This window comes from Aethalodelphis obliquidens, unplaced genomic scaffold (assembly GCF_003676395.1).
Source record: "Aethalodelphis obliquidens isolate GAN/ISIS:26980383/991018 unplaced genomic scaffold, ASM367639v1 scaffold23, whole genome shotgun sequence".
NCBI classification, from domain to species: Eukaryota; Metazoa; Chordata; class Mammalia; order Artiodactyla; family Delphinidae; genus Aethalodelphis; species Aethalodelphis obliquidens.
In genome coordinates, this window is record NW_020837967.1 from 26,726,010 (window position 1) to 26,870,188 (window position 144,179).

General features: G+C 41.7%; 1 protein-coding gene across 5 annotated transcripts; it reads left to right on the forward strand.

Annotated features, from left to right (window-relative positions):
* Positions 1–57,173: 57,173 nt before the first annotated feature.
* Positions 57,174–120,116, forward strand: MKX (mohawk homeobox). Of its 5 annotated transcripts, none has more exons than XM_027122043.1 (7): positions 57,174–57,270; positions 59,338–59,604; positions 61,334–61,493; positions 69,537–69,690; positions 70,120–70,455; positions 117,466–117,499; positions 117,605–120,116. In XM_027122043.1, the coding sequence occupies exons 2-7, from the start codon at positions 59,417–59,419 to the stop codon at positions 117,789–117,791; spliced, it is 1,059 nt and encodes a 352-aa protein (XP_026977844.1). In that variant the 5' UTR covers positions 57,174–57,270; positions 59,338–59,416; the 3' UTR covers positions 117,792–120,116. The 5 variants fall into 5 exon arrangements, with proteins under 5 accessions (XP_026977844.1, XP_026977847.1, XP_026977848.1 ...); XM_027122046.1 differs by having other exon boundaries at positions 117,610–117,722; XM_027122047.1 differs by having other exon boundaries at positions 117,466–117,506; positions 117,605–117,706.
* The last annotated feature ends 24,063 nt before the right edge of the window (positions 120,117–144,179 follow it).

The following is a 144,179-nucleotide window of genomic DNA, read 5'->3' on the forward strand; positions in this document are numbered from 1 at the left end:
TTTCATGGTAACCTTTTATTCCCAAGCAACACCTGTCTTTGCACACAGAACTTGTGCTCCAACAAAACTGCTTCTAACTCAGCTTTTTTTCTGGTCTTCATCATGGATCACAATTGTAAACTAAACAAACAAAAACAGATTATTTGTCTATAATAAGGGTTTTCAATGATAAACAGAATTTTTTAAAAAAATCATTGAGCACTTTATCCTGATATTTTCACAGCACATATTAATATTAAACATATACGTAATTTAATCCAATTGTAAAGTGAAATACGTGCAGACACACATACTCAATTAGAGAGTTTTCTTTAGTTCCATCTGAAATTGGGAACTTGTTGGTTCTGGTAACAGGATCCTCCAAGGGGTGAGCCTTGGAAAACACATTTGGGGAACGGACTTAGGGGTAGGTATCAGTTATAGTCATTTCATTGCAAACAATAGCAATGGACTCTGGCTAGCTTTAAGGGGAAAAGAAAAGAATTTATCACAATGGTATCAGGGTTACTCATAGAAAGGAGACAGATCTGTCATGAAGGACAGAAATCAAGACAGGGCAGCCGTGGGGATCTACTGCAAAGACCCTCCAGGACACTTCTGCCCTAGTGAATCAGCTCTGTCGTGTTTCTCCCTGGTCGCTGTGCTCTAGATGCAAAGTCCTGGGAGAAGAGGCTGGAGCTTGGTGTTATGGGCTGAACTGTGCCCTCCCTTCCCCCATTCCTATGTTGAAGTCCTAACTCCTAGTACCTCGGAATGTGATGACTATGTATGAAGAGAGGGTCTTAAAAGAGGTAATTAAGTTATAATGAGGTCATCAGAGTGGCCCTAATCCAGTAAGACTGGTGTCCTTATAAGAACAGGAAATTTAGACAGAGATACCTATAGAGGGAGAATTCCATGTGAGCATGAACGTGGCCGTCTACAAGCCAAGGAGAGAGGCCTCAGAAGAAACCAGCCCTGCTGACACCTTGATCTTGGACTTGTAGCCTCCAGAACTGTTAGAAAATAAATTTCTATTGTTAAGTCACTCAGTCTGTGGTGCTCTGTTAGGGCAGACTGAGCAAACAAATTCATTTGGCTTATCTTTTTCTTAAGACTGCATGTACTGAAGCAGAGGCCATCTGCCAAAGGAAGGGGGAAAGTAGAAGAGGGGGAGGGAATGTCCAAAGTACAAAACATTGTACATTTCTTCCAAACAGTTGAAGGCTCCTCAGTTGGAAGAGATATTAAATTTATTCCATGTTACTCCATAAAAGAAAATTAGTGTAATTGGAAGTTCTAAGAAAATATATAATTACCTAAATGTAATAAAGAGCTGCCCAACAGAATAGAACAGAACCAACTGCCTTGTATTATAACAGAAATTAAAGCAATTACTATCATTATTATAGGCAACGTTTACTGAGTGCTACTATGTGCCGGGAACTGGGCGGGATACTCTCCCACGTTATGTTATTTGATTCAGCTAAGAACCTCATGAGCAAGTGATCATTACTATATCTCCATTTTAAAACTAATGAAACTAAAATCAGGAAGTGAAAAAACCAGATTTTGAACCCAGGCCTAACTAAGCTGGGACCTAGAATTCTTACCCTAGTAAGCAATACTAACACTGAAAGTATTCAAATAGTAGTTCAACCTGCTGTGGAAGGAGAAATTATCACTGTCATTTTCCAAACCTGTGATCTTTGCTTCAGGCCTTGATTTCTAGAGGCTCTGTACTTGTCTTTGTTTCAGCTCTGGTTAGTATGTTCTTGAGAGAAACAGAGAATCAGATGCTTAAAAAGCAGATGTTAGTGAAAAGCTCTGGAAAGTTAAGAGATTGTTGAATATTGTGCTGTACTCTTTAAACCAGGTCAAAATTGTTACAGTAAAACAAATGTTGGGAATATTCACAAGACATTTAACTCCTACCTATGTCAGGAGAAAAGGCCCCCAAGTTAGATGTTTATATGTTTCCTATTTAAGAACATTCTGTTCTGTATCTTGTAAGCACAGAAGTGACCCAATGCTAAATTTTTTATAACAAGTCTGCTTTTGGAGGTCAGACTGAAATGTTTAGCACTATCACCTACATAATGCAATCATTCCAGTTAGGGTTGCATCTGCCAGCCTAGGCTGTGCATCAAAAGACCTGGGAAAGGACTTCCGTGGTGGTGCAGTGGTTGGGAGTCCGCCTGCCGATGCAGGGGACGCGGGTTCGTGCCCCGGCCCGGGAGGATCCCACATGCCGCGGAGCGGCTGCGCCTGTGGGCCATGGCCGCTGAGCCTGCGCATCCGGAGCCTGTTGCTCCGCAACGGGAGAGGCCACAACAGTGAGAGGCCCGCGTACCGCAAAACAAAACAAAAACCTGGGAAAGCTGCTAAACAATATATAAGCCTGGGCTTCATTCCCATAAATGGTAACTCAGTTGGCCTGGAATTGGGCCTGGGCATGGGTATTTTTGGAATGCTCCCCCATTGCTTATAATATGCAACCAGGGTTGAGAACCACTGCCTAAGAACTATATAATCTAACTGCACCTAGAACTAAAAATGAAACTCCATTCTTCTTTAAGAAACCTACCTGATTTTTTTTTAAGTCAGAAAAGCATCAAACTCTGACTCTGGCTTTTATACTACCTGACAAAAGATCTGACGGTATTAGTAAATCCATCCTGTCAAACATGAGTCTGAAACTTTTTCTCGCTCACTACCAATGGTGCAGGAGATTCCTGACATAGGTGCAAATTTTCACCAAAAGATACCTATATATTTTTTGTTCTAGATTATTACCCTTTCATATTCTGCTTAGTTAAAAAAATTTTTTTATGTACATGAAGGGAAGTTGCTTAGAAATGGGACTTAAGTTAATGTGTTCTTATCTACTGCAATAAAAAACAGCCACAAACCCTCACTGGCAGAAAACATGAAATGTTCACTGTTCATGCATCCGGGGTGACTTCAGGATGAGCTCAGTGGTCCTGCTGATCTTGGCTGGACTAGTTCACACAGCTGAGGGTCAGCTGGCCAGTGGCTGATCCAGCTGACTGGGCAGGACCGGGGTGACTTGGCTGTGTTCACACTTCTCACATCCTCCGGCAGGTTAGCCTAACGATATTCTCATGGTGACGGCAGAGGTGCTAAGAGGAAGCCACAGATGCAATCCCTTTTCAAGACTTGGCTTGTGTCAAGTCAGCGAACACCCATTAGCCAAAGCATTCACCTGAGCCCATTCACCTGCCCTAAGGGGCAGGCAGCCACTCCGCCCACTGCAATGAGAGGGCAAAAGGTGTGAACACAGGGAGGGAGAAAGAACTGGAGCCATCGCTGTGATTCTACAACTGCTGGAAAAAGACAAATCCAGTAACATCAAGCCCTGTGACGGAGGACAGGGACCAGAAAAAGATGACGATATGGCGAAATACCGTGTGGGCAATACCTCAACACAATAAAGGCTATACATGATAAACCCACAGATAACATTATACTCAATGGAGGAAAACTGAAAACTTTTCCTCTGAGATCAAGGAACAAGAAAAAGATGCCCTCCCTCAACACTCCTATCCAATATGTTTGCTAGTCCTAACTAGGGCAATTAGCAAGACAAAGAAATAAAAGACATCAAGATCAGAAAGGAAGAAGTAAAACTGTTGCTATTTGCTGATGATATAATTTTATATATAGAAAGCCCCAAGGAGTGAACCAAAAAACTGCTGGAACTAATCAACAATTTCAGTAAAGTTGCAGGATATAAAATCAACATACAGAAATCAGTTGCTTAGTTGTATTCCTTTACATGAATGATGAAACATCTGAAAAAGAAATAAAGAGAACTATCCCATTAGCAATAGCATCAAAAACGATAAAATACTTAGGAATAAAAGTAGGAAGTGAAAGTAGGAAAGTACAAGACTTTACTGAAAGAGACTGAAGAAGACAAACAAATGGAAAGACATCTCACACTCATGGATCAGAAGAAATAATACCATTAAAACGTCCATACTACTCAAAGCCATCTACAAATTCAACACGCCCCCCCACCCCCCCAAAAAATACCAAAGGCATTCTTTACAGAAATAGAAGAAACAATCCTAAAATTTTCATGGAACTGAATAGCCAAAGCAATTCTGAGAAAAAAGGACAAAATTTCCTGATTTCAAATGACACCACAAAGCTGTAGTAGTAAAAACAGTATGATATTGGCACAAAAATAGATACATAGACCAATGGAACAGAATAGAGAGCCCAGAATTAAATCTCAGCACACACGATTAACTAATATTAAACAAGGGAGTCAAGAACACCCACTGGGGAAAGGTCAGTCTCTTCAATAAATAGGCTGGGAACACTGGAGACACATGCAGAACAATGGAATTTGACCCCAATCTCAACACCAGTCACAAAGATGGACTCAAAATGGAGCAAAGAGTTAAACACAGACCCGATACCATAAAACTCCTAGAAGAAAATGTAGGGGAAAAGTCCTCAGTATTGGTCTTGACAATGATTTTTTGGAAATGACACCAAAAGCTCAAACAATACGAACAAAAATCGATAAACTGAACTACAATCAAACTCAAAAGCTCCCACATAGCAAAAGAAACAATTAACAAAATAAAAGGAATAGGAGAAAAATTTTGCAAACCATATATCAGATAAGGGGTTAATATTCAAAATATATAAAGAACTCATATAACTTAATAACAAAAAACCCAAACAATCCAATTAAAGAATAGGCAGAAGAACTAAATAGACATTTTCCCAAAGAGGATATCAAAATGGCCAACAGGCATATGAAAAGATGCTCAACGTCACTAATCATCAGGGAAATTCAAGTTGAACCCACCATGAGCTATCACCTCACACCTGTTATAATGGTTATGATCAAGAAAACAAGAGACAACAGATGCTGATGAGGATGGTGAAAAGGGAACAATTATACACTGTTGGTGGGAATGTAAATTGGTCCAATCACCATGGAAAAAATATGGAGGTTCCTCAAAAAATTAAAAATATATCTACCGTATGATCCAGCAATTCCACTACTGGGTATATACCCAAAGGAAATGAAAACAGTATTTTAAAGATATATATGCACTCCCATGTTTACTGCAGCATTATAAACAATACCCAAGATATGGAAACAACCTAGCTGCCCATCAGCAGATGAATAAATTAAAAAAAGATCTGGTATATATAAACAGTGGGATTTTATTCAGCCAAGAGGAAAGAAGATACCCTGCCATTAGTGACAACACAGGTGGACTTTAAGTACATTATGCTAAGTGAGATAAGTCAGACAGAGAAAGACAAGTACTGTATGATTAATCTTATACACAGAATCTAAAAATGTCAAACTCGTAAAAATCAGAGAGTAAAATGGCAGTTACCAGGGGATAGGGGTGGGGGGATAAGATTGATATTGTTTAAGGGTACGAACCTGCAATGAGCAGTAAATAAGCCACAGAGATCTACGTACAGTATAATAAATATAGACAACAATATTGTATTATAATTATGTAATGTGATAAATACCACTACAATGGCAATCATATTACATTATACAAATGTATCAAAGCAACAAATTGTACACCTTAAATGTACACAATGTTATATGTCAAACATATTCAATTAAAAAATGTTGGGGACTTCCCTGGTGGCGCAGTGGTTAAGAATCCGCCTGCCAATCAATGCAGGGGACACGGGTTCGAGCCCTGGTCCGGGAAGATCCCACATGCCACGGAGCAACTAAGCCCATGCGCCACAACTACTGAGCCTGCGTTCTGGAGCTCGTGAGCCACAACTACTGAAGCCCACATGCCACAACTACTGAAGCCCGCGTTCCTAGAGCCCGTGCTCAGCAACAAGAGAAGCCACCGCAATGAGAAGCCCGTGCACCGCAACAAAGAGTAGCCCTCACTCACAGCAAGTAGAGAAAGCCCGCACACAGCAACAAAGACCCAATGGGGCCAAAAATAAATAAGTAAACAAATAAAAATTTGAAAAAAATGTTGGAAAGATAGAATTTTTAAACAGAAATAGAGACCAATGGTTGTAATTTTGTTAAATACCAGAGAATAGGAAGGAAGGACTCGGCTCCTTCTTTCTACTATCCATCATCTGTCTAAATATGACTGTTAAACCCTATGAAATATGGATAAATTATAATACATTCAAGGAAATGTGAAGAAAAAATGATACTGTGAGTATATTTCCAAGCACACAATTAAACTGTATCATAATATATCAGTGAAGACACTGAAATTATCAGGGAATAAACATGTATTTGAGTCAACTATTAAGACATACATGAATTAGGTACAAGACACTATATTCTTAAATCTCTTAATAATTTGACAGTCAAGTTTGAGTTGCTATTCTATCAAATTTCATATTATTTGTTTACCTGACTTTAAGTAATAAAACAGATGCTTGGAGGATATTATTAAAGTAAGGAGCCTGGCATCTTCCTAATAGCTTAGACTACAGTTCATTTGGTCTTCTCAATTTCAGTTAGGTATTTCTTTAAATGATTTCATTTATATACAAATCCAAATAAATGTGGTTCTTAGACCTTTTATCATCCCCAAATTTGGCCTGGCTCTTGATCTGAATAAACAGATACAGTTTTTTAAACTTTTCAAAAATACTTTGAACTGACTGCATGATTTTTAGTGAAATTATCACATTATTTTGAAGATTTGGAATACAAAAGATGAGTTTCTGCATAAACGCTAAAATTGCTTTCTGTTTGGATCAGATTAATTACAGAAATAAAGGAACAACTTGTTACTAACTATCCCCACACAGGACACAGAAGATGGAAATCTGTGGTAGAATGTTAAAATCTGGCATACTTAAGATAATAAGAAATTACAAAGTACACATGGCTTTTTAATGTTTAGCTATCATTTTTTCCACATTAAAGAGTACTTTCCATAAATGTGTTACATACATGTGGTATTAGAACATCAGTATACTTTTTAGACAAGAACATTTTTGTACTTGAAGGAAACTTACAGGTCACCCTATTTAGCCCCTCAATTTATAGGGCTGGAAAGTAATTGTCAAATAAGTTGAAGTGATTTGCCTAAAATCATGCAGCAATTTAACCATCATCATAATATCTAATACTTATGTAGTCTACAAAGCATTTTACATTCACTACGTCCACTAATTTTAATAACAACTCTGTTAAAGTATGCAGTACAGTTTTCATCATCTTTATTTTTTAGATGACCTAAACCAAGGCACAGAGATATTAAATAATTTACCCAATGTCACCAAACTACAAAGGGACAGAACAGCCCTTATATAACTCTGCTTCATTACAGCATCAATGTAACCCAGTTGACAAGCTAAAACCACAGTGAGATCCACTACACACCCATTAGAATTAGAATTTCTAGACTCAAAAGACTGACTGCACCAAGTGCTGGTAAGGATGTAGGGGGCAGGGGACTCATACTTTGCTGGTGGGATGTGACACAGTGCAGCCGTTCTGGATAGCAGTTTGGCAGCTCCTTTAAAAGTTAAGCATACACCCACCTGCAGCTGACTCTTTCCACCCTAGCTATTTACCCAAGAGAAGAGAAAGCACATGTCCTACACAAGCTGCATAGCACAAATGCTCACAGAAACTTTTCTGGAATAGTTCTGAACTGGAAACAGGACACAGATGACTCTCAGAATAATTATGCTGATTGAAAGAAAAGCCAGACAAAAAAGAGTAGATGATCTATGATTCCATGTACTTAAAACGTTCTAAAATTCCAACTAATCTTTAGCGACAAAAAGCCAGTGGGGTAATGGGAGGGCAGGAAGGATCTGGAAAGAATACAAAGGACCAAAAGAAAACCCGAGGGTGGGGCTTGCCTGGTGGCGCAGTGGTTGAGAGTCCGCCTGCCGATGCAGGGGACATGGGTTCGAGTCCTGGTCTGGGAGGATTCCACATGCCGCGGAGCAACGAAGCCCGCGTGCCACAGCTGCTGAGCCGAGGCGGGCTGTTGAGGCCCACGCGCCTGGAGCCTGCGCTCCTCAGAGGGAGAAGCCACCGTGGTGAAAGAACGAAGAGTAGCCCCCGCTCTTCGCAACTAGAGAAGGCCTGCGTGCAGCAACGAAGACCCAACGCAGCCAAAAATAAATTAATTAAATAAAAATTAAAAATAAACCAAAATGAGGGTGATGGAAATGTTCATTACTGTCTGTGGTGATGCTTTCACGAGTGTATACATGTCAAAATTCATCAAATTGTACACTTTAAAATATGCAATATGCTATGTTTCAGTATATATGTCTACCTTGATAAAGTTGTTAAAAAGTGGCCCGGATGAAGTCAAGATTCTGAAAAATCTACTTAATTACAGAAAAATCTACTCAAACTTGCTAGCTCACACCGATCCAACAAACGACTTTCTACGTTTTTGGTTGAAATAAATAACTTAAAAGTACACATATAAACAACAGTAACAATAGCACTGTCACACTTTCATGCCTTTTAAGGCAATTGCAATGACCTCTGCTCCTTCTAAGCCCCCATAACACTATAAATTCTAAAAAAAGTTAGCTGTGCATTTTGTTGATTTGCTTTGTTTTAGTAAAAGCAAGGATTCGATCGGAGAGGCATGCTTAACCCATGCTGGTGGGAGTGCAAATTAGAATAATCTTTTTGGGACACAATCTGGCACAGATGTTCCAAGGATTTTAAAAACTATCCTAGTTTTTGGTCAGATAATTACACATTTGGCAGTTTAGCCAAAGAAAATGATCTCAAAACAGAAAGATTTTTGCAAAGATTGCTCCTCCAAGCATTATTTACAATAGCCAAAAATGGAAACAAATTTAAGGTCCAAAAATAGGGGGAGTTCTTTAATAAATCATGTTACATTCACTCACTGGACTATTACCTAGCAATTAAATAATTTGTAATTTTTTGGGAGAATCACCTGAAGACTTTCCCAGAAAAAGTGAAGCCAACTTGCAAAATGTCCTTCCCCTTAAAACTAATGAAATGAGCAAAAATAGGTAAAAACAGAAGGAGAAAGCCAGCACTCAGAAGGTCAGCTTCTTATAATAATACTTGGGCAAGAGAGAGACCAATACATTATGTCATTTGGATGAGTTCCGAGCTCTCCAGACAGTGGGGAAGCGAAAAAGGAGAGCTGATGGCATCCTAAACATTCTTGTGAATCCTATTCAGTCTGGGGAGAGGCTCATTTGGGATAGAGGAGAGGCAGTGTGGACAAGAAAAGCAGCAAACTCTTGCAGAAGCAAGAGCCTTTGGTCAGCATCTCGCCACTGACAGGGGAAGGTGTTTGGCTCTCTGTTCTTGATTTTCTTGACCAGGAGAAGACATGGCAGCCACTGCAAGCAGTCAGCATGAGGTGCAGAGAGCAGGAAACGACGATTTACCAGGACAGAAAGAAAAGGAGAATGGAGAACAAGGCAAGTCCACTTGCAGGAGTAGGAAGATGGAGTGGAGAGACCCAGGGGAACCTCCTACAGCCCCGTCTAAGAACTCCTGGACCAAAATCCTTGGGATTTTCCCCTCTTAAAACCCCTGAGACATCCCAGCATTATTGGAAAAAGGTAAAAAGTGGAAACAACCCAAATGCCCATTAACTGATGTTGAATAAACAAAATGTGCTATAGCTATAAAACAGAATTGTATTTGGAAATAAAAAAAGATGGGACTTCCCTGGTGGTGCAGTGGTTAAGAATCTGCCTGCCAGTGCAGAGGACATGGGTTCGAGCCCTGGTCCGGGAAGTTCCCACATGCCGCGGAGCAACTAAGCTCGTGCACCACAACTACTGAGCCTGTGCTCTAGAGCCTTCGAGCCACAACTACTGAGCCAGCAAGCCACAACTGCTGCAGCCCATGCATCTAGAGCCCATGCTCTGCAACAAGAGAAGCCACTGCAATAAGAAGCCTGTGCACTGCAACAAAGAGTAGCCGTTGCTTGCCACAACTAGAGAAAGCCCGCACGCAGCAATGAAGACCCAACGCAGCCATAAATAAACAAACAAATAAAGAAATCTTTTAAAAAAAGAGATGAAGTACATCCACATGCTACATGCTACAATGTGGATAAAGAAAAGGTGGTATATACATACAATGGAATATTATTCAGCCTTAAAATGAAGGAAATCCTGCCATATGTGACAACACAGATGGACCTTTAGGACATCATGCCAAGTTAAATAAATCAGTCACAAAAGGACAAATACTACATGATTCCACTTACATGAGGAGTCTAAAATAGTCAAATCCATAAAAGCAAATAATATAACAGTGGGCCCCAGGGGTTGGGGTGGGAGAACTGCAGAGCCGCTCATCAGCGTGTATAAATTTCAGTTATGCAAGACGAGTAAGTTCTAGAGAGCTGCTGTACAACACTGCACCTGCAGACAAAAGTACCACAGTACACACGCAGAAATCTGCTAAGAGGAGAGCTCTCACATTAAGAGTTCCTGTCACAGTTAAAAGCAGCAGCAACAGAAAACATGGGTGAACCTTGAAGACATCATGCCGAGTGAAAGAAGCCAATCACAAAAGGTCATATACTGCAGGAGCCCATCTATATACAATGTCCTGAAAGTGCAAATCCATAGAAAGTAGATGAGTGATTCCCAGGAAAGTAGGGTGCAGGTGGGGGAAGAAGGGGCAATGGGGAGGGACTGCTAATGGGGGAGGGTTTCTTTTGGAGATAATGAAACTGTTCTAAAATTAGTGGTGATGGTTGTACAACTCTGTGAATATACCAAAAACACTGAGCTGTACACTTTAAAAGAATGGATTTTATGGTGTGTGAACTATATTTTAATAAAACTATTATTTTCTAGAAGAAGCCAAAGAAGAGGACGGACAGCTCCTGGGGCAAGCTGGTGGGAGTGAAGGGAGTGACTTAGCTGAAGGGCTACATCCTGTCTAAGAGTCTAGGCAATGCCACTGCCTGGATGGAATTAATCCATTACAGGGCTTTATGTTAAATTGTAGAAGAGAGACCCAAACTCATTCACTAAATATGATTGATCGGGTATTCACGGCACTTCCCCTCTTTATCCAGACCCTCAGGCTTCCAGAAAGCAGCCAGAACAACACCCCACTCCGACATTCTGAGATTTCGGCAAAGCCAGAAGGGAACCGAGATGACTCACTCACAGATGAAAGAGAACACCTTGGTAGAGCTGCCTACGGAAAAGAAATAACATGTTTACAGCAAAGAAAATAATGGAGAGCATCACAGAAAGATAAAAGGTGAGCCATCCTTGGTCATAGGAAACACCACTCAAGGACTAAAAGAAAATTCCATGTAAAATAATAAAACAACATGTTCTAAAGAACATGAAAGTACATAAATTTTTAAAATAAGACTTTAGAACCACGGAAATTGTGGTTTAAAAAATAATACAATCATTACAAAACAAGCAATTACAGTAAAAGACACTTCTGGTATAAGGCTAAATTTAAAAGATACAAATATATATATATACATATATATACATATTATGATTACAAATATTTATTTAATAGGATTACAAGAAAATTCCCAAGCCTGTTAAAAGTCACTGTTTTAAGGTGATTGGATCTTTTTTCCTTCCTTTCATGCTTTTGCATTTTCCAAGTTTTCTCTAATGTGCATATATTACTTTTATACCATATATCTTAAAAGATACTGGTTTCTAAGTGGCACGTCGGAGGACATGCTTGTTCACACAAGTGCTATGTGAACACTGTGTGGCAGCAACAGACTCACAATTTAATGGCAGACTGACTAAAACTACGTGAAGGTTTATGTAGTTTTTCCTCCCCATATCTCATGGAAATTTCAAAGGGAATAAACACTAAAAGGAATGAGTCCATAACAGTGCTAGAAACCAAGGACAAGTATTATCATCAAACCACATATGCTGAAGAATTTCTGTAGGACAAAAAGCAAATGAAATTGGAGTTAAGAAGAAACCAGAGGTAAGTGTCCATAACCCCAAGCACATGTAGGTGAGGACTGTCGGAGAGCAAGTTACCATCTTCCCATCAAGAACACTCTCAGAAACTGGAAGACAGCGGAAGAGTAGGACGCGGAGATCACCTTCCTCCCCACAGATACACCAGAAATACATCTACACGTGGAACAGCTCCTACAGAACACCTACTGAACACTGGCAGAAGACCTCGAACCTCCCAAAAGGCAAGAAACTCTCCATGTACCTGGGTAGGGCAAAAGAAAAAAGAATAAACAGAGACAAAATGATAGGGAAGGGACCTGCACCAGTGGAAGGGAGCCGTGAAGGAGGAAAAGTTTCCACACACTAGGAGCCCCTTCGCGGGCGGAGACTGCGGGTGGCGGAGGGGGGAAGCTTCGGAGTTGCAGAGGACAGCGCAGCAACGGGTGCGGAGGACAAAGCGGGGAGATCCCCGCACAGAGGATTGGCACCGACTGGCACTCACCAGGCCGAGATGCTTGTCTGCTCACCAGCCGGGGCGCACGAGGCTGCGAGCTGAGGCTCGGGCTTCGGTCGGAGCGCCGGGAGAGGACTGGGGTTGGCGGCGTGAACACAGCCTGAAGGGGTTAGTGCACCACGGCGAGCAGGGAGGGAGTCCGGGGAAAAGTCTGGACCTGCCGAAGAGGCAAGAGGCTTTCTCTTCCCTCTTTGTTTCTTGGTGTGCGAGGAGAGGGGATTAAGAGAGCTGCTTAAAGGAGAGCCAGAGACGGGCGCGAGCCGCGGCTAAAAGCGTGGACCCCAGAGACGGGCAGGAGACGCTAAGGCTGCTGCTGCCACCACCAAGAAGCCTGTGTGCGAGCACAGGTCACTGTCCACACCCCCTTCCGGGGAGCCTGTGCAGCCCACCACTGCCAGGGTCCCGGGATCCGGGGACAACTTCCCCGGGACAACTCACCGCACGCCTCATGCTGGTGCAACGTCACGCTGGCCTCAGCAGCCGCAGGCCCGCCCCGCACGCCATGCCCCTCCCTCCCCCCAGCCTGAGTGAGCCATAGCCCCCGAATCAGCGGCTCCTTTAACCCCATCCTGTCTGAGCGAAGAACAGACGCCCTCTGGTGACCTACAAGCAGAGGTGGGGCCAAATACAAAGCTGAGCCCCTGGGAGCTGTGAGAACAAAGAAGAGAAAGGGAAATCTCTCCCAGCAGCCTCAGGAGCAGCGGATTAAAGCTCCACAATCAACTTCCTGTACCCTGAATCTGTGGAATACCTGAATACACAACGAATCATCCCAAATTAAGGAGCCGTGTGGATGAAAGGCTCTTGGTGCTGCAGCCAGGAGTCAGTGCTGTGCCTCTGAGGTGGGAGAGCCAACTTCAGGACACTGGTCCACAAGAGGCCTCCCAGCTCCACATAATATCAAAAGGCGAAAATCTCCCAGAGATCTCCATCTCAACACCAGCACCCAGCTTCACTCAACGACCAGCAAGCTACAGTGCTGGACATCCTATGCCAAACAACTAGCAAGACAGGAACACAACCCCACCCATTAGCAGAGAGGCTGCCTAAAATCATAATAAGTCCACAGACACCCCAAAACACACCACCAGACGTGGACCTGCCCACTAGAAAGACAAGATCCAGCCTCATCCACCAGAACACAGGCACTAGTCCCCTCCACCAGGAAGCCTACACAACCCACTGAACTAACCTTAGCCACTGGGAACAGACACTAAAAACAATGGAATCTACGAACCTGCAGCCTGTGAAAAGGAGACCCCACACACAGTAAGATAAGCAAAATGAGAAGACAGAAAAACACACAGTAGATGAAGGAGCAAGATAAAAACCCACCAGACCTAACAAATGAAGAGGAAATAGGCAGTCTACCTGAAAAAGAATTCAGAATAATGATAGTAAAGATGATCCAAAAGCTTGGAAATAGAATAGACAAAATGCAAGAAACATTTAACAAGGACCTAGAAGAACTAAAGATGAAACAACCAACGATGAACAACACAATAAATGAAATTTAAAATTCTCTAGAAGGGATCAATTACAGAATAACTGAGGCAGAAGAACGGATAAGTGACCTGGAAGATAAAAGAGTGGAAATAACTACTGCAGAGCAGAATAAAGAAAAAAGAATGAAAAGAACTGAGGACAGTCTCAGAGACCTCTGGGACAACATTAAACGCACCAACATCCAAATTATAGGGGTTCCAGAAGAAGAAGAGAAAAAGAAAGGGACTGAGAAAATATTTAAAGAGGTTATAGTTGAAAACTTCCCTAATATGGGAAAGGAAACAGTTAATCAAGTCCAGGAAGCACAGAGAGTCCCATACAGGATAAATCCAAGGAGAAATACGCCAAGACACATATTAATCAAACTGTCAAAAATTAAATACAAAGAAAGCATATTAAAAGCAGCAAGGGAAAAACAACAAATAACACACAAGGGAATCCCCATAAGGTTAACAGCTGATCTCTCAGCAGAAACTCTGCAAGCCAGAAGGGACTGACAGGACATATTTAAAGTGATGAAGGAGAGAAACCTGCAACCAAGATTACTCTACCCAACAAAGATCTCATTCAGATCTGATGGAGAAATTAAAACCTTTACAGACAAGCAAAAGCTGAGAGAGTTCAGCACCACCAAACCAGCTCTACAACAACTGCTAAAGGAACTTCTCCAGGCAAGAACCACAAGAGAAGGAAAACACCTACAATAACGAACGCAAACAATTAAGAAAATGGGAATAGGAACATACATATCGATCATTACCTTAAATGTAAATGGAGTAAATGCTCCCACCAAAAGACACAGATTTGCTGAATGGATACAAAAACAAGACCCATATATTTGCTGTCTACAAGAGACCCACTTCAGACCTAGAGACACATACAGACTGAAAATAAGGGTATGGAAAAAGATATTTCATGCAAATGGAAACCAAAAGAAAGCTGGAGTAGCAATTCTCATATCAGACAAAATAGACTTTAAAATAAAGACTATTAGAAGAAACAAAGAAGGACACTACATAATGATCAAGGGATTGATCCAAGAAGAAGATATAACAATTGTAAATATTTATGCACCCAACAAAGGAGCACCTCAATATATAAGGCAAATACTAACAGCCATAAAAGGGGAATTGACAGTAACACATTCATAGTAGGGGACTTTAACACCTCACTTTCACCAATGGACAGATCATCCAAAATGAAAATAAATGAGAAAACACAAGCTTTCAATGATACATTAAACAAGATGGACTTAATTGATATTTACAGGACATTCCATCCAAAAACAACAGGATACACAATTTTCTCATATGCTCATGGAAATTCTCCAGGATAGATCATATCTTGGGTCACAAATCAAGCTTTGGTGAATTTAAGAAAATTGAAATTGTATCAAGTATCTTTTCTGACCACAACGCTATGAGACTAGATATCAATTACAGGAAAAGATCTGTAAAAAATACAAACACATGGAGGCTAAACAATAAACTACTTAATAACGAAGTGATCACTGAAGAAATCAAAGAGAAAATAAAAAAAATACCTAGAAACAAATGACAATGGAGACACGACGACCCAAAATCTATGGGATGCAGCAAAAGCAGTTCTAAGAGGGAAGTTTATAGCAATACAATCCTACCTTAAGAAACAGGAAACATCTCGAAAAAACAACCTAACCTTGCACCTAAAGCAATTAGAGAAAGAAGAACAAAAAATCCCCAAAGTTAGCGGAAGGAAAGAAATCATAAAGATCAGATCAGAAATAAATGAAGGAAACGATAGCAAAGAGCAATAAAACTAAAAGCTGGTTCTTTGAGAAGATAAACAAAATTGATAAACCATTAGCCAGACTCATCAAGAAAAAAAGGGAGAAGACTCAAATCAATAGAATTAGAAATGAAAAAGGAGAAGTAACAACTGACACTGCAGAAATACAAAAGATCATGAGAGATTACTACAAGCAACTCTATGCCAATAAAATGGACAACCTGGAAGAAATGGACAAATTCTTAGAAAGGCACAACCTGCCAAGACTGAATCAAGAAGAAATAGAAAATATGAACAGACCAATCACAAGCACTGAAATTGAAACTGTGATTAAAAATCTTGCAACAAACAAAAGCCCAGGACCAGATGGCTTCACAGGTGAATTCTATCAAACATTTAGAGAAGAGCTAACACCGATCCTTCTCAAACTCTTCCGAAATATAGCAGAGAGAGGAACACTCCCAAACACAATCTACGAGGCCACCATCACCCTGATACCAAAACCAGACAAGGATGTCACAAAGAAAGAAAACTACAGGCCAGTATCACTGATGAACATAGATGTAAAAAATCCTCAAGAAAATACTAGCAAACAGAATCCAACAGCACATTAAACGGATTATACACCATGATCACGTGGGGTTTATTCCAGGAATGCAAGGATTCTTCAATATACGCAAATCAATCAGTGTGATAAACCATATTAACAAATTGAAGGAGAAAAACCATATAATCATCTCAATAGGTGCAGAAAAAACTTTCGACAAAATTCAACATCCATTTATGATAAAAACCCTCCAGAAACTAGGCATAGAGGGAACATTCCTCAACATAATAAAGGCCATATATGACAAGCCCACAGCCAACATCATACTCAATGGTGAAAAACTGAAAGCATTTCCACTAAGATCAGGAAGAAGACAAGGTTGCCCACTCTCACCACTCTTATTCAACATAGTTTTGGAAGTTTTAGCCACAGCAATCAGAGAAGAAAAGGAAATAAAAGGAATCCAAATCGGAAAAGAAGAAAGAAAGCTGTCACTGTTTGCAGATGATATGATACTATACATAGAGAATCCTAAAAATGCTACCAGAAAACTGCTAGAGCTAATCAATGAATTTGGTAAGGTAGCAGGAAACAAAATTAATGCACAGAAATCTCTGGCATTCCTATACACTAATGATGAAAAATCTGGAAGTGAAATCAAGAAAACACTCCCATTTACCATTGCAACAAAAAGAATAAAATATCTAGGAATAAACCTACCTAAGGAGACAAAAGACCTGTATGCAGAAAATTATAAGACACTGATGAAAGAAATTAAAGATGATACAAATAGATGGAGGGATATACCATGTTTTTGGATTGGAAGAATCAACATTGTGAAAATGATTCTACTACCCAAAGCAATCTACAGATTCAGTGCAATCCCTATCAAACTACCACTGGCATTTTTCACAGAACTAGAACAAAAAATTTCACAATTTGTATGGAAACACAAAAGACCCCGAATAGCCAAAGCAATCTTGAGAACGAAAAACGGAGCTGGAGGAATCAGGCTCCCTCACTTCAGACTATACTACAAAGCTACAGTAATCAAGACAGTATGGTACTGGCACAAAAACAGAAAGATAGATCAATGGAACAGGATAGAAAGCCCAGAGACAAACCCACGCACATATGGTCACCTTATCTTTGATAAAGGAGTCAGGAATGTACAGTGGAGAAAGCACAGCCTCTTCAATAAGTGGTGCTGGGAAAACTGGACAGGTACATGTAAATGTATGAGATTAGATCACTCCCTAACGCCATACACAAAAATAAACTCAAAATGGATTAAAGACCTAAATGTAAGGCCAGAAACTATCAAACTCTTAGAGGAAAACATAGGCAGAACACTCTATGACATAAATCACAGCAAGATCCTTTTTGACCCACCTCCTAGAGAAATGGAAATAAAAACAAAAATAAACAAATGGGAGCTAATGAAACTTCACAGCTTTTGCACAGCAAAGGAAACCATAAACAAGACCAAAGGACAACCCTCAGAATGGGAGAAAATATTTGCAAATGAAGCAACTGACAAAGGATTAATCTCCAAAATTTATAAGCAGCTCATGCAGCTTAATAACAAGAAAACAAAAAACCCAATCCAAAAATGGGCAGAATACCTAAATAGACATTTCTCTAAAGAAGATATACAGACTGCCAACAAACACATGAAAGAATGCTCAACATCACTAATCATTAGAGAAATGCAAATCAAAACTACAATGAGATATCATCTCACACCAGTCAGAATGGCCATCGTCAAAAAATCTAGAAACAATAAATGCTGGAGAGGGTGTGGAGAAAAGGGAACCCTCTTGCACTGTTGGTGGGAATGTAAATTGATACAGCCACTGTGGAGAACAGTATGCAGGTTCCTTAAAAAACTACAAATAGTACTGCCATATGACCCAGCAATCCCACTACTGGGCACATACCCTGAGAAAACCAGAATTCAAAAAGAGTCATGTACCAAAATGTTCATTGCAGCTCTATTTACAATAGCCCAGAGATGGAAACAACCTACGTGTCCATCATTGGATGAATGGATAAAGAAAATGTGGCACATATATACAACGGAATATTACTCAGCCATAAAAGGAAACGAAATTGAACTATTTGTAATGAGGTGGGTAGACCTAGAGTCTGTCATACAGAGTGAAGTAAGTCAGAAGGAGAAAAACAAATACCGTATGCTAACACATATATATGGAATTTAAGAAAAAAAATTTCATGAAGAACCTAGGGGTAAGACAGGAATAAAGACACAGACCTACTAGGGAATGGACTTGAGGATATGGGGAGGGGGAAGGGTAAGCTGTGACAAAGTAAGAGAGTGGCATGGACATATATACACTACCAAACGTAAGGTAGATAGCTAGTGGGAAGCAGCCGCATAGCACAGGGAGATCAGCTCGGTGCTTTGTGATCGCCTGGAGGGGTGGGATAGGGATGGTGGGAGGGAGGGAGACACAAGAGGGAAGAGACATGGGAACATATGTATATATATAACTGATTCATTTTGTTATAAAGCAGAAACTAACACACCATTGTAAAACAATTATACTCCAATAAAGATGTTAAAAAAAAAAAAAAAGAATACTCTCAGCAACCTCGGTGAAAGGTTAAAGTGAGCCATGCACTTTTAGACAGGTACTCAAAATTTTGCAGAAGTACTCATCTAGGACCCCACAGAAAGTGTGGCATTTTCACCGGAATAGAGCCTGAAAAACTGTTCTCTAAATAAAGCAGGGAAAGTATAACTGTGGGACCCTTATGGAGCCAGAGGCTAAATTTGGCTATTAAAAGAAGAAAAGTAGGGCTTCCCTGGTGGCACAGTGGTTGAGAGTCCACCTGCCGATGCAGGGGACACGGGTTCGTGCCCCTGGCCGGGAAGATCCCACATGCCCCCACATGCCGCGGAGCGGCTGGGCACGTGAGCCATGGCCGCTGAGCCTGCGCGCCCGGAGCCTGTGCTCCGCAACGGGAGAGGCCACAGCATTGAGCGGCCCGCGTACCGAAAAAAAAAAAAAAAAGAAGAAGAAGAAGAAAAGCAGTGGAAGAAGCTCCATACACTTACGAAAGACAAGTTTTCAGATTCAAAGATATGCCCAAGGCAAGATGGGCTGAGCAAGATAACAAAGAGCAAGTCAGACGGCCTGACGTAGCCTGTTTCTCAGAGAACAGAAAAAGCAAAAAAAAAAAAGAACCCAAATTATTTTATGAGGCTAGTATATCCTTGACACCAAAACTAGATAAGGACCATAGAGGCATAAAGAAGAAATTGATCTCACCTTGGATACAGATGCAAAATCAACTCAGCAGTGTACAAAAAATAATAATACAGAATGACATTGAAGATTGTACCCTATTAGCAACAAGGTGTTTCAAGTTTAATAAAATCAAATAACATAATCTAACAAATCAAAAGATTAAAGTAGAAAAAACTGACAGTTATTTCCATAATTGAAAAAATGTTTGATAAAATTCGAGTTGCATCATTAAAAAAGATAAAACCCTTGCAAACCAGGACTGGAAGGTAGAAAAAATAACTAGTTATTCCATCAGTCACCTGCACTTCTTCCCTCCTAAAAGAACTGCCACCTTTACTCACTGTCCCCTCATGGCAGTCGTGGTGGTGTTCAGGTATGTCCACAAGAGCTTTGATTGTTCTCTCTCAATAGTGGAGCCTACCTAGTGACTGAAGTGCGACTGGCTTGAGAGATTATGTCATAAACAACAGTGCAGCTTCTTCCCTGCTGTCTCCGTGGGGCTTGCCTCGTCTGAGCAGCCCTATGGAGAGGCTCCACGGCGCGAACGGAGGCCCCCGGAGGCCACGGTGGTGAGCTGTTCTGGAAGACAGCCTCCGTCTGACAGCCTTATGTAACCTCACTGAAGACCCCTCAGCCATAACCACCAGCTAAGCACCCCAGAGTCCAACTGTCACAGACTGTGTGAAATGATGAAGGGTTGCTGTTTTAACCTGCTAAATTTGGCGAGTAATTTGTTAGGCAGCAATAGGTAAGTAATGCAATCAATCTTCCAGGAAGGCTGGAATCCCCCAGACCCAAGGGCAGGCCTTCACTGAAGCAAGCTAATCATGGTGGCCTTTGGTTTATGACTCAATTTTGGATAGTGACACATTAGTGTAAGTATGCTTCCGAGGGTTGGAAAGGCTTCCTCACTCTGAAAGAGTCACAAATACTCCCACTTCTGCCTCAAAAGTTGCTAACTGAGTCAGACACATGGAACAGTGGTGGCAGTGTCTAGACCATGAGGGAAGGCAGGAGTACCTAAATGGGAACAGAACAGGCTGAGAGCTGGAGAGCGAAAAGAGACAGGAACCCAGCCCTGAATTCCTGGAAACGCTGACGTTCTTAAGGGAGGGAACAGATGCCTTTGGAGGTTCAGCCCGTTTTAACGAGGCTTTCTGGTTACTTGCAGCTGACAGCACCCCGACTGAGCCAAAAGAAACCTCTTGTATTAGTCAGCAGGGGCTGCGTAGCAGAACACTGACTGGGTGACTTAAGCAACAGAAATCTGTTTCTCAGCATTCCTGAGGGTAAAAGTCTGGGATCAAGGTGCCAGCATGCTCTGGTTCTGGTGAGGACCCACCTCCTGGCTTGCAGATGGCCACTGTCTCACGTGTCCCCACATGGCAAGACCCCTTCTTCTTATGAGGACACTAATCCCATGACGGGTGCCTCGCCCTATGACCTCATGTAAACCCAATGACCTCCCAAAGGCCCCACCTCCAAACATCAGCTCACTGGGGCTTAGCGCTTCAACATATGAAATTCGGGGGGACACGAGCAATTGAGTCCATATGACTCTTTTAATCTGACAAAGGATATCTATCAAAACCCACAGTAAATATTACATTTGCTGGTAAAACTATAGAAACAGTCCCACTAAAAATAAGATCAAGACAAGGATACTTGATATCACCACTTTCATTGAACATGCACTTGGAAGTCCTAGTAAGTGGAAGGAGAAAAAAAAGTATATGACTTGGAAAGAAAGTGTTAAAAGTGTCCTTTTTATGATAAATGGCTATGATTGTACAGAAGTCCAAAGGTATTTCAGAAAATTTTTAAATCTATTTTTGATGTAATTGTAAACTGGTAACATTGTTTAGGAGAATAATTAGAAAACATCCACTAAAATTTTAAATGCATAACATCTAATCTAGTATATCACTTGATTCTAGGACTCTTCCCTGCAAAAATTTCTCAAGGTGTGTAAAAATGCATACATACACACTTGTTTGTTTTAACATTGTTTGCAATAGAAAATTAACTGGAAATAACCTAAACACCCAACTGATAGAAGACAGCTTAATAAATTTTAGTAGGTACAATACTATGTAACTGTTTGGAAAAATGAAGTCAATTTTATGTACCAATGAAAAGTAGGGGAGAAAAGCTTGTTAAAGATCCATGTGTGTACAAATGCACCTGTAAAACTATACACCAAAGTGTTAAACAGTTACCAGGGAGATCTGAGTATTTCGTATGCACCTCTGAGTTATTTGAAATTTTTCAATGAGAAAGATTTGTTTTAAATTAATTGTTGTTGGAGTCTAGTTGCTTTACAATGTTGTATTAGTTTCTGCTGTACAGCAAAGTGAAGCAGCTCTACATATAAATATATTCCATCTTTTTTGGATTTCCTTCCTGTTTAGGTCACCACAGAGCATTAAGTAGAGTTCCCTGTGCTATACAGTAGGTTCTCGTTAGTTATCTATTTTATACATAGTAGTGTATATATGTCAATCCCAAACTCCCAGTTCATCCCCCCACTTCCCTCCTTGCTATCCATATGTCTGTGTCTGTTTCTGCTTTGCAAATAAGTTCATCTGTATCATTTTTCAGTATTCCACATATAAGTGGTATTATATGATTTTGTTTTTTCCTTTGACTTACTTCACTCTGTATCATGGTCTCTAGGTCCATCCACATCTCTGCAAATGACACAATTTCATTCCTTTTAATGGCTCAGTAATATTCCATTGTATATATGTACCACATCTTCTTTATCCATTCCTCTGTTGATGGACGTTTAGGTGGTTTCCATGTCCTGGCTATTGTAAATAGTGCTGCAAAGAACACTGGGGTGCATGTATCTTTTAAAATTATGGTTTCCTCCAGTTATATGCCCAGGAGTGGGATTGCTGGGTCATGTGGTAGTTCTATTTTTAGTTTTTTAAGCAAGTTCCATACTGTTCTCCATACTGGCTGCACCAATTTACATTCCCACCAACAGTGTGAGAGAGTTTCCTTTTCTCCACACCCTTTCCAGCATTTATTGTTTGTAGATATTTTGATGATGGCCATTCTGACTAGTGTGAGGTGATACCTCATTGTAGTTTTGATTTGCATTTCTCTAGTAATTAGTGATGTTGAGCATCTTTTCTTGTGCTTTTTGGCCATCTGTATGTCTTCTTTGGATAAATGTCTATTTAAGTCTTCTGCCTATTTTCTGATTGCATTGTTTGTTTTTTAGATATTGAGCTGCATGAGCTGTTTATATATTTTGGAGATTAATCCCCTGTCAGTTGCTTCATTCGCAAACATTTTCTACCATTCTGATGGTTGCCTTTTCATCTTGCTTATGGTTTCCTTTTCTGTGCAAAAGGTTTTAAGTTTCATTAGGTCCCATTTGTTTACTTGTGTTTTTATTTTCATTACTTTAGAAGGTGGGTAACAAAAGATCTTGCTGCAATTTATGACAAAAATTGTTCTGCCTATGTTTTCCTCTAAGAGTTTTATAGTGTCCAGCCTTACATTTATGTCTTTAATCCATTTTGAGTTTAATTTTGTGTATGGTGTTAGGGAGTGTTCTAATTTCATTCTTTTACATGGAGCTGTCTAGTTTTCCCAGCACGACTTATTGAAGAGACTGTCTTTTCTCCACTGTATACTCTTGCTTTCTTTGTCATAGATTAGGTGACCATAGGTGTCTGGGTTTATCTCTGGGCTTTCTATCCTGCTCCATTGATATTTCTGTTCTTGTGCCAGTACCATACTGTCTTGATTACTGTAGTTTTGTAGTATAGTCTGAAGTCAGGGAGTCTGATTCCTCCACCTCCGTTTTTCTTTCTCAAGATTGCTTTGGCTATTTGGGGTCTTTTGTGTTTCCATACAAATTGTAAAATGTTTTATTCTAATTCTGTGAAAAATGCCGTTGGTAATTTGATAGGGATTCCTTTGGCTAGTGCAGTCATTTTCACAATATTGATTCTTCCAGTCCAAGAACATGGTATATCTCTCCATCTATTTGTATAGTCATTGATTTCCTTCATCAGTATCTTACAGTTTTCTAAATACAGGTCGTTTGCCTCCTTAGGTAGGTTTATTCCTAGATATTTTATTCTTTTTGTTGCAATAGTAAATGGGATTGTTTAGTTAATTCTCTTTCTGATTTTTTGTTTTTAGTGTATAGGAATGCAAAAGATTTCTGTGTATTCATTTTGTATCCTGCAACTTTGCTGAATTCACTGATTACCTCTAGTAGTTTTCTGGTGGCATCTTTAGGATTTTCTGTGTATAGTATCATGTCATCTGCAAACAGTGACAGTTTTACTTCTTCTTTTCCAATTTGGATTCCTTTTATTTCTTTTTCTTCACTGACCATGGTGGCTAGAACTTCCAAAACTCTGTGGAATGAAAGTGGCAAGAGTGGACATCCTTGTCTTGTTTCTAATCTTAGAGGAAATCTTTTCAGTTTTTCACCACTGAGAATAATGTTTGTTGTAGGTTTGTCATATATGGCCTTTACTATGTTGAGGTAGCTTCCCTCTATGCCCACTTTCTGGAGAGTTTTTACCATAACTGGGTGTTGAATTTTGTCAAAAGCTTTTTCTGCATCTATGGAGATGATCATACGGTTTTTATTCTTCCATTTGTTAATATGGTGTATCACATGGATTGATTTGCATATACTGAAGAATCCTTGCATCCCTGGCATAAATCCTACTTGTTCATGGTGTATCATCCTTTTAATGTGCTGTCAGATTCAGTTTGCTAGTATTTTGTTGAGGATTTTTGCATCTGTGTTCATCAGTGATATTAGCCTGTAATTTTCCTTTTTTGTGACATCTCTGTCTCGTTTTGGTATCAGGGTGATGGTGGCCTCGTAGAATGAGCTTGGGAGTGTTCCTCCCTCCACATTTTTTGGGAAGAGTTTGACAAGAATAGGTGTTAGCTCTTCTCTAAATGTCTGATAGAATTTACCTGTGAAGCCATCTGGTCCTGGACTTTTCTTTGTTGGAAGATTTTAAATCACAGTTTCAATTTCAGTGCTTGTGATTGGTCTGTTCATATTTTCTATTTCTTCCTGGTTCAGTCTTGGAAGCTTGTACCTTTCTAAGAATTTGTCCATTTCTTCCAGGTTGCCGATTTTATTGGCATATAGTTTCTTTTAGTAGTCTCTTATGATCCTTTCTATTTCTGCGGTGTCATTTGTAACTTCTCCTTTTCATTTCTAATTTTATTGATTTGAGCCCTCTCCCTTTTTTACTTGATAGTGTGGTTAAAGATTTATCAATTTTGTTTATCTTCTCAAAGAACCAGCTTTTAGTTTCATTGATCTTTGTTATTGTTTTCTTCATTTCTATTTCATTTATTTCTGCTCTGATCTTTATGATTTCTTTTCTTCTACTAACTTTGGGTTTTATTTGTTCTTCTTTCTCTAGTTGTTTTAGATGTAAGATTAGGTTGTTTATTTAAGATTTTTCTTATTTCTTGAGGTGAGTTTGAATTGCTATAAATTCAAACTCTTAGAACTGCTTTTGCTGAATCCCATAGCCTTTGGGTCGTCGTGTTTTCATTGTCATTTGTTTCTAGGTATTTTTTGATTTCCTCTTTGATTTCTTCAGTGATCCACTGGTTATTTGGTAGCATTTTGTTTAGCCTCCATGTGTTTGTGTTTTTTACAGTTTTTTCCCCTGTAATTGATTTCTAATCTTATAGCATTGTGGTTGGAAAAGATGCTTGATACAATTTCAATTTTCTTAAATTTAGCAAGGCTTGATTTGGGACCCAAGATGGGATGTAGCCTGGGGAATGTTCCATGTACACTTGAGAAGAAAGCGTATTTGCTGCTTTCAGATGGAATGTCCTATAAATATCAATTAAATCTATGTGGTCTAATGTGTAATCTAAGGTTTCTGTTTCCTTATTTTCTGTCTGGATGATCTGTCCATTAGTGTAAGTGGGGTGTTAAAGTCCCCTACTAATATTGTGTTACTGTCGATTTCCCCTTTTATAGCTGTTAGCATTTGCCTTATGTATTGAGGTACTTGCATGTTGGGTGCATAAATATTTACAATTGTTTTATCTTCTTCATGGATTGATCCCTTGATCATTATGTAGTATCCTTCCTTGTCTCTTGTAATAGTCTTTATTTTAAAGTCTATTTTGTCTAATATGAGTATTGTTACTCCAGCTTTCTTTTGACTTCCATTTGTATGGAGTATCTTTTTCCACCCCCTCACTTTCAGTCTGAATGTGTCCCTAGGTCTTAAGTGGGTTTCTTGTAGACAGCATATATATGGGTCTTGTTTTTGTATCCATTCAGTCAGTCTGTGTCTTGGTTGGAGCATTTAATCCATTTACATTTAAGGTAATTATTGATATGTATGTTCCTATTACCATTTTCTTTATTGTTTTGGGTTTGTTTTTTGCAGGTCTTTTTCTTCTCTTGTGTTTCTGGCCTAGAAAAGTTCCTTTAGCATATGTGAAAAATCTGGTTTGGTTGGTGCTGAATCCTCTTAACTTTTGCTTGTCTGTAAAGCTTTTGATTTCTCTGTCAAATCTGAATGATATCCTTGCTGGGTAGAGTAATCTTGGTTGTAGGTTTTTCCCTTTTGTCACTTTAAATATATCCTGTCACTCCCTTCTGACCTGCAGTGTTTCTGCTGAAAAATCAGCTGATAACCTTATGGGGATTCCCTTGTATGTCATTTGTTGCTTTCCCCTTGCTGCTTTTTAGTATTTTTTCTTTGTATTTAATTTTTGTTATTTTGATTAATGTGTGTCTTTTGAGATGTTTCAGAAATAAAGAAGGAGTTTTCTAAAGTGATGGAGATTGGGTATCAGTGCTTGGAGGAGAGATTTAACCTCCCCCTTTATTTATGAGTTTTCCCATTTCTTCTTTTCACCGCTGAGCACTCCTCCAGCTTTCCTTGAGGAAGCAATGCTCATCAACAACACATTCTTGTTATCAACTCACCTCTGTGTACTCACCACAGGTCCCCCAAGACGGACAGGGCAGACCTAGGGCTGCTGACACATGTGGCGTTTAGGGTCTCTCCTCACCCAAAGAGGCAATGATTTAAGGAAGCAAACACTCTCACCACGGCCTGACTGACGACAGGGTTCCAAACAGACAGTGTGTGAAAAACTATCCCAAGGAGCTTGTGAGTTTCTTCCACGTTTAAAAGGGCCTGTTAACACCAAGCCATGTGAAAAAATAATACTCTAGAGGGGTTTCCCCCACTTCCTGATGCGATTCACATCTGAAACTACTCAAATTATGCTCCTATGAGGAAAACTTAAACAAGAAAATCTCTCTTGAACGTTAAAAGAACCTGCTTGCCTTGGAGCCTGCCCTTTGGTCTCCAGGCCTCACTCCACACTGCCCGCAGCGTGGCCTTCCTCAGGCTGCACACTGTGACGTTAGCGTCGAAACTGGTGAACGGTCACAGGTTTTGAAGTATTTTGAAAGCAGTTCTTAGCTGCTAAGAGTAGAGCCACATGAGACACAGTCCTCTGACAGTGAACAGACCTGACAGGGTTTGGGTAACTCTAGGTCTTGCTTACAGCTCTTCTGCCAGGCCTCATCATGTGAATAAGGCAGTATATCTTTGTCCTTTCTATCTTTCCTTTTGGAAAACATTTTTTTGTCTTCCCTTTGATCTCTGTATGCTCTTATGTCAAATTTTAATTTAATAATCACCTAAACAAAAGGGAAGTTACTTAAAGCTAATAAAAAGCAGCAGTAAGGTGTATAGTAGAAAAATCTTTGGGACTTCCCTGGTTGTGCAGTGGTTAAAAATCCGCCTGCTAATGCAGGGGACATGGGTTCGAGCCCTGGTCCGGGAAGATCCCACATGCCACGGAGCAGCTAAGTTCGTGCACCACAGCTACTGAGCCTACGCTCTAGAGCCCACGAGCCACAACTACTGAGCCTGCGAGCCACAACTACTGAAGCCTGTGAGCCACAACTACTGAAGCCTGTGCACCTAGAGCCTGTGCTCCCCAACAAGAGAAGCCACCGCAATGAGAAGCCCGCGCACCGCAACGAAGAGTAGCCCCCGCTCGCCACAACTAGAGAAAGCCCGCGCACAGCAACAAAGACCCAATGCAGCCAAAAATAAATAAATAAATTTATAAAAATTAAAAAAAAGAAAGAAAAATCTTCATGATGAAGTCAGGCAGGGCCTGTTCAGACCCTGTGACCTCTTTGAGTTGCCTCAGTTTCCTCATCCATAAAATGGGGTTAGACAGGACTCTCCAAGGCAGGGTTTCTAAGACTTAATTAATATATGGAGACCTTTTAAAAAATAGAACCTTAGTGTTGATTCAAAATGTTTTCTAACTTAATGCTACTGAGTTATGTGTAAATATAAAACTAGGTATGAAGTTTTTTATGCTTCTTATGCCACTTGTGTTGGTCGACTATAACAGTGCAGCAGAGCTGACAACCCCCAAGTCTCAGCAGCTGATGAATGAGTTTGTTTTCAGTTCACAGTAGGGTTGGGCTCATCTCAGCTGGACTGGATAAGGATTCTGCTCCCCACACCCACGTCTTCATTCTGAGACCACAGGCAACACGGGGCACAGGTTTTAGGGTTTGTTTGGTTGGTTTGGTTTTGAGTGTTTCTTTTAATGATGTATCATGGGACTGCAAAGACCAAAGCAAATCATGCATACATATTTAAAGCCTCATCTTGTGTCATGTTCGTTAACATTCCACCCAAGTTCAGCTTCCATGGGGCAGTGGAATACACCCTGTGTACTCTCTCAGAGGCACTGCATGGTCCCACAGTCTCGCTCACGGTAATTACTCACTTTGCACCCTTATGCAGTGCACTCTTCCCCACTTCTCAAAACATGCCATAAGCCTCATCCAATCACGGCGTCAGGCTCCAAGTTCAGAATCTGTGCTCTACATTGGGGCCAGATGTGGCTCTTCTTAATCCAGATATTGATCAAGAGCACTTAGCCACTTTTCTCAAAGTTGTTTTGTGCAGGTAAAAGTATCTACTGTCGGACATTGCCCTGAGGTTTGTCTTAATGGGGTTATACCTGGATTTTGTCATTTCCCTGAGGCTATTTTAGTAGGTCATTCAAATACAAGGCATTTAAAATTTTTATCTTCTACTGATTGGAAACAAGGAACAATTTTATTTATCAACCCTACAGCTGCTGGAACTTCCAGCCTCCCTACATTCCCTCTCAATTTTACTTACAAACTGGCCAATTCTTTTCTGAGCTCATCACTTTCTTGTTGTACCTTACCAAATGCGGTGAATTGCAGCCCGCCCAGATGGTCTACATTCTGATTCAGAAACTGCTTGTCCAGTGCTATAAGTTCATTAGGTACACGTTTTTTTTGGCCTTTACGTTATTGAAAGGGACAGTTTTGGAGCTTCCCTGGTGGCACAGCGGTTAAGAATCCGCCTGCCAATGCAGGGGACACGAGTTCAAGCCCTGGTCCGGGAAGATCCCATATGCTCCGGAGCAACTAAGCCCGTGCGCCACAACTACTGAGCCTGTGCTCTAGAGCCTGCGAGCCACAACTACTGAAGCCCATGTGCCAGAACTACTGAACCTGTGCGTCTAGAGCCCGTGCTCTGCAACAAGAGAAGCCACCGCAATGAGAAGCCCGCACACCACAAGGAAGAGTAGCCCCCGCTCGCCGCAACTAGAGAAAGCCACATGCAGCAACAGAGACCCAACCCAGCCCCCCCACAGAAAAAGCTATAACAGTTATAAACTCTTATGCCCTACTATATAGCATTAAACTATATAAATAAAAACTATGAATAAAAGATCTCATTTTAAAAAAATACCTAAAAAAAAAAAAAGTGACGGTTTGGCCAATGTTTCACTGCCACATAATACAGGTTGCTTTCTTCCCAGCCTCCTATGACATTCTGTCTTCTCTGGTGGAAGGCACTGCAAAGGCACAGGACATAAGCTTGGCTGTATAATAACATAATAGAGAAGGACTGAAAAGTTGGGAAGAATAATCCAATTTACCACACTGACATAAATCAACACAAATTTGTAGATTTGTTACAATACTCATAAAAACAACAAAACTCAAACAGCATTAACAGTGTGATGATGTTGTCTTGCTTGTACCCAGTTATTAACATGATACTGCCATGATGCATGTCCTTTAGAATATGACTTTGCTACCACAGGCCAGGTGATGACTCAAATCTCTTAGCCCTATTCTGAATCTAAACTCCTGCAAAGCCATCATTCGTTTCCTACAATATGAGATCTTTTGGCCTCTACTTGGCATACTTGTGTCACTTATTAAGTCTGCCTTTACGCCTTTCTCATCAGTCTACCTCAATTAAAGTCGCACACTGAGATACTGTGTGACTCTTTGGCTACAAGTATTTGATGATAAAATAAATCCTCCTGATGACCCAGAATATGCTCATGGGCTTTGTGTTGGTCTCATCCTACTGACAGTGATGCTATCCCCAGGAATGCCAGAGGGCATTCACCAGGGCCCATATTACCTATGGCAAGGTCCCCAGACATTTACCAATGAGAGCCAATGTAGTGACTGGACCAGCCCTTGTCATTCTTATTATGACTGCAAGATGTACCTCAGCAACAAGCATCAGGGCACTGGACAAAACAAGGTTTATTACTCACAGGTTCTGGTGGGTATGGAACCACACAGCAAGGTCACGGGTAGAGAGAGAGAGGCAGCATGCACCTGGGGCTCTGCCTTTACTGGGGTCTCAGCGTGGGTGCCTAGGGTTTTATGGGTTCACTCTTCATTGGCAAATTTAAAACATGAGGTGGGGATTAGGGTGCAGGAGGGAAAAGTGGGATCACTCCAGCAGTCAGTTATCGAAATTACCCAGGACTTTCTAAAAGGGGAACTTCATGGGAAGGGTCAGCCTATCCTTGTCTAGCTGTTTGGCTACTAACCGTGGCGCACAGCTGGCAATCTAGTTCCTTGTCTAGCTGTTTAGCTACTAACCGTGGCGCACAGCTGGCCATCTGTTTACAGGAGATGATGTCTTTGAAATGGATGCTTCTGTGATCAAAAGCTTAACGTCAGGCACTTACGTTCAAAGAGCTTACTGTCAGGCATTTGCACTACAACGTGTTAAACATTTTAATATTATTTTTGATGTGAACACACAAGCATTTTAAAATCTCACCACTCACGGACTAGCAAGAATATGGTCTGTAGATCTCCAAGCTAAGAACCTTGATCCGAAGGGTTAATGGGTGGTTTAAATGACATGACATTGTTTAAAGGGTTAATGGGGGTTGTAAATGACATGACATTATTTAAAGAGCTTAACACAATACTTGAGTAAGTGCTCAATAATTTTTAGTTCCCTTCCCTTCCCTTCTCTTTGCACCTTACAGATTAGAGTTTCGCAGTCCACTGTGAGCATTAATTTGTTCAGCTCTGCCTTCAGGTGGGACACCTGTATAAACCCAGCTTTGAGACTATTTTTAAACTGAGAGACTTTCCATCTGTTTCGGAGTTAGAGCAGTCCACCTTATCCTCACGAGAGCTCTTAATAACATACGTGTGGTGGAAACAAGGCTTTTAATGCAGAAGCGTTCACAGCCTGCTTGTTCCGTCTGTGCAGACTTCCCCCCACCCCCCATCGCAGGCACCCTTTCTGTGCCAGTCTAGTTCTTCGTATTTCTGTGATGCAAAATTAGGAGACAGGGAGATGCATGAAGAACAGGGAGGGGGTTTTGCTTCCTGGGTCAGCCCTGGGTGCTTTCTTGAGGACAGTCCAGGTGATGAGCAAAGCAGAAATGAAACTATGAAAAGAAGCTCAATTCTAAACTGATCTAAGTAAGAAGGAGCCAGATGTGCGGGCAGGAGGTAGAAGACAGAAGCCATAAAAGGTGGACGTTGGGAACATGCGGAGAATGAAGGAAGTGTGGAAGACAGATAATATCTTTAAAATAATTGTGTGGGTTACAACACAGATCTCAACATTTCTTTAGAAATGCACATAAAGTATTAAAATACCTTTTTAGTTACTTTGGGCCACTGCAGTATATATTTCTTCAGATGGAACACTATGTTAAAACTGATTCATCTGGGGCTTCCCTGGTGGCGCAGTGGTTGAGAATCTGCCTGCTAATGCAGGGGACACGGGTTTGAGCCCTGGTCTGGGAGGATCCCACATGCTGCGGAGCAACTAGGCCCGTGAGCCACAACTACTGACCCTGCGCGTCTGGAGCCTGTGCTCCGCAACAAGAGAGGCCGTGATAGTGAGAGGCCCGCACACCGTGATGAAGAGTGGCCCCCGCTCGCCACAACTAGAGAAAGCCCTCGCACAGAAATGAAGACCCAACACAGCAAAAATAAATTAATTAATAAATTCCTACCCCCAACATCTTCTTTAAAAAACAACAACAACAAACCGATTCATCTGAAACCATGCCCCAACACAGACACACACACTTCACATTTCGATCACAGGCAGTATTTCCTAACTAAACAGCAAGCGTCCGCATTACATACTCATTAGTCTCTGAAACTCCACAAAATCACTAAAGCGCATTTTCCAGAGTGTCTTCTGTGTATTTAGTGGAAGATTTTCATTTGAACCTACTTTTAAGAAGAGAAAGTTACTAATATTGATATCACCTATAAACACAGGCACTTTTGTTGGACTTCAAAATGCATTTTAAAACTTCTAAGCAAGGCTATGTTCTCCCCAGGCACAGAGTCAGGCAGTGCTAGAGAAGATCGCTAATTGATCCTCAGTCCATCCTCCTGATACCTAGCTACACAGCTAGAGACTACATTTCCCAGCCTCCCTCACAGTTAGCTGGCGACTGGACTAAGTGTGCGTCAGCGGAGGTGAGCAGAGGTGACTGTGCAAGTTCTGCATCACTTACAAGAAGATTGCCTGTTCTCTAGATTTTCTCTTTCTTGAGGCTGAAGTGTGAAGGAGCTGAGCCCATTTCAAGCACTTGGACAGAACAGCACTGCAGCAGCCAAACACAGGAGGAACCCAGGTCTCTGCAGGCTCTTTTGCCATCCGTACTGGTCAAGTACCTCCTCCCAAACTGTTCCCGTGAGAGCGGAGTATACCTCTAATATGTAAGAAGTATTTGTTACTGTAGCTTAGCCATACCATGATCAATACATGTAGAATATGTCGCTTTTAGTTTAGGGAGTTATTGACTAAAATGGGTAATATAACTTACACATGCTGCTTTCTGTATTATGCAAACAATCTGGTGTAGTAAAATAGCCAATCATAGGGGATCCTCATCATGTTTAAGAAGCACCTTTCGCTGGTATGAAAGTGCATCTCTTCCTGTACAATTACGTTGTGATTGATTAAAATACAGTTCAGATTTGCAAAAGTAGAGCAAAGTGTAGTGAAGCAACCAATAGCTGTCCATTCCTACAGCATTTATTCAACTCATTCGTAAAAAAAGTATCGAAGGATTTCCAGTTTCCAGCCCAGCATGTAAGGAGCTTGGAAGGCATCTCTCCCATCGACTCAAAAGAAAAAAGCTGAACAAACACAACCTATCAGAGAACTGAGGTCAGGGGGCAAACCTCCAAAATTGCAGACAGATGGGTGGATCCCACCAGGGGAAATGTCCTTGGGAACCAGTGCAATGGCAGGAAACCTAAGCTGTAAGTGACAAGTTGCTGGAGGCCCCATGTGGACAAGTTTGGAAATTAAAAACTCTGCGGGTTAGGGGGCGAAGGGGGCGGGGTCCTGCCTTGGGGTGTTGGGCCTTGGGTTTTACCTACAGGTTCTCACAGTAAATACCAGAGGGAGCTCCCCTCCTGTTTCTGGCAGGGGGAGGAGAGAACAGCCATTCTAAATATGCCCAGCGCACCTGTCCTGCCCTCAAGAGAAACTACTTTTCAAGAGCCTTATCTACAGAGGTTATACCGGAGCCTGACTGACCTAGAGGAAGGGAAACGCCCAACTCTCTTCCATTCTAGAAATCCGACCTAAGGCAGGGAGATGTGGTCACAGCCTCACATGCGGAGGTCACAGCCCAGGGTCACAGGCTACTGAAGACTGAGACCTGATCCCAGGAGGTCAAGGATGCTTCCCTCCCTCCACACCTCCCCGCCCATCAGTAGGGCCCCTGTGAAACAGCTGAGGAATACAACCGAGAGAACTGTGTGTCTCAGATGATACCTGAGAACGAGTCTCCAGGGAAACCTAAACAATACCGAGTGCCTTACTAGGTACCAGGCCATGTCTCTGTCGGAGACATACTTATGTTAAGTGAAAGCTCTCCGTCCTGGAGCTCACATGCTCCTGGAAAAGTAGGACAAAGACAACCTAATTTCAGTCAGTGGTAAAAGCAATATGAAGAAAATAAGGTACAGCGGGGCCTGGGAAGTGCTGGAGAGAAGTGCAGACCATTTCGGCCCAGGTGGTCAGGGAGGATCTCTCTGAGCTGAGGCCTGAATGCATCAGAAGCTCGCACCGTTACAGCAGAGACAGCTGCACTCGGTCCACTCACACTTTTGCTCCTGACCCTCCAGGCGTGCGAGACCACCACGAGTCCCCAGGAAGTGGACAGAGACACACTCCGACCTCTGATGCGTCGGGAAGATCAACTGCTTGATCTCTGATGCCTAAGGTTATTACAGGGTTATGTTTGATGAGGAGAAGAAAGTCATCAGATCCCCGGATGAGTCATGTAGTGCGTCTGTGACCTAAGCTTCCAATCCAAAGGTCTGTCAGTCTTTCAGAGAAGCCCTTCTGACTTTTGCGACCTATTTGTTGAGATTGTTTCTCATGGGCTGATGGGTTAGTTCCAGAATCATGTTCCTTATTAAATAAAATGTGCTGCGATTTGGCTAATACATCTTCCCATTTACTTGAATAATATGACTTTATTTTGATATGCTAATCAATTATACTGTTGCTATCTGGTTAAACGTTGTACCTGTAGTAATTTTTATTTCAGAAATTGGGCTTTCACTCAGCAACCTTAGTCTCTATATTAACATTATTTCTAAGGAAAAGTCAGACTCAAATGAGAGCAAATTATATCACTTTGACAAACAATGTTCTCTCCAGAAAAGGAAACTGGATTCCATATATAATACATTAAAAATCTGAAAACAATGGATTTTACACTCTTTCTGAGCAGTGGAAGTTCCATATGTAAAACATAAATTCTCTACGAAGTGCAATAGGGAATCAGAACCTGCCCTCCCCACCCCCCTTCTGTTGTTCCAGGATTTATCTCTACTTGTAATATTCATTTTTTATAGCTTTTTACATCCCCAAACCAGAGGAGAGGGCATGTTAAAAGCCTATGGTTGGGACTTCCCTGGTGGCGCAGTGGTTAAGAATCCACCTGCCGATGCAGGGGACACGGGTTCGTGCTCCGGTCCAGGAGGATCCCACACGCCACGGAGCGGCTGGGCCCGTGAGCCATGGCCGCTGAGCCTGCGTGTCTGGAGCCTGTGCTCCGCAACGGGAGAGGCCACAACAGTGAGAGGACCGCGTACCGCAAAAAAAAAAAAAAAAAGAATCCACCTGCCGAGGCAAGGGACACGGGTTCAAGCCCTGATCCGGGAAGATCCCACATGCCGCGGAGCAACTAAGCCCGTGTGCCACAACTACTGAGCCTGTGCTCTAGAGCCCGCGAGCCACAACTACTGAGACTGCGCTCTAGAGCCCGCAAGCCACAACTACTGAGCCTGCGCTCTAGAGCCTGCGAGTCACAAGGACTGAGCCTGCGCTCTACAGCCTGTGCTCCGCAACGAGAAGCCACCGCAATGAGAAGCCTGCGCACTGCAACGAAGAGTAGCCCCCGCTCGCTGCAACTAGAGAAAGCAGCAACAAAGACCCAAGGCAGCCAAAAATAAATAAATAAAAAATAAAATAAATTTATTAAAAAAAAAAAGCCTATGGTTTACAAATTGTGCTTCCCAGAAACAGCTGGGTGGAGTTGCCTTAGGAGTTGGGTAGGACCAGGGAGAGAAGCAGCAGAGACAGGCAGTGACTGTAGGACCCCAGGCCCACTGTGTCAAGAGAGACAGGCTCTGTTGTGACAACACAGGGTTTCAGCGGCGTCATACCACAGACATTTACTTCTCAACCCACAAACAACCAGTGCAGTCACATGGTCCCAATCTAACTGCAAGGAAATCTGGGAGACATAAGCAAGCATCTGGAATATACCAGGAACACAAAATACTTCTGCCACAAGGCCCTGTGGCTGCCTCAATGAGAGTAGCTATTTATTTATTTACTTGTATACAATGTTTCCAAGGGGTATTTTATATGAAGAAAGTTCTCTGGCAAAAAAAAAAAAAAAATGTATGAAGGCATCAATTCAATGATAAAAATGATTATGTCAAATCTAAGATCACCTGATTTTGGTATACTTCTGAAAATATAAAACTTTCATGGTTTGATCAAGTTGAGGGAGACTGTTGATAGATTAACATACTGACTTGTCAGAATCAAGAAAAAAGGACACTGTCCCATATAAATGTTGAGTTTCCGTTCTAGTTCCAGAACAAGCATGAGGTATTGGTGCCCAACATCCACTCCACCCTTTCTCTAGTCGGCCTTCACATGCTACAGAAACTGGAAAACTAAGATCCACATTTCCCAGACTGCCTTGCAGCTTGAATTCTCTAAATGCATTGAGATTTGACAAATTAGATGCATCCCGTGTGAGATTTGGCATTTGGAAGTAAGGTAGAGGCCCTGCCTGTGCAGTTTTGCTGTTTCTTCTTGCAGACCTCCTCCCAGAGACAGCTGAAGTTTTTCGTGCCAGCGTCAGCAGATGTTCCAAGGCCCACACACAAGGTCCACGGGTGTCAGAGGCACCGAGCAGGCCACCGATGCTCCCTGTGTGAGTCTTAGTTCTGGTGCCTCCAGAAGTGGTGGCTTGTAATCACGACGTTTCCTGGCGGTGCCGCAGAAGTGGTGGTGGGTCAGGGACAAGAGAGAAGCCCTTCTGTTGGTCCTGCTCTGTGCTGTACTTAGAGTCATTTCTGAAAAATCTACCTAGAGTTTACTTGTTTGGCCCCTCCCTCCTCGCCACCTTAAGCTCTCAGTGATTCTGTGTGTTGCTTAGTGTCCTGTAATAAATTCCTTCCTGATTATCCTAGCTAAAGCGGGTTCTGTTTGCATCAATTTTGGCCAGACTGATACAAGACCCAAATGTCGACCAATTATAAATCTTACCTTGATAAAATAAAGAAAAAGACAGTAATATGGGGGAACATCTTGGTACCTTACTCCTAACATCCGGTACCATGGCAAGTGCAACTCAGACCTTACTTCTTAGCACTTTGTAAAGGCTGCTGGATTTTATAAATGAGCTAAACTTGGCTAAAGATGAGAGAAGAGAGGGCAATCACCTAAGAAATGTAACAGGGGCTACAAGTTATCCCTCCTTTTCTCTCACAGCAGGAATCAGCAAACACTTCCTGTAAAGGGCCAGACAGAAAAGATTTAGACTTTGTGGCCCATATGGTCTCTTTCTCAACTACTCAGCTCCACCACTGCACAGAGAGCTCAACAGTGGACATTATATAAATGAATGGGCGTGGTAATGTCCTAATCAAACGTTATTCACAAGATTCAGCCTGCGGATCCCTGGATCCCTCGTCCTCCTCATTTTGTACATGGGCACATGGCCGTCTGGAATAAAGACTACAGCTCCCAGCCTTCCTCAGCTCAGTATGGCCATGGGATTATACACCATCTATGGGAGCCAAAGAAAGGTAGTGTGGGAGTGGAGGAAGCAGGCATTTTTATCTCCTGTTCTCCCTGCCCTCTGGCTGGGATGTGGTGGTAATGGCTGAGACCCCAGCAGCCATTCTGGACCAGATAATAATCTCAGGACCGAAAGCCATGCATTGGGAAGCAACAAGGCAGAAGGTTACTACACCCTTGACATCTTGGAATACCAGGTGGACTCCTGGATATAAGGAAGACGTAAACTACTATCTTGTTTAAACTATTTTGATTTGCTGTTTTTCTGTCACTCACAACCAAACAATCCTAACAGATCAGGAAAAAATTCCCAAAGTATAATAAATGAATAAAGAGCTGCTCAGTAAATAAGTTCCGCTGGATTAATAAATGACCATGAATTGAAGTAAGCACTACATGAAATAAGGCTATTGGGGCTTGGCTCAAAAGATCTAAATGCCAACTTTGGGTAAAAACATATAATTTTATTTGGTTTCCATATTTGCAATACCAAATTTCTGCATGTGAAGTTTCTTTGTAGAAAGTGATTTGGTATTTTCATGATAGAAAATAGAGAAAAATACATTTCCTTAAAGGGGAATAAAACAAGTCTAACTCTACTTATAAAGTGTGGATTAAAAATTCAAACTAAAACACTAAGCAATTATGGGCTAAGCTGCCATTATAGACAGTGTTCAGATTTATATCCACATTCTAGTCACTGTGCTACAGAAAGAGCTTTCTTAATTAGTTTTACAAGTTTTATTCATTAGTTTACCAGTAGCCTTATTAATTAGTTTTAATTAGAAATTCAAATATTCCACTATACCAATAGTACTAGAAAGGTGTTTTTTCTCATCCCTACCCATGTCCACACCTCTCTCTATAATGATAGTTTCTCATTGTATGCTATTTGTTTTTCTAGGTTAAGAAAAGAAAGGCTGAATTAGGCTGTAGGTAAATTCTTTACAATCTTGCTATTCAAAGTGTAGTCCTTGGGCCATCAGCACCACCTAGGAGTTTGGTAGGAATACAGAGCTTGGGCAACCTTGCACCAGAATTGGATTTTAATAAGATCCTCCAGGTGAGTTTGCATGCATGTTAAAGTTTGGGAAAGCTGTTTTTCAATTCTTCTACACTAACATCAAGTGGCAAATACCCTTTAACTTCAGTTAGCGCTTTCAATCTCAAAAATACTAACCACCTAAAAAAAATACTTCTGATCCCTAAACTACCCGCGAAATGCAATAACTCCGGTCAAAGATCTGGAAACCAGAAAAGGGACTAAAATTAAAACGTATGTCTCATAGCATCATATTCTTTCCCTTTTATGGGCTCAAAGCACTTAAAAAAATTTTTTTTTACTAGAAAGCATCCAGGATTGGGTTCCTCTCTGGTCCTGAGATGAAGAATGGGATTTTAGTGATAAATCCTAAGAATCAGATGTCCTACCTGTAGAACCATTTGGAGATCCTGCAAAATCTATTAAACTCTGATAAGTTAAACTAATAGTTTTATTCCTTGAGACATGAATTTATTAAGGGTTTTCAACAATAGGCTATTATATAATACTTTGTTCATTATAAATATGTCAGTTTCATGAGTGCCATAATTCAAATATAAAAACTTGTATTACAAAGTAGAAATTGTTTTCTCCCAAAGAAGAACCTCTGCTTGCAGCCCTGCTTGGTTAATACACCCATATCTATGCTTCAGGAATTTAGAGGAGAGCCACAAGTGTAAATAAGGGTTTGAAAATACACTTCAAAAAAAAATTAAAACCTTCTAGAATTAAAATACTGAAAGAGAATTGAAAAATAATCTCTAAACTTTTGTTAAAGAATGATGCCCTACTGTTCACAATTACTAGCAGCAACCAGAGAAAAAGATTAGTCTCCTGTAAAGCATGAGAATTTTAGGTAAGATATAAAATTAAAAATAGAATATTCTCTTCTTTGAGGCTATTTTAAAAATATATTGGGTAGAATCCCATCATGGTCTAATTGTGGCCCTGACTAGATATGGAAAACAGACTCTATAACTTCTCAAGGTCCCTTTCAATCTAACATTCAATGAATAGTCTCTATAGAATAGTACTTACTATAAATAAAATTCCATAGTGAAAATCAACTCAAGCACATTTTAACTCACACCATTCCATTTTCTAAGCTTTGGCTGAAATATTCAAAATATTGGCAACTATATTACCTCTTCTAAAGTAGTTAGGTACTTGGACCCTTTTATACTGGCAGTTTTAGACACTTTTAGTGCATTCCTGATATTTCTAACAATTCATATGTACTTAAAAGGTAATTTCCCTGCCAGTCTGACATATCAATTTGTTTTTGAATTAAAGACTTCATTAAACATTTGAGGCAGTTTTAGACACTTTTAGTGCATTCCTGATATTTCTAACAATTCATATGTACTTAAAAGGTAATTTCCCTGCCAGTCTGACATATCAATTTGTTTTTGAATTAAAGACCTCATTAAACATTTGAGTTAAGACCAGGAAGATCCATCAGAGATCCGTTGCTTGAATGCCAGGCTGTTTCTCATTCTGACAACTTTAAGGTGACCAACCAGCCCATTTTGCCTGGGACTGGAGGGTTTACTGCGACACGTGACTTTCAGCACTAAAACCGAGACAACTGGTCACTCTATAATTTAGTAATACACCTCTCAATGCGCGTGTGTGCCTGTATCTGTGTGCATACTCACACGTGTTTATCATTATCATTTTCTTCTGGGTTTAACGTCACTTTAGAGAGCACAATGATAGCCAAATATAAAGCTCTTTTCAAGGGATGTGCTCTGTGACGAACTGTGCAGTTAAGCCAACAGTTGGCTATTCAGCAACTCATTTTTTAAGAAAGGAAGGAAAGAAGTATAAAGTTCAATAGCCACAGTGTTAAATTTTTAAAAATTCCCCAAACAGAAACTTCTTGTGTGGACTGTGGTACAGGTGAACAGTTCCTGAAATGGTGTTTCTCTTTAAGTCTCAGTGACCCCATTTTCCAAGAGTGAATTCATTTTAATCACTTGAGGCTGACAGATTGAACATCAGACGCCACACCTGGTGGAGGGCATTTTCTGGGCTGAGTGATCCGTCATGTGTAATGAAAGCTATTTTCACTGTTTGGGTCAATCCCATTTTTTCAAAATGTTCATAAAATTGTAGATTAGGCGGTATCTGAATAGCACTAAAGAGTAAAACAACTGATACTGAATTATTCAACTCACAACTTCTTAGACCAAAAATGTTATAGGGATGTAGGGGCATTGACTGAATCACTGAAAATCCATGAATAGATAATGATACTCAAAAAAAAGAAAGCAGCCTCCAACTTATATGTCATCATTTGAAGCAGTTATTAGGTCACCTCCTTCCTTTGATGACATGTATCTAGTGGGAAAAATTAAACATTTATCCTATGTTTCCTGTAAGACTATATTTCATAGTAACCAAAAAAAAAAAGAAAAAAAAGAAAAACTTCACGTAATGAGAGAAAGCTTTATTTTACAGAAGTATGCCACCTATTAAGAGAAAAGGAAGGATTAAATTAGAGTTTAATCATTGTCAATCCCTAATGAAATTACTGACCCAGGCAAGGGTAGTCAACTAGTGTTAAAAGCATTAAGTGGGGCTTCCCTGGTGGCGCAGTGGTTGAGAATCTGCCTGCTAATGCAGGGGACACGGGTTCGAGCCCTGGTCTGGGAGGATCCCACATGCCGCGTAGCGACTAAGCCCATGCGCCACAACTACTGAGCCTGCGCGTCTGGAGCCTGTGCTCCGCAACGAGAGGCCGCGATAGTGAGAGGCCCACGCACAGCGATGAAGAGCGGCCCCCGCTTGCCACAACTAGAGAAAGCCGTCGCACAGAAACGAAGACGCAACACAGCAAAAATAAATTAATTAATTAACAAACTCCTACCCGCAACATCTTCTTTAAAAAAAAAAAAAAAAAGCATTAAGTGCATGGTTTATGGGGAATCCGACATTCCCAGGGTCCAAAAGTAACCCCCACAAAGATTTCCTTCTAGCCACAGGAGTAGAACCTAAGTGCCAGTTCATGGAGGAATCAGACTTTCATCATCCTAACGCAGTGGTCAAATCTGGCCCCCTGAATGGTGGAACCATCAGCTGCTGTGCGTCCCGCTGTGCTACACAATAAAGTACAAACCGTCGGCTGTGGCACAGTCTGGTCCAAATGCTTACCGTGAGTCCAGCAAGCGTTTAGACTTAATTTTCACCATAAGAAAACAGAGGGAATAGGGAAAGTTCAATGACAGCACCAGAGGTACCCAGACAAATGAAGATGGCGAATCATCCTTTGGGATCCTTGGTCTGGTCTATCCACCAAGTCAAGTGTGTAGCGGGAAGAGAAATTGGGGATGATTCTACATTAGAAGAAAATCGAGGGACATACAACTAGGTTCAACATGTGGGCCTGAATTAGACTCAAATTTGGGCAAACTAGCTCTAAAGGGTATTTTGGGGTTAATTGAGGAAATTTAAATATGGATAGACTATTAGACAAACAAAAATTTTGAATTATAGAAGTAAAGATCATTAACCTATAAAATCAGGATATAAAACAATTTGCAAAGTATTATTTCATCTTAATAAATACATACACACACACATATATGTGGTACCTGAAAATGTAATCAAAAAGATATTAAAGATAATCTCCAGTGGTAGGAATCCAGTGCTTTTATTTTCTTATTTTTATCTTATTTTCTAGCTTTCTCAAGGCACATATACAGCTTTTGTAACAATAACACGTATTTCTTTATTAAAAAAAAAAAACAAAGAACAAAAACATTGTGTGCTGAGGGTAGGAGTGCCTTGATTCAATGACCTTAAAGTTTTAGACCTTTCTGTTACCTGGCACTGATTACTGTAGTAAATGTGGATGGATTCAAACAGAGAACTTTTCACCCTAGGTAAGGACTGTTGGTGAATATCTGCTCCTCCCATCCTGTTTCCTGCTAATAATACATCTTCTGATGATAAGAAAGGAATTCTGTCTTACTGAAAGGAAGAAAAAAAAAAGAAACAGAAGTGTGGATAGGAGGAAATTTGCGAAGAGGAAATGGTGACGGAAGGTGGAAAGTGAAAGAGAGAGCACTTGATATCCATTTTCAGGTACTGTGATAAACAAATGAAAGAAGGCCACCACTCCACCCAGCCGACCGCAAACCATTCCTTCTGGAAGCCTTCTCTGTCTTCCCAAGTCTGTGCACAGCCATTTGTCCCTATACACAGTCTCAACATGCTATATGAACTCCATACCCACATAACCTGTTTCTCTCTAGATTGCAATTTTCCTGAGAGTAAGGGAAAGATCTTTGAAACTGCTGCATCTCAAGACTCAACACAACGCCTGGAACAGAACGGATGCTTATACACTGACTCATTTGGAGGAAGCAGTCCAAGAAAACACAAACGAATATTTATAACAATCAAAGAAAATGCCCCCATCACTAATATTACATCTCTATATATGTCACAGAAATTAAAGAAACACATTCCGAAGCAAATGATATCCCAAACAACCAGACAGAGAATTCTTGCCGAGAAGTTTGCAGACCTCAGGAAATCCATGCCCCACAAGCTCAGCTGATGGTTTCAGATACTCCAGCCTCTGCTCTGTTTGCAGACTGAAGACCGCAGAGGGCACCTGCAGTGAGAGGGAGGTCTGCTTCCTGAGTGTGTAGCATTCAGCCCCCAGGTACCCTCGAGTACCCCTTCCATCTGACTGGGAAGGCAGAGTTGAATCGTGATGAGTAGGTCCAAGGCCATACAGCATGGTAATTCCTCATTACCCACGACTGTCATCCCCAGACCTGCTGGGCTCCTGAATCCATTACTCAGCAGCTGTGTGACCTTGAGCTCAGAGTCCTCACCCATAAAAAGGCTGATACCTTGGTGTGAGTATTGAATGAAGTGCTGCAACACGTGAAGGCCCTAGAACCGTGCCTGCCCCTAAGGGCCCCGTTACAATTAGCTCTGGTCACTGTTACTATTCTCTCTCACAGGGAGGATTCCGCCATCTACCCACTTAGGGCTGAGAAACATCCCACAGGCCCTGTTCCCCTCCCACAGTGAATGGGGTGTCCATGACTGGCATTTATGATTGCTCCGTTTTTCTAGGATAGAAATGAAAGTCGTGGGCATAAAATACAGGCCTCACATTATCTAGCCTTTGCCCATTTCTTGGCAGTCTCATGATTTTCACTATTTCCTTAATATCTCCTCAACTTCAGCCGTAAACCACAGTAATTTGTTCATCTTTTTGGAAATGTGACTTTCCATGAGCATCTACTTTATTTAAAAACAAAAACCATAAAACACTCTTTATCTGCCCCCTTCAGGTAAAGATGACATTTAACAACAATGAGAAAGTTACTGCTTTCCAAAACACACATGATTAAAAATGTACCCATCACCGTGTGATTTTGTTCCTGAAAATGACTGTATTGCCTATTGAAACTCACCACATTTTAAAAACTTGGAAACAGAATTTTCAAATCTATTTTAAAATCTCTCAAAGAGTTTCAGCAAATTATTAAAGTCAATTGTTGAAAGTAAAAATGTAATTGTGAAAAATTTATAAGAACTGATGGATCTCAAGGAAGACTTATAAAGACAAACCCTTTATATAATTTTGTGGATAAGACTGAAAACAGGTACAAATACAGTCAGAAATCCACCTCTGCTGTGTGAACCTGGCTTGTCCTGAAGCATCTCTTTTAAAGATGACATTAAAAACAAGTCTCTAATTCACCTGAACTTGAATCCCAATCTTTATATCATTATTAAATCAAGATTTTTTAAAGTATAAAGCAATTCAAATTACATTGCTTTCACTAAAAATAGCCTGTTGACCATATTATTAATTATTTATTCATTAACAGTGACAGTTTGGTGGGAGCAAAAATAATTTTGTATCATTGAGAGATAAAACAAAATTATTTAAAAATATTGTTTATTTCATTTTTGCCTTTTAGAAAACTTCGTTTTGTTTTACTATTTACATGACATATTAGCATAATAGTACATGTATACTGTTTATACATAAATGACTATATATTAGATCCGCCTGCCCAAAATATTTTAATGATGAGGGAGTATAATCAAACAAAAGCTTAAGGGTCATTGATTTAGACTAATTTTTCTCAAATCCTGGTTTGAGAAGCATCTGTGTAAGTATCGCTATAGAGCCTAAGCTCAGAACACCTCACTTGGAGCATGTATAGTTGAGATCTGGAACATGTATTTTTAACAAGCACTCCTACTTAAGGTGGTTCATAGGCTGCACGCTGAAAAAAATGGCCCTGAAGGAAATAAAAAGCCTTCTATGGGGACCACAGTGCCTGTGAGCAAGGTGGTTAAGTAGTAGCCATGTGCCACAGGCAGTGCCCACAACCAGCTGTCTCCTTGTTCGTCCTGTTGAAAGTCGAAGGGAAGACTTTGCAAAACTGACCTCTCCCAAGTGTATAAACCTCTGACCCTCAGTGAAGACATTATTTCCTAAAGGATGATTCTTAAACAATTGCCCCTGTTAAAAATATATGCCGCCCCCAGAAGGGCTTTAAAAATAACTCTGCTTTCTGCAACTTCAGAAGTTGTGGTTTGTATTAACGACTGCAGGATCATCAGAGGAAAAACTCATGGAATCCCGTAAGAGTGATTTCATTTTGTTGCATCACAGGGTCCAAGTTTAATACTTTAAATAAAAATAAGTAAAAAGTATGTCAATAAATAATACTTATTTTAAAGCATTCCCCAAACCAGTACCACTCTTAGACCAAGGCAAAGGGCCACTGCCCTGAGTCCTTCTTTTAAAGGCCTTACATCACACACGGGTGCGCGCGCGCACACACACACGGAACTTCAAGAACATATGATGTCTCTGTCATTTGGGATTTAGGGCTCAACAGCATACAGTGCAACTTTAAACTCAAACATCTGCTCTTGTGACCAGCACCACTAAGGACCCATGGAAATGCTTCCACACATCACTTGCTATATGTCCTCAAAGTCAAAGGTGATCACACCCAAATGGCATAAAGGCTCGGGCTGTGCTGATAAGAACACTGCTTCCAAGAGCAGGCAGAAAAGACCATTAATCAACCTGGCAGATCACGCGAATGCAATGCAGCCTTTCCTCATGCACTATCATTTCCCAGGAGGCCTGGCATTGTTTTCTTGCTTCTCCAGTGCTTGGCTCTGCAGGTATTGAATATTTAGCGACTCTTTGCAACAGCTGCACCTGGCAGCAGAGGGACATTTTGCAATATTAAACAATTCATATCACTCCTAGGTTGGTAAGTCTATAGATCTACACAAATAATTTATGAATATAACACTAATACTTCACCTTGAAAACCAGCTGCATTAGCAAATACTTTTATTTGCATAAAATATTTCAAATTTATTTTCCAAAAAATTAAATAAAATTTCAGCCTTATTTAAAATCTTATATTCATTACTTATAATTTTTCTTTTCTATTTGTATGTGTAACTTTGAGTATTTTAGAATAAAAATAGCATTTTATAAATAATATGTATTAAATAAATTTAATGTTAAATTGTTCTATATTTATATTAATGTACATTATTGATAAAATATATTCAAATTTTGGACCCTTTTAGTAGAATTACAATTTTATTTGTAATCCTTCAGAACACAAATTATGATGGAATATTGATTATAATGACACATTAGTGATTTCTGCTGAAATGAAGACAAAAATGTCAATTTAATGGAATATATAGTAAATTATGAATTATGTCTCTTTCATTTTATTACTCTTCTAAACATTTCCAGTCCAAGGACAAAACACTGGGACATGCAATAAAAATTACACTGATTTCTCTTTGATATTTTCCCACCAAAACCCATAACTTTACATAGTTTTCCATTCTTCCTTCTGATGGTATATTTGTCAAGGTAGAAGGATGGAACATATTTTATTTAACTGTGTTTTAGCTGATTTTATAACTTTTAAATATTTAGACATATGGTATGTGGGCGTTCACTTGCACTCTTGCCTTGGGCTATGCAAATGTAAGAGGCAGGCCTGACAAAGGAAAACAAGAGGAAACAAAACATAACAGAGATGAAGCTGCAAGACAGGATTAGGAAGCTGTAGAGACCACTGCCATCTTAATCAAAGCTGCTGCTTTTTACTGCACTCAAGATACACTGCTTAAACCATGCTGTGTCCACTCCTGCAACAGAGCAACTATTCCAGCTGCCTTGGCTGTTCTACAGCCTGCTGTTTTTCATTGCTGAACCACTTCATTCCCAGTGGGAAGGATGCTCTCCAGATTTAGAGAACCCGCAGAAGATTCAGAAGTCACTGGCTTTTGAGTGTGAGCTCACACAGGAAGGTCCACGTGAAGTATAGCCTTTTCACCACGATGTCAGAGCCAAGGGACGTCATTTTCCAGCTGACCCTAAGAGTCCACTTTCTCCCCACCCAGGATGAAGGGCACGTACGGAAGGGAAATGAACACACTGGCACTGAATGCCCTGCTCTTAAGTGAGAAGCCAAAAGGACCAGCTACACAGTCAGCTGTGCCCACAATTATGCCGGCACACGTTTAAAGTTCTCTCTCTCTTGATTTGAGTCTTCTCCCTTCTTTTCTTGATGAGTCTGGCTAGTGGTTTATCTATTTTGTTTATCTCCTCAAAGAACCAGCTTTTAGTTTTATTGATCTTTGCTATCGTTTCCTTCATTTCTTTTTCACTTATTTCTGATCTGATCTTTATGATTTCTTTCCTTCCGCTAACTTTGGGGTTCTTTTGTTCTTCTTTCTCTAGTTGCTTTAGGTGTAAGGTTAAGTTGTTTATTCGAGATGTTTCCTGTTTCTTAAGGTAGGATTGTATTGCTATAAACTTCCCTCTTAGAACTGCTTTTGCTGCATCCCATAGCTTTTGGGTCGTCATGTCATTTGTTTCTAGGTATTTTTTGATTTCCTCTTTGATTTCTTCAGTGATCACTTCGTTATTAAGTAGTTTATTGTTTAGCCTCCATGTGTTTGTATTTTTTACAGATCTTTTCCTGTAATTGATATCTAGTCTCATAGCGTTGTGGTCGGAAAAGATACGTGATACAATTTCAATTTTCTTAAATTTACCAAGGCTTGATTTGTGACCCAAGATATGATCTACCCTGGAGAATGTTCCATGAGCACTTGAGAAAAATGTGTATTCTGTTGTTTTTGGAGGGAATGTCCTATAAATATCAATTAAGTCCATCTTGTTTAATGTATCATTGAAAGCTTGTGTTGCCTTATTTATTTTCATTTTGGATGATTTGTCCATTGGTGAAAGTGGGGTGTTAAAGTCCCCTACTATGAATGTGTTACTGTCAATTCCCCTTTTATGGCTGTTAGTATTTGCCTTATGTATTTGATAAAGGAGGCAAGAATGTACAGTGGAGAAAGGACAGCCTCTTCAATAAGTGGTGCTGGGAAAACTGGACAGGTACATGTAAAAGTATGAGATTAGATCACTCCCTAACACCATACACAAAAATAAGCTCAAAATGGATTAAAGACCTAAATGTAAGGCCAGAAACTATCAAACTCTTAGAGGAAAACATAGGCAGAACACTCTATGACGTAAATCACAGCAAGATCCTTTTTGACCCACCTCCTAGAGAAATGGAAATAAAAACAAAAATAAACAAATGGGACCTCATGAAACTGCAAAGCTTTTGCACAGCAAAGGAAACCATCAACAAGACCAAAAGACAACCCTCAGAATGGGAGAAAATATTTGCAAATGAAGCAACTGACAAAGGATTAATCTCCAAAATTTATAAGCAGCTCATGCAGCTCAATAACAAAAAAACAAACAACCCAATCCAAAAATGGGCAGAAGACCTAAATAGACATTTCTCCAAAGAAGATATACAGACTGCCAACAAACACATGAAAGAATGCTCAACATCATTAATCATTAGAGAAATGCAAATCAAAACTACGAGATATCATCTCACACCAGTCAGAATGGCCATCATCAAAAAATCTAGAAACAATAAATGCTGGAGAGGGTGTGGAGAAAAGGGAACCCTCTTGCACTGCTGGTGGGAATGTGAATTGGTACAGCCACTATGGAGAACAGTACGGAGGTTCCTTAAAAAACTACAAATAGAACTACCATATGACCCAGCAATCCCACTACTGGGCATATACCCTGAGAAAACCATAATTCAAAAAGAGTCATGTACCAAAATGTTCATTGCAGCTCTATTTACAATAGCCCGGAGATGGAAACAACCTAAGTGTCTATCATCGGATGAATGGATAAAGAAGATGTGGCACATATATACAATGGAATATTACTCAGCCATAAAAAGAAACGAAATTGAACTATTTGTAATGAGGTGGATAGACCTAGAGTCTGTCATACAGAGTGAAGTCAGAAAGAGAAAAACAAATACCGTATGCTAACACATATATATGGAATTTAAGAAAAAAAAATGTCATGAAGAACCTAGGGGTAAGACAGGAATAAAGACACAGACCTACTAGAGAATGGACTTGAGGACACAGGGAGGGGGAAGGGTGAGCTGTGACAAAGCGAGAGAGTGGCATGGACATATATACACTACCAAACGTAAGGTAGATAGCTAGTGGGAAGCAGCCGCATAGCACAGGGAGATCAGCTCGGTGCTTTGTGACTGCCTGGAGAGCTGGGATAGGGAGGGTGGAAGGGAAGGAGACGCAAGAGGGAAGAGATATGGGAACATATGTATATGTATAACTGATTCACTTTGTTATAAAGCAGAAACTAACACACCATTGTAAAGCAATTATACTCCAATAAAAATGTAAAAAAAAAAAGTTCTCTCTCTCTGTCCTTCCTACGCACCTGCAAAGAGGCAGTTAGTCAGGCAACTCAGCAAACAAGCTCTGGCATCTCCCTGATTCCATTTAGATCCTGGCTCCACAGTTACCAACCTGTGACTTGGGGCAATTCTATGCCTAGGTGTCCTCTTCTACAGAATGGTTTTTAAGGGGTACTTACCCCAAAGGGTGGGTGCGAGGATCATATGGGCTAAGTTCCTAGAATAGTGTGTGGGCCTGTAGTAACTGCTACATGTATATTATGCAAATAAAAGTATCCTTAATTATGCCCCCATTTATAAGAGTCTGCAAGAGTACTATTAGGACATATGTCTTTTTTTAAATTAAAGTATAGTTGATTTACAATATTATATTAGGTTCAGGTGTACAACACAGTGATTTGATATTTTTATAGACTATACTCCATCTAAAGTTATTATATAAAGTTATATTCCCTGTGCTGTACATTACATCCTTGTGTCTTATTTTATACATGGTAGTTTGTCCCTCTTTTAAGGCCCTACCCCGTCTTGCCCCTCGCTCCATGGTGACCACTCGTTTGTTCTCTATATCTGTGAGTCTATTTCTGTTTTGTTATTTTCATTCATTCATTTTATTTTTTAGAGTCCACATATACGTGAAAACATACAGAACTGGTCTTTCTCTGTGTGACTCATTTCACTCAGCATAATGCCCTCCAAGTCCATCCATGTTGTTGCAAAATGAGGTCGTATGTTTTGAGCTGACCACTACTGCAGGTCCAGGGAAGAAGAATTTGTGCTACTTGGCTATTGCATGGCTCCCCTTACCCTAGACTCTGGGCCATTTAACTGGAACAATTAAGTGGCATAGCACCTTTCTCCTTCTCCCATTCTCATGGTCCAAGCTCCCCTTTAAACAATATTTGTGGTAGCCTACAACACCGAAGCCCACTTCACAAAGTTCAATGAATACCAAAACAAAGAGGAGGTGAATTACTTAGGATCACAATGTAGTCCAAGGTGCAGCTGCCTGCCCGTGGCTCTGCGGCCCAGATACACAGGTTACCCACAACAGAGTTACCCACAACTTCTCCCTCCAGCCCTCTCTCCTTTCAACACTTTTCCGAAAAGTGTAAAGGTGGAGAAAGGTTCGAGGAGGCCTGGACAAGGGAAGAAAGAAAGATGGTGTACTAACCTCAGGATATTTATTTACTCTTACTGTATTTTTTTCCAACAGAAGCTCTAAAAATCTCTCTTGAAACCCAGAGGTTTTGGGCATAAAACTGGAAAAAGTCTGATGTAAGAGGTGAAGATGCTGTTTTTCGAGCAGGCTCAAATTTCTGAAATAATGATCTCGTTTTGCATGTTTTGGGGAAGAACTGTCTGTAATACGGTTACAAAATTTTTAGCAGACACACCAAATGGCCCTTCTATCACTTTCAAGGTCTTCCTGCGTGTCTACAGATGATTTGCAGGTTACTGGATTCAAGCAATCTTTACATCAGACACCCTAAAACTTTTTAGATGAGGTATACTTGTTTCCCTGTGTTTTCTTAACCAGTCTGTAAACTAGGCAAGGATCATGTCTTTTAAATCAAATTTGATGCAGTTCTTGGCAGGATTTTGCATGCAGTTGCCCCATAAATATTTATTGTTGACTATTAAAAAGGAAAACAATGAAAAAATGGTTCAAATTTCATGGGGTTTTTTTTGGGGGGGGGAGGCTAAGTCAGAAAATAGCAATTCTTATCAAGTAATCACTATTTTCCATGACTACAAAAAACACAGGTATCCAAACCCAAATATCAATACTGGGTCTAAAGGCATATCAATACCTTAAAAACAAGTGGTTAAAATGTGAAAAGTACCTGACGTAAACTATTGTGAAAATAGACTGATTCTCTAAACACACGCAGCATGCTCGAAGTAGAAGAGAGGGAGGCAGTTTGTCACTCCATCTCCTTCCAGTTCTTGTTTATGGCAGCCTCGAGCCATGTAAAAAGCACCTATCCAAGTCCACCCATGGTGACTGAGACCATCTTTGAACAGGTGTGTATTACATAGGGTACCGGCTAAGTTCTTTTAGCCAGAAACCCCAAAATACAGTTACTTAAAGAAAAGGAACTTTACTTGTCTCCCATTAGAGTATTACGGTGCAGGGGGTGTGGGTAGGAGACAACAACACAGCCTGGGGTCAAATCTAGCTTGCTGCCTGTTTCTAAGGTAAGAGTAGTTTCTACATCTTTAAATGGCTGAGAAAAGATCGAAGGTAGCATATTCTGTGCCACATGAAAACTTCAGAAAATTCAATCTTCAGTGTCCCTTAAATAAAAGTTTACTGGAACCTACCCACAACTCATAGTCAAGTATTATCTACAGCTACTTTTCACTACAAATGGCAAAGCTGAACAGAGACTTTATGACGTGCAAAGCCTAAAGCATTTACTACCTGGCGCTTTACAGAAATAATCTGCTGAGCCCAGGCCAAGGAGATCTCACTCAAGGGGTCCATCCAAGGCCCCAGGTTCTTTCCATCCTGCGCTGGCTCTGCTGGTCTCCATCCAGGTTGCTATCTGATTGGCAGATTTGGGTCACTCCCATATCCATGTTCCAGCCCTCTGTAACAGGGTAACAGGGAGCGGCTACAAAGGCGGGCAAGCAATTGCTTTTTAAGTATGGTAAGCAGAAGTTGCACACAGCACTTCTGTCACATGCGTTCTTCTGGTGAACTTATTCAAATGTCCTACACGGCTTGCTGTACAGCAGAAACTAACACAGCACTGTAAATCAACTATATTCCAAGAAAAATTTAAAAAAAAATCTTACACAGAGATGAAGGCAATGAGGCTGAAAATGAAAGCAGGGAGGATGGAGAGAGGAGGGGGTGAGGTTCAACCAAAAGCCTGATACAGCATGGATACATACAGTAACTAAATCTCAAAAATCTACTGAGTTCCTTAGGTCCATTGGGTTCCAAATACAGAGTCACGCTAGCCTGTGATGAAAAGTCTTCACTATATTTATTACAATGGCCACTTTCTGATGTGAAGGCAAATTGATTTTCAAGCTAGAATAAACTTCTGCAAGAAATTCTTGTATTTCAATGCACATGCTGAGGACAAAATGTCCAGGTTCCCCTCCGGACCCACGTAGTGAAGATGCAGTATTCGCTGGCAGTTACTGAAGCTATTTTGGAATCAATAGAAAAGATGGAGTCTTAGTTAGGGCTGCAGGGTTACTTCAGGCCCTGTCTCAAGCTCTATGAAGTAGAAAAAGACATTAACCCACCTGGATCTCAGCTCTGCTGACTGCTTATTACCTGTATTTTCTGCACTTATACGTAGCTAATGTTTTTTAGAAATTTCGGTGATTAAGTTTTTGCATTCTTGTCCAGAGTGAGTTTGCCTAATTTGCAATCATATCGAAGGTTCTCATCTCGACTGGCTGCTTTGTGAAAAAAAATTAATTCACATTCCATAAGGAATTGAGCAAGAAGAAAGATGAATTTCCCTTTTCAAATCACGGATGGCAGGGCATCATCACTTCTACAAATAACCTATGTTACCGGTGGTTGGTTGTCACTTGGTTACATGGTGTGTTTGAAGAGCTCTAATCAGTGTACTCTATTCTGGAGAACATGGCTGCCTGGAACTACTCTCCTGTTTCTGAGCAGGACCACGACAGAAAAAACGGCACCTTCATCCTAGAACAGATTGAATTAGTCTTCTAAATTGGAAACATAACCAGGCCACGCACATTACTATTCCGATACTTGACATGTTCTGAAATTAGAAACAGAATAATATTGGAAGTCTTTGGAGCGCAAGATGGTTTTAAAAATGTGAAGATTAAATTTATTACAGTCTATTGGGTGCAACATCTCTCAAAGCCTTGTTAGACCAACCTACATATGGAAAGGAATTCACCACATATATGAGGAAAGTTATTTCAAATTGATGGGGGAAACTCTTTAATAAATTCCATAGGAATAATTGACCATTCAGTTGGAGAAGAAAAAAATCAAATTCGACTTCTCCCTTACAACATACACAAATTCATTCCAAAAGGATTAAGGAGCTGAGTGAAAACAATTTTTTAAACTATTAGAAGAAAATATAGAAAAAGTCTTTGTGAGGAAGGCACAAAACCCAGACTCCATACAGAAAAAGACATATCTATTGACCTTTATCCACGTTTAAACCTTCTGTAAGGCAAAAGACAAACTAGGTAAAAGGCAGTCTTCTCAATGCATATTGTCAATACATAAAGTATATATTTCATGGAAAAGTGTTTTTTAAAGGAACTTTTATAAATGAATAAGGCATCTAATAAGGATACAAGCAAATTTCTTCAATTAAGAAATGTAAATGCTTATAAATAAATAAAAAGTTTCTCAAACAATGAGACATTACTTTACTTATCATATAGGGAAACATAATGAAGACCAAACACATGAAATGCTATGCAGCATGTGAGGAAACGGGGACTTTGTGGGGCTGGAGGTTGGGGGGAAGTTTGTAAGGACCTATCCAAATTTTAAAATCCTGTTTCCTTCAGTTGAGCAATTCTACTTCTATGTAGTTATGCCTTGAGAAATACTTACACATGTACAGAAAGAATCATATACAAGAGTATTTAACGTTTATAACAGTGAAAACTGAAAAGACAGAAACGTTCATAGGAGGGTGGATAAACAGATTATAGGGCATTATGTACCAGTTAAAAAGATGGAGTTCCATTTATATGGACCAATATGAAAGTGCTCTATGAAATCAGGGAGTGAAAAAGCAAGTTTCAGTTTAATATTGGGTGTGTGCGTACACGTATGTAAAGTACGGTCTCACTGATTTAAAAAACTCACACAACAAAACGATAATGATCTGTTTGTATTCATGTCCGTGACTGTGTGGAAAAGAGTTGAAAGGATGCCCACCTCCTGGTTGTTGCCTCTCAGGAGTGGCAACCGGCGGGAGAGGAACTCTCACTCGTACTCTGTTCTTTGACGTTTAAGGGCGCATTTATGGAGAAGGCCCTCGCTGAGAGAATTTATTCTGTACTATGTATGCAATTAAAGTTAAATTATAAACAAAGCAAAAGTGAGATACTTCGGGCCATCCATCCTCCTAGCTCACTCAGGATGTTTCTGCAGCGGAGTCTCTCACTGCTTGTTCTGTTGGCCACTTACACACTCCAGTGTGTAGCTTTACAAGGCAAACTGGCCGAGTGTGAGGTGGAACGGCTATTTGTTCATAAATTTACTACTTTATACCATTTGGAGGGGAGGCAACACTCATTCCCTGGCTTTGTAATTCATTTCATTGCTTATAAGTAATAACTGGAAAAGAGAGTTTAAAAGCAATCATTATTTTCAAAAACTTTGACCAATATTTGTTCTGAAATGTCAGGTTCCTTGGTAAAATATCAAAAGGCTTAAAATGTAGGCTTCTTATTTTTTTCTTTATTAGAAAGTTAACATTACTTACATTTATAACTACACTCAAAGTCCAATAGACTGGATTAAGATTTCTGCCAAATGCTCTTACTTAACATTTTTCAAGTTTTAGCAATAGCAATTTTTACTTTCACATTAGTAGTAGCGTATCTTAGTAGCGTAAGGCAAGTTTGTGGAAAACTAAATATCTTCATTTTACACTTCAGTAGATTCAGCCTAAACCAACATCAAATTAATCAGAATTAAGATTAGGGCTCAAGTCTTGTGACTTGTAGCCTAAGTTCTGGGTTTTTTCCCCCATATATGGCCGATGCCCACAAACTACATACACTTTCTTAAATCTTCTGATAGTGCTTTCTAAAACTGAAAGCTTTACTTCTGAGGCTTATAATACAGTATTTCACATACTGAGATTGGAATATAGCAGAAGCAGCTGAGTAAAATTCATTTTAGGAAAAGATGAAATTTAAGATAATGATAAATGGATCTGTATTGTGCATTAAAAGGAAGAAGGAATTTCCCTCTTGCATAGAGGGTGACACTCGCAAAAATAAAATTCTGGTCTATCACACAATAGATGCTCATTTGTATATGAGAGAGGGATTCTCCACACTATTTCATTGTAAAATGGACCCTCCATTGTTCTTAGATTTTTTTAAATGGACTCTAATTATTAAACTATAGTCTAAATGAATTAAAATGTATTAATTTTTCAGTGACTTAATTTGAGACTAAGGTGTATGTTATTCCTATAACAAATTTAAAATATTTTGCAGAAAGACTTTTTGCTGTATATATCAGGTTTGTAATGATATTACATGCAAAAATGCGTTAAATCAAAGTCCTCAAAATGCATTTTAAAGTTGAGTAAATACAGTTAAGACTAAAACCACAAAATTCACTTGTCCTCTACTGGCCTATATACTACAGCAAACAGCTAGGTAAGCCAGTAGAATGCTGTGGAATTGCTAGCAACGGCATACATGCCTGCTGCTTTATCCAGCACAGCTGAGCAAAATAAATGTCAGAGGGGCGTGTAACAGTTGGTTTCATTATAACGTCTGGTGACCACCACCAGTCACAGTCTTTAGAAGAGAACCAATCTCTCTCCTCCTCTGAATTATAAATTAGATCTGCTTTTGTTGTGAAACTTATTCGCTGCAAGTCGGTGGCTGAAATTTTATGATGTATCCCTGACTTTAAGTCCCCACGGCGACGTCTGCAGACACACGTCTGCACTGAATCCACCCTGCAGAAGTCAAGTGCAGCGCCAAGGGCAAGATGCGGCAGCGCCACAACCGCAAACCGTACGATAGAATAGAACCAAGGACATCTGGAAACAGGATCAAACGACAATATTTATCTGCCAGATGCGCAAAAATTTAAACCCACGCCTCTTTCTGCTTTAGATTGTGCCCCTGCCCGGTGTGCAGTCACGTTTTGGGGGTATAACATAATGGAAAATTCGGGGGCGATTAGTGTTGGAAATAACAGATTTACTGTACATTTTAACCACTTCCAGGCCAAATAAAAGGAAGCGGCTTAGGTGGGCCACCGCGCCAGGATGGCCAGCCACCCTTAGGGGAGAAAAGAACAAATGATGTCATAACTTTCAGGTTTGGGGGAAATCTACTTTTGCTCTTTAAAAAGAGATGAAAGGTGTCGCTGCCGCAGTGAGGCCTGCGGCGAGAACGCGGGCGGCTTGGTGCGCTCGGCGCCGCGAGGATCACCTAGGCTGCGAGAAGCTCCGAGCTTCCAGTGACACCTAAACCACAGCTTTCGCTACTCTCATATTTGGGGTGATAGTGGGAAGGCAAGTATCACCTCTAAGAGAATCTGATAGGATTCTCTCCCCTTGCACTGTGTCCAGGTTCGGGATTCTTCCAAGTTCCCTCCCCTTTGCTCCATGCAGATCCTGGCCCTGCCTGCACTCGCCGTCTCTACCACACCTGGGTCGCCGTGGGTTGAGTACCTGGGCCCGCCTCGACCCCGTCTTGCCTCCCTCCTCTCCAGCGCTGGCTCTGGAAGGTGACTGCGTGCCTGGCTTGGAGACACCCAGGACCGCAGAAGCCCAGTGACACGAGAAATGGGGCGCAAGCACCTTCTGCAACCCGTTCTCACGCGTTACGGGCATAAACCGAGCTCTAACTAACCTCCCTCCAGCTAACCGCGAGGGGGAAAAAGGACGCGTGGCAGTGCCCCCTCCAGCCTAGCCACGCGTGGTGAAATTTCCGGCGCTCGGTGCGGCCAAGACACGGGATCTGCACCGCAGCCGCTCAGCTCCCAGAGCCCGCGCCGGGAGCTGCTGCGGCTCCTCCAGTCGCTCCCCGAAGTGCGAAGGCCATCGCCGCTTTCGCTGCGCGCCTGCGAGGCCGGCAGCTCTGGGACCCGCGCCCGGCTGCGGAGCACTCGGCGGGCCGGGGGCTGCCCGGAGGCGCCGGCGGCTCCTCCGCGAGGGTTAACAGCGGTCCCCGCGGAGGCTTCCTCTCGCCGGCCCGGGAACGTGGATACCGCAACCGCAGGATGTTCGCCGGCTGGGCCGGGCAGTCAGGAAACATGAGAAGGCCTCGCTATTCCTGTTCCCGGGCCGCGCGCGCCCGTCTGGGTAAATAAAGCCGCGACGCCGGCGGTGGCCGCGGTGAGCGCGCTGGAGCCCGCGCGGAGAACATGCGGCGGGGATGGGAGCGCGCCTAGCCTCGACGCGGGAGAGCCAGCCGCCCTGCCGCCGGCCGCGGGCCCCCCCGCCACCGGTACAGCTCGCGGTCGCCGCGTCCCGGCGCGGGGCCGCGGGAAGAGAGGCGCGCTACGGCTCCCGAGCCGTTCCTTCCCCCTGCTCCGCGCGCCTGGGCTCTCCCCGCCCTTCCCCCACCTCCCTCCGAGGCCCTTGGGGACGCGCCCGAGGGGGGGTGGGGGCGGCGGCCGAGGCTGGCCCGAGGGTCTGCGAGGAGCCGGGGAGCCCACCTGGTTCGCGGGCGTGGGGCGGGGCGGTTCCGCAGGGAGGGAGCTCCCCAAGCCACAGTGTGGAGTGAATCCGGGTAAGTGGGGAGCACGGGAGCCGAGAGGCGGCGTTGGGGACCGCGCGGGGACCCAGCTCCCGGCCCTTGGCCGCGCCTGCCGCCTGCAGACGCAGCCGCGCCGGGGTCTGTGGTTGCGACCTCGGCGTGGGCTTGGGGTAGCGGGGAGGGTCCGCGTGGCAAGCTTCGCGGCGCAATGGCCGGGAAAACACGCCGTGGCCGACAGGAGGACAGGGCTGAGGTGGGGACAGACAGCGGGGCTGGGAACGGGTTGCTTCACAAATAGAACAGCCTGAGCACAAATCACCGAGCGCACGGATTTAAAAGGAAAAACAAGGCGCCTCCTGACGCCTCGAACGAGGGCTGCGAGCACGGACCTTTGCTCTCACACTGGCCGCGGAGGCTGCACGGACGGCCCAGACACGTACCTGTCTGCGGGGGGCAGCTAGCAGAGGTCTGACTTCACCTCCCTGCGAGCACTGACGGGGGCTGTCGTTTAATCTCTGCGGTCACAGCACTACACGTCGCGCGTGGCCACTGCTGCGATGCCCGGAGGGCGGGGCTGGGGGGGGGTCTTGGCGAGCGTGGGCACGCGGCGTGGGTGTGGGGGCGTGGCGGCCCTCGCCAGGGCGGGGCGCGGTTAAGGGGCGCCAGCTGTGAGGCGGGGGCAGCTCGGAAGCAAAGCGAGCTGCCCCCAGGCGCGAGGCGGGGAGGTAGGGCTGGCTGGGGCTGCTGCACGCCTCCGGGCGGTCACCCGGCTGCTCCGCGGCGGCGCGGACCGGCCCCCGACGCTCACGCGCGGCGGGCAGAGGCTCCGGGCCGCCGCGACCCGGGAGGTGAGCTGGCGGCTTTTCCCGACGGGGGCAGCCGCAGGCCCGGCGGTGCGCGGACCGCGGCGCCTCTTCCCGCTCTTTAACCCCTTCTCAACTTCTGAAATGGTTCCCCGAGACCCCAGAGAGGGGGGGGTGTGGAAGGCCTCCGAGCGGGGGCCCGCCCCCGGGGCGGGGGAGGGGGGCGGCGCGGCCGGGGGGGGGGGGGGGGGGGGAGCGGGCGGGGTGCCGGACCCAGCGCGTCCGGAGCGGGCTGTGGGGTGGTAGGAGGCTCGGAGGGAGGGGAGGGCATGGTGCATTTGTCCCTGAGCCCACTTCACTTTCTAGCTCTGGAATCTGCTAACTTTCCTGCCCTCACCCCCGCGCCAAGGGCTGTAGCCGGAAAAGGGACGCAGGAGTTTCAGCCAAACCATCCAGGACCTAGAAAACATGCAAATCCCCGAAATCCCAGTGCGGCCTGGGACTCATTGACTGGGGCTTGCGAAAGCGGTTGTTCATGTTCCCCCCAATTTTTCCTTTCTTCCAACCCCTCCTTACGACCCCGAGTGGGAGCTCTGAGAGGCTGTAGTCTTCCGTTTTGACTGAAGAACACCGCGCGGCCCCGCGCCTGCCCTCCGCTTTCCGGAGCGGGCTTCATCCAGATTAAAACCAACTCAGGCAAGGCTCCTTGAGGAGTCACTTTGCTTCGCCCCCGCGGGTTAACTGTTGTCGGCTGAGATTCTTTGGGAGCTGGGTGGCCGGGGCTAAGAGGAGGGTGGGTACCTGCCCCGGGAGCGTTCGGGGGCGGGTGACGGGCGTTGCGGCGGAGCGGTGTAACCAGCCAGGGGGGAGGCGGGGGTTCCCGCGTTCAGGTGCGGCGGCGCCGCTCCTCCCCTGGGCTCCGCAGCCCCGCGCCGCGGCCAGGTTCGGGGCTCGGGACGCTCAGGAGGGTGAGCGCTCTCGGCGAGTAATGTGCTGCATCTTGATCTTCTAGAACCCGAGCCCTGCGGAGCTCCCGGCGGCCCGGCCCCAAGGCGCTGCGGCCGCGCCGCGCGGCCCTGTCTGCGCGCGCCATGAACACCATCGTCTTCAACAAGCTCAGCGGCGCCGTGCTTTTTGAGGACCGCGGGGCTCCGGAGCGGGAGCGGGGCGGCAGGCCCTACGGCGGCGTCCTGGACAGTACGCACGCTCGCCCCGAGGTGGGCATTACGGACGGCGCGCCCCTCAAGGACAACCTGGGCCTGAGACACCGGAGGACCGGGTATGCGCACCCTCCCGGGGCCCCCGCCCGCTCCGCGAGAGGTGGGGGCGGTGAGAGGCTTGGGCGTGCTGGTGACAACCGGGGCCTGCGCCTTAGGGCCCCCGACTTTTCCGGGAGGAGCGGTCTCCGCCTCCTGGGTTCGCGCATTCACATTTTAAGGGAGTAGTTGCTCAAAGTGTGGGGGGTCGATTCGTCAGAAGGGCTCCAAAGAGGCTCGTTGGAAACTGAGGACACCTGAAACCGCCTCTTAGTCCTCAGATGCCTGGACCTGGGGGCGGGGGTTACGTGCTTCTCTCCCGACCGCGGGTGCTGACGCGCGGCCGCTGGGGAGGCAGAAAGGGCTGAGCGGGATGCACGGGCGCAGAGCAGGGCCAAGCAGTCGGGGATCCCCCCCCCGCCCCCTCAGGTCAGGCCAGCCCCGTGGGCTTCCCCCCTTGTGTCACGACAGGGCCTTGCATCGGCCAAGGTGTTGGGAAGGTCGGCCCTCCGCAGGATGCCCCGGACGCGCGCGCGTCTCGGCGGGGCCCGCCGCGAGCCCGGAGGGGGGGGGGGCCGCGGGCCTGCCGGGCCGGGTTTCGGTTTAGCGACCTGAGGGGCTGCGGGGGTGGGGTGGGCGGGGGCGAGAGCTCGCGGGCCACCAGCGGCTCCGGCTGCGGAGGAGGGCCGTCTGTAGCCCCGCCACGTCCCGCGGCTCCGGGAGCGCCCCGCGGGGGGAGGGGCGGCCGTCCTGGCCGGTCCACCTGGAAGATTGCATCAGCTGCTTGTTGTTGCTGGTTAGGGAAATAAAGATTAGGTTTCGTCAAAATGTTACTACCAGTCCTCACGGATGGAATTGCATTTCAAAGTGTTTAAAGAGGCAGAAGTCCCGGAGGCTGCGGCGCAGGCGCGCGAGCCTCGCGGAGTGGCTGGGCGCGCGGGCGGCGGCGCGGCGACACCTCGCGGAGCCGCTGGGGAGCGCAGCGCCGAGGCCCGGCTCCCGGCTGCTTCCCGCCCTTCCTCGGAATATGCTTTTCCCGGGGTCTTTTTACGTTACCCCGTGGGACAGACTTTCCATACTTTTAAGTTCGCCCTTTTGTCGTCAAAAGCTCCCTACAGTGTTTTGGGGGTTTTTTCCCCGCTTTTTCGTGTGTGTTTTTGTTTTCGGTTCTGCATTTTTCCTCCACAAACCCCTTCTTGGAAAGCTTCCCCTTTACACGAGGATCAAAGGGTACAAGGGAGAGCTTGAAGAGAACCAGGGCAGCGGGGCGGCCATCACCCCTTGCTTTGTTCCCAACGTCCAGTGGGCGACGGGAAGCCCCGAGCGGCGGGCATGAGTCCCTGAAAGAACGTTCGAGAGCCGGCCGCAGCCACTACTCATCCCCTGAGGCCAGGGCCCCTGGAGGGCGCGGCGCAGGCGGGCGAGGGACGGTGCCGGCCCTGCTGCTCAGGTCTGTGGCTTGAATAACAAAAGAGCTTCCCTCAGATCACCTAAACCTCTAACTTCTGGCTTCAGGATTTCCCCCTTTTCCATATAAACCTGGCGGCCTTCGCCGCCCCACGCCCGTCCTGTGCCACCCGGGCCGGCCCCGCGCGCCCTGACCCTGTGCGCCTCCCACCCCTGCCTGGCCTCCGCGTCCGGGCGCGCGGGGCCGGGGTCCACCGGGCTGAAGCGCGTGCGGACCCGGGGGCCCGGCGGGCGGCGCTCGGCCGGCGCGGCTCACCGGGAACCCCTCCTCTCCCGGTGTCCCAGGGCCCGGCAGAATGGCGGGAAGGTGAGGCACAAGCGGCAGGCCCTGCAGGACATGGCGCGGCCCCTCAAGCAGTGGCTGTACAAGCACCGCGACAATCCGTACCCCACGAAGACGGAGAAGATCCTCCTGGCGCTCGGCTCGCAGATGACGCTAGTGCAGGTAATCGGGGCCCACGAGCCCCGACCCTCCCTCGGCGAGGCTGAGCGGCGGCCCTGCGCCTCCCGTCGCTGGGCACGGGTGGGCCGAGACCGGCCGTCCGGACGCTGCCGCCGCTCTGCCTGAGGCTGGTGCGGGGCGGGCCCGGGGCCGGAGCGGTGGTCTGGGGAGTTGCTGCGTCTCCGACCGTCTTCCGGAGGCTTGGCGCAGCAGGGGTCGTGTGGCGCTTGCTAAGGAGGGCAGGGCAAAGGCGAGCGCGGAGCTCATGCACGCGGCGGTGGCTCCAGCGGGCACTACCCCGCAGTGATTTGCGTCGGGGTCGCCCGAGGGCTCGTTAAAACACACGCTGCCGCCGCCCCCCACCCAGCCCGGAGTTCGCAGGAGGTCCTGGCCGGGGACGGTGCTTTGTATTTCTAACACGTTCTTGGGGTGACGCGTAAGCTGCTGGCCGCACCACACTTTGAAAACCAGGCAGAAGGGCACCCCACATTGGGGCCCCATGTTAAAGGTCAAGTCACAGGGTACCTTTCAAGTTGACCGCTCCTGACAGAGCTAGTAGGTGGGCTGGAAGGGCCAGAAGCGGGTTTGGGAGGTTTTTCCTTTTTAAGGGGCACCCTGGGCCTTAGCTAGACTCCACGCGGCTTTGCTGGCGGTATCTTTGTCCTTGGGTTAAGGGGCAGATCTCAGATGGCGGGTACCTGGTCAAGTGCATAGGGGCGGCCTAAGCATGCTCCACTTCTAGCGAGCAGTACTGCTGTGCACAGGTTTCCCTCCGTGGCGGCACCTGATGCTCGCAAAACCCGGTGAGGTAGAGCACGTGCTGTCAGCCTTTCGCAGGTGATGTAACCAAGGCAGGAGAAGGCTGTGTTGAGGGGTAGAGGTGGGCCTGGAAACGCCGCGGGTCCATACCACGTGCTCTGGCCGGCACACCAGTTTCCTTTCATAAATGCAGTGACGTGAACTTTCATGCGTGCAGGCAGAGCAGATTCACTCAGAAAGAGGAGAGGAGGTGCTACCTGAGCTGAGAAGTCGCGTCCGTTGCAGTAGCACTGCATCACTGCATTTGTGAAACTTTGGTCGTTCTATGACGGGTATAGTAAGTGAGAACCCCAAAGTAACAGGGAACGTTTAACTACTACATAACATAAAAATTGCTTTCCAGAGTATTTAAAATTATCATTTTAGGAATTACTAGAAAGTTGGACGAAGCATGAAAATTGACTTGTACTCAGACTTATTAAAACTGTAATGAGCATTTTTCTGCTTGTTTTCAGAATACAGTTGTAGAGAAAAACAAACATCTCTTCTGCTTTATATTACGAGGCAATAGTATTAATGGTGGTTTGCTGCGGCGCTGGAGGGGAAAATTAATTTAGTGTTCTTGGCTTAATATCTGTTTAACACAAAACTATGAACTTTCAGTGATTTTCACAAGTAGTTTTTAAATAAGTAATTTCAGCCAGAAAAACTTAAGAAAATAAATGCATACATTCAAATTTGACTTTAAACTGGTATGCTATTTATTTTCAAAATACACTAATTTATAGAGCTATTTAAATAGTTCACTCTGATGTCAACAGTAAAATATTAACTTATTGATTACATAGTTCCATGTTTAATACTTGCCATTCTTTCAGACAAAAAGCAACAAATGTTTATGGCATATTTAGGACATTTTTAGCTACGAAAAGTATTATTTGGCATTAGCAGAGACATTTAAATTTTCACCTGTGGTAGTTTTTCTGAGTTGCAATACAAGTAGCTGTCATTCTAATACAGAATCAAATTATTCTCTATCTGTAATGATAGTTCAAATACAAATAATTCTTTTTGCGTTAAGATCTTGGTAAGACTATTGCATTTTTCTAATTTACATGACGTTTTTGTTCATGTAATGAAAATCTTTCCCATTATATTTTCTCTCACACTAGTCTTCAAATAAAAATGCATGCAAATATGTAATTTTTAAATGGGGCAAAGAAAGGTAATTATTTATAATTATAATTGATACCTATTTAATGATTTCCAAGTTTTATAATAAATGAAGTTGGTTTCTGGAACTTTAAAGTGATAAATAGAAAAAATCAAACGTATAGAATAACCAAGGGACCCTTATATACCATTCAGGTTGGGTCCACCTCTTCTCCATTAGGCACAACGGAATGTCTGTGTAAGAAAAAATATATATATTTATGAATATAAGGGGTTTGTATAAGTCAGACATTTACTAAACATCCAAAGCAAATTCTGACGCTGTGGAAACCAAATAAATTATGTCAATACATTTCACTTCTGGGGGAAAAATATCGAGCTGTGATCTGAATAAAGCTTTTGAGCCCTGCAAATTAGACCCCTGTTTCATGAATCAGGTTCTCCCAGTGAATAAATTTCTCCTGTGGAGTCAGCCTTCTTGAGAAGAGTGATCATGTCTTATTCATCTTCATCCTCCCGTTTCACCCCAGCCCAGTACTTTCCATATAGTAAACTCTTCATACATGTTTGCAGACTGAATAGGTTCTCACTGGGGAATACTACTGTAATCACCATGTGACTTCCCCAAACATATTGTGGAAAACTGGAGAATGTCTTGAAATCAGACTAAGATATTCTAGTTTTAAAATCCATCTCACTGTAGGGAGCACACAGAGGGCAGCTCGTTAACTTTAATGGTACATGTTCTACAGAACAAGCATATAACTCACCTTATTATTTTTAGTATATCTGGAAATATGTCATATTTTATGTCAATAGACAAATATGGAGGGTTTCCCATATTTCTAGCTCCAGTCTCTATTTCTTGTTTATTATAATACCTCTTGTCTCTGCTTCTCATAATTTATATTAATAAGTTGTCAGCATAATTATTTTATTCCTTAACTACAAGAGTGTCTTTTATTTTTGAACATTTCTTTTACCCTTCATATTTCCCTTTTGGTTGTGTGTCAAGCTATCAAACCTTTCATAAGCAGTACTTTTGCCTTATTTTGCTACTCTGAAGGGTGTAAAACTTGGTCAGCAATCTCCATTAAGCCTGGAAACAATGCTGAAGCTTTAATGAGGGAATTTTTTAGGACCACAGAAGTAACTTTTTCTGATAAACAGAAGCTCTGAGGACATTAATCAACACTACATTTTGTTCATTCCTGAAAGATGAGGCAGAAAGGGGTATTTCTGCAGCTTTTTTTTTTTTCTACTCACTAGACTTAGCAACTTGTCTTAATTTACTATAACTGTTTGCATTATTAATCTGCCATCTTCCTACTAAGATATAAGCATTTTTATAAAATTAACAGGAAGATGATATGTGTGTGTGTGTGTTTTCACTTTAACCAGCCGAAATACTCCATTTTGCTTGGTTTCTATGACTGACCGTTGTTCAAACATTATAAAAATATACTCTCTACTCTCCAAATATAACCAGAATAACAGTGTGGAATAACAGATATGCGACTGGGGCTTTGTATTACTGTAGGATATGAAGCTTACTCAGGGAATAATTGCCCCTGAAGAAGTTTTTTAAAAGAAGGGCAGATGGGGGCTGTACCTGGTTTCAATATTTCCCATTGTTTATGTGTATATATTTAAAATATATTTGTTTTTTTCTGGATTATAATAGTGGAATGATTATTTTTATGATCACATTACAGAGTGCAATGCAAGTGGAGTTTGGGACTACATTTTAGTGATTGGATGTTAATGCTCCCTTTTCTTACAGTAGAAGTTTCCAGTTCCTGTGATACAGCCATGTACCATTTGGTTAAATCTGGTGTGTTGCAAGATTTTGCCCCTGTGTTGACGTAGCTTTTGCTTGGTATGGAGTGCTTCTGCTGAGATGTGTGTGTACTTATCAGCTGCAAGAATTATGGCTACTGTTAAATATTCAACAAAATCTCAGATTGGTCCTTCTACGTTATTCCCAGTGTCAAACTACATGGTGTAGAAGTGAGGTGTTCGATATTTCAGTTGAATGACTGAATCTGCGTTGTTAATTCTGTGTGTTCAAAGGTGGACAGATGCCAGAGTATCCCCTTGGGTTTACTATAATGATTGCCCTGCCAGTGTGATGAATGTAAACACGGCTGCGTAGGATGAAAGCTACTGAGCTTTCTCTTCCAGCTTCTAGATATTTTGTTCTCTAAGCTTTCGCTATAAAATGCAGTGTTTTTAAAGCTCTGAGTTTGACGTTAAAATGCTGTTGCAGAACCTGTCCTTGGTAAGGAGGCCTGTTTCATGTAAAATAGAATTTCAAAAGAATTTGAATGATAACCTGAAGGAATCCATAGTAAGTTAAAGGTAGAGAATTTGAGCTGGTGCTTTTTTACCTTCAGTGAAACGGATGGCATTTGCATCACTTCATCAGGAAAAAACTTGTGAGCTGATACTCGTGCAGGTTTGTTCACCAACTATTGTCTGCTGTTTGCATGACTTAATACAAGAAGATATTCAACACCCCTGACTATATCCAGCCCTTAGGTTGTACTGTAAGTTGCTGATAATAAAACACTGGCAGAGTAAATGTATTAGTAGGTTGGGTGCCGGTCAAACTTACGAAATCAGTTTAGAAATAGCCTGTTAGACACCATCAAACCTTTATGGAAAATCTTCTGATGTATAATTAATAAACTCTGTTAAGAACTATGAGTATACAAAACGTAAAAAATGATATGACTCCTATATATGAAAAGCTAGTTAATGCCACCATGACATTTAAAGGTCCCTATTTTTGTATGTTAGAATTATAAGTATATTGATTGTTTTTAAAATTTGAAGTCCATCGCGTTTTAATAAAAATATGAAGAGTTTCATAAGAATTGGATTTTACACTGTGTGGTACTGTGTGTTGCTTGTATTAAGAGTTAAGGTCGGGGACTTCCCTGGCGATCCAGTGGTTAAGACTTCGCCTTCCAATGCAGGGGGTGCGGGTTCGATACCTGGTGGCGGAGCTAAGATCCCACAGGCCTCGCGGCCACAAAACCGAAACATAAAACAGAAGCAATATTGTAACAAATTCAATAAAGACTTTAAAAAAAGTGTTAAGGTCAGTTAAGATTTAAGATTAGCCTCTGAATTACATGATGTTTAGTAAAGAAAGTAACAAAAAAAGTTTGGGAGTTGGATTCTAATAAATATAAGTGACATAGGCATGGGGGAAGTTGCAGGCTGTCCTCTGTGTGCAAAAGGAACAGAGAAGGACATAAAACACCTCTCTGATTGCTGAAGAGAGTAGTGGTCAGGAGAAGATAGGTTGGTACCAACCATAAAGGAGATGAATGAACACTTTTTAGGGGAGCATGGATGACATTCACAGATCTTAATTTTCAGAGTTGGCAAGGATGTCAGGAACCATGAAGTTCTGAAAAGGTGAATGAGTTATCTAAACTCACACAGCCTGTTTGGCTAAGTCAGAACAGGAAACCAGGTCTCTTTCCATTATGCCACAGTTAGAGGATGACAGGACATGCGTGAAGGTGTGAAGACGTTAAGTAAGTAATTAAATCATAACGGTGCATCAGCACTTGAATTTGACGATGGTTGTTAAGATCCATTCAAGTGGATAGAATGGAAGATAGGGAAGTTCGAAAAAATTCTGTTCTAAAATTCCCAGTTGGTACTCATGAGGACATGGGCGAACATTTTGGCCATGCCTTGGAGAATAGAGGGAGGTTTTGAGAGGAAATGGGCCAGGCATTTCATGCTTCCATAGTGCAGGTTCACCCATGTATCATAGTTAATCACGTGTAGCTCTTCACTTTTAGTCCTTCTGTGTGTGCAGGGCACAAAGTTTATTCATTCCTAGCACTTAATATCATGGCTAAAGCACAGGAGCTACTCAGTATGTGTTTGTTGAATGAACAGTCCCAGAAGTTGTCTGTTTGTAGAGGTTGGAGGAGACAGAGAATTCAAAGTCAGACTAAACCCTAATAATAATAGCACAGCTCGGCAGGAAGAGGGGTTGGTGGAGTCGAAGGCTTCTGAAGTGCCGTGCTGAGATATTACACCACTGCACATAAATTTGAGGACAGTTATCATTGCTTAAGACACAAAGGGAGGTAACACTGAATATATATTATATATGATATGGTTTGTGCATATATAAACTGGGGAAGACTACCATGTTTTACCCATGGGGAAAAAAAGAAAAAAATTATAGTTTTGGTTTTTTTTTAATGTAGGATTCACCACAGGTTCATTCAATAATTAAGGCTTGAGTAATGTGCAAAAGTTGTGTATTTATAGTATAAATTTAAAAAAGAAAAAAAAATTCCAGTGCAAGCATCACCACACAAACCATTAATGTACTGTGGAGTCATGTTACGGAAAAAATTGGTAGAAAAACGTAATCCTCTTTCCACTTTTCATCCTTTTCAAGGCGAGTATTGGCCTTTCATGTTTTTAATATATATATTCTGATGATAGCTTGATGTTTAAAAAGAAATGTCAAGTGACATTTTAGCCTCTAGAAATCCAGTAGCACCTTAAACAAAAACAATGGAACTAACCTTGTTTTGCAGTGTTCATTTCTTTGCCATCACCTATTTGGAAGCACTAGATTTTTAGCTTAAAGCTGGGTATTACTTGGCTTTTTTCTCTCTCTCTGCTTGTCTGAGTGCTCTGTCTCTGACTGTTTTGCCAGCTCCTACCTCCTTAATTGCTGGAGGTTTCCAGGGTTTGGTCCTTGACCCTCTGCATTCTGTCTGCTCTCGCAGCTTCAGCTCTCACCTTGGTGCGTTTGGCCCAGATCTGATCTTCTTGCCCTGAGACCTCAGATGCCATTTTTATTTTCTTGCTGCACATTTCACCTGTATGCTTCTCTAGTATCTCAAACTAAACATTCCCAAACCAAAGGCATCATTTCACCCTCAAACAATTCTACTTTCTCAAATTGGCACTATCTTCTCTTCTTACACAAGTTTGATAGCTCAAGGGCATCTCTTTCTTCCTTCTTAGTACCTACCACAGTGTCTCGGGAGTTTGACTTACATTTGTTCCCATGTCTTCTTTGTTGGAAACACACTTCCCTACCCATTATCCCTGACCTATTCCTTCAAAATCTAGCTTAAACTCTTCATGAAGTCTTAAGTCACATCAAAGTAACCCCTCCTTCGTTGCACCTGTAACATTATATTTTAATGCGTCTTAAGCCATTTATCACATTCTTTCCTATATTAGTTATTTGTTTCTTTATTGAAGTAAGTTGGTTTACAATGTGTTAATTACTGTTGTACAGCAAAGTGATTCAGTTATACATACATATATATATATATATATACACACACACGCACACACATAGATATTCTTTTTTGTTATATTCTTTTCCATTATGGGTTATCACAGGATATTGCATATACTTCTCTGTGCTCTACAGTAGGACCTTGTTGTTTATCCATCCTGTATATAAAAACTCACATCGGCTCATCCCAAACTCCCACTCCATCCCTCCCGCAAACCCCTGCCCCTTGGCAACCACCAGTCTGTTCCCCATGTCTGTGATTCTGTTTCTGTTTCATAGTTAGGTTCATTTGTGTCATATTTTGGATTCCACATATAAATGATATCATATGGTATTTGTCTTTCTTTTTCTGACGTACTTAACTTAGTATGATAATCTCTAGGTCCATCATGTTGATGCAAATGGCATCATTTCATTCTTTTTTATGGCTGAGTAATATTCCATTGTATATATGTACCACATCTTCTTTATCTATTCATCTGTTGATGGACATTTAGGTTACTTTCATGTCTTGGCTGTTGTGAGTAGATACTAATTTGTGTACTCTTCTACCGTTCTTACTAGACTGAAAATTTTATGGCAAAGCCCTTCAATATTTTTTTTGTTCCCAGAATACAGTTAGTGCTCATTCTGTGTAGTAAGTGCTCAGCACATTTGTTGAATGAATGAATGGATATAAATGTCCAATACTGTTATGTCATGAAGATATGTAATGATCAGAGATTATGAGAGAGGCTTAGGTCCTTTCTGGGAAAGTAATTGTAGGATGGGTAGTTTTTTTATGGTGTGTTAATTGAGAAATAAAACTTTTTTAGGTGTCAAATTGGTTTGCTAATGCAAGACGTCGGCTTAAGAATACTGTTCGACAGCCAGATTTAAGCTGGGCCTTAAGAATAAAGTTGTACAATAAGTATGTTCAAGGAAACGCTGAGCGGCTGAGTGTAAGCAGTGATGACTCATGTTCTGAAGGTTTGTTAGTATTTTTATCTTGCTTTCTTTGCTCTGCCTTTGTAAGGGGACATTCACTTCCATTGCTCTTTTTAAGGTTGATCCCACAAAACATGATGGTGCCATAATGGTTCTTTTTATTGCATGAGGTGGCTTTACTTTTACAATACTGTAAATGAGCAGCCAAATTGTGGCTGCTTCCTCTTGTTCATAGATTTATCATGTGTCGGAATAACATTTTTTGTGAAGTTCACTAAAATTAACATACCAAAGGGAGAGATTATACAGATTCCTGCTTTCCTTTGCCTAAAAATTAATCTTAACTATCAAAGATAATTTTATACACTTTAAATATTCTTCCTATATATATTTTAAATCACTAAATGTAACGGTTGGGTGGCTGGGGAGAAGTATGTGTAAGTACTACCTGGTGATATTTTTCCCCCTTAGATGGAGAAAATCCTCCACGAAACCACATGAATGAAGAAGGCTATAATAATCCAGTTCACCATCCTGTGATTAAAAGTGAGAGCTCAGTCATAAAAGCTGGAGTGAGGCCAGAGTCACGGGCCAATGAGGACTACGTATCGCCCCCAAAATACAAGAGCAGCTTGTTGAATCGTTACCTTAACGACTCTTTGAGACACGTCATGGTCACAAATGCTGCCATGATGGGAAAGACAAGGCAGAGAAACCATTCAGGATCTTTTAGTTCCAATGAATTTGAGGAGGAGTTGGTATCTCCCTCGTCGTCAGAAACCGAAGGCAATTTCGTCTATCGCACAGGTAAGTCTGTGCTTTTCGTGATACCTTGTTTGAAACAGAATTAAAGCTGCAGCAGAGGGCTTTCTTTTGACAGGTGTAAAGGCATAATTTTTATTGCTTGTGCATCAGATTATGTACATATGGCCTATAATTCAGTTTGAAAGCTTTCATTTTGTTCTTAATTAGCAGATACGCTTGTTAGTAGATGATGGTTTACTGGGAAGTTTTCATCCTTAATAAAAATTTTTAATCTTAGTGATAAACATTCTTAGAGGAGATATGTATTGGCTTTATGAATAAAGCATAATGGAGGAATATCCCAGATTATAATGAGCCATGCAAATACTCTGTACTCCATCTTTTCTCTTAAGTTCTTTGACTGCTTATAGTGATGGAAAATGAACACAGAGTAGCATGGGTGCCCAGACGTTTGTGAAGGAAACGTGGCTTAAATTGCTTTGGAAATCTTACTTTTATTCCTGAAACGCACAAGTAGGGCTGTAAGTAGCTTTGAAAGTTTTGCTTTTAGTCCGGAAAGAGTGAATCAATTTCTACGTGTCCACAACTTTCAGATGGAGGGGCAAGTTTGGTAAAATTTTCTGTCTTGACTTCAGTGCTTCGTTACAAAGGATTGTGTGCCCTACATCTGGTGTAGGTAGACTCCGGGTCCTGAAAATGCCAGGCAGTGAGATTTAGAAATGTTACCCCTGGAATTAGTAACTTCAGGGGGCATGCAGCTCAGCCACATTATGTCACAGATAAGAAAGCCCCGACCAAGGAGACGCAGCGAGTTACTCTTCTCCAGATCGGTGGTGTAGCTGAGCCTGCACAAGAGGTTGGAGGAGCCTAACTACTGCCAGACGACTGTTACCGCTACTGTTACACATATTGCCACCAGTCATTTATTGAATAGTTGTGATATGCTAGGTTCTACGCAATACTACACAAGTACTACTACATTTAGTCCTTATAACATCAAGGAGCTTGATATGTGAAGAGTAGAGCTTTATAAAGAAATTTAAAGTTGGTCTGTTTAATATATCCTTAAGGTTATTTAGCCAGATATCTGATTTTAAGTGTCTACAAATATGTACAAGATCTGTGAGGATTCAGAGGAAATCTCAATACATTTTGGACTTCATCTCATTTTCTGTTTGTATCTCCAACTCCAACAATGAAAACAACTCCAAACACTCAGAAATACATAGCCTTGTAAATAATAAATTGGGTCTAGAAAGAAGTAAAAGATGCAATAAAAGATAATTTAGCCAATAATGAAAAATTTAGAACTATCTACTAATACCTAACTGACAGAACTTGTAAGTAATTCAGAATGTTTGAGAAAAAGGAAAATAAACCAAGTCATTCAAGTAGAGATAATTGAAAAAGAATAAACAGAAAACAAAAAGTGGTAAAATGGAAGCTGAAAAATAGATAAAAATCGAGAGTTGGCTCTTTGAAGTCAGTAGTAAAAACACTCAAGCAGGGGCTTCCCTGGTGGCGCAGTGGTTGGGAGTCCGCCTGCCGATGCAGGGGACGTGGATTCGTGCCCCGGTCCGGGAGGATCCTGCGTGCCGCGGAGCGGCTGGGCCCGTGAGCCATGGCCGCTGAGCCTGCGCGTCTGGAGCCTGTGCTCTGCAACGGGAGAGGCCCGCGTATGGCAAAAAAAAACCTCAAGCAAAAATGGACACAAATTGAAGTTGGAAATAATAAAGGATATAGCAATCATTATATAGTTACTAAACAAAATTTTTAAAATTAAAATAAATTAAATAATTTTTATTTAAAAATTAAAATAAAACAAAATTTTTAAAATTAAAAATTAAAATAAATTAAAATAATTTTTAAAAATTATAAAGTACTATGCACAATTGTTTGACAGTATACTGTATGCAAATGTATGGATGAAGTGAATTGCTATTATCCACACAAATTAAATTATTAATTCATAATAAGAAAAGGTTTAAATGACCGCTAATGCAGGAAAAATTAAGGTTTTCAGTAAACTCAGTTCCCAAAACACTTGATAGATAACTTGGTAGATCCATTGGATTTTTTTTCAAACTTTGAAGAAATAATTAATTCCTGTGCTTTATACATTTTTCTGGAACATATAAAAGCATGGGAAGTATCCCAACTTTTAAAAATGTAAATGTTATCCTAATCCCAAACCAGATTAAGATAGCATAAAACTCAAAATTTTTATTTGTACTACTGATACTGACTATGAAACAACATGGGAAATATTGTAAGTTTAAGTGAAAAAATTTTAATTGTGGATACACTGAGTATAATTATGACAAGTGTGTATGGACAAAAACAAGAAAGATAAAAACAATGAAAATTACAATTTGATGAGGGGGTGTAATTGAAGGACCGTTGTTTAAAATTTTTTTTCTTGTAAATTTATGTTGCCCAGTAAAAACAAGGTCACGTGCCTATGAAATTTCCCCAGTGTGTTGGGTCTTCTGAAAATCCATGCTCTTTTCCAAGGTGACAAAATGTAAAGTCAAAGAGGGACTAGCATGCCTGTATATTGATGCTTTTCGAAGTGAAGTAGCTTGGCCATGTATTTTTATTAAAGCATTCCACATGCACTTGGTCCGTGTCATGGACTATTCACTTGCCAAATTCTAGTTTTAAATCAAACCTATCTTTTAGTTATGCAAGCAATGAGATGGCAGCCTAGACACGTAAACTTCTGGATTTGCGTGCATATGTATAAGCTTAAAAAGAACAGAATACAATTTTGGGGTTTGTGGATGGAGAATGAGGGAAAGACTGGTTGGTCTCAAACTGGTCTACTAAATTTCAGACGAAGACAGTAAATGGCTGTCTTCTGTGGGAATTGAGTGACAATGCTGCTGCAGTTGCATCTGGGTTAGCAGTCATGCGTAAGTGGTGGAACAGAGAATTTCAGGAAATACTTTCTGAACAACTGCTTTGGTTTTCTCTGGCATACAGGCTATTCTGAATCCCTTCAGTTCCTTCTGGTTGTATCTTATCTTCCTCATCCAAACAGCAACCTTCTAAGTCTGCTCTCAAACACCATCCCCTCCACCACCCTAGTTCTATAGTAGTACAAAGATGTCGGCTTAAAAATTTTTTTTTTTCAGAAGAGATCACCTTTAAGTACAAGTTATTGGTTTATCTGTGCTGAGAAATCGTATCCGTTTTTCCATCCATTTTTGTAAGACAGCTGCTATCACATGATGCATTTCCCTAAATATAGGGAGTCAAAAAGCCAAGTGAAAGAAAGAGTTGGTGTTTGGAAGGGTAATGTATCACTGAATTTCATTTCACTTGTTAAACTCTAGCAGGGAGAAATCTGGTAGATTATAAAGCAGTAATCCTAATTGAAGATATTATTAGACACCATCCAAGTAGGTACAGACATGTTTTTATTGATTTTATGTGGACATTAAATGTTTCTCTCTAGTCTGCAGTCTCCCACAACATGCAGGAAAAAAAGAAAAGATGTTCTTTCTTCAGGGGCATGGTAGACTCTCAGTCAGCATTCTGACAGCAGCAATTATAACATTAGAATTGATCAGAATTATTAAGGTTCTTGCTTCTGAATACAGTTAAGTAATACACCAGAACATCTAGTCACAGAGTGTCATCTGTTGAATGAAGTCACCTAAATTAAAATTACAATCCTCTTCGTCATGTTAGGTTAACGGATGGTAATTTTCAGATACTCGATGGAGGGGGTCTGCTCTGAGGTGTCAGGATGAGGACCCTAGCGTCATACGTGCCTCCACTCCTGTTGACTCAGTGTTCAGGTTCCCTAGATGGGGCCATCCGTGAAGGAGCCAGCCGCCATCTGTAGCATCTTCCAGAGTGAGTCCTCACTAGAGGCTTTCCTAACTTGGATTTGAGTTTAATTTACCCTAAACCAAGCCTATTAAATTTCCTTCTTCAGTGAGGGAGAAAGGAGACATTTCTAAGAAGTATACTTGGTGAGGGGACTGTCAGGCAAGTCTTGAAACAGGAAGTGTGAACTTCCCTGCTCTGTTGCTGGCACGAGGACAAGTTCCTATTCTGTTCTTTCTTTTCACAGCTCACAAATGACCAACTTATAAATGGCTAGTACACTCTAATGGTTACTCTCTGAGCCCCACTGCTTCCCCACTGCTTTATGAATTTATATAATTCATAAATTTACTCTGCTCCCACGAGGCTGAATGTTTCAACTTCATCTTGTTAAACTGCCTAAAATCCCTGTTAATTATACACATCTGGTATAGAAAAACCATATTGGCGGATAGAACTCTTTTCTATGTTAGTGTGAATTAATCAGATTAGCTTCCCCTCCACTTGACTGAGGGTGAATATCCCTGAAGAAATGGAGATTTTTTTTTTTTTTTTTTTTTTTTTTTTTGCAGTATGCGGCCTCTCACTGTTGTGGCCTCTCCCATTGCGGAGCACAGGCTCCGGATGCACAGGCTCAGCGGCCATGGCTCACGGGCCCAGCCGCTCTGCGGCATGTGGGATCCTCCCAGACCAGGGCACGAACCCGTGTCCCCTGCATCGGCAGGCGGACTCTCAACCACTGAGCCACCAGGGAAGCCCCAGAAATGGAGATTTTGATGGGCAGAAAAAAGTCATTTATTTGGTGCACAGGACTCCTTGGGAGGTGGAGTCCATTTGAATGGCCTGCAAAATGGGGCAAAGTGAGGGAACTAGGGATTTTGGTTACTGGGGAAAGACAAACAAGGCAGTAGAAAGTAAATCTGGGAGAATGACAAAAAGCTAAATGCCATTTCCAAATGTTTTTTCTTGGCTAATGATGACCCCGGTGGGTGGTGGAGATGGTCTTTTTTCGTTCTCTTCCTGCACGCTTGTGTACTTTAGAATTTAAACTGGTACTATCAGTAGTAAAAGCCAGGGATGCTCATGAGTTCAGTAAACCATTGGATTAGGCTGGGATTTAACCCTAATTTATAGCACAGTTTCTTTGGCGAAATGGCACTCTCCATTCTCAACTGCTGACTTCACAGTAAACTTCTGGGGCACAAGTCCTTCATGTACGAGGTGCCCTTTCATGCCTTCATACAGCAAACAAAAACGTTCTAGGCTCGCTGGAGCCCTGGGCCTTACTCATCAAAGAAATCGTAGTTTAAGTGAAGCAGAGGAAAGATTTAAAGAACTGCCTTGTCAGATCCTTTTGAACAGTGAATAACCATTCCTAATTTGTTTCATCAGTTTTAGGTGTTTGTGGGTAGCTTAAAGAAAGCTTCATGGTAGTTGACAGAAGGCTTTGTCAAGAGCCAGCTGTTAAGGGTAGCATGGGTTTCTGTGTACATGCTAGTTTCTCTTTGGAATTTTGTTGACCAGTAAGTCGACTTTGGATACTTTCATCTTCTTTTATTTCCCTTTTTGTGCTTGTCACTTCCTTGTTTTTAGTAAAAGATTAAGCTTAGCCCTGTTGGATGATTCCAGACATTCTTTTCCTGGCATGCAAATGACTGTTGATGTACTCCAGCAGAGAATAATAAAACCCTGTATCACCAGCCCAGTTTGTGACATTTAAAGGATACTTGAAAGGTTATCCAATTTTTTGTCCTGTGTCTTTACTGCAGTAATACCTCACCTATCAGATACCATCTGGAAATGAGGTTTTCCACCTAAGTGAAATTTCCAGATAGAAATTTAAGGACCGATTTTAAAAAGATAGACTTTTCTGCTCTCCTAGACTTATAGTATGAAACCCAGCATGTGAGGCGTGCCTCAGCAGCATCCTCTCTCTTCTCTAAACCTCCTGCTCCTGTTGCTTTTTATGTTTCCACCCTTCAAATCAGTACTTCTAGGGTTAACCACAACTGTAAACTTGCTCTCCTGATGCCTTTGAAGAAAGAACGATGTCTTTCTGATAGCCTTTTAAAAAGGGATCTTTCCTAATTACTTATTCCAAAGCAGTAACCTTCGAAATGAGACTTATGGAAATTCGGAGCTTTGGGGAGGCTTGGGGTAGAATTATAAAAACTTAATAAGCATGATATTCTGAACACTATAGATTATTAAATGTTTATCAGTGATGATGATGGCAGAACACATTCACATGGATTATTTCTGAAACGCACATTAGCTTGATCTTTGAAAGTAAATTTTCTTTATGGATTCACTTGCAAAATTTAAATGAAACTGTGTAAGTGTAAGTGTTCCACCTACTGTTAAAAACTGAGAGATTCATGGCAGACAGAAATAGAAAAAGAGAACACATGTTGGCATAAGCAGTTTGCTGGCTCCTTCAGGGGTTAGTTTTTCATTCACTTTTCTTTGTTTGTTATTTGGTATCATGTGAGAGCCTGAGAAAGTCTATATGTAGAAGCTGAGACTTAACAGCGCCATTCAACAACCTGGCTCACAAACAGATCAAAAATATACGGCAGCCTAGCTTAGAAAAAGTACGCATTTTTAGGGCTGTGTTTGATCCTGAGTTTTTTGTCCCTTTATATTGTGTTCCCTCCATGTGGTGCCTTAGAATGACAGCAACACGTTTCAAATTTGTGTGAATATAGACAGATTGCGTCTGAAATGCAGCTGCATCCTATCTCTTCTTTCATGCAGATACTCACTGCCTTGTGTGTATTAAAAGCTCTCCGAGGCCCTGAAATGGTATTTTATTCATTTTTATAGTCCTCCTAGCACCTAATAGTGTCTTTCACGTATTTGCTCCGGAACTGTTTCTCAAGGCAACGAGTTAGTGTTTTCGTGATTTAGTCTGCCTCTTAAATCATGCAAGACATTTTAATGTACATATGTATATGTTGATCTGTGTCTGCGAACATGACAAGGGAAAGGAAATGGTCCTGAATGAGTCGAAATGGGTGAAAAAAAAAAAAGGCAAATGCAAAAAAAGTTAAAACCAGTAGAAAAAGTAAACAGAATGAAGCTTAAAACTGAGATGTTTAAGAGAGTTGAAATAAAAACTTAGAAAGTATAAAATGAAACTAAACCAATTTTCAAGTTAAAAGAGTGACTTTCAGGAAAATGCAAGGATGATAAATGGAAAAGTTTAGTTGGTTTAAAGAAAATCCACTGAAGAATAAAAAGTATAGCAGACAGGCAAATAAAAAGAAAGGGGACTTTTATGAACTTGACTTCACTAAGTAATGATACCTATTGTCTACTTATCTAGGTCACTGCCTTGTGGGTGAGATTTAAGAAACAAAGCACAGATTTAGATCCAATGATTTAAACTCTTCTGCCCCATTCACTCTCGGGGTTGACATGACTACTTTGGCTTTTTAAGAATGACTATTTTTAATCCTATGATAGAATTGGAGAACATCGATGCAGAAATTTTACATTTTCTCTCTTCTCCACATGTAAGAGTAAAGATCCCATACGTTTTACCTGTTTTTCTGTTAAAAACAAGTTTATCAACATGACATTTTGATTCTGCAGGGGTATCCCCTATATTTTGGCAGGACTGTCTCCTGGCATTCAGTCTGTTGTAACTGATTTTCCGACACTGCATTTCGACTGGCTGGAGTGGTCAGTCACACCTGGTGCAGTTTCGTAGAAATGCTGGTTCATGTCACTGTATTGAAGACTGTGTCAGTATTTCCATTAGAGACTTTTTTTCATTCCCTAGGGCTTCTAAATAAGTCATAAAAACTCAAGCCAAACTCAAAGCTGGCATAAAAGGACCTTTTTCCCCCTTCTCCTGTGTATAAGGAATATAAGTGCCTAACTCCCACTAATTCTAACTTCAGTCAGGTTTGTAAACTCTTTACACACTGACAAGACCAAATAAGACCCGTTGACACCTCTCCAGCCTGGGCCTGAAATGAATGTCAAAAAGTTGTTACTGTCTGTGAAAATAACAAGACATTCTATTTAATGAGCGTGGAAGTGGTTTCTTTTCTTTCTTTCTTTTTTGGTGCGTCACAGTTAGTTTTTCCCTTCTGCCTCCCAACTTTGTTTCTAAAATTAAACAGGTATTTTTCTATGTCAAAATTCGTCTTGTTGATGTAACAGAATTTTTACTCAGAATAAATATGTGTTTTCTTCTAGTCCTGAAGTTTGGTACTTTTAAATTTTGGAAGCTTGTGCTCTTGTTTTCTATTAGAAATTATATCATTTTATAATTGTGAGTTTTGAGGAAGAAAAATAATAATAATAATTTTCACTTCTTTTTTTTCCCATTTGAATTTTTTCATGGTTTTCAGTTTAAATGAAGGATGGCATGTTTAAACAGCAGCTGCGTAATGAACGTTTCCTCTCTGTGTTCCCTAATTTATCTTATTTTCATTGTACTAAAGAGGAAAACAGGCAAGGATTTTTATAAATTCAGCATTAAACATTAAAGGATCTTCCAGTTCAATCCCTTAATTTGCAGATTAGGAAATTGCTTTGGGCTCTAGGCATTGAAATTGTTGGGTTTTTTGTATGCAAGGTTACTGGGCTGCTTGGAAATGCGATCCTGACCGTTGGTACAGTACGTCTACGGCTTTTGGCAATTTCAGGTACTTAATTGACTTTTATTTTAAAAAGCTTGTCATTAGTGTTGAACTTCTTAGAATTTAGGATAAGTGAGTGTGTGCATTTTTTAAAAAAACTAATCTATTTTAATGGCTGCAGTGGAAAAGACTTCACATATGTTGGTAGATTATAGATTGTAATAGACATCTGGTCTTAACTGTGTTACTAAGGGAAAGAGGAATGGTTTGTAGAAGATCTCTAACAGTTAACTGCTGCTGGGCAAAAGTCTCTTAGTGTGTGTGTGTGTGTCTGTGTCTGTGTCTGTGTCTGTGTCTGTGTGTAGCAGTAGTAGTAGTAGAATTGAACATAGTTGGGAAAAGAAAGTGGCTTTTGAAAATGACCCGTGGTATCTTCCCCCTGCCGTGCGTCTACCCTGGAGACCTTGAGTCATTACCTGAAAGTGGTCTGAAAAAATGTGAGTCACACTAACAACCCAATTGGAAAGTGATTTGGGGAACAAGGTTGGGCTCAGCTTTAAGCACCGACATCGCTCATCAGCTTCTCACAGTGTTGAGTCTTTTTCTCAGGCCAGTAAGGTGAAGCAGTGCAAGATAACACTGAGGTGCTTCGGGGTCAGATTCGCCTGTAGCATTTCCTCAGATCAGACACTTCACTAAATTGCTCTGTAGACGTCACCGTGCCACAGATTGGGCAGCGCCTTGCTGTGTGGCCAGATGGCACTGTGGGCTTGTGTGGTGTCTTCCACAGTCACCCGACTGCGGATGGGGTTAGACACAGCCTCTTGCCCACTGACTCAGTGCTTGATATAGTGACCAAGATGGACATTTTGACGGAAAGCCTGTGTTCCCTTTTTGGTATCATTATGTAAAGCAATTTTGCCTTTGATCAGGCTTCATTTAAATGAAGAGAAGAACGTTTGTTAGAATAGTGGTTTTGAGAGGACCAGTTTGGTGAGATGAAATTAAAATGGAAAAACAACGCAAGTGAAAAGGAAACCTTTTAAAGTGCTGAAAAGTAGTCAGAGACAACCATTCACAAAGTGGGATTTCCAAGAAACAGTTGCTGTTTAAGCTTCCACATAGTTGCCCCTGTATTTAAAATTTAGAACTGATAGCCCGTTGATCGAGCCAGACTCAGGTTACGATGGACAGAGCTCTCAGTATGGCAGAGACATTTGAAGTAAGAATGCCCTGTTCTGCCAGGACTGTCATTACGACACTAAAACGTACCCTTTTGCTGAGGCCAGAATTCAGAGTCGCTGCTTCCAGTTTCAGCACTGATTCAGACAGCAGATGTGTAAAAGGCAGAGTGGTATTCCGGATCACTTGTCACATGGCTTCGGGGCAAGAGGATGGGTATCTGGCAAGAACAGGAACCGTAAATGTGACTGGGTCTTACATTTCTAAACGCAGAATCCCTGACCAGAAGCTGCTGGGTGCCAAGTGCCTTTGCTGTGATGTCTTCGCCCAGCACAGAGCTAAATGGCTGCTTAGGAAGCCACCAGCCTTCTCCAGTTTGCAGCCAGGCTGACTGTTATCATTGTTTTGCATTTTCTTTTATCGTCTTGGATTGCATTTAGTCTCGCTGTATTTTTTCCTTCTTTACTCCTCTTCTGGGCTGCTAACTCTATCCAGATGGATCAAGGAGTATTTTTACAACTTTGTCAGTAGTGCAGTTGGTCTTTAGTTTTTACTGTGTCTCCTGGGTTCCTTTACCTCAGACCTATTCAGAAATCATGGCACCAGTTCAGATTTACTCCCAACCCACGGGGCCTCCCGTTTATCTAACCTGTGTACTTTTTTCTTCCAGAAGATTTTTTTTTAAATTTATATTTTGTTCTTAAAATGTCCTTTAAAAAGTATAAACATAAATCATCTGGAAGAGTAATTCTCCACTATCTTGAAAGGTGTTTGAGGACTATTTCACAGTTGCTATGATTGAAGCAGTAAAATTTTAGTTTATAGTTACAGTAACTTTCCTCTCATTAGGAAAATATTAAAAAGCTCAACTTCACGATTTCATGACATATTACCACCCCCCAAATACTGTTGGTAATCCCTGCCCCCTTACACACGCTCGCTGAAATGCTAATAGGAAGCTCAGAGAAGACCCAGAAAAGTGAATGATCTGTATTTGACCTCATTCTCTCAGGTGCTTTAACTAAAATGATAGTATAGCGGTCTGGGTGGAGGCCCAGTGGAAGCATGACAAGTTTAATGTGTATTTTACCATAGTTAAATATCTGCTGTGTTAAACCACCTGTGGTTTGGAAAAGGACCTTCCGTATCCAGATTTCCTCTCCGTCCTCCCTCTTACCTGACCTGAAATCACCCACTTGTAGATTAAGCCCCAGGACGTCATACCATGGAAAGAGCAGAGAGCATTGCCTTATAAGTCAGGAGCTCTGTATTCAGCCAGAACTGCTAGCAATTGGGTATGTGTTCTAAGGCCCTTTATTAACCAGGGCCTTGGTTCCATTAGCCATCACATGAGGGCTGTGATAAGATGGTCCATAAGCACCTTATTACCTCTGATAATCTGAGAGTCTGTGAAATTTCTAGGGAGAGAAGGAAGCCCACAGCGTACTGAACGTCAGAGTTAAATACAGACCGTGTTATCTCTGTTAGAAGCAGAACTTGGGCTCTGAGCAACAGGAGAAACAGCTCTCAGGAGTGTTAGGAGCCCCTGGCGGCAGGTAGAGGGCCTGCCTGGGGCGTTGGGCCCTGAGATGGGGAAGGAGGCCAGGAAGGGAGGGGACCTTGGGTTAAATCTGCACGGGGTCTTTCTGTCCTGTGTCATGCTTCTGCATTTTCTTCTACTGCTCTTACTATTTTAATTGTGCACTTACATGCTCAGAATCTACCTGAAATGTTTCTATAAATGGTACGAGGTAGTGATCTGATTTTTTTTCCAGATTGGTAGCCAGCTGTCCTCACACAATGTCCTGAGTGCTTCCACCTTTCCTCACTGATTTGAAATGCTTCCCTTCATGTGTGTGTGTCTATTTCTAGACTGTACTGTATACCATCCAACTTAAAAGATACTCCTCTGTCAGCAGCACGCTGTTTTCAGGACTGTAGCTTTGTTGTGCATGTTGACATCTGGCAGGCTATGTCTACTTTATTTTCACTCTTTTCAAAATGTTCACATCTAGACAATTGAGTGTACTTCTCTAGCTGGACTTTGGAATAAGTTTGACAAATTCTGTTTTAAAAATTCCATTGGAAATTAATTTAGGACAGCACTGAGTTTAATATCCTTTTTATATCAGATCTTCCCACTCAGGAACAGTGTTTGTTTCTCCATTTATTATGATCACCTCTCATGATAACTCAGCACAGTTTTGTAGTTTTTCTTTACATAGGGTCTGCATATTTCTCATAAGTTAACTACATCTTTTATTCTCTTGCTCTTATTGTTTCTATTGTGGATGACTTGTCTACTACATTTTGTACTAGCCATCACTAATATATAGAAATCTGTTGGGTTTTATATATTTTCCTTATATCCAGTTGGATTGTCAAAGGACGCACAAGCATATTAACTTCAAATAGTAACTGTTTTAGGCATTTATTCTCCTCTCTTTCCCTCCCTCTTTGTTTCCAGCTATTGCACTGCACTGACCAAGTTTTCCAAAACAATGTTGAATGATAGCAGTGATGACAGACATGAAAGGGGATTTTCCTCATATTTTACCATCAAGTATAATTTTCACGGAAAGCTTCTGGTATAAACGCTTTGTCGAGTTATGGGATTCTCTTTCCATTCCTAGATTATTTAATAAGGAGTCCCTCCACCCCCAAACACACATAACTAAATAGAGTTATTGCATTTATCAGATGCTGTTTCCACAGTTTTTAAGAGCATCATCTAGTCCTCTTTTAATCTCTCTAGAGTAAATTTCTTAGTGTTCACCTGGCCTTGAATTCTTGGGAGAAGTTCTATTCCATCATGATATGTCATGCTCTTTGTAAGAAATTTCTGGATTCAGTTTATTGGCATTTTATTTAGTAATTGTATATCAAAATTCTCAAGTGAGATTTTTTTTTCTTCTCATGCTCTGCTTGCACTGTTTTGATGTTAAAGTTATACTGGTCTTGTGGAATGAGCTGGAAAGCATTTCGTCTTTTTCTACTCTAGAAAAGTTTAAATGAAGTATGGATCTGCTCTTCCTGATACCTGAAGGTTTGAAAGAATTCGCATGTAAAGTGATCTTGGCCTGGGGTTCCCTGGTCCTCTCCTTTTCCTCTTACATTTTTCATCTTTCTTCTTTATTTTATGAACGGTTTCCTCAACTTCTCCCGGGTCACCAACTTAGTCTTCAGCTGTGCCACTCCCGTTCTGTTAATCAGCCTTTCTATTGCAGTTTTAATTGTGGTGTCTTGTTTTTATTTTCCAAGAACATCTCTTTTTCTTACTGCTCCTTTTTCATAGCAGCCATGATGCCTGTGGAGATGAGAAGTTACCTGAATCTCCGCTCTGCACGTCTTCATGGCCTTCATGCTAGAAGCCCTCTTTAGAGAGGTTTCCTAGGTTGTTTAAAGAACATTTGCAGAAGCTGTGTCCTGGGGCCAGATGACCCAGAGACACCCCACTGACCCAGGGCGGAAGCGTGGCCTCGCTCTCCCCCACTGACCCGGGGCGGAAGCGTGGCCTCGCTCTCCCCCACTGACCCGGGACGGAAGCGTGGCCTCGCTCTCCCCCACTGACCCGGGACGGAAGCGTGGCCTCGCTCTCCCCCACTGACCCGGGACGGAAGCGTGGCCTCGCTCTCCCCCACTGACCCGGGACGGAAGCGTGGCCTCGCTCTCCCGATGTCTGTCCCTTGACGGGCAACCCTCAGGAGTCCCTTGCTGGCCCAGTTGTTCTCCAGCTGGAGTATCTTCTGTTCCTGCTGGGAGCAGCAGCTTGCCCTGTGCCGTGGCCTTGCCCTCCTCCTGTTTTTTTTTTTTTTTTTTTGGTGTGTTAGTTTCTGCTTTATAACAAAGTGAATCAGTTATACATATACATATGTTCCCATATCTCTTCCCTCTTGCGTCTCCCTCCCTCCCACCCTCCCTCCCTCCTCCTGTTTTGAGTGTGGTTCTCTGTTTGGATTTCCCCACCAACTTGATGCTATATGCATTTCATCTTCCATGAATTCCTCAACTCTTCTGGTTTGGTGATGGTACCCTTTATTGTTTTTGAGGACTGCTAGGCATTTATTTGTTTTTAATTTACAGTCTGTGATTTTAATGGTATTTTGAGAGAGAAGCAAATAAAGCTTCTTCAGTATACCATCTTAAAGGGTACTCTGTAGTACAGACTGTCAGCAAATGATTTTATCATAAAAGGTGTTTCCTTTGTTTCTGGCCGTTTTCACTGGGAACTTGCACACATTCAGAATTAGGCATAGATTCTGAGTATCAAAGGAATAATAAAAATAGAGCTGTTATGTACAGAGTGGGATGTGGGAACTCCTGGAAAATTTCTGATGGGTGTCATGTACATAAACGTGACACGTTATGATGGGTAAGACTTTCCAAACAGTAGTGCTTGAAATAGCTAAATATAATTTAGTTAAATAAAAAATGCCTCTAATTGTACCACTATGTTATGGTGGTACTTGGCAGCCATGCACCTAATAAATACAACACTTTTGAAATGTGATTAGAATCCAAGTGGGTTTTACTCTGCAGTGAGGCATGTGGCAGGACACGCTAGCACTGACTTTTCTTTTTGTCTTTCCAGTGGAAAACTGAACTTCTTTGTTTGAGTGAGTACTGTTGGGAATTTTTAAGTAAAAACAAGAAGCTAAGAATTCCATTCCTTTTTGCCAATCTTTCCTTCTAGCAAAATTATCAATTAACGGAGCATTAAATAATCATTTGCTTCATATTATTATTCTTACCCTTTCATACTTGGATTATTTTAATAACTTTTAGCTGGTGCTACAGATGTATTTAATTAAAGTTATGCATCAAAATAAAATAATGACATGGGAAGGAAAGGGTTATTATGTTTCAAAAATACATTAATAAAGTGCATATTAAAATTTGGATATTCAAGTGATTTTGAAAATGTCAGAATATCTTGTCTTCCCCCAATATCTGTCTTCCTTCTTTCTCTCTCTCTCTCTCTTCTCTCCTTCCTTCCTTCCGTCCTCCCTCTCTCCCTCCTTCCCTTTTTCTGTCTCTTAACAATAAAGCCCCTTGTCTCGTTCAGGGCTCTGCTGTCCAGATTCTTTCTGGGTCTGTTTGACTGTGGCTCGTTTGACTGATATTTCACCGTATTTCTGGCTCTGGGCAGTGGTAGACTGACCACAGAATACTCTTCTATGAGTTTGCTTTCTTGCCTCAGGGATGTGCTTGATTGTCTAGCTGTCAGCATGTGGACACTGTGCTGATTAAACATTAATGAGTTTAAAATGGGCCACTGTTCCCATTATCATTCCTAGAGCAGCACCCTCTCTTGCTGGAGCACCTAACATTCCCAGAGTCCTCTGCTTACAGGGACTTTATCTGATATCTATAACATATCAGTATCTGTTAATCTGGGGAGGAGGGGTTCTTTCCCTGGATCCTGTAGCTGATGCTTTGGCACATCCTCTGAGGCACTAGAATCCTTCTGATGTGGATGAGGTCAAGAGCTTCACGTAGTATCGCTAGTTGATCTCGTCATCGGGCAGCTGCAGAGGCAGGAAGTACCCAAACACAGTTCTCAGCCGGGCATGACATCATATCCCTTCACAGGGCTTCTCCTGGAATATAGGGATGTGAGGGGTTTTCTCTTCAGTGATCCTGCACACCCTGTTAGAGACGCTAAATGAGCAGCAACAGCTCCAAGCACTTATTTTAAGACAATATTCAGTGAAACCCCTGAAACAGAGACAGACAGACAGAGGCCAGAAGACCAGCTTGAGCTCATGGCAGGCACATCCACTGCCAGGAGCGGCAGCTTGTGTGTCGCAGTCAGGAATGGAGTATATGCTGTTTTTTAATTAATTAACCATGACAGGTTCAAAAGTGGTGACTGTGGTTAGAAATCAAAGACTGGGTTTATGCTTATATTTTGGTTTTCTATTGCTGCACAACAAACCAGCACAAACTTAGCAACTTAAAACAATGGTAAATATTATCAGTGTTACCTCAGGTCAGCAGGCTGACACTGCACAGCCACACACTGTGCTCAGAGCCTCACTAGGCTGACATCAAGGTGCTGGTCACACTGGGTTCTTACCTGGTGGTACTGGGAAAGAACCCACTCACAAGCATATTTAGGCTGTTGGCAGAATTCATTTCCTTGTGGTCGTAGGACTGAGGTCCCCCTCCCCTAACATCTCAGCTTCTGGTAGCTGACCCGTTCCTTCTGTCCGGTCCAGCAACAGCATGTTCAGTCCTCCTAGGCTTGAATTTCTCTGCCTTCCCCCTGTGGCCCCAACCAGGAAAAAGCTCTGTGTTTAAGGGGCTCGCGTGATTACATTGAGCCCACCCTTCATTTAAGGTCAACTGATGGGTAATCTTAGTTCCATCTGCAGAGTCCCTTTTAACATGTAACATAACACATTCACAGATGTGACACTAGGGGGGAAAGTTATGGGGGCAAAATTCTGCTTATCCCAGCAGAGATCACACAGCAGGAGGATTTGGATGAGGTTTTGCCCGTTCAACCTCAAATGTTTAGACGATAAGCGTGGTCGTTAGTGTGATCTGTCAGTTATGAAGTATAAGAAAGATGCTGCTGTAAATGCTTTGGGTATGGATAATCTGTAAACTGAGTAATCAAATCTTGTCTAAGTAAATTAGTTGAAATGTAAATAATTATCTACATGTGAGCACACACAAGAAACCCCCCCACATTATTCTCTTTACACATTTGCTTACTCCTGCTTCTCTGAAGCATACGTACCTTTTATCTGTAACACGCAGGCAGGCATCAGGCGGCTGACTGTGTTTCTAAGGTAGCTGGCTAGGCAGTGGTCTGATGGGTGTTTACTGCACTTACTAACAACAGCTGATGTTTACTGAGCGCTCACTATATGCCTGGATTGTCCTCTACCTACATGTGTTATTTATTTAGTCCCTGCAGTGATTCCGTGGTATATGTGTTTGAGGATGAGAGAACACACTTAAATAGCAGAATTTGCCCACCTGTGTTGCAGAGCCCGGATTCAGACTCGGATCTGTTTGACTCTAAAACTTTGCTCTTGACCACCGTCTTTTACCTTTTCCCAAACCTGGGGAAAGTTGCACAGATGGGGGTTTACCTTTGAGAGGTCTTCCACCTCTGTTTCTCACTCTTCTACCTCCTGGCTCCTTTTCACCTCTCTCCAGAGGAGCCTGTGTCCTTTTGCTGTGCTCAAGCCCCAGCCCATCATATAGGTACTCTGCTGCCCCTTCAGTCCTCCAGAGTTAGTGGGTATCCGTGTCTCCATCAAACACTGCAGGCCTTCATCTCAGGACAGCTGATACCTGTGACGCCATGAAAAGAGCATGGTCAAAATAGCTTACACCAGGGCACAATAAAGACAATAATAATAATAATAGTAACCGTAGCTGGTGATTACTGAGCACTTAGCACTAAGGCCCTGCCCTGAGCCCTCGATCCTCATAGCCGCCTGGTGAGGCAGGTACCATTATTACTCCCATTTCCCCAGGGTATTTTATATGCAGAACTTGTAAATCGCCAAGTGATTGAGAGTTTTAAGGGCGCCTCCTTGGCTACTCTGGGCCGCCGTCATGCTGTCTTCACTCCAAAGAGTAGGATCAGCCATGGGGCTCCTTCATCTTCGGTTACAACTTCCAGTCCAGCATTTATTTCACCTCTTCCTTTGTCTTACTGCACATTCTTTCTTTCCGAGTCCCACTACGGGCATTTGAGGATGGTGCCATTAGGATGGAGCCATCTCTGTAGGGCAGGCGATGCCATTCTGGCCTTAGAATCAATCCCAGGAAGGAGCATAGACCATCTCTGTAGAGAGGAGAGGGGATCCAGGGACATAAAAGTGGCCAGAGGGAGACAAGCGTCTGCCTGAAGCAACCCTCCTGAGAGCTGTGGAGTCCAAAAATGTGGTGAAACGAGATAAAACAATCACACAGGACAAGGTGGATGGGGTAGGGAGAGCTGTTACTTTGGAAGGGCCAGCAAGTCTGTTGAGCAAACAAGCAGACTGCAGTCAGATTCCCTCCTGCAGCATCCTGAGTGGTCCCAGAGCGCCGAGGGCGTGCGGCAGCCCTTGCCTGGAGCCTGGGGTCTAAGCCTGTGCTGACTGCCCTTGCTGGTGCACTTGACTTAAAGTTTCTATTTTAGGCCACTCTGTATAAATCCACAGAACATAATAGACTTGTGCGTTGAATTTTTAAATAGATACATTCTAAAAATATTAGATTTAAATTGAATCAAGTTTTAAGGGTAGCGCAGACACTTGGTATTTTAAAACAATCCTGCAGTGAATCCTTTTGTTGTATGAACAATGGAACTCAACTTCTGTGTTTCATAAATTTAGATTCCATTAGGCTTTTCTAACATTTAAGGGTAAACAACACTATGAACTGCCTTTTATTAGGTCTGTCGTTGTTTCAGCAGTAGTGCCTGTTAAAATATTGCATCCTGGTCATAAAATACAACTGAAATCACTGGAAAATATAATACTGAGTAGATGAACTGTGACTGTCATAGTTTAAAAACCACAAAAATGTTGTCTTTATGTGTGAGTGTAATGCTCTCAGGTTTTGATCTTCCTGTACTAATAAAGATTGTTACTTTAGGAGAACTAATTTTTTTTATTTCAAATGCTTTCTCCAGAATTGGGACTCAATAGCATTCCTTAAAAAAAAAAAAAAACAACCTTTCACTTTTAATCTATAATTAAAGCCAAAGTTTTCTTTTAATTTTAAAAGCTTGTCCTTGAACTAAAATAACATGGAACATTTTAAAACATGGCTCCAAGTTACTGTAGATACATTTTATTTAAACCACAGAGACTGCAGTTAAATTTCTCAGTGCCAGACAGACTGCAAATTACAACTGTAGCAGAAGTGACTATGAATTTCTGGATGTTGTAGTACCAGCAAGGCTGGTTGTTGTTCTGGAGCTGTTCCTTCCTTTAGGCTCTGCTCATGAATGACTTAATCCCTATGTAAGATCAAATGTCATGCGTGTTGCCACGCACAGAAGAAACCAGGAAAGCTTCCTCTGTGACTGCACAAGTTCAGCGAGCACCTGCAGAGGGAGCTGGCAGGAGCAAGGAAGGGTCACGAAACAGGTTGGAAAGTGAGGCTAGGACACGGTGAAACTCCCAAAGTTGGGTCAATGATAAAAGTACCCTTTAAAGCCGAATGCCATCATTTATTATGGCAAGAAAAGGGGATAATATCCATGATGGAACTGTAAAATATTCTCACTAAGGTCATTTTTGTACTTGCTATTCTGGTATTTGGTTAGCAAATCTAATGCCAGATTAGATCTAATAATATAGTGTGTTACTCTATGTACTGTAGCAAGTGCACGGGCATCTGTCATTTTACTGGGTCCTCACTACAACGCTGTGAGGTACAAATAAGGATGATGATCTCGGCTTTCTCGCAGGATAGGAGGGAGGGACCCACTGGTGCACAGCTACCTAATGGCAGAGCCAGAAAGAGAAGCTGAGTCTCTCAGCTTCTCGTTCAGACTCTTTCCACTCGAGTGTACGGTGTTTTCCATCCTCATTAAGTGTACTCAGATTTTTAAAAAAATAATCATTTGTGGAGTCGTGGCCTCTCCAAAACAGTGACTCTTCACTTATTTGGAGCTGTTCCTCCGCTTTGACAATTGGATAAAAAGCCTTGGATCCCGCTCCAAAGAAACAAGCACTTCCCCACCGCACAGTCCTCTGCAACTGGGATGGCAGCAGGGGTAACTCTGAGCCTTTGGATCTAAATAGGATTCCCCTGGACACGGTTCCTGCTGTGGAAGCTCAGGCCCTTCTGAAGATTTCTGATGATACCTAAGAGTTCTGTCTTTGAAGCATGTCGGGGACGTTTACTTTCCAAAGCGCGTTCAGTTTGTGGTCACACTGCCATCCCACACGTGTGGTCCCTGTTCTTTACCACGTTGATTCAGAGGTGCAATGTGCTCCTTCCTCCCCGACTCTCAGAAGGTGTGTGCGTGCACTGGGCTGTATGGAGAATTTGGAGGGGATGAAGGAGGGCTCTGCATCCCAGCAGTTCACACAGCTTCCCACAGAGCACTGCGTTTCCTCGTTCTTAAGCGTTCCTTGGCCGCTTCGCGTGGGACTCTTCCCTGCCTGCTCTGTCCCACGCGGTCCCCACAGCAGCACAGAATCTCCCAGCTCCAGGCCTTCCCCCTTCCACCCTCTGCTGCTTACCACCTAATTCCCCAGTTGCTCCAAAATCTCCAGGTCCTTCCCACATAGTGTGTGTAATCCAGCTCGCTCCTGCGCCAGCTACAAACCTCTGTCCCAGGCCTGCTTTGTGCGCCCAACCCTCTCCCGAGGTACTGAGCAAATCAGAAGGGCCTTGAAGTTCATAACCTTCACTTTAGAAGACATTTGTGATGTTAAATGGCAACTTACTTTCTTCAGTTATACCTGTTACTTTAGGGGTTTCAAAGATTTCCTAAAACCCCCCTATTTGGAGGTAGCTCTGGGGTTTCTGGGCTTCTTGGGGCTGTGTGAGTTGAGGACTTAGCTGGGCTTGCTCTCTGGGGCAGAGGGACTGATTACGCACCGAGACCTCTCAGGACCGCTGCAGGGTCGTATCTAGTTGGGGAGATGGTGTGGAGCCCTCCCAGGAAAAGTGAGAAACGTGGTATAGGAATAGAAAACGGCATAAAATTGTATAATAAAGTACATAGTGATTTCAGGAAAGGAGTCTTTTAGATCATTTCTTTCATTTGATTTAAATTTGAAACTGTGTTGTTCTGGGAGATGAATTCTTTCCCTAGTGATGGAACTCCCCTCCTTGGTCTGTGATTTCAGAGTCCCGCTGCTTGAGGTCTCCCTCTATTTCAGGGTATTCTGGCCTGTATGGTCTTGTTCTTAGTTGTGATTGAGCAGTCCCAAAGATTTTCATCCTACTTTAAAGCAGTGATATGATTGGGCTAGAATTTATCATATTTCTGAAGGAAACTCCCTCTTCAGTACTGTGATATGACTTGGAAATATCACTGGTGAACACAAATGTTAGGAAACTGACAAGAGACCTGGAGCTGGGGAGAGACTAGAGATGTTGTACCCACTGCAGTTCTGAAGTTGCGTTGCAGAGGCAGAAACCCTAAAACTGGACATGGCGCCCTGGCCATGCTTCCTTCCAGCAGTGGGCACCGCCTGTGGTCCCTGATGCCTCAGTCCGCTCCCTGATCAATTAGAGGAAGCCTGGGAGGAAGCCGTATCAGAGTGTTAAACCAAAGAAGCAGCTTCAGACACATTTTGTCGTGTCTAACCAGCTCATCACGATTCGACTGGCCTCTGCAAGTCCTTCCTGCCTTCATAAAAAGACCCAGCCAGGGTTAAAAGGCACTGGGTTCATCGCTTTATTTTAACCACGGACCATTTAAATTTGGGACAATTTGTGTATCAATTTCTTTCCTGGGAAGGAAGGGCTATCTTAATATTTGACTCTGTATCAGATAAATATATTTTGATAAAGAGTTAGAGAATCTGATTTTGAAAAAGAATAATCCAGAACAATGATATTAAGTATAAATATGATTACATGCCAGGTATAAGAAGTAATGATGTCAGAGACAGAAGGATAAAAGAAACAATGAACAATAGCAAAGAAAATCGAGAGGAGAAAGATCTAAGAAAACGTCATAGTGCTGTGGGGAAAAGGACCTTTGAAAGTTGATGGAATTGAAAAGGAGAGAGCTGGGGGAAGAGGGGAAACTCGGAGAGTGGCAGGGCAATGACTCTTATTTCTGGATCAGGGTCTGCCTACTAAGGGTCAAAGGGTTGTCAGACGCCAGGGGTTATTGACCAGTTAGGCTGAATGGGCTCTTGAAGGGATTTGTGGATCCCATGTTGAGTAGTGCTGGTTGAGTCTTTCAACTAGTCTTCTTTACTTATTGATTACCGTGGGATTTAGTTTAAGACTTTTATAAGTTTGTCCAGTCTTCTCCCAGGGGCCCATGAACAAGATGGGCCTTTAAGGGAAGAAGAATGTATTGAAGTGTGTTGAGCCAGCAGCATCAAGAAGTAGTCCCTTCTCATGCTAATACAGAGACTAGGGTAAACTGGCAAGAGGGGACTCTAATCTGGTCTTTGTGACCAATTAGTAGTGAATCTAGAATAAGAGGTTCCTTTAAGCCAGAGTTTAAGAATAGGAAGCAGAATACATGGTCACAAATCAAGCCCTACCTTGTCTTCAACTTTTTCATTGTAGGACGATTCTAGGAATCTCTGCTCTCACAGGAATTCTATAGGAAACTGCGGACATTTCTGTACTTTTGAAGATTCCTCAGAATTCACTCTGTCACTATGAGATTTAGGGAATAGCTCAGGTGTCCATTCTATGTAGAGTCGCTTAGAACTGTGCTATCCGATAAGACAGCCACTGGCCACGTGAGGTGACAGAGCGCTTGAAATGTGACTAGTCCAAAGTAAGATGTGTTAACACGTATGGCGGGAGAAGCATGGGAAATATCTCATTGGTAATTTTTATATTGTTTCCATGCTGAAATGATAATATTTTGGCTGTATTGAGTTAAAGAAGATATTTTATTATTAAATCTGTGTTTTCTTTTTCCTTTTCCTTTTTCACGCGTGTCTGCTAGACAGTTTAACATTGCTTATGCGGTTTGCATGTGTGGCGTGCAGTATAATCCTGTTGGAAAACAGTGCCTTAGTGGTGGCAGGAGGCAAGTGGGTGAAAGGCCTCCTCGTTAGAGCTCGAAGGTGTGGAGTTGACCTTCAGGAAACCCTGCTGTCTTCAGGGTCCTTCATGCATGTGGCCTAGAGCCATATTCATGTGCCTGCTCACCTTTGTTTTATTTTTGTTACCAGACCTCAGTAATCAGTGTGAAGAACAGAAGTAGTTTGCTACTCTCCTTAGATTCTGACTTCCCTACACTATATCTCATTCATCTCCAGCTCCCAACGTACCAGGTATAGAGTTGGTTTCATGTATGTGTTAAAGAAGTACAGAAATGCATAGCTGCTGAATGGTGCACAAGGAAAATATAGGTCCTGTAGGTTCAGGTAGATAATCGAAGACCTTGTGACGGTCAGTGAACTGAATGAGGGGAGGAAGCATGTGAAGTTGGGAGCAAAGCTTTTCCTACAGCAGGTGTTAAGTATTTGACAGTGTGCCCCAGTGTCCCCGTCTTTACAGCCAACATGTCTTCGAATTGGTTGGTGTACATGCCATACCAGCTGTTGAATTCTTCAATATTCTCTGGTTGGGAGTATTTCTTAAGCTTTTAAAAAATTTTTCTTTAAATCAATGAAGAGAGGTAATAGTTTCCCTCCTCAGGGAAAGCATGTAGGAAAACATTATTTAAAAATTTTATAAAGGCTGGCATCATCCACTTGCCCATTTTTTTAAGGGCACAAAGTTGCCAATGGTCTAACCTGCTCATTTCTGATAGAATGATGCAGAGGCCAGTTTAATTTAATCTGTACACATATGACATGAGTCACTGTGCTTTCAAACGAATTTTTAAAAAATAGGATATAAGCTTTCATTTAGAAAAACATGGTTCTTTAAAAAATTAATTTCCCTTGAAAAACAAGTGGATTAACTAGAGGAACATTTAGGGGTAGGGCGGGAAGAAAGTTCTGTTTTCTTTTTTTTTTGAAATTCAAAACCTAAGTTCGTTTTGCAGGTCTAGCCCATATTTAATGCGGTGGTCGCCAGTTGCGGTGGCGTAGTTGTCAGAGGGCAGAGAAACGTGGTGCGGAAGCGGGGAGGTGAGCTTCAGATGGCTGGGTCACACGTGCTGGGCTCCTGCATCTTCAGCCTTGGGCATCCTAGGCCTGCTTTCTTCGAGGAATCCCTCCCACTCCTCTGCTCTTTCTTCATCCAGGGTCAGCTGCACACTGCACACAGTAGCACAGCCCACTTTAATGCTTCCATTTTCATTTCTTTTAAAATCAAAAGAAAAATGAGTATAATAACAGTGAACGTATGATCGGTTTTTTAGGGAGGGAGGAGTCCACAAAGGCAGAAGTCCCTAGAGCCCACAAGTCATAACGCAGCCTTGAGCCCACCCCTTAACTCACCAGGATCTTCCTTCCTGCTTTCCAGCGGGACTGCTATGATGTTCTGACAGTTTAGCATCCTAATAACCTGATGTATTCTGATGTGATACATTCCTCTCTCTCCATCAGTTAGTCAGTCTGTTCGCAAAAAATCATTGAGAACCCTTTCTGCTACATTTTGGATGTAAAACAGTGAACATCACAGACAGCATATTGTGGAAGGCAAGTATTGAACAAAGAAGTGTGCCAGAGGCTACAAAGAAATACAGGATACCATATAATATATAACAGAGGGATTTTGTCCAAGTACATTGTTAAAGTATTTTTTTAATGTATCCTTACAGAGAATCTTTATATATTTAAGAGCAAATATGAATGTAAATTCTTTCTTTCCCCAATTTTTATATAAAATACAGACTATTCAACTCAACAACAAAAAACAAACTCAATTAAAAAATGGAAAAAGGTATCTTTAGGATTTTTTATGTATAGTATTATGCTGTCTGCAAACAGTGACAGTTTTACTTCTTCCTTTCCAATTTGGATTCTTTTTATTTCTTTTCCTCTCTGATAGCTGTGGCTAGGACTTCCAAAACTATGTTGAATAATAGTGGTGAGAGTGGACATCCTTGTCTTGTTCCTGATCTTAGAGGAAATGCTTTCAGCTTTTCACCGTTAGGTATGATATGAGCTGTGGGTTTGTCATATGTGGCCTTTATTATGTTGAGGTAGTTCCTTCTGTGCCCACTTTCTGGAGAGTTTTTATCATAAATGGATGTTGAATTTTATCAGAAGCTTTTTCTGCATCTACTGAGATGATCATATGATTTTATTCATCAGAAAGAACACAAATAAAACATGTCGGAGAGGATGTGGGGAAAAGGGAGCCCTTTGACAGCGTCGGTGGGAGTGTAAATTGGTGCAGCCACTGTGGAAAACAGTAGGGAGGTTCCTCAAAAAAACTAAAACTAGAACTACCATATAACCCAACAATTCCATTCCTGGGTACCTGTCCCCCCCAAAACCAAAAACACTAATTGGAAAAGATCCATGCACCCCAATGTTCACAGCAGCATTATTTACAATTGCCAAGATATGGAAGCAAGTGTCCATCAACAGATGAATGGACAAAGAAGATGTGGTACATGTATACAATGGAATATTACTCAGCCATAAAAAAGAATGGAATTTGGCATTTGTAGCACATGGATGGACTTGGGGGGTATTATGCGATGTAAATAAGCTAGACAGAGAACCACAGATACTGTATGATATCACTTATATGTGAAATCTAAAAACTACAACACACTGATGAATGTAACAGAAGAGAAGCAGAGTCACAGATATAGAGAACAAACTAGTGGTTACCAGTGGGGAGAAGGGAGGGGGGAGGGGCATTAGAGGGGGGCAGGCAAACTATTAAGTGTAAGATAGGCTCAAGTGTATATTGTACAACACAGGGAATAGAGCCAATATTTTGTAATAACTATTAATAAGTAACCTTTGAAAATTGTATAAAAATTTAAAAAATAAAAATAAAAATGTTTTTAAAAATGGAAAAAAGACGTATTAATTAGACATTTCTCCAAAGAAGATATACAAATGGCTAATAACATGAAAAGATGCTCAACATCACTAATTATTAGAGAAATGCAAATCAAAACTACGTTGAGGTACCACCTCAAACCAGTCAGAATCCTATTATTAAAAAGTCTACAAATAACAAATGCTGGAAAAGGTGTGGAGGAAAGGGAACCTTCCTACACTGTTGGTGGGAATGTAAGTTGTTGCAACCACTATGGAGAATGGTATGGAGGTTCCTTAAAAATCTAAAAATAGTGTTGGCATACGATCCTGGCAATCCCACTCCTGGGATTATATCTGGAGAAAACTCTAATTCGAAAAGATACATGCACCCCTGTGTTCGTAGCAGCACTATTTACAATAGCCAAGACATGGAAACAACCTAAATGTCCATTGACAGATGAATAGATAAAGAAGATGAGGTGTGTATATATACACAATATGTAATTTTACTCAGCCATAAAAAAGAAGGCAGTCATGCCATTTGCAGCACGTGGATGGACCTAGAGATTATGATACTAAGTGAAGTACATCAGAAAGAGAAAGACAAATATCATATATCACTTATATGTGGAATCTAAAATATGACACAGATGAACTTATTTGTGAAACAAAAGCAGACTCACAGACACAGAAAACAAACTTACGGCTACCAGTGGGAAGCGGAGGGAGGGATAAATGAGTTTGGGATTAGCAGACGCAAACTACTGTATACAAAATAGATAAACAACAAGGTCCTACTGTATAGCCCATTGAACTGTATTCAATATCCTGTAATACACCATAATGGAAAATAATATGAAAAAAATCTATGTGTGTGACTGAATCACTTTGCTGTACATCAGAAACTAACACAACATTATAAATCAACTAGACTTCAATTAAAAGAAACAAACCCAAGAAGAGATGCCACTTCCCACCAATTAAGATGGCTGTTGTCAAACAACAGAAATTAACAAGTGTTGGTGAGGATGTGGAAAAACTGATTCTCCTTTTGATTTTTCCCCATGTAGCCTCTGAAAAAAATGTAATTACATTTACTGATATTTCTTTGGCTGCTAGATTTTAAGTGATAGAACTTCCTCACTTCAAAACCCTAAAGGGAGTATCCCAGGTTTTCTTCTGGTATGTCTGTGAGTCTCAATTTGTAGCTTAAATATTTTATTTCTTTGGAATGTATCTTAGCTTGAGAAATGGTATAATATAGTGTGAAGAAAATGTCCAATTTTATTTTTTTCCATAGAGCTGCCCAGCTGTCCTAACACTTTGTATTGATTTGTCTTTCTCCTCCTTTCCTGGTTGGAAACACTGCATTTTAAGTTGAGTCTCTGTTATCTTGCTGGTCTCGATTTTTGTTTCTCCTCATGCTACAATCCCACAGTGTTTTAACTATTGAGGCTTTAGAATATGTTTAAGATCTGGCTATGCTTATTCTTCCTCTGTCTTCTTTTTTCATAGTTTTTCTAGCTATTGTTGCTTGTTTGTTGTCCACTATTAACTTTAGGATCAACTTGTCTCCTCAAAAAAAGTTTTATTTTTATTGGGATTGTGTTACATTTATGAATTAATTATAGAAAATTTGATTTTTTTTAAGATATAGAATCATCTTATGCAGAAGCTTGGTATGTCTGTTCATGTCTCCTTTTGTGGCCATTAGTCGTGTTTAAAATGTTCCAAATAGGTCCTTGAACATTTCTTGTTAAGTTTAGTCCTAGACCCTAATTAGGGTCCTTTCTTCCATCACTTTTTTTAACTGTTGTTTTTACATGAGAAAGCCATTCCTTTCTGTATGTTAATATTGTACTCTGCTACCACCATGAATTTGCTTATCATTTTTGGTAGTTTTTTCAGTTGACTTTCTTGTGTTTTCCAGTAATACAATTATATTATTTTCAAAGAGTAATGATTCTACTTGCTTTCTGAAATTTTTGCCATGCATTTTTTCTCTGGCTTATTGCTTGAGTTGTATATCACAAGTAATGGTGGTACACATTCTTGTCTTGTTTTTGACCTTCCTGGCAATACTTCTAGTGTTTTCCCATTGTGATGCTGGCTTTTGGGCTTCAGTTATAGTACCTTCAGATTATGGTTTTAGGCTTTAAAGATCTGGGTTCAGATTTTCTTCTCTACCAGTAACTAACTAAGAAACATCAGGTAAATCATCTAACTTTTCTGATTTATATCAGTATCTATAAAATGATGGAAAGAAAATATCCCTACCTCACACAGCTATTGATAATAATTGTGAAAGCACTTGATAAATTGTGGGGATAAATGTCCCTTGTAATTCCTGTTTTCTCCTGTACAGAATGCTTCCCTACAGAACACTAGAGAATTGTAGAACTGGATTTCCCTTTGTGGCTCTGAGCTGTTTTGTAATTCCATTCACAACACAGTTCCTACATATACTCCAAGGTTGGAAAGAAATAGTGCTGCTTGAATGATGAGCAAATTCCTTTGCTGACATTTAACCAAAATGTATTCCAAACCTGAAGCTTTTTGGAAGGCTAAGAAAATGTTGGTCACCGTCTTGTAAAAAAGTGAAATAAAAAATGTTTATGTACCTCAGCCCTTCCTGACTGAGCTGGAGTGAGTGCACTGAGGTGGTGTTATTTTGTGGTGTTTCAGTTCTGGGAAAAATGAAACCAAAAAATATAGGAGATTTTTCAAGATTTTTGGTTGTGAAAGCTTTCCTTTTTTGTCTACTTTGGTTAACATTGAGAGGGCCGTATAAATCTGATTCAACTGCAGCTCTTCTGCAAACTGATTGCGGCCAGTGATCCGTAACTATAAATGTTGCTTCTGTGTGGAAGTCTGCGTTTTAGAGAATGAACTCAGCGTCCAGAGATACTGGCGGCTGCGCTCCTTTGTCAGACGTAACACGGTCTCCCGATAGCCTTGCCCACGTGTACAGTAACTGGCGTGTGGAGGAGTTTCGTATCCTTTTAAAATGAGCTTCTGTATTAGTTTCTGTGCAGAGTTGTGTCTTGGTCCAATCTGATAAGATTTGCAAATGTACTTTTCCTTTGTAAGAAGCCACCCACAAGTAGCTCCCTTCCTCAGAGGCTTTTTGTTCCTTGAAGTGTATCAACTGCTCCTTCCCTCCATGCTTGAAAAGTAAAATGTGTGGTCATTTGAATGTCCCTTTTGTTTCCTAACACCACTTACCTTCCTCTTTGAGACAGCTCTCAGAGGACCTAGGTATTAAGGTGGTAAAGTTACTTTTTCAAGCTGCAGCAGCCTTCTTCACCTGGTTTGCTGGTACATCTGTGGCTTTGGAGATGCCTCTGGCTTTGTCACGTGGCTGGGCTTCGGAAGAGAGCTTCGTACTCCCTCATTTTCCTGGATTCCCTTCTCTGACTACATGATGAATTTGAGGAACCTGCCCTTTCTAGAATGATTGTGGATGCAGTTTTGCATTAAAAGCTAATGAGGCCTTAATGGATTTTCTCACAAATACTAGTCTGAAGACACTCCCGTCTCCAGCACACGTTCTGGATTTGTTAGATGATCTTTAAAGGCATGCACATTTGCAAACACAGTCCTTCTTTATTTATATATGCAAAATCATCTTTTGTGAACCGACAAAGCAAACGCATCATGAGAGAAGACAGTGGGAGAATGTGCCGTAAGGTCCCTCAGTGGATTCAGTCCTTTCGGGGGAGTTTGGAAACCCAGCTTATTAGGCGTGAGTGGCAGCTGCTCCAATAGCAGCAGTGCCGTCGTTTACATTATTTCACTTCACAAAGTGCTTATCAAAGCAAATTTAGTACATTAGAATAAAAGCCAAAGTAGAGAGCATTAAATGAATCACTCAGAAACTAACCCCATTACAAACAGAGCCAGGACTGCTAGAGGGAGCTGGCACAGCAGAGCATCTGACGCTCCCTTAACACACCCACCGATTCCAAATGAAGGACCCCATCCCTAGGTTAACTCAATAATAAGACAGGAGTCAGGGGGAAAGTGTGTTAGTTTTAGTGGGGGAGCATGCTTCCTAATTGTATAAAGTAAAATGAACAACCTAGAAAATGACAGTATGTGTTCAACGTATCATTTTTCTCAGTAGACAAACTTCAGAGGACAGAAAGCACCTCCTCCTTGCCCACTACTGTATTACCAGCTGTTAGCAAAATGCAGTAAAGATCTGTTGATTGATTGGTTCATTGACTGATCGCTGGGGGATATAATGAGTACTTCCACCTTTGAAACAATCTTAGTTTGGAGAGGAAAGTATGTCTATCTTTTGTTATGTAAATATAACAGCAAGCAAAGTAAATAAGATGGGCCGGAATCAATTCTTAGGTAATCGGGAACAGACTCTGCCATGGGGATGGTTTACATTTTACTCCAAAAGCAAAATTTTGCATTTAGTGTAAGAAATAGTGGTAAAACACCGAGCTTTTGCTTTCTACCAATAGTGTAAACATTACTCTAACATGTAGTCTCTGGAAATAATTTAGTTAACTCTTATTTTTATACGCATGTTCTGTTCTGGAGACTTGATGCAGAAATACTGATGGAAAGTTTTTTCTCTAAGTGACAGTTTGTTTACAGAAATCCCTTGAAATCTTGATGTTATTGAAAAGTCTGAAATAAATGTTGCCTCGAAATTGCCTGTTACAGAACAGCTCCACACCTCCCAGAGCAGTTCCCCACTTCGTTAGTAAATCACCTAAAACCCATGAAGGTCATGGAGACTGCTCCCTCTGTGAAATGAAATATTTATGTTCCAATCCCCCAAACATATTGCGGATCGTTTTGGTGTTTTAAGTTGAGGGTACGTAGTAAATTATTCCAAAATTATGGAGGCCAAATGTCATTCCCTCCAGAAGTTTGTGTAATATCTATTTATCTGTGGGCAGATGACTGCTCAGGATAATCAGACGCAGACTTTGTCAAGTTTAGTCTAAGTAAACACAGCTGAACATAAGCAAGTTGGACTATAAGGGTTTTTTGAGCTTTGCCAACAGCATATGACCTTGGAGAATGCTGCTTTTTTTTTTTTTTTAGTACAGTCTGCTTTCAATGGAAAAGAAGAATTCTTTTTGTTTCAAATTAACAAGTGATGATTAGAAGCTTGTTATGTTCTAATTTTTAGATGCAAGACAAATGAACATCATGCACATACCCAACAAAAAGCTGCCTTCCTGAGGGAGTTATTCCCCCCTTAAGGAGCTGAATTTAAACCGCGAGAGTGGAAGCCAATTAAATGGAGTTTCTTTCTAAAAGAAAACGTTTCTTTGTTGTTGTTTATTTGTATTTTGGTTTTTGTCTCTGTGCCATTTCAACAGATTAAAATTGTGTCTCCAGATATGCCACTAGAAAATGGACTTTACTGACTTATCCGTTCTTTAAGAAGCATGTGTCCTCAATAGGAAAGAAACTTTGCATTGTCATTAACGTTCGGTCTTCAGTGGAAATCCTCATTAACCGCGTTATGCTTTTCACAAGTCCTTTTTTTCTTTCTTTTTTTTTTTAAAAAATACATGTTTCTTTTCACTTACCTAATACGTTCTTCTTTTAGCCTAGTATGGAATCCGATGTTACTTTTTTTTAAGGGCACTTTGTGGTTAAAATAAAGTTCCTATTAAATGTTTCATGGCAAAAGGTGGACTTTAAGTGCGAACTTTGGTAAAAGGTGGATTAGTGGAGATTTGCCTTGAAACTTCTAGCTTTTCAGTGTTCTCTGACAGGCAGGGAGCCAGCTACATGCTCTGCTCTCTCTGTTCCTTCGCTTAAGGAAACTATTTCTTTCCTTTTCACCCTTCGGGTGTACATTTCCTTCTGAGAGCAAATGCAGTATGGATAAAGGGTGTGACTAATAAAGTTTTTAAAATAATTCATCTTTCAAGACTTTGGTATTTGACACTTTTTTTAATCACACGCTGGATAGTATTAGCCAGCATATGGGAAGATATTTAGATCTATGTGCTAAAGCATTATTCGTGTAAGACCCATCCATATTTATTTATTTGTATACCTCTTTTACCTATATGCCGATCGAGTTCCATGTTACGATGACTACTTTGAGGAGATAATATCACAATGTTTTAAATATGTTGCTACGTAATGCGGCCACGCTGCGTCCTCTTCTTGTTCAGGGCGGCGTCCTGCATCCCTGAGCACATCAGCGTCCACATTCGAAGGCCCTCAAAGCACTTCCTACTCTCAGCATGTCACCGTCAGACTCCCGACGGCCCGTGCCCTCCAAGCTGAAACGTGCTCTCCCTCCGTCCTTCCGGACTCAGAGAATCCCCACCCACCCAGTCACGGGAGGCAGCCCCAGAGGCGGTAGAGGCTCCTGCCTCGTGCTCCCAGACCCCACCCACCCTTCAGCAAGGCTGCCCCCGAGCGAGCGTCCCCACTGCTGCGTCCTCCACCCCCACTCCTCACTTGTCTGAGTTCCTGCCGCGGTCTCACCTTCCACTAAGGCAAGGGGGATCGTTCTGAAATCCAGGTCCAATCGTGTCACTGTTACACATCCTTTCAGGATGGAGTTCACCTTCCTCCTCCTGGCACCCAAACCCAGGAACCCCTCAGCACCCGGCCTTTGCTGATCTCTCACCTGCCCCTTCGCACGCCTCATTCGTTTCAGCTGCACAGAAAGATTTGACACAGGGGTCAGGTGCCGGCATCGCCTTGCCCTTTCATACAGCTGCCCCTTCACCTGGAACATTGCTCCCCACCTTTGCCTCAGTGGCCGCCGCTCATCTTTACCTTGGCCGGTCGCTTTCCCGTCTTTACTGTGTCCTGGTGCTCAGATGGTGATGGCGCTGGCTGGGCGCAGGCGTGAATGGAGGAGGGTGCATGCTGGACGCACTTGCCCGTGGCCTCATCTCTGCCGCCCCAGAGGATGCCATCTCACTCAGAGCCCCACTCAGGGCCCCCGGAGCACTAGTCACACGGAGCTCTTGTCATTACTCAGTGAGTTGCTTGGGGTGAGACCCATCTGTAATTCGTACAGTATGTCCCCTGCATACGAACCTTCAAGTCGCGAGCTTTCAAAGATGCGAACATGTGTTCACGTGTCCGGTCACGTGAGTTAGTTGTCACGTGCGTGCATCCTCTGCAAGTGGTCGTGCTTTTGTGTACTTCACTTACAGGACTGTGTAGACCACAGTAGTGCAGTAACTTTATTTCAAGCCCAGGTTGGCTGGAAGCAGGTGTAAAAGCAGCGGTGATGTAGCCGGTACTGCTAAGATGTAGCGGCGGCGATGTAGCCGGTGCTGCTGAGGTGTAGCGGCGGCGATGTAGCCGGTGCTGCTGAGGTGTAGCGGCGGCGATGTAGCCGGTGCTGCTGAGGTGTAGCGGCGGCAGTGTAGCTGGCGTCTCTTGTTGCTGACGATCTGCTTCAGCTCTACCATCTCCCACCTGCTCTCCCTCCTCCAGTCGGTAAGTCTTCTGTCCTGTTCACTCGATGCCAGCCCCTGCATGCCAGCTGTTGTACTGGACTACTGTCCTTTTCAAGGGACTGTACTGTAAGATGAAAAGTGTTTTATTTGTTTGATTTTTATGTGTTATTTGTGTGAAAAGTATTATAGACCTATTACAGCACAGTACTGTAGAGCCGCCTGTGTTAGTTGGGTACCTAGGCTAACTGCGTTGGACTTAACAAACGTGCTCTCGGAACAGAACTGTTTTGTAGGTAGGGGACTTACTGTATTTCTAAGGTCACAGTGCCTGACATGTAGAGTGCATTCAGTAAATGTTTGCTGAACCAACCAATGAACCTGTAGAGCGGTGAATGAAGACACCATGGAGAAGAGCCCATTCTATTGCACTCAAGATTAAAAGATTGGGCTTCTAGTACTAGCCCTGTGGTTTACTAAGTTTAGCCTCGGACCTGTCAGTCAGCTTTTCTGAGTCTCAGTTGTAAAATGGGGAAAATGATACAAGTGTGCACAAAAAGGAAATGAGATTAATGCACATTTATGACTTGCGAAATGCTTGATAAATACTGTTGTCACCACTGTGAATTGTGATAAGTTGACCTGGACCTTAATTATGCCCCCAAAAGGGGGGGGGAGGGTAAAATGCTGTGTACAAAGTGTAATTTTCCATTTGATACTCAAAAAAATTTGGTTTTTACTTGGATAAGTTCAGCTTCATTGTAGTGTTGTTACCCATTCTCTATGAAAGCACCAGGCATCCAAAGATGGCACAAAAATTCCAAGGGAAATTGAGTATCTCTCGCATTCTGCTGTGCAGTGGGAAGAATTTTTAATAAATGTTGGTCTCCTTGTAAGATGTCGGGAGTACTGAAATAACCCATATATTCTTACTCCAATTGAAGGATACCAAGTACAGCTGTTTAGGATAAAGCAGTGATACAATTAAGGTCTTTTAGGTAATGTATGTTTTAAGTAGTTATTTTTTCCCTTGTGGAATTGTATCAGTCAGTGAGCTCTTCATAGAGCTTTTTACAAAGATTAGAGACCTGTCTTTTAAGAACTGGGCATTTCCAAAGCTGTTTCCCCAGATGCAAATGCCATATTCTATCTTGAGTAAAGATCTTCACAATTTAAAACTTTCTCCGAGCAATTAAGAATAAACACGCTAGCATACCTATATGATTGCGTGGATAACACATGCAAGCTGCCAGGCCAAGAACAGCTACGTGCGCCAACCGCAAAAATGAGCAGCAAAAGACCGGTTGCTGACCTAATCCTGGAATTTGCCGTGTGTATGCTCATTCTTACTCTCATCGAAGACTCCATTCTGATGTTTTGCGTATTGTGGCTACTAAGCAACTTAAGTGACCTTCTCCAAGCCGTTGCAACACTGAAGTCTCCACAATATGCAGTCTTGCCCTTTGGGGAATTTTCCACACTGGAGTGTCAGAGACATAACATGCCTGCCCGTGACCCAGGGGAGACAATTCAAATGAAAAAACTATTTTGAATTGTTGTGTTATTCATTATCTGTTCCATTTCAGGGTAAATCTTCAACATTGCCTCCTAGTTTGCTGCCACTACAAAGAGTTTGCAATTGTGGAATAATTATAGCTGCTCTTTATTGAGGATGCCTGGCTGCCTGGTGGTTTGCAGTGATTATTACTAATTTCTGCAACAGTCTTCATCATTCCGTATTTTGTGTCTATTTTACAGATGAGAAAAAAAATGAGACACAGAGATATTAACCGACTTTCCCCAGACCACATGCTAATAAGCAGCAGTGCTGGGATTCAGACCCTGAGCTCTCTGGTTCCAGATCTGCTCTCTTCCATTGCAAGTTACTGTGGGAGGGGGAAAGTGTGATTAAGTGAACGTCACCCTTCCCAGTTCACACTGATTAGCAGTGAACAGGTGCACTCAATTTCTCAACTCAAGATAAACCAAAAAAAGGCACTAATCCCATTAAAAGCAGCTGTAGGAATTTGAGTAACTAATTGGGTTATTCTCTTTCTCTGTCTTAATGACTGCTAACATTAGCATGGAATTTCCATTTGAATAATTTTTCAATTAATCATAAACTGGGACTCCCATTTCTCAAGCAGCCTTTTGACAGATGCTTTCAACACTTGCCCCACACAACTCCCATTACCTCCTTTTTTTTCCTCCAGTATAAAAATAATCATCTTTTTTTCATTTCTGGGCCCACTTTCTGCTTTTCCTAGCCCTGCTAATTATTTTTATGATGATGACGATTACTCGTGAATAATTAATTCAGTGCATTTTCATCATTACACATCCTTCGTTTCTTTATGCTTCTCCAGGGGGTCCTATAAATCAGGACAAATACAGATTCCTTTGCCTTTCACTTTGAAAGAAAGGATTTTTGTGCATCCTTTTGTCCAAGTAAGAATCTATTATCTATTATCCAATAAGCTATCTAATAAAATAACTTTTATTTTTTAATTTTTTAAATTAATCTAATGATTTTATTATTTTTTCTAAGAAGATCATTCCATTTTTAAAATTGAAGTATAGTTGATTTACAGTATTTATGTTAGTTTCAGGTGCACAGCATAGCGAGTCAGTATTTGTACAGATTGCACTCTGTTAAAAGTTATTACAAGATAATGGCCACATCCCCTGAGCGGTACAATAGACCCTTGTTGCTCATCTGTTTTATACACAGCAGTTTCCCCTGCCCCTCCCTCTCCCCACTGGTAGCCACTAGTTTGTTCTCTCTGTCTGGGAGTCTGCTTCTGTCTTGCTGTACACATTTGTTTGTTTTATTTTGTAGATTCCACATATAAGTGATATCATTCAGTATTTGTCTCCTAAAGTAGGCTGAAAATCAGTGGGATAATATATCCAGTTACTTAGAGTTTGGAAAATAAGAGAAATATATTTCCTAAAAAGCCCGACCGACTAACTCTTATTCCCATCTTGTGCTGAGGGCTGTGTGATTAATGCTGCCCGAGGCCTGAATGGAACAATGGCTCACTTCTTCCTGCGTGTTTGTAACGTCCTGTGTTCAGCTCCCATTGTGGTGGCCTGGGAAGGATGGTTTCTCCTCCTTTGTTCAATAGATGCTTTTAGCTCCCCTGGCTTTGGACCCATGTGCAAACCGTATGCGTAATGAGTGGCTCACTCCTGCTGGCTTTAACTGGGTGTGCGTCTAACAGGACAGACCTCTAAAACAACAGAGGATACAGTGAGCATCGCCGTGGAACATCTGTAGTTTCAGGAGCCTTCCCAGTTCTTTAGTTTTTGTGAGTAACTGTTCTGCCCCTTTTGCGTTCCCCTTCTGAGTGTGGAGAGTCACCACTAGGGAGGGGAGAAACCACATGCCTGCGAGAGCTTGGGAATCTTGCAAGGAATTACGATTTTCCTGGCTGTCATTACCCAAAGAAGGGGCAATTTTTTGTGCTTTCATGATGAAAGTATGTAGTTTGTTTACCCTGGAGTGTGAGAGCCAGGCTCTTTTGTGTAGTCCTTTGATTCAAAGCAATGACTATGATCTTCTGCACAGTGCGTATTCATCACCTAGTTCTGGTTCTCTAGAGAGAATTTAATATTTAAATCACTTGTGAGTATATATAGTGCATCCCATCACCAAACCCAAAAGTGTGACTAAGTGGATCTGGTTGGTCCTACGAATGTAATTTTTGATTCTTTCCTCTGTTTTTCCACAGCTTTCTGCTTTTCCCTGTCTCTCTTTTGTTTATTTCAAAATTAGTTTACACAACTGATTGTTAAAATATATTTCTCTCTATAGTCATCAGAAAGTATGTGAAAGGGTAGAAGATATCAGGAATTGCAGAGGATTGCTTTTAGTCCAAAAATAATATTGGGTTCATTGTCCGTTTCTCTAAATCAGTCATTTTTAATGATTAAAACAAATATGTTTTCTCTTTTATTTCTGGGTGTCTTATTTACTTTTAAAACAGGCTGTGACATTTACAGGGCATTACCTATGGCAACTGCTTGGCATTTAAATATATTTAAGTCATGTGAACATGCCATTCCTCTGCATTTAAATTTCCATGAAATGGCTTTACAAGAACTTTTCTGTGTGCTGTACTCATGCTTCTTTCTGGTAGTCATCAAGCTCTGTTATTTTTTTTTTATCTAAGACCCTAAGAGTGTTTGCGCTCTTCCTTTGCGGTTCCTTTGCTTCACGCTGAAGTGCTGTATTTTTACTATCTTGTGATAGAGACACCCCTGCTGAAGATTGCATTGCTTAAGGCTGTAGCGTGGAGCCTATGTGTCGAATTTGGGTCATCGGTGGCGGGTGGTGGTCCCAGCACAGGAGGGACCCACGTGCTCTGCAGGAAGAAGGGGCTCAGCTCACTCTCCAGCAGACACGGCCGAGGGTCGTCCCTAGTTCTCAGCCTGTCCCTGGGCCTCTGGGTGGCTTCCAGGTGATGGTCACTAGCACTTTGATCCTCTTCAGCCCTTTGGTCCCAGATGCTCTGCCATTTCTGCTCTTGTTCAAAAGCAAAGCCACCAGCAGGCCTAGACAGGACCCTGTCACTGCTCAGTTCAGCATGCTGACCACTGAGCTCTACTGTAGTGATTTTGGTCCTGGGGGTGACCACGCTGTTTGCATGGTGGTTCTGTTCCCCATCCCTGTTCCTCTTTAGAGATCATATAGCTCCAGGTACCTCTCAGGGCTGCTTTAAAAATAACCAAAAACGGTGTATAAACCTCATCACAATGTATAACAACACCATGCTCTGTTCTTCCTGAGGCAGGCCTGAACAAAGTATTCTTCTAAGGGCAGCAGAAACTAAGTTTACTTGAGTTTATAAAAGCTTTTTATCCTACCCTAGGAAGAAAAAAAAAATCCACATTAGGTTGAATAATTACTTTTTGATGACCCCCATCTGGATTACTATTTCCCAAAGGAAAATTTAAAAAAATATAAGACTCCCAAAAATAAAAGTCCCCACCATGACAGCAATATAGAGCTGGGCCTACGTGTTTATTTTCAAAACAGAAAACACAGATCTTATAACAGGCTGTTATTACCATAGCTGCTCCAGTTAGAAGAGAATGAGGGTGATTTGATTATTCTGAAGTATTGTGTAATATATTACAATGAAAATCTTGGGTCCCTTTATCCTCAAGTTTGTATTTGTAATGACTCTCCCTGAACTATATACATCACAGCATAGCAAAAACTGTAATACCTGGGGAAAGTAATGCAAGTAAACTTTTGTTACACCATCCCCCCCCCAAAAAAGGCATATTTTAAGTGGTATTATATTCATGTTTAAGCAAAAATAGACAAAAGCATTTTGAACCTAGAGTCACCCATTTCTGAACGGCATTTTCCTAATACAAATGTTATATCTGCTACTGATACGAAGGTAGAATCAGGAACTTGGTTCATTAAACGCAGCCCCGACGGATCCTACTGAGCCATAGGACCCTCGGCACCCCCAAGGGACCTGGGGTGGCCCCCTCAGCGGGTAAAGGTCGACCGACATGCTTAACTTCCCTCAGGGAGTCGTGATGCCAAAGCCCTTCCTGTGCACCAGGCTCTGTTCCACAAGCTTTACACTGGGCACCTCATTTAATCCTCACTGCAAGCTCGGGAAGGAGGGGTTACTCTTATCCCCATTTTATAGGTGAACCTGAGATGCGATGCACATAAATGACTCACCCGACGCCCTGTTTCTAGTGAAACCGCCAGCTATTTTCTTATGGTCCTAAGATACATCCTGTGCCTTAGAGAAATTATTGTACAAAAAGGTGGGTTTGATCTATGAAATGTTTTTGTTTTCTCCCCAAATAGATCAACTTGTTAGGTGAAAGCAACTTATCCCCTACTCTCTTCTAGAAATTTCTTGTATCCTACATTTAGGTGATAGCAGGGAAATAGGATCTATATGCCACTGGAATTTAATGAATGGTTTGGGGTGTCGATTCCTAGTGACTATCTGGTCTTCTCTGGTCAGATCGGGTCATCAGAAGACCTCTAGACTAGGGACACTCGGACCCATAGCCACGGCCCAGGCCCGCAAGGCCTTCTTCCTCATCTTTACGCCTCTCCCTGCTTTTCAGCTTCTCCCACCTTCAACAACATCAACAAAAATCTTCCCAATTTTCATTTGAAAGTCCTTCCCCACCCTAGTTTAGACTTCAAATGACTGTTTCTGAAATTAAAAGCAGAAAATCACAGAACCTTTAAATGTAGAAATGTGTGAACATAGAACACTGACATGCCAAGTATAATTTTAACATTTTAAGTGTATTAGGAGCATCAAAATGTATCTGAAATGTAGGAGAAAGACTGGTAATACTGTTCATCTTATGTCTAAAATATGCTTCTTTTCTATTAATAAGTACAGCAGACGAACTGTGAGTAGAGAACTGTCACTTGCACCTCTTCTGGAAGATCCAAGGGGTTGGCGAACGTCACCTCTCTTGTTGTGTCATTTCTGGTGTTAATGCATTCAGACAGGTTTAACAGCAAGATCTCCTAGTCTGAAGTGTCATTTCTGGTAATTTAAGGAATTTGAAAAGCATGGCCATAATGTGAGCCAACTCAAAGATACACTTCAGTTCATATATCAAAGCAAAAGTACTTTTTGATTTTTCAGAGATACTGAAGAGCTTGAAAATACATGGATGGAGCCAGACTTTCCAGCCAGTTTCTAGATGATAGCAAATGCACATTTTTCCATTTAAAAGGCCTTTTTTTGCTGAAGAAAGTCGTATTAGTACGTTGTAACCTAACACTGTTCAGCTACATATTTATTAAACATTAACCTCCTAGACCTGTGGTGTGGCAGCTGTTATGTAGCCCTTGTGCTATTGCAGAACTTAGAGGATGAGTGTCAGTGTTGGGACACTGGGACAGAATTAAAGTTCAGCTGAGAATCAGAGTAAGACCACCCTGTTTTCAGAACTAGTAGCCCAACTTGCACGTGGAAGGGAACACTTTTATAACCAACTCGCGCCCCTTGCAGCGCACGGGCACACACGGAAGTTACTCGGGTATAGTTAGGAAGTCATTTTCTGAGACTTTGGCTAGAAACCTAGCTTTCATGGATGAAACATCTGGGGTGACATCTCCAATATTCCCCTTGAGAAAATGAAGTAACAAAATCCATTAGACACTTCAAGTTAGTAGATATTCTTTAATGTGGCTCCAGTGTTCTTTGTCTTGGCATGTTGTGTACTCTGGCACAAAGTAGCATCAGAAAAGCCATTTTGTCTTTGAAGATGATAGATTCTGCACAATTAATGCATTAATCTGTGCTCATGGGCTTTGGCCAGAGTTAAAATATTTCATCCTTACATAATGGTTTTCATATTAAATCTCTGAACAACACTATTTTTTCTGATGAACTAACATTCAGCTCCATATTCTAGATGTAAAAAATACAGTGAGAGGAGAGGTTAATTTTTAGAAATGTTTACAAGGATTTATATAGTTCTTGGTATACATGCTTAAGCTTTCTTCTAAGTGTTCTGGAAAACATGAAGTCCTCATAACCTGAGTCTAGTGTGATTAGCCCTGCTTTCCAGGTGTGAAAGTCGGAGCACAGAGTAACTTAGCATTGAGGACCTTTAATTAGTGGAAAAGATGGAAAGTGGAGTTGAGACATTCTAATTGGGTGGTACTCCGCTTATTTGAAAAGTTACGTTCAAATTACAGATCCCACCTCCTGTGCCTTTAGTCCTCCAGTCCAGACTGATGAGGTCAGAATAACTGTGCGTTTTACCAGAACAAAGGTTCAGCTGGGAATTAATAAGGAGCCACCGGCCTCAAGTTCTTTTCCTCCGCATAATCAGAAAAGCCGTAGGACAGCTATGTAGCTCCCTAAATGATAGGGAGCCCATCGACACTTAGAGGTTTAGCCACGGTCATGGGTGCTCCCGGAACAATAAAGATGTTCTGCTGTTGTTAATGGAACTATAACCTATCCTGAAAGCTTTGAGGTGTCAGCTACCCCAGTCTTCACTATTGGTCCAGAAGAGAGGGGTGTGGTTTCTAATTTTTTATTTTCTGGGAGGAGATCGAGAGGAGGACGCATTGACAGAAAGGCAGCTGACGGTGGGGACCCTGCAGATCCAGGACATCTGGGCACTATTAGCTATAGTGAGAGGCCAGCCCACGTGAGAGGTGGCAGGAAGGAAAAGAATCTTTCTCCAGATGGTGGAAGTCATGGCTGGAGGAAACACTGGCTTAATTTTTGGAAAAGATTTTCTTTAAACTCTGAAATAATTTTGGAAGCCACTCATTCTTTAAGGCCTCAGGATAAATAATTTAACTAGTATATTGCAAAGGAAAAAGAAATACCAGCTCCATCCATGAAGATGAGGCGGGTTTCATTTTATAATTTTCACTATTCCGAAGGGCTCCACTAATCCTTCCATGAGCGATAGCCTTGATATTCACCAAGTTTTGGTGCAATCTCTTCCTGTCATGCTGAAGCTTTAACGTGTAATTCACCTTCAGTCCATGGCACTGGAAAAAGCAGTTTAATCATCAACAGATAAGTGTTACAGGTTGTTGGGTAGGTTTTTATCCTTCCTTTTTGAGCAAAATCACTTGGGATGATTTATCTTTACTTATTCAAAAGCTCTAACTACCCCAAAGAGAGGATGACCACAGACATTTCCCCTAAAGTGATGCAGCAACGGCTGTCTAGCAGTTACTTAGCAGCAATTCAGTCCTGGTGATGCAAGAGTGATTTTAGGGGTGTCACATCTATTAAAATGTCTAATTTAAAGTCTGAGGATGAGCTCAGCGGAGCTTTAGATTTCCTATTCTGTGATTTGGACTGATTTTTTGATGTTACAGATTAAATAATAAGGAGGGAAAAAAGTCATTTTTTTGTATCTCTATGGTCTAGAATACTAGCAAAAGGTACAGAAAAGGTGTTTAATGGGCTTTCTGTGTAAACAATGCATTAGACCTTGCCATGGTCTTTGAAGGTGGCTTTATCAACTGAGATTGCTTAAATGATGAAATGCTAGTAATTGTTGTTTTAAAGATAACCCCTTCTTGTAACATTCGAGACTCTCAAAATTCAAGTTTAAACCGGGCGAAGCTGGATTTTGAATTCTTTCAAGCCGTTTCTTTTTCACAGGAGAAAATACAAGAAACAAAAAAAGAAAACAAAACAAAAAACATTGCCACATCAGGGGAAGCCAAATGATAGATTATTATCTCGTTTGTTAACAAAAGGGTAAGGAAGATGTAGAAGTTCAGTGAAAAAGCAAGTTCTAAAACGCATACAGAGACTTCCCTGGTGGTCCAGTGGTTAAGACTTTGCCTTGCAATGCAGGGGATGCGGGTTCGATCCCTGGTGGCGGAGCTAAGATCCCACAGGCCTTGCGGCCAAAAAAACCAAAACATAAAACAGAAGCAATATTGTAACAAATTCAATAAAGACTTTAAAAATGGCCCACATCAAGGGCTTCCCTGGTGGCGCAGTGGTTGAGGGTCCGCCTGCCGATGCAGGGGACATGGGTTCGTGCCCCGGTCCGGGAAGATCCCACGTGCCGCGGAGCGGCTGGGCCCGTGAGCCATGGCCGCTGAGCCTGCGCATCCGGAGCCTGTGCTCCGCAACAGGAGAGGCCACAACAGTGAGAGACCCGCGTACCACACACACACACAAAAATGGTCCACATCAAAAAAATCTTAAAACACGTACAAAGTGACTCCTTTTTAAAAAATGTATATAAACTTGCTTTGGGAGTCAGTACATCCAGATATTAATTTGAGTTATCCGTCAGTGCCCTCTATTTTCTCTTTTACACTTTTTCCTGGATTTTCTGCAGCGAACCTGCATGCCTTTCTTATTAGAGAACAACGACAAATGCTATTTTTAAAAGTAAAGAAATGTCCAGCCGCGGTGGAACCAGTCTGTAGGGGTGTGTGAGCCCCGCCCAGATCCAGTGTGTGGGGAAGTAGAGAGAGACGGGGTCGACGCTGTCTGGTGTGAGTTCCTGCAAATCTGGAGCGATCGGTATTTCAGAATATTCAGTGAGGCTTTATATCTACCCGACTCACCAGAGTCTCGTGCTTTATCTCAGTTGTTCCAAGTATGTAAATAGCTCCAGAAACTGGTCTCGTGCGCCAGGGTCTCTTGGGACCCCTGAGACCAGAAACACTAAAGCCTGGCTGTACACATCTGCTGTCTCCAGCAGCCGCTCCCAAACCGACCAAGTGTGAGAAGGCACATTTGTCAAGCGTCTGGAGCTCTCTTTCCATTTTAATTTAGGGAAACATACAGTACATGATTTTTAGATTATGTAATTTAAAATACTTGTTTTATTAATCTTAATTTTATTTACCTTTCAGTGGTGTGAGTAGTATTTTGTGGAACATTTTAAAACAAGACTTACTGATTAAATTTGAAAAAAAATCTCAGTGCAAAAGATTTGGCCATATTTTTTTCTCTTTTTACGACTAGAATTATTACCTCAGGAATATATATCAGAATGAATATTTCTAAACTGCATTTCTCAAACTTGAATGGACACTTTGCCCACAGGGCTTTGTGCTTGCACATCTCGAGTTGCAGTAGAACTGAATTTTCTTTATAATTGTTTCTCTACTTAACTTTATAAGGAAACACATGTCCAAACTGAGGATAGCCCCATTTTAAGTTTCAACATGGTTTGGGTTTTACAGCATCCAAGATTTTCCTAACGACGCATCTCTTTTTTTCATTCCTTTTCTTTTTTGGTCTTAAAACACGCTCTTTTGGCTGGTTCAGTAAGTTGTTCCTGCCAACCAGTTGCTTTTATGATAATTGACAGCGTAGCTGATTTTTGGAACCTTGGGATCTAAAAAGGCATTTTAGCTCAGACGTGGGACCGGCAGAGCCAAGCTACTTGCAGAGTGAGAGAGGCAGCTGAGCTGGCCTCGGACCCGGGTCTGTGCCTGGGCAGTGACGGCGGGCGGGCGTCTGCTCAGACCCCTTCCTGCTCCTGTCACGTCCTCTCTTGAGCTACTGGGCGCCGCTTCTGGAGGGGGCTGGTGAGAGACCTCCTGTCTGCTGAAGTGGCGTCGAGTGGTGGCCCAGAAACCCACCGCTGCTTAAATACTGACGACTGGCCGAAGAGACACAAAATACTTGAACCAGATAAGCGCCGGTGAGTTTATACTTCAAAGGAAAAGAGCACATGAAAAAGAACATTCCACATTTAGCACATTTAATAGAATGAGCGGATTGTAAATTGTCTGAGTCCCCCTCAAACGACCTCCATTCTCTGAAGCCGCTGGGGCGTCTCCCCAGGTTTCATCTCAGCATCAGGAATAGAGAACAGTCTCCCCAGATTGCCAGATGCTTATACTCCTTTGCTTTCCTACAAAAGTACAAATGTTTCAGAGTACAAGGGCCCCTGTCTGCTGTCTCCCTTCTGCTGGTGCTTCTGGGAACCGCTGCTCTGCAGGAGGTGGCTCTCGGATGCACAGAACCCCGGCGACGCGGGCAGCTCGCCAGCAGCAGCAGAAGCACGCCCTTCCAGCACCAGCTGAAGTTTTGTACCGAAACTACCCTCGGCACAGAGATGCCCCCAAAGCAGCGTTTGACCCCCCAGCAGTCAGCTTTTGCTTGTTGGTTTGAAATCTTTGACATCGAACTTCGTTACATGCTGTTTGAACATTTACTACTGATAGAGAAGCAAAGTGTGTCTTCTCTTCATTCCTTTTTATGAAGCCTTTTCTTCTGTTGCTGGGAAAGGAACCTGAATCCATACCAAATGACATTGAACTGAGTGCCCTCTCTGCCTTAGAAATAAATTACAGGATTCATCTTTGCTGCGAGGACATTGTTGACATTCGTGAAACTAATTAAGAATACCCGAACGGGGATCGGGGTCTCTGTGTTTACACTTCAAAGGTATTTTCATAGGCACCAAACTGTAAAACACATACACCCCAAGAGTAAGCAGAGTTTTATAATTTCACGGTTGGCCGTAGTAAGCTTGTTTCTTGGTGGCAGGATCCTGGTAGGCAGCCATGGGGGCTGCTGCTTGTGGCGTCTGGCTGGCCGCGGGGATGCAGAACACCCTAGTTCACACTTCACCTTAAACCAGCTCTCGTGGACCTTCCCAGGGACCTACGTGTCTTCCTTCCACCTACAGAGTCGGCAGCCACGGGCTTCCTTCCTGTTGTCTGCACTCTGTTGCCCATCCAGGTGGGGAATCGGATGCTGGTCCCCTGTGTACATGCAAGACAGCTTCGTTCGTAAGCCAGAGCATCAGTTACATGGTCTTTTCTGAATTATGTTTTGTTATTTCCCTAATGTTATTTAACCTTCATGGAACTTATTCTGCTTTTGCCAAGTCTTTCCATTGGATAAATATCTCCATAACCTATTGCTTCACTTTGGCAACAGAATTGTTGCAATTTGTGGGCAAAATTGAGCAAAGGCCTAACTCGTTTTTTTTTTCTCTCTGTAAAATGTCCAATGTTGTTAGCTTTTCTTGTCCTAAACAAAGGCACTGACTTACTCTCTGTTCTGGTAGTGCCTTGTATCTGTCATTATTGAGCAGAGATTTGCAGTTAATAGCACCAAACGGAGAAAGACTTGACAGACAGCAGAGACACTGATGCTGGATAAGCCAAGACACAAAGTGCTTGGAGTTGTGCCCACATGTAGGACGTGATCTGTAAGCAAGGGTTACGAGGGTCCTGTGAATTCAAAGTTGTCATTCTTTTCCTTCTGTTTACATAAGCAATATTATAATTCCAAAATTATCAAGCAGCAGAGGTGTAGCTAACCATCCACGCCTACCTCGTAGGGGCCGAAAGATCCAGAGGCTAGCAGGGCTCCGGAGGGGGACCAACTACGCAGGAATCCAGTTATTTTTCCAAAGATCCCTAAAACGAAAGGAGACCAAAGGGACTAACGTTTATTGTTCCATTTGGGGCCAGACACACTTCATCTCACTTACTTTTCGTGACAACCTTGCCGTTTATTCACTACGCGCTTTTGTTGTGTTTGCTTGTCTTCTTTTTCGGCAGGGTAGGTAGGGTGGCCCTGAGTGAAAGGCTGTGCAAAGAGCTCAAGGTGACCGTTACTATCTCCCGGTCTACACTGCCTGGCCTGACTCAGGATGTGTTAACAGCTTTCCCTGACTCTTTTCATCCATCGAGGGCATCAAGGTTTAGCTGCCTTGTCGACACGGTCACGTCCCTGGGAAATGTCGCCCTGCTGGGACTATATCATGATCGTGTTCCTGATCTCCCCCCCAGGTCTCTCCGAGTTCCACGACTCTCTGGGAGCCCAGGGCTGGAGATGAGGCTGCACCGCGGCAAACTAGCTTTGAGCACTGCCAGGGAGTTAGGGGAGGAGAACAAAGGGAGGGAACTGAGGGCAGGAAAAGCCAGCTTTCCAGAGGCCGTGGAGCCCAGAGACGCTGTGAGCAAACTCCCTGTCCCCATGCTTCCTGTGTGGGGTGCAGGGCTTCGTTCTGTAGGTTCTCAATGGTGTTTGTCGCTGATGGTGGTGGTGCTGGTGGCGGAGGTTTAACCGCTGTATTTCTGGCATCTCTAAGGCTGCTGGGAGCTCCAGCCCCACTCTGTGTTCTAACCTCCCGTGCCATGCCGCTGCCCCCCTTTACCCTCTGGAATCTTTCCCTCCAGCATGTCTATTTTTGTGTTCCTGATACCTTGCTCTTTTGGCCAGAGGAGCTCCCCCAGAGAGGGTTAATCCGGATCAAGAACCCATTTCGTCTTCCTTTATAAGGTGTGGTTTTGATAGACATTCGTGCTCCGAGTGAAGCAGCAAGCCTGGCTCTCATGTCCTGCGGGATGAGGGGTCCGTGTGGAGCTCACAGACCAGTGCCTGCTTATTCCAATCCGCCAGGAGTCCTGCGTTGCTGTCAGCACTGGGTCTGTTATTCATCGGCTAACTCGCCAGAGGGGACTACCTGCCAGTCCTGTTTCTGAGATGAAGGTTTGATTTCCATGAGATCATAGACTGCCGAGCCACAGGCACCCTGAAGATCACCTAGGAGCTCCTTTATTTTATAGTTCAGGAGACTGTACCCCAGACCTCATGCAGCATCACAATCTGCCCAAAGGCACACGGCCGGCGAGTAGTGGGGTGAGACCAGAACCTGCCCCGGAACGGTCAGCACTCTCTCCCTGTGCCATCGCCCTTCTCACCAAAATGCCCAATCAGTGTCTCAGAACAAACTGACCGCAGATGTTTGTATGTTTATGAGAGCCACTTTTTATTCTGTATTACCTGTTCTCATCTTATTCCTGCTTCTTTGCAAAGAGATTTTTTTCACACCTTCTTCGTAAAAAAAAAAAAAGTGTAATCAATTTTCAACATGTTTCCTGACGAACTTTCATTACTCGTAATTAATGATGAAAGGCCTGAGATTCAAAAAGATAGCAGAAAAGAAAAGTAATCAAATGTTTGCTTTTCTTTACAGACACTCTGGAAAATAGATCCAGTAAGGGTGACAGGTGAGCGGTATGTTTTTATTTGCCATTTGTGCTTTTCAGTGGTGGTCTTCTCTACGTGCGCTGCAGTGAGTTTGATTATTTTCTTTCTGTTCTGCTTAAATGTAGTGCAGCTAATAGAAAGGGACCAAGCAAGGACGACACGTACTGGAAGGAGATCAATGCAGCCATGGCCTTAACAAATCTCGCACAGGGAAAAGACAAGCTGCAGGGGACCACCAGCTGCATTATCCAGAAGTCGTCCCACATTGCAGAAGTGAAGACGGTCAAAGTGCCCCTGGTTCAGCAGTTTTAAGAGTTTGTCACCTTTCAGATCGATGGCTGTTCTTCACATCAGTGTTTTTTCATAAACCCTCATCCTAGGGGCTGGAGCAGCAGTGAAGATGACTCCTTTTCAAGCCTCTTCCTATTTTTAATCGTCCTAAATATATCATTTAGTTGCTTCTATAAAAGACGTATAAATTATAAGACCTCACTTTAATCAAAAATATTAACTTATTTTATGTTACTCCAAGTATGCATAAAATGTCTGCATTGCTATTACAGTAAGTGCCTTGCTTTCCCGAAAATAAGCTGCAACGTGGGCATAGTAGAGCAGCTGTGCCTCAAAATGACAACACCACAATGCTCATGAGACTGTGAGTGCCATTCCAGATGGACCTACCCACGCCAGGACTCAAACCATAATTGCTGAAAGCCCTTGAAATGTATTCACTAATTCACATGTTAAAACTTGGAAATCTGTTCAGCCCAAATGAAATGTTCCTTTAAAAAAAAAAAATTCTGAAGTATTTAAAATTGTTCAGTGTGCTTTGCCGAGGGACAGTGAGAATTTTATGCACGTATCTTGCCTGCATATCTGGTTGGTTACAAACTTCCAAAATAAAAGGTTCAGGGATCACATAATGTGTACATTCAAGAAAAATGGCAATGAACGTGATCAGAAAAGAAGTTTTTAAGCACTGCTGGAAAACACCACAATGCTCTTCAGAATTGATTTGGATTTTCTTTTTCTCAAGTTTTGCCGAAGTTTTCAAAAAGTTTATTATCTAAATAACTCGAAATGTTCCCGTATAAAACTAAAACTATAGTTTAGGTTTAAAAACATAATCCTGTTTGCATTAGAGTTCAGTGTTTTTTGTAATGGAAACTGTTTTTCATATGGAATAGCTAAAAACCTCTTATTTGGTCCATTTCAAATTACAGTTGCTGATGGACAACTTATATTGCATTGAGAACAAGGTAATAAAAGAAATGTATCTCGATGTGAATATACATACACACACAAAATTGATTTTTAAATTTAAAACATATGGGAAACAAAACATTGAACAGTCTCTGACTTTTGCCAAATAGGACATTAAGGTGAAATCATGTATTAAAAGAAAGAACATTTTGTTTCTAAATTAGACTATCGTGGAGTGAGAATAATCAATATCAAGAAAGATCTTTTTCAATCAAACGTTAATATTCTAATCAGCTTGGGGAGGCTTGAAATTTGAATAAACAGTAGGGATGCCAAATATAACAGAATATTTGTGCTCAGAGAAGTAAAAAGGATTTGTCTCTTTTATGGCGGGATGTTTTTTCTGAGTATGTAACCTATTTTATAAATTTTTTTTGAAACTGGAAAGCGTTTTTGTGAGTGTGAATGACAGCCAACAGTGCAGCCACGTGGTGACATTTTTCTTTATTTTGCAAAATGCTTTTAAAGCCAGAGGCTGCTCTAGTTGATATATGGACAGTATCAGTCTTGATATACATTGTAGGACACTTTTTCATGTAACATAACATTTGGGGATTGGGTTTATTTAGTGTAATGAAAATAATTTGATATTAAGATATTTTGTACATATATATATTTTTACTTTGTTTTCTAAATTGCTGTTTGCAGTAAGAGTAAGTGCAAAGCAAGATATGTAAGTTATGACTGTATGATCAGATGAAGTATGAGTTCTTCTGGTTTACAAGATCCTTAAATAGTTACAGATCCATGATAAAACTTTGGAATCTTTATAAAACAATTTTTCGAAAATGTGATCATGTCAGTGAAAACTAAGGACAAGTACTTCACTCTTTTTCATACTATTATAAGTTATTCTGGTATTAAATATTTTAATAAAATTGTTTTTGTTTTTACATATTTCAGTTAGATGAATGGATGCTGGTTGTTTTTTAATTTGAATTAGTCATAATTCATTTTTACCATCTTTTCAAAAAGAATCAACAGATTTGTTCTATGTTATAAACCATGGATGACAAGCCAGTATAGGACAGCTCTTCACATGATTTTCTTTAAATACCAAAGCTTGGAGTCTGGCCTATAAACACATCAAGGCGATTTGACAATTAGCACATCCTGGCATAATAGCTCCAATTGCAATTACTTTTACTTTACTTTTTCTTTTGCTGCTTTCACATTTTCTGGAAATCAAAGTCCCCCCGACCTTTAAAAGCATCTTCAACAATGCTGAGTCAGCTGCTGAGACTCTAACTCATAATTTATGTTGTAGAGAAATAGAATTACCTCTATTCTTTGTTTTGCCATATGTAATCATTTTAATAAATTTAATAACTGCCAGGAGTTCTTGACAGATTTAAAATAAAAGTTAATTTCTAGACCTCAATGATCATATGAATTTTGTTTTCCTTTGAGAGCTGACCAGGTGGAGAGGGCAGTAGAACACAAGGGTCCATTATATGCCATAATTCTCCTTAGGTTGGTCAGGGATATGATATCGGGGCACTGCGTTTGTATTAGGGTTGAATTTCATCACCTTAGACCACCAACCCACCCTTTAAGAGCCGAGGAAAAGTAGGATGCTAACGGTTAAAATACATAACTTTAGAATGAAGATTTTCATTAAAAACCTTCCAGTAGCTAATACAATACGCATTATTACTGGGTGCTGTGCACTGGAGAGAACCTTGGCTTTGAGGCTAAGCAGATGTACGTTTGCATCCCAGCTCTGCCACTCACTACTGTAGGGTCCAGACTCAGTCACTCTCAGCTTCAGTTTCTTCACCTGCAAAGTGAGAGTAATGAGTTATACCGTGTAGACTTTGCTGCAGGGTTCAGAGATAATATACAATATATAAAGTGCCTACCACAGTGCTTGGCATTTAATAGGTGCCCAATAAATGGAAGGTATTATCACATAATTTTAATTCCCTTATATAGGGTTTATGTGCAAGAAAGTAGAAATATAAATGGAATATGAGATGTGGGTAGTTTAATAAAGAGCCTTGAGAAAGGAAAGCTGTCTGATGTGAAAGACTGCAGTGAAATGGTAAAAGTTGGTATCAGAATTAGAACTTCAAGAAAGATCATTTCATTGTCATTAGTCTGAAACTCCTGGAGAAAAGCTTAAAGTAGAACAAAGGTAGGGAAGAACAGACGTGCCCGTAGAAGATGCAGCATGTGCGATGCCTTCGTTCCGAACAGCAAGAACTGCTTTCCCCTCTTTTTGTCCTGCTTGATGCTGTTCAGGATGACTAAGAACTCAAGCTGCTGTCTGTACTCTGCCTGCTCCAAGTAGCAATGTTTAGCAAACAGTGGCAACGGCCGTGGTCTGCTTTTAAACTCATCCAGCTCGAAGGCATCACATCGTGCAAATAAACACAGAAAATAAGAGCAAGCGCGCAGACTCTTGCGTCTGGGGCCGCTTAGGTCGGCCACGCCTTGGAAGGCAGTGCGGGGTGGCGGTAGAGCTTGGGCCCACGCAGCCTGGCTGGGCCTCTTCACTTCTGAGTGACTTTGGGGAGTAAGCATAAGGCTTCTGTACCCAGTGTTTGCATCTATAAAATTTGATGTATGAAATTTACCTACTCCAAAGGTCTGTTATGAGGATGAAGTAAGACAGTGGATAGAAAAGTGCTTTGCCAACTGCATGGTACTGTACAACTGTTAACGATTATTAATGAGTTCCAGATGACTCGGAAAGGCCTAATATCCCATAATTTTTGGCAGAATAAATTGTGGTTTCCGTGACGCATAGAGGACCCCTAGATTTTGAAGACTTGTTATGTGCCCCCACCTTTGGGCCTTCTTGAGTACAGAGTCTTTTGGTCCTGCGCTTCTTCATAACAGTTATGATCAGAATTAGGTCATTGATTGTCACACTGCAGGGACAGAGTCCTGACTTCACCGCTTCCTAGCTTTGAGACCCATCCTAGAGACGAACTAAAAATTTGGTTTGGTTGGTGTGTGCATTGGCCATAATGAACTTTTTTTTAAGGTGAGAAAAACAGATTTCTGAGTTTGGAAAAACAAGCTGATGTGTTGTTACATCTTTACACAGATGACTCCATGGAAATTCATCCCATGTAAAGATTGTCTCAGTAAGTCTTCTGAAACAAATCTCAGCCCAAGTTTCCAGTTTCTGGAAACCTGATCTGCAGTGAGCCTGATTCATGACTTCTAAACAAAACTTTTTAATTCATGTTTTAAAACATTATAAATGTAGCTTGTGCTAGTTGTAGAGACATTAAGCAGTATAGAGGGACACAGATAAAAAGCCCCATGCCCTATCTCTCCACGATCCCAATCCCACGTCCCAAAGATAACCATGGTTCACAACGTCTTGTGTATGCTTCCAGAAACTCTATGTACATACAACCTTGTGCTTTTTCATCTTGTACTTGGTACTATATTCCTCCTACTTTGCAACATTTTTTACACTCCATCCTATGTGTGTATACATATACAGTATGTATACATATATACTATATGTAGCTTTCCTTATTTTAAATGAATGCATAGGATTTTGGTTCAGGTTATTAAATGTATCCAACAAATAACTCTATAGACTTAAGAGTTATTTCCAATTTTTAGTTATTACAAACTAGTGCTATTCAAAGTGCTGTTTCACATCGAGATAAGGAGCTTTCGTCCAAATACAAATCAATATACTGTTTTCTTAATCAAGAAATTCTTTCTATGAGAAAAGATTGTCACCTGAACTCACAGTGCTCCTAGAAGTGTAGCTGAATTACATCCTGGCCCCTGATCTCCCAGCAGACCAATAACAAGCCATCTGTAGATTATCACTGCTGTGCAGACCGTGTTTCAGTAGCACTGTTATAAATACTGATGCAGTGAACCTTCTTGTGTGTATATGTCTTCAGCCACTTATATGTCTGTGGAAGTAATGTGTCAAATGATAGGTACGTTAAACATTTTGATGGATGTTGACAAATTACCATTTTAAAGTTTTACCATTTTACACTTCTAACAGTAGGGTGTGAGTGTCTGTTCTCTTCCAATTGGTCAAAACACTGAATATTACTAAACTTTTCAATACTTGACAATGTGGTAAATAAAAAATGATATCTCAGCGTTGTCTTAAATTATACTTTTTAAAGATGAGTGATATTGTGCATAAGCTTATTGGCCTTTGGTATTTCTATTCAGTGAACTGCCTGTTTATATCTGTCTGTCTGGTTTCCCTCCCTCCCTTCCTTCCTTCCTTCCTCCCTCCATCCGTCCGTCCCTCCCTCCCTTCCTTCCTTCCTTCCTTCCTTTCTTCCATTTGTTAGTGATTTGTATGGGCTCTTTGCAAATCTAAAACTTCTAAATCTAAAATACCTTATCTATAATACAGGTTGCAAATATTTTCCCAGTTTTTAGTATATTTTTTACTTCCCTTATAATATTTTTAAAATTCAGAACTTAAACATCACATGTGCATATACACAGGATGTATAAGAGGTACTACATGTATTCGGTCATCACAGAAGCAGTGTAGCTCTAGAGCCAGAATGCTGAGGTTCAAATTCTATCTCTTCTGCTTACTAGCCCTACAATCTTAGACAAGACACTTAACCTCAGTTTCCTCATCTTTAATATGAATCATAATAATACTTACTTCCTAGTGCTGTGAGATTAAATTAGTTATTATATGCAAGAGCACTTACAACAATAGTACCTGGTACATAGTTAGTGCCTAGATTGTAAAAAGATTCACCCAATTTTCTATTAGATTTTTGGTTCACTTTTTTCTTTTTTTTTATTAGTTACCTAGTTTATACATATTAGTGTATACATGTCAATCCCAATCTCCCAATTCATCCCACCACCACCACCACCCGCCCCGCTTTCCCCCACCGGTGTCCATACGTTTGTTCTCTACATCTGTGTCTCTATTTCTGCCTTGCAAACTGGTTCGCCTGTACCATTTTTCTAGGTTCCACATATATTCGTTAATATGCGATATTTGCTTTTCTCTTTCTGACTTAATTCACTCTGTATGACAGTCTCTAGGTCCATCCACATCTCTACAAATGACTGAATTTCATTCCTTTCTATGGCTGAGTAATATTGCATTGTATATATGTGCCACATCTTCTTTAACCATTTATCTGTCGATGAGCATTTACGTTCCTTCCATGACCTGGCTATTGTAAATAGAGCTGCAATGAACATTGTGGTACATGACTCTTTTTGAATTATGGTTTTCTCAGGGTATATGCCCAGTAGTGGGATTGCTGGGTCATATGGTAGCTCTATTTGTAGTTTTTTGAGGAACCCCCATACTGTTCTCCATAGTGGCTGTACCAGTTCACATTCCCACCAGCAGTGCAGGAGAGTTCCCTTTTCTCCACACCCTCTCCAGCATTTATTGTTTCTAGATTTTTTGATGACGGCCATTCTGACTGGTGTGAGGTGATACCTCATTGTAGTTATGATTTGCATTTCTCTAATGATTAGTGATGTTGAGCAGCCTTTCATGTGTTTGTTGGCAGTCTGTATATCTTCTTTGGAGAAATGTCTATTTAGGTCTTCTGCCCATTTGTGGATTGGGTTGTTTGTTTTTTTGATATTGAGCTGCATGAGCTGCTTGTATATTTTGGAGATTAATCCTTTGTCAGTTGCTTCATTTGCAAATATTTTCTCCCATTCTGAGGGTTGTCTTTTCGTCTTGTTTATGGTTTCCTTTGCTGTGCGAAAGCTTTTAAGTTTCATTAGGTCCCATTTGTTTATTTTTGTTTTTATTTCCATTTCTCTAGAAGGTGGGTCAAAAAGGATCTTGCTGTGATTTATGTCATAGAGTGTTCTGCCTATGTTTTCCTCTCAGAGTTTGATAGTTTCTGGCCTTACATTTAGGTCTTTAATCCATTTTGAGTTTGTTTTTGTGTATGGTGTTAGGGAGTGTTCTAATTTCATTCTTTTACATGTAGCTGTCCAGTTTTCCCAGCACCACTTATTGAAGAGGCTGTCTTTTCTCCACTGTATATTCTTGCCTACTTTATCAAAAATAAGGTGACCATATGTGCATGGGTTTATCTCTGGGCTTTCTATCCTGTTCCATTGATCTATATTTCTGTTTTTGTGCCCGTACTATATTCTCTTGATAACTGTAGCTTCGTAGTATAGTCTGAAGTCCGGGAGCCTGATTCCTCCAGCTCCGTTTTTCTTTCTCAAGATTGCTTTGGCTATTTGGTGTCTTTTGTGTTTCCATACAAATTGTGAAATCTTTTTTATTGTAGTTCTGTGAAAAATGCCCTTGGTAGTTTGATAGGGATTGCATTGAATCTGTAGATTGCTTTGGGTAGTAGAGTCATTTTCACAATGTTTATTCTTCCAATCCAAGAACATGGTATATCTCTCCATCTGTTTGTATCAGCTTTAATTTCTTTCATCAGTGTCTTATAGTTTTCTGCATACAGGTCTTTTGTCTCCTTAGGTAAGTTTATTCCTAGGTATTTTATTCTTTTTGTTGCAATGGTAAATGGGAGTGTTTCCTTAATTTCTCTTTCAGAGTTTTCATTATTAATGTATAGGAATGCAAAAGATTTCTGTGCATTAATTTTGTATCTTGCTACTTTACCAAATTCATTGATTAGCTCTAGTAGTCTTCTGGTAGCACCTTTGGAATTCTCTATGTATAGTATCATGTCATCTGCAAACAGTGACAGCTTTACTTCTTCTTTTCCGATTTGGATTCCTTTTATTTCTCTTTCTTCTCTGATTGCTGTGGCTAAAACTTCCAAAACTGTTTTAATAACAGTGGTGCGAGTGGACAACCTTGACTTGTTCTGATCTTAGTGGAAATGGTTTCAGTTTTTCACCACTGAGAACGATGTTGGTGGTGTGTTTGTCATATATGGCCTTTATTATGTTGAGGTAAGTTCCCTCTATGCCTACTTTCTGGAGGGTTTTTATCATAAATGGGTGTTGAATTTTGTCAAAAGCTTTTTCTGAATCTATTGAGAAGATCATATGGTTTTTCTCCTTCAGTTTGTTAATATGGTTTATCACATCTATTGATTTACATATATTGAAGAATCCTTGCATTCCTCTGGGATAAACCCCACTTGATCATGGTGTATGATTCTTTTAATGTGCTGTTGGATTCTGTTTGCTAGTATTTTGTTGAGGATTTTTGCATCTATGTTCATCAGTGATATTGGCCTGTAGTTTTCTTTCTTTGTGACATCTTTGTCTGGTTTTGGTATCAGGGTGATGGTGGCCTCATAGAATGAGTTTGGGAGTATTCCTCCCTCTGCTGTATTTTGGAAGACTTTGAGAAGGATAGGTGTTAGCTCTTCTCTAAATGTTTGATAGAGTTCGCCTGTGAAGCCATCTGGCCCTGGGCTTTTGTTTGTTGGAAGATTTTTAATCACAGTCTCAATTTCAGTGCTTGTGACTGGTCTGTTTGTATTTTCTATTTCTTCCTGGTTAAGTCTCGGAAGGTTGTGGTTTTCTAAGAATTTGTCCATTTCTTCCAGGTTGTCTATTTTATTGGCTATAGTTGCTTGTAGTAATATCTCATGATCCTTTGTATTTCTGCAGTGTCAGTTGTTACCTTTCCTTTTTCATTTCTAATTCTATTGATTTGAGTCTTCTCTCTTTTATTCTTGATGAATCTGGCTAATGGTGTGTCAATTTTGTTTATCTTCTCAAAGAACCAGGTTTTAGTTTTATTGATCTTTGTTATCATTTCCTTCATTTCTTTTTCATTTATTTCTGATCTAATCTTTATGATTTCTTTCCTTCTGCTAACATTGGGGGTTTTTTTGTTGATGTTCTTCTTTCTCTAATTGCTTTAGGTGCAAGGTTAGGTTGTTTATTTGAGGTTTTTCTTGTTTCTTGAGGTAGGATTGTATTGCTATAAAATTCCCTCTTAGAACTGCTTTTGCTACATCCCATAGGTTTTGGGTCATCGTGTTTTCATTGTCATTTGTTTCTAGGTAGTTTTTGATTTCTTCAGTGATCTCTTTGTTATTAAGTAGTCCCATTTGTTTATTTTTGTTTTTATTTCCATTTCTCTAGGAGGTGAGTCAAAAAAGATCTTGCTGTGATTTATGTCAAAGAGTGTTCTTCCTATGTTTTCCTGTAAGAGTTCTACAGTGTCCCGCCTTACATTTAGGCCTTTAATCCATTTTGAGTTTATGTTTGTGTATGGTATTAGGGAGTGTTCTAATTTCATTCTTTGACATGTAGCTGCCCAGTTTTCCCAGCACTACTTATTGAAGAGACTATCTTTTCTCCATTGAGTATCCTTGTCTTCTTTGTCATAGATTAGTTGACCATAGGTGTGTGGGTTTATCTCTGGGCTTTCTGCCTGTTCCATTGATCTATATTTATGTTTTTGTGCCAGTACCATATTGTCTTGATTACTGTAGCTTCATAGTATAGTCTGAAGTCTTGGAGTCTGATTCCTCCAGCTCTGTTTTCTTTCCCTCAAGACTGCTTTGGCTTCTCAGGGTCTTTTGTGTCTCCATACAAATTTTAAGATTTTTTGTTCTAGTTCTGTAAAAAATGGCATTGGTAATTTGATAGGGATTGCATTGAATCTGTAGATTGCTTTGTGTAGTATAGTCATTTTCACAATATTGATTCTTCCAATCCAAGAACAAGGTATATCTCTCCATCTGTTTGTGTCATCTTTGATTTCTTTCATCAGTGTCTTATAGATTTCTGAGTACAGGTCTTTTACCTACTTAGGTAGGTTTAGTCCTAGGTATTTTATTCTTTTTGTTGCAATGGAGAATGGGATTGTTTCCTTAATTTCTCATTCCGATCTTTCATCATTAGTGTATAGGAATGCAAGAGATTTCTGTGCAATAATTTTGTATCCTGAAATTTTACCAAATTCATCGATTAGCTCTAGTAGTTTTCTGGTGGCAACTTTAGGATTATCTATGTATAGTATCATGTCATCTGCAAACAGTCACAGTTTTACTTCTTCTTTTCCAATTTGTATTCCTTTTATTATTTTTTTTATCTGATTGCCGTGGCTAGGAATTCCAAAACTATGTTGAATAAGAATGGCAAGAGTAGAAATCCTTGTCTTGTACCTGGTCTTAGAGGAAATGCTTTCAGTTTTTCACCATTGAGAACGATGTTGGCTGTGGGTTTGTCATATGGCCTTTAGTATGTTGAGGTAGGTTCTGTCTATGCCCACTTTCTGGATTTTTTATCATAAATGGGTGTTGAATTTTGTCAAAAGCTTTTTCTGCATCTATTGAGATGATCGTATGGTTTCTATTCTTCAATTTGTTAATACGGTGTATTACATTGATTGATTTGCATATATTGAAGAATCCTTGCATCCCTGGGATAAATCCCACTTGATCATGGTGTATGATCCTTTTAATGTGTTGTTGGATTCTGTTTGCTAGTATTCTGTTGAGGATTTTGCATCTATATTCATCAGTGATATTGGTCTTTAATTTTCCTTTTTTTGTAGTATCTTTGTCTGACTTTGGTATCAGGGTGATTGTGGCCTCATAGAATAAGCTTGGGATTGTTCCTCCCTCTGCATTTTTTTTTGGAAAAGTTTGAGAAGAATAGCTGTTAGCTCTTCTCTAAATGTTGGATAGAATTCATCTGTGAAGCCATCTGGTCCTGGACTTTTGTTTGTTGGAAGATTTTTCATCACAGTTTCAATTTCATTACTTGTGATTGGTCTGTTTATAGTTTCTATTTCTTCCTGGTTCAGTCTTGGAAGCTTATGCCTTTCTAAGAATTTGTCTGTTTCTTCCAGGTTGTCCATTTTATTGGCATAGAGTTGCTTGTAGTAGTCTCTTAGGATGCTTTGTATTTCTGCGGTGTCCATTGTAACTTCTCCTTTTTCATTTCTAATTTTATTGATTTCATTACTCTCCCTCTTTCTTAATGAGTCTGGCTAAAGGTTTATTAATTTTGTTTATCTTCTCAAAGAACCAGTTTTAAATTCATTGATCTTTGGTATTGTTTTCTTTGTTGCTGTTTCATTTATTTCTTCTCTGATCTTTATGACTTTTTCCCTTCTACTAAGTTTGGGTTTTGTTTGTTCTTCTTTCTCTAGTCCCTTTAGGTGTAAGTTTTGATTGTTTATTTCAGATTTTTCTTGTTTCTTGAGGTAGGGTTGCATTGCTATAAAATTCCCTCATGGAACTGCTTTGGCTGCATCCCATAGGTTTTGGATCATCGTGTTTTCATTGTCATTTGTCTCTAGGTATTTTTTGATTTCCTCTTTGATTTCCTCAATGATCTCTTGGTTATTTAGTACCACATTGTTTAGCCTCCATGTGTTTGTGTTTTTTATGTTTTTTTTTTTTCCTGTAATTGATTTCTAATTTCATAGCATGGTGGTCAAGATGCTTGATATGATTTAAATTTTCTTAAATTTACTGAGGCTTGATTTGTGACCCATGATGTGATCTATCCTGGAGAATGTTCCATGTGCACTTGAGAAGAAGGTGTAATCTGCAGTTTTTGGATGGAGTGTCCTATAAATATCAATTAAATCTATCTGGTCTATTGTGTCATTTAAAGCTTGTGTTTCCTTATTAATTTTCTGTTATAGCTGTTAGCATTTACCTTATGTACTGAGGACCTCCTATGTTGAGTGCATATATATTTATAATTGTTATATCTTCTTCTTGGATTGATCCCTTGGTCATTATGTAGTGTCCTTCCTTGTCTCTTGTAACATTATTTTAAAGTCTATTTTATCTGATACGAGTACTGCTACTCCAGCTTTGATTTCCATTTGCATGGAATATCTTTTTCCGTCCCCTCACTTTCAGTCTGTATGTGTCCCTAGGTCTGAAGTGGCTCTCTTGTAAACAGCATATATATGGGTCTTGTTTTTGTATCCATTCAGTGAGCCTTCGTCTTTTGGTTGGAGCGTTTAATCCATTCACATTTAAGGTAATTGTCGATATATATGTTCCTATTACCTTTTTCTTAATTGTTTTGGGTTTGTTTTTTTTTTTTGTAGGTCTTTTTCTTCTCTTGTGTTTCCCACTTAGAGAATTTCCTTTAGCATTTGTTGTAGAACTGGTTTGGTGGTACTGAATCCTCTTAGCTTTTGCTTGTCTGTAAAGCTTTTGACTTCTCTGTCGAATCTGAATGAGATCCTTGCCGGGTAGAGTAATCTTAGTTTTAGGTTCTTCCCTTTCATCACTTTACATATATGGTGCTACTCCCTTCTGGCTTGTAGAGTTTCTGCTGAGAAATCAGCTATTAACCATATGGGAGTTCCTTTATATGTTATTTGTTGTTTTTCCCTTGTTGCTTTTAATAATTTTTCTGTGTCTTTAATTCTTGTCAATTTGATTACTATGTGTCTCGGTGTGTTTCTCCTTGGCATTATTCTGCCTGGCGCACTCTGCACTTCCTGGACTTGGATGGCTATTTCCTTTCCCATGTTAGGGAAGTTTTCGACTATAATGTCTTCAAATTTTTTTTCAGGTCCTTTCTCTCTCTCTTCTCCTTCTGGGCCCCCTATAATGCGAATGTTGGTGTGTTTAATGTTGTCCAGAGGTCTCTTAGCTGTCTTCATTTCTTTTCATTCCTTTTTCTTTATTCTGTTCCATGGCAGTGATTTCCACCATTCTGTCTTCCCAGTCATTTATCCATTGTTCTATCTCAGTTACTCTGCTATTCATTCCTTCTAGTGTATTTTTCATTTTATTTATTGTATTGTTCATCTCTGTTTGTTTGTTCTGTAATTTTTCTAGGTCTTTGTTAAACATTTCTTTTTTTTGACATTTTAAATGTAGTTTTTTAAAAACATCTTTATTGGAGTATAATTGCTTTATAATGTTGTGTTAGTTTCTGCTGTATAACAAAGTGAATCAGCTATACGTATACATATATCCCCATATCCCCTCCCTCTTGTGCCTTCCTCCCACCCTCCATATCCCACCCGTCTAGGTGGTCACAAAGTACCCTGTGCTATGTGGCTGCTTCCCACTAGCTATCTATTTTACATTTGGTAGTGTATATATGTCAGTGCTACTCTCTCACTTCGCCCCAGCTTACCCTTCCCCCTCCCCATGTCCTCAAGTCCATTCTCTATGTCTGTGTCTTTATTCTTCTCCTGCCCCTAGGTTCATTAGAACATTTTTCTTTTAAATTCCATATATATATGTTTGCATATGGTATTTGTTTTCCTGTTAAACATTTCTTGTATCTTTTTGATCTCTGCCTCCCTTCTTTAACCGAGGTCCTGGACCATCTTCAGTATCATTATTCTGAATTCTTTTTCTGGAAGGCTGCCTATCTCCACTTCATTTAGTTGTTTTTCTGGTGTTTTATCTTGTTCGTTTATCTGGTACATAGTCCTCTGCATTTTCATCTTGTCTGTCTTTCTCTGAATGTGGTTTCTGTTCCACAGGCTGCAGGATTGTAGTTCTTTTTGCTTCTGCTGTCTGCCCTCTGGTGGATGAGGCTATCTAAGAGGCTTGTGCAAGTTTCCTGATGGGGGGGACTGGTGGTGAGTAGAGCTGTGTGTTGCTTTGCTGGGCAGAGCTCAGTAAAACTTTAATTCGCTTGTCTACTAATGGGTGGGGCTGAGTTCCCTTCCTGTTGGTTGTCTGGCCTGAGGTGACCCAGCACTGGAGCCTACAGGCTCTTTGGTGGGGCTAACGATGGACTCTGGGAGGGCTCACGCCAAGGAGTACTTCCCAGAACTTCTGCTGCCAGTGTCCTTGTCCCCATGGTGAGCCACAGCCACCCCCTGCCTCTGCAGGAGACGCTCCAACACTAGCAGGTAGGTCTGGTTCAGTCTCCTATGGGGTCACTGCTCCTTCCCCCTGGGTCCCGACGCACACACTACTTTGTGTGTGCCCTCCACAAGTGGAGTCTCTGTTTCCCCCAGTCCTATTGCAGTCCTTCAATCAAATCCCACTAGCCTTCAAAGTCTGATTCTCTGGGAATTCCTCCTCCCGTTGCCAGACCCTGAGGTTGGGAAGCCTGACGTGCGGCTCAGAACCTTCACTCCAGTGGGTGGACTTCTGTGGTATAAGTGTTCTCCAGTCTGTGAGTCACCCACTCAGCACTTATGGGATTTGATTTTATTGTGATTGTGCCCCTCCTACCATCTCATCGTGGCTTCTCCTTTGTCTCTGGATGTGGGGTATCTTTTTGGTGAGTTCCAGTGTCTTCCTCCAAACTCTGGAACTCCACACTCCCATACTCTGGAAGCTTCCCTTTGGATGTGCTGCATCTCCCCTTCCGTGCAGGTCCTTTTGGTTCATTTTTGTATGTTTAAGTCTTGGCCATTTATTTTGGCATTAAACCTGAGCTGGGCACTCCTAAAAATTAAATACTTACGTATAAGTCTAACAAAATATGTACAAGATCTCTATGAGGAAAACCACAAAACTCTGATGAACAAAATCAAAGATCAAAGAAGAATTAAAAAAATTGTTCCATGTTAATGGTTGGAAAGACTCAATATTGTCAAGATGTCAGTTCTTCCCACTTTGATGTATAGATTCAATGCAATCCCCAGCAAAATCTCACCAAGTTGTGGATGTCAACAAACTGATTCTAAAGTTTACATGTAGAGGCAAAAGTTCCAGAATAGCCAACAATATTGAAGAAGAACACAGTGGGAAGATTGATACTACCTGACTCCATGACTTGCTATAAAGCTCCATCAGGGCAGTGTGGTGCTGATTAAAGAACAGACAAATTCAACAGTGCAACAGAATAGAGAGCCCAGAAATAGACTCACACAAATACAGCTAACTGATATTTGACAAAGTAGCAAAGGCAATATAATGGAGAAAAGATAGTCTTTTCAACAAATTGTGCTAGAATAACTGGACATCCACATGCGAAAGAAAAAAAAGAATCTAGACACAGTCCTTTCACTAATTCACAAAAATTAATTCAAAATGGATCACAGATCCATTTACATAAAACGTAAAACTACAGAACTCCTAGAAGATAACACAGGAGAAAACCTTGATGATCTTGGGTATGGTGATGACTTTTTAGATACATCAACAAAGGCATAATACGTGAAAGAAACAATTGATAAACTGTGCTTCATTAAAATGAAAAACTTCTGAAACACAATGCCAAGACAATAAGACAAGCCACAGACTGGGAGAAAGTATTTGCAAACAACACATGTGATAAAGGTCTCTTATCCAAAGTATACAGAGAACTCTTAAATTCAATAAGAAAACAAGGGGGCTTCTGTGGTGGCGCAGTGGTTGAGAGCCTGCCTGCCGATGCAGGGGACGTGGGTTTGTGCCCCGGTCCGGGAAGATCCCACATGCCGCGGAGCGGCTGGGCCCGTGAGCCATGACTGCTGAGCCTGCGCGTCCGGAGCCTGTGCTCCGCAACGGGAGAGGCCACAACAGTGAGAGGCCCGTGTACTGCCAAAAAAAAAAAAAAGAAAAAAAAGAAAACAACCTGATTTTAAAATGGGCCAAAGATCTTAACAGACACCTCACTAAAGAAGATATACTGATGGCAAATGAGCATATTGAAAGATGCTTCACATCATATGTTATCAGAGAAATGCAAATTAAAACCACAATGAGATGCCACTACACACCTATCAGAATGGTCAAAACCAGAACACTGACACCACCAAATGCTGGTGCGGATGGGGAGCAACAGGAACTCTCATCCATTGCTGGCGGGAATGCAAAATGGTGCAGCCACTCCGGAAGAGAGTTGGGCGGTTCCTTGCAAAACTAAACATACTCTTACCACATGAACCAGTAATCATGCTCCTTGGTATTTATCCAAAGGAGTTGAAACCTTGTCCACACAAAAACCTGCACATGGATGTTTACAGCAGCTTTATTCACAACTGCCCAAACTTGGAAGCAACCAAGACATCTTTTAGTAATTTAATAGATAAATAACCTGTGGCATAACCAGACAATGGAATATGATTCAGCACTAAAAGCAAATGAACCATCAAGCTACGAAAAGACCTGCAAGAACCTTAGATGCGTGTCTAAGTGAGAGAAGCCAACCTGAAAAGGCTGCACACTGTGTGGTTCCTACTGTATGACACTCAGGGAGAAGCAAGACTATGGAGACAGAATAAAGATCAGAGGTTTCCAGGGGTTCAGGGATAGGGCAGGATGAGCAGGTAGGGCACAGATGACTTTTTAGGGCATGATACCATAGTGATGGATACATATCACTATACATTTGTCCAAACCTATAGAATGTACAACACCAAGAGTGAACCCTAATGTAATCTATGCACCTTGGGTGATAATGATGTAGGTTCATTGTAGGTTCGTCAATTGTAGGTTCATCAGTTGTAACCAATGTACCACTATGGTGGAGGATGTTAAAAATAGGGGAGGCTATGCATGTGTGGGGGGCAGGGAGAATATCGGCAATCTCTGTACCTTCCCCTCAGTTTTGCTGTGAACTTAAAAGTGCTCTGAAAAGATAAAGTCTTAATTTAAATAAATAAATAAATAGGTGAACTAGATATCTAGCTCTCCCCCAAAATACCCCCACTCCTGCAAAAGAAAATCTAGCTGTTGTCTCAAAACTATTTACTAGATAATCCACTAATCTAAATATTTGCTTCTCAACTCTTTATTCAGTCTTTTACTACAGTAGTGAGTATAGAATCCTTCATTACTATTCTTTTTTCTCAGAATTTTCCTGGCTCTTACCTCATCTTAACTTTGTTTTTGTTTTTGTTTTGTTTTGTTTCTTTTGCGTTACGCGGGCCTCTCACTGTTGTGGCCCCTCCCGTTGCAGAGCACAGGCTCCAGACGTGTAGGCTCAGCGGCCATGGCTCATGGGCCCAGCCACTCCACGGCATGTGGGATCTTCCCAAACTGGGGCACGAACCCGTGTCCCCTGCATCGGCAGGCAGACTCTCAACCACTGCGCCACCAGGGAAGCCCCATCTTAACTTTTAAAGATATACATGGTGAATTATTTTATCAGATCCCCCCACCAATTGTGTTGGTATTTGTTGATCGCATGAAAATATAGATGAATTTACACTTTGCAATATTGAATTTTATTGTCCAATTTTCTTCTTTCATTTGTTTTTTTTTTAAATTAATTAATTAATTAATTTTTGGCTGTGTTGGGTCTTCGTTGCTGTGCGCAGGCTTTCTCTAGTTGCGGCGAGAGGGGGCTACCCTTCATTGCGGTGCATGGGCTTCTCATTGAGGTGGCTTCTCTTGTTGTGGATCATGGGCTCTAGGCATGCGGGCTCAGTAGTTGTGGCTTGCGGGCTCTAGAGTGCAGGTTCAGTATTTGTGGCACACGGGCTTAGTTGTGGGATCGTCATGTGGGATCGTCCCGGACCAGGGCTTGAACCTGTGTCCCCTGTATTGGCAGGTGGATTCTTAACCATTCTTAACCAGAAGGAAGTCCCTTTTCTTTCATTTGATTCTCAACAACTGTATTTTTCTTCATATGTCTTATTAATTTATTCACTGGTGTTTATTTTTGTGTTGCAGTGTAAATGGGATTTTTCCATTTTTATGTAATCTTAATTATCATTTGTTTGCAGGCAAACTATTGATTTTTAAATATTATTTCTGTTAGCTAGGCACCTTAATTAGAAAATTTCAAATTAGTTTTCCAGATGTTTCACTTTGATTTCCAGGTATACAATCATATTTTTCCAAACAATAAAAATTTACTGACCCTGATATTTGTACTCTACTTTTCTTAACCTTCTGGCATTGACTAACATTTCCAGAATAATTTTTAATGGTGGGGTGGCAGCCCCCTGGTGTATTTTTTCTTACATGAATGGGATCATTTCTAGTGTTTAAATATTGTATATAATAATATACACTGGGTTGAGATAGTTATTCTTTTTAATATTTTAAGACAATATTCTCTCATTCTTGATTTACTAAAAGATTTTATTATAAATGGATGTTGAATTTTTTTCTAAGCATTTTAATTAAATTGTAGCATAGAAAACTTTACAAACCATAGATGTACAATTCAATGAACTTTTACAAAGGGAATATAATTGCATGACCAACACCCAGATCAAGATAAAGAACAGAAAGTATTCCAGAAGCCCCCCTAAAGGTAAATATTTTTATGACTTTTGTCCATTTCTGAAATTTAAACAAATGGAATCACAGAATTACACTGTTGTTTCTGTCTTCTTTTAGTCAATATTGTGTTTGTGAGATTCATCCATCCTGTTGCATATAGCAGCAATTCACTCTTTTTATTGCTATATACTATTGCACCAATATGTGAATATACCACAAATTATTAATATATCCTACCGATAATAGACATTTGTATTGTTTTCCATTTTGAGGGCCGTGACAAATAATGCTACTATAAGCATTCTTGTACATTTCTTTTGGTAACTTTATATATGTTTTGCTAGGTAGGAGTGAACTTGTTGAGTTATGTTCAGTTTTAGTGGATATTATCAAACAGTTTTCTATAGTAGCAACACCAGTCTGCATCTCTACAAGCAGGACATCAGAGACCTAGTTGCTCTACAAAGTTTTTGAAGCAAATTGTTTTAAGTATTTTAGCCATTAGGGTAGAGTTGCAGAGGCATCTCATTGTGGTTTGAAGTTGTGTTTTTAATATGAAAATAAAATAATATTAAATATATCAATATTATATGACACTAATATTTAATTTGTGTTTCAATATGTATTGACTATTTGGATATTGCGGAGTGCCTGTTCAAGTTTTTTGCCCATGTTTAAATTGGAATGTCTGTTTTTTCTTAGTGATTTTCAAGTGTTCTTTAACACGTTCCGGATGTGAATACTTTATCAGATATATAAGTGTGTGTAGCAAATATCTTTCAGGAAAAAAAATGTTGTATGATGCTACAACTGAATCTCCTTGAGCATATCTGTTTGTTCATCTTCAATCTGTAGTAGTTCTCATCCAACGGTTGCTTCAGTAGAAACTGCCTGCTCTGGATATTACTTTTATTATTCCTCAGTCTGGCTGCTCAATCACCAGTTTTTCATTGCATGCTCAACACTTTCTTCAGTTAGAAGCCAGGTCCATCTTAAGCAGTGGAAAGCTTATGACAGCGGGTGGGGCAGACATTTTCAGCCCTTGGGATCAGGAGGTCGCCCAGTGGCAAACTGTCATCCCCTGCTAAGTCGCCCAGAGGCATCCCTTCTGCTCACCAGGCTGCATAATTCTGCAAAAAGTAGGAAGAACCCAGCCAATTGCTCAGGAATCTCACAGCACTTCGAGGGTCAGGACCTCACCCCGCCTAGTTGTCTTCTTCTCGGAGATCTCTGTATGTTCACCAGCCAGGCTTTCTCCATGAGCTAGAGCTTGCCGCTCACCTTGGGGTTCTCCTCTCCAACACTTCAGGTTCTACTCTGGACAGAGGAAACAAAGAAACGACCCCCTCCCTCCCTTCCTCCCCTCCTCTCCCTCCCTCTTTCCTTTCTTTCCCTCTCCCCTTGTCCTCCTCCTGCCTCTCCCCCTCTCCCCTCCAAGGGCCAAGTCCTTGCTCAACCCCATGGCCTCTGACTGGGAACTCAAGCTTAGCCTCCGTGAGGAGCTCATCTGAAGCTGGCAGCAAGAAGCACACTTGGGCTGCCATTTTCCGAATCCCTATTCCTTGAGCTGCACATGTTAAGTACTCTCTGTTGGATCCTCAGTATGAAAAATAAAGCAACTTCCTCTCGTTCGCACGCGCCATTTAAACAGTTTTCTTAAGTTTACGTTGTCAGTATCTATGCTACTTATTCTCTGAAACCGTAACTCCCACAGTTACCGAAATAGGTTGAATGCTGACTGTGAGTCCTTTCATATACTACTTCCTCTTCCTGAGTTCTCTGCTTTGATTTATCTTTTGGTTGGATGGATTTGGTCATTTATTTTCATTCAAAAATGAGCTCATGGGGGCTTCCCTGGTGGCGCAGTGGTTGAGAGTCCGCCTGCCGATGCAGGGGACACGGGTTTGTGACCCGGTCCGGGAAGATCCCACATGCCATGGAGCAGCTGGGCCCGTGAGCCATGGCCGCTGAGCCTGCGCGTCCGGAGCCTGTGCTCCGCAACGGGAGAGGCCAAAAAAGTGAGAGGCCCGCGTACCGCAAAAAAAAAAAAAAAAAAAAAAATGAGCTCATGAATGCTGTATTCCCTCAGGTTGAAGCTGTCTTCTGTTGCCTTACACATTCATGATAACCTAGATAAGAATACAAGTCTGGAGTCTTACTCTTGCCCTTGGAAATCTTGTTATTTCTCCACTACTAAGTGACAAATTGGATATTATCGTGAGGAACTCTGATCCCAGACTCATTTCCCCTGATACATTACTTGTAGGTTTTTTTTTTTTTTGGCCTGAATGCCCGTACACGTCTTTGTTCACACCTAAAGTTGAGTGACTTAATGAGAATGTATTCAATATCTGAAGTATTCTAGAGCATTCTCTGTCTTTTAAATCTCCAAACTGAAATCAAACTTATTTCAGGAAAAACAATCTTATATCTGAATTATTTCTTTTTTTACTTTTTTAAAAATAGGGAAAAAAGATTCCGTATACTCCCCATAGTTGTCTTTATTTTTATTAATTAATTAATTTATTTATGGCAACACAGCTTGGCTTGTGGCATCTTAGTTCTCCAACCAGGGATTGAACCCAGGCCCTCAGCTGTGAAAGCGCAGAATCCTAACCACTGGACAGCCAGGGAATCCCCCTGAATTATTTCTTAAGTTACCTTTTTCTGTTATCGTCTTCAAAATTACCATTTTGCCTCATACATTTATTCAAATATATGTACCATGCTATTCCAGGTACTTTCCTAGGTGTTGAGTATCAGTAATGTATACTAACAGAGTATAGCAGAATTATAGTTAAATCCCCTGTGTCCATCTTTCATACCTATTTTTAGCAGTGTCAAATTATCCTTTGGTTGTCTTCACATCTCTGTATTGTTTTTTTTTTTTAAATTATCTTCTATTTTCTTTCCTGCTCTCAGAGACTCACTTTTCATGTCCTTATTATTCTCTCTTCTGTGACAGTTATATCATTCATATCTTTTTTTCACTGGTATGGATCTCATTTATTTAAAACAGTATTTCTCACCTTTCTCAAATGAAGACTGCAAAAAATAAAAGCAGTGCTTTATTGAGCTGTCGTTAACCTGGGAGCAGTGCTGCTGCGTGTTCATTTATATCTTTTTGAACTTACTTTTCAGGACGTATTTCCTTTTTAGCTCCTTTGAGTATGTAAAGTAATATTTGTCACACATGTTCTACTTTTCCTGGAAAATTATTTTCATGCAGCTTCTTCATTTGCTTTTTGCTCGTTATGTTTGCTTTTTTCCTTTTGGGGAATAATATTCAGGTCCCACTTTTTGTCTTTTATACTTATTACTACTCTTTGCCGGTTACTGAAATGGGTCTAGTGCTGACTATGAGCCCTTTCGTACACTACTTCCCCCTTCCTGAGTTCTCTGCTTTGATTTACTCGTTGTTCAGGAAGAGCTGTTGGGACGGGGCAGACACAGGGTCCCTGGCAGCTGCAGTCCACGTATGTGTTCAGAGCAACACCCTCCTCCTGTTTTTACCGAATCTGCTCCATGTCTGTAGAGAGGGCATAACTCCTCTACCCGGGAGGGGCAGGAATTGAAGACGCTTATAGTGAAATATTACTCACAGATTACTTCTTTGTTCAAATGACCCAGGTCAGCAATTGCAAACTGGCTCATTGTTTTCTCTCTTTTTACAGGCCTGTCTCACTTCTAGTCCATTTCTTGAGAGGAGAAAGTAAGTCTTGCAGTTAGGAAACTAAATGCCCTTTGGGATTTACCCCTTTTCCCGTGGCCTGCTTAAGACTCAAGCCCTTGTCTTCCTAAGTAAGGGATTATTCATTGGCTATTTTAGCATTTTGTTTCACTTACTTTTAGAGCAACCCACAGCCCGCTTGAGACGTAGAGAGGCATGCATCAACTCTTACATTACCCCTCAGTGTGGTCCAAGTGTCACTGCACACAACACGTAGTCTTCATCTTCCGTGGCTGGGTCCAAGCCACGTTTCATCAAAGGTGAAACTTTGCCCTCTGCTCTTCTTGTTGGTACTTGTGGGCGCCCTGGCAGAGGAGTCAAATAAACATAACTTTGTACTGTCGTCTTCTACCAGAAGCCTCAGGGGAAATTGCATTCTCATTATTTTTCTTTATTGTAGTCTTAAAAATTCCTGTTCTGATATTTCAGTTTTACTTTTTTGGTAAAGTTTTTTTGTACCTTCGCTAGATTTGTAGCACTCTCCAACACTACCCACACCCCACTCTCCGCTTTCTGCCTGACAGTATCATGCTACCTGCAAATGATTTCTTCCTTTAAACAGCCTCGGTCTTGCCTTGCCTAGTGTGTCACAAGACCCCCTGAGGTCAATATGAACGGAGTGGCTATGAAGAAGTGATAACCTCTACTTCCTGTTCACTTTCTCACAGGCAGTTTAGCTTAAATGTGTGCTATAAAATCTCTTTAACCAACAAGCCCAACCATTTATCACTGTAGTCTTAACTACCTCTGCTTTCGGATATCTTAACTCCCCAAAGGACTGTCAATTTAACCATAACTACCTAACAACTGCCAAGCGTCACTTTATGAGCTGCTGTTGAGAGTTTAGCTATTTAAGGCTGATTTTTAAAAATTTTTATTGGCACCTCATGGCATTTGCTTGATCTACTGTGCTGCAAATAACCACAAATTAGGACATTTCTTTACTTTAAGGTGTAGGCAAAGATTAAAATGGATACTGAATCATCTTTTCTCCATATTATTAACTCCTTGCTGGGTCACTCTTCCAAGTTTGCCCAACTGGAAAAGGTCAAATGTGGTCAATTCTGGACGGAGACCTCCGTGGGTTCCCTAAGCCAGCAACTCTTTTCTTCCCCAGCCTGAGCTCCAAGCAGCTGTTTCTCCACCAGCCCCCGTGTCTTTTCTTAAGGCAAAGGCTTTGATGACACGCGTGGCTTCACACGTCTCATCGAGGACCCTGTGTTTTTTGCAAAGGTATCCAAAGTGGGAAAAATTCAATGGTTAAAAAAGAGACATTGAACATTATTTAGCCATAAAAAGGAGTGAAATTCTGACACATGCTACAACATGGATGAACTTTGAAGACACTGAGTAACGTAAGCCAAACACTGATGGACAAATATTGTTTGCTTGCCCTTAAGGGACCTGGAATAAGTGAATTCATGGGGACAGAAAGCACATGATAGGTTAACCAGGGGCTGGGGGAAGGGCAATGGGGATTTACTGCTTAATGGTTACGGGGTTTCTTTTTGGGGTAGTGATGGTTGTACAACATTGTGAACGCAATTAATGTCAACTGTGCATTTTAAAATGGTTTACATGACATTTTAAAAAGACATACACTTCTTTAAAATGAGACGTGAGGACGTCATTTCAGGACTTCCACCTCCTCCACACTCACCCTCTGCGGGGACCGGGAGGGTTCTGCCCTTCTCTTCACTCAGAGCTGAAGCCCCGGGGCCTCTGTCTTGGTGGCTGTCTCTCCATCGCCCTCCGCCCTTTCTCCCGTCCTGGCTCTCCCTCCCGGAGAGGCCCCACCTGACTCCTCTCTCCCACCCTGCCCCTCTCTGAAGACTCTCTGCTCACTTCTGAGGCTGAGTGACCCTCCCTGCTGGAGTCCTCCGCGTGGGAAGGCGGGTGTGACAATTCCAACCAAGGCCAGCCAAGATCTGACAAAACGCACTCACCCAATTCTGTACCGGAGCGAGGACCTTTGGGCAGAGGCCATCACGGCTCCTGTCCCTCTGAGCCACGTGAGCGGCGCGAGAGACGGAAAGGCTCCCAGAGCAGCCGCCTCCTGAGTGTGGCCACGAAGAGCCACAGCCTCGGCCCTGCCGGCCCCCGGGGACCAGGCCAAATCACTGGAGCCGGTGTTCCAAATCACCGAGTGGGCTGGTGACCAGTTTGACTTGTGCCCCAGCCCTAAATCCTTCAAGCCAGGGGCGCTAGTTTGCTGCGGTTTCACTGCCAGAAGCAGGGGCAGGTCCAGGCCCGTGGAAGGGCAGGGCCTCAGGAGCAGCTGCGGGGCACGGGTCAGCCAAGACAAACAGTGCTCAGAGAAGAAGGACCTCTCCTCTTTCCAAACCACGATAGAGGCAGCGGCAGATGCTCCTGCAGAAGCCCAGGCCAGGGGTCAACTCTGCCGGAGGAGGAAAGACAGGAAGCCATCTCAAAGCCGCAGTGACAAGGACAGAGGTAGGTAGGGTGGGAGACCTGCGCAGAAGCCCAGGCACAACCGGAATCAGGGGGAAATCCTCAGTAATTCAAGAAAGTAGTCACCGAGTGAACTGATGCTTAGTGAATTTGCTTTTGGGTAACTGGAGTGTCTAGCCCAGTAATTCTCAGTTAGAACCAACGCTGGTTCTTATAAAGTTGATTTTCAGATTTCTCAAAAAACAGAATTTGTCACATAACCACAGCAGGAGAGAAATAATATGCCAAAATATTTATTAAATATTAAAGTTCTTTTACTTAGCGATGACCAATAGTCCCAGGGAACACAGGAAGTAGAGTTTTATTGCATACATCTGCTTACATTTGTTAAGAGTCCTCAGAGGAACTTTCGCATGAGCAGGTGAAGGTGGCAAGAAGCGGCCGAGCTTCTGAGGCAGTGTGGCCGCCGGAGCCGCAAACGTACAGGAGCATCAAGGGGGCTGTGTGTCAGCCTAAGAAAAACACCGTTAGGAAGGAGACCTGCTGCTGAAAGCTCCACCGTCATATATCACGCACCCCAAAGCCAAATACACTGGAAGGGTGTGTTTATCCAGTGTCTGGAATTTTCCAGACTTTTGCCATTGGCCAACGGAGAAACAGCCTCAGCTTCGAGCTGGCTCATTAAGACCTTCCAGAAAGGAGCCAGTGGATTTTAGCATCTCACCCCAGAGGGAGGCTCCTGGTCACATTAAACCAGAGCGGAGCTGACGGCTTCCTGCACTGCCCTCTCAGTTCAGAGCGCAACAGCACTGAAGAACCTGGGATTACATTCCACTCTCTTTTCTGCCATTGTCGTGCCCCCAAGTAGCCTACACAGCAGGCTGTTTCTCTAACTGGACGCCACTCTTCTCTTTCGCGTTCTCACGTTTCTAATTGTCTGCCCATCCTCCTTTTCCTCCTTTTTCCTTGGCATGTTTGTCTCGGAGTTGAAGTCAGTGCTCTGGTGGTAAAAGCAAACATAACACACACACTATGCAAACCCCCAGCAGCTCAAGTGTGAAAACTTCTTTCTGGAAACTCTGCCTTACTGTATCTGGATATCTTGTAGAATGAAAACGACAGGATCGTGTTGTGTTTTAATATGGTTTTACTGTTGAATCTACAGGGCTTAGATTGCACCCCCGTTGCTAGGTGGAGTCTCACTGGAAAGATGGAGCGATTCCTGGGCCAACTTCTTTGGGAAAGAAGCTTGAGCCTCAGAAAGGAAACTGGGACTAAGAGCGCGGACCCAGTTAGGTGTAGAAGAGGGTTCAGCTTTTCTTGGTCTGGTATCACAGGGTCTAATATCTAGGGGACCGCTCCTAAATGGTAGTTGCTAAACATAGCATTTTCAGACTGACACCTAGAAAAGAAAGTCTCAAAACAAGGCTGGATGTGATGCTCTGGTATCCCACATGTGGCTGTGACCTTTGGGTCGCAAGCTCTACTTTGCAAAGCGAACAGACTGCCACTGCTTTCAGTATTTTCTACATTTATTCCCTTTGGTTACCCCCAACCGTGATTAGAGAATTTTTCTCAGGGAGTCAAGGAAAAAATCTCTTTGCCAACGCTTAGGTCTGAATATCTTAAGGATTCCGTGAGTCCCTGAGGCTGCATGACCCTACAGAGGAAGGTCTATGGCAGGGGCAGACTTGGGGTTTCTCCCCAAAATGAGAGTCCCCTTCTGACAGTAACTTGACTCATTATGGAAGTTAGTGTTTCTTTTGCCTTCTCCTGTCCAATTCACTTAATGATCTCCTTCTTCTTCCTTCTCCAGATACTTCCAGCCAGTTACTAATTTTTGCTCAACAGAGTAAACTCTGCCCCACAGAATCTGCAATTAGGGTATGTTGCCACTAGGTGGTGGAGTACTGCAACTTTTCCTGGAAACCAGTAGTTTTAAAACTCTGGTCCTGACCAGCTATGTCAAAAATGAACTGAGATCATTTTTTTTTTTTTTTAAAATACAGATTATCAGGCCCTGTCCCAGACCTACTCAATAAAATCTCTGAGAACAGGATTCATGAATTTGTGTTTGTTTGTTTAACTGTTCTCAGGTGAATCTGATTCACAATTGGTTTTTAGAATTCCTGGCACAAACTATGACACACTTTCACATTTTGCTTAGAATCCAACTTCAAAAAAAAAAAATTTAACCAAGGTCCCTCCCTTTTATAATAAATTTTCCATCTTGCATTTACCAAAATATAAAACTTTTCACTAAGTTTACAAAGATGGCCTCTAAAACTACTTTCT

Bases quoted from the DNA above. Each gene is read 5' to 3' on its own strand.
- MKX (XM_027122043.1), top strand. From the start codon at position 59,417: ATGAACACCATCGTCTTCAACAAGCTCAGCGGCGCCGTGCTTTTTGAG. The intron at 61,494-69,536 runs GTAATCGGGGCC...AAACTTTTTTAG, and splicing joins CGCAGATGACGCTAGTGCAG to GTGTCAAATTGGTTTGCTAA. The intron at 70,456-117,465 runs GTAAGTCTGTGC...TTTTCTTTACAG, and splicing joins CAATTTCGTCTATCGCACAG to ACACTCTGGAAAATAGATCC.